The sequence below is a fragment of the Heptranchias perlo genome, chromosome 4 (assembly GCF_035084215.1).
Source record: "Heptranchias perlo isolate sHepPer1 chromosome 4, sHepPer1.hap1, whole genome shotgun sequence".
NCBI classification, from domain to species: Eukaryota; Metazoa; Chordata; class Chondrichthyes; order Hexanchiformes; family Hexanchidae; genus Heptranchias; species Heptranchias perlo.
This window is the reverse complement of record NC_090328.1, coordinates 102290292-102424427: the sequence shown is the minus strand read 5'-3', so window position 1 is coordinate 102424427 and position 134136 is coordinate 102290292. Positions and strand designations below refer to the sequence as shown.

Sequence of the window (134136 nt, the reverse complement as noted above, 5' to 3'; positions counted from 1 at the left end):
CAATTCCCCAACATGAACCATGGTTATCATTTTCTGCATTCATCTTACCAAAATTGGCCAGAATTTTCCAATTGAAAATTGAATTCAATTTCTACAGATGCTGTTGAACTGAGGCCAAACTGTTCCATAATCTGATTTTTCTTTTTGGGCCCTTTGTTGGTACCAATAGGAGTGAATTAGATTTCAGTGCTAATGATTTAGATGAATTCTGTGTTTAAGTTCTTTCACAAAACTGATTAGAATTCTGTTTGGAATTTCTGACCAGTTAGCAGTTTGTTGTCAAACTTCACAACACCACGTGGTGTGCACATTTTAATTGTGTGCGTGTTAGAACCTGGCTTAAACTCTACTCCCAGTGAAAGGAATTGGCGATCCGTCCTCATTAGCTGTAAGTGATTTGGAAAGGAGGTGACTTATTGTTCATCTCAGAGTAGACCTTGACAAATGATGAGTTCACAGAAAGGCAACAAAATAAACATAGGTATGGATTCATGTGATTTAGTTAGTACCGAGGATGTAGTAATTGAGTTTGGCCTACCGTATATAGCATTACCACTAACTGAGCACTGTGTTGTGTTCATTATTTGCATTCTGCTGATGCGTGAGGTGTCAATAACAGTGCACTGTAGACAACAAAAGGAGCCATAACCTGATAACTGTCATGAACCCAGTCCATCTCCATAATACCCTCAGCAAACTATAATGTATTTTAGTAGGTATTGCTCTTTACAGATTCCTTGGTCACTATTGAATGCTAGGTCTTTGAAGCAGTTGATTCTGCAAGTTTGTAAATTTATTGATGCAGTCAAGACAAAATTTACGCCTACTGGATTCTAATGGAAAACGTCTTTATAATCTAACAGTACTACTCTGTAAACACTAGGGGAAAAATGACGCAGGTCACAAAGCTGGGATTTGGCAGAGAACTGAGCTTATTCACTGAACAGTTCCCCTCATTTGTGATGTGTTGTTAATATGGTAATACTTGAGAATTCTGAAATAAAAATCTACAGGAACACTTGCCATGAACCCTAAGAACGGTTTGGCCTTGCATTCTGGCAACTTTACACAATAGCACTCGTTGCAGTTCAGGTAGTGCTTTACTGTAACTCGCTCACATTGATCTGTGCTGTGAGTACTATATTGTTGGCATTTAAAGAAAAACTTTGCAGAATGTTACCGTAAAACTTGTTTTTACTCCCAGCAGAAATTTAAATAGTGTTTGGTACCTTGAAATGCATTTCCTTGTGGCAGTGTTTTGATCATGGCCAAGAGGAAACTAGTAGATGTTTGATCTTTCCCAAGATTAGCAACCACTGATAATTTGTGTGCACTGTTTCACCCTGTCCCATCTGTAATAGAAGATGGAGTAATGGCCTAGTATATTCTATGTAAAAAAGCAGCAAGCTTTTTTTATTCGTTTATGGGATGTGGGCATCGCTGGCAAGGCCAGCATTTATTGCCCATTCCTAATTGCTCTTGAGAAGTGGTGATGAGCTTCACATATACTGGTGTGGTTTGCCAAATTTCTGTTAACATCAGGTTTGACTTTTATTTCATCTATATATTCGAATTAAATTTCAATGATTTGGGGCAACAGGATAGTTTCAGTGAATCATTTTCTAAGTTCTGGTGTTTGAATGCTATGCCTCAGTTAGACAGTTACCATGCTGCACCGCAAAATGGGGACAGAAGGACTATGTTACGAATCCCTCTTCAATTCTTTATCCATTTTTAAGAAGAATTGGGATTAATGTTCCATTTCCTCCTAGCGATGACTCAAAGCCAAGCTTAGCTATATATTTTATTAAACTTTTAGGCATAAACTAAATGTTCAAGCTCCATGATGATTCTGTCTGTACATGCACAGCTTGCTCAGGTTCAATTGTCGCTCTGTGTTAAGTCAGCTGAACTGTCACTATGACAACAAAGGCTGTACATTTGTTTCCAGCGACCCTGAGCCAGTGTTCTCGCTCCTGATCTCTATCTGCTGGAAGTGCACAGGTGTGTTTGCTGAGCGAGGGATGATTGGGCCTGAGTGTTAGTGCTACTATGGTAGGATTTCCTATTTGACAGTCCCTGTTCAGGTTACCATAACTACACTTGGCCCTTGGATGAGAGACGGGAATAAAAGAGGGAACAGAAAGAGGAAAATAGTTTTAGTTTAATTAAGTGTTAAAGCTATGCAGTGGGCATCTTTTTAAGGTAGCCTGTCCTCTTTGAATCTACTTTTCATTCCATATTAATAACAGAAATAAATAGGGATGACATTGCAGAGTAAAGGAACATCATATTTTATAACAGCTGGCAACAAGATAAAATAGGATAATCAGCAGAGTACAACTAAAAATATCTTGATCTATCATTCTGCTTTATGTGATTCTGTACAGGTTTGTCTCATTCATCACCTATATTAATGCGGTGGACTTACAGGACACCCCTTCCTATCCTGTAATATGCTTCTCCCATCTGTCCTGTTCCTTTGCAATACAACTGGCACTCATTTCCTACTAGTTGCCCACAGAGACATCTGTCCCTCCCCAAAGTTGTCTAGTAATGATGAGAGTCATCCCTAAACTGCAGGTAGATTGATCTCTTGTAAAATGAGTTATTTGATTAGATTTAGCACTGTTGGGACCGACTGATTTATTCCTTCTCCTTTATTGAAAGCGTCCCACAAAACCTGCAGCAGTGGACTGACTAGGACTACAAATCTCATTGTTTCCCTGATTATTCCTAAGCAATCCCCCCCACCCCATTGAGACCTTTGATACCGTGAATCAATCCATTAATATACATGAGCTTTCATCATAACACCCCTAATACTTATCAATTTGTGTCTTTAATGCTTTTTTTAAGACAGGCCAGTGTCTAGTCAAACTTGCAATAACTTGCATTGGGTAAGTTTGGTGCTAATCTTTTTCTAAGCTGTGCACGTTAACTAACCCACATGGAGTGCCACCTCTGCTCTGGAACTTGAATGTTGAACAAAACATACAAACATACGAATTAAGAGCAGGAGTAGGCCATTTGGCCTCTCGAACCTGCTCTGCCATTTGAAAGATCATGGCTGATCTGATTGTGACCTCAACCCTACTTTCCCGTCTATCTACTATAACCTTTGACTCCCTTGTTAATCAGGAATCTATCTAACTCAGCCTTAAAAATATTCAATGACCCTGTCTCCACCGCTCTCTGAGGAAGAGAGAAAACATTTCTCCTCATCTCTGTCTTAAATGGGAAACCCCTTTTTTTAAACTGTGGCCCCTAGTTCTAGTCTCTCCCACAAGGGGAAACATCCTCTCAGCATCCACCCCTTCAAGTCCCCTCAGGATCTTCTTATGTTTCAATAAGATCACCTCTCATTCTTCTAAACTCCAATGTATACAGGCCCAACTTGTCCAACCTTTCCTCTTAAGATAATCCCCTCATCCCAGGAATCAGTCGAGTGAACCTTCTCTGAACCGCCTCTAAAGCAATTATGTCCTTTCTTAAATAATTGTAAACAATTTTACAACACCAAGTTATAGTCCAGCAATTTTATTTTAAATTCACAAGCTTTCGGAGGCTACCTCCTTCCTCAGGTGAACGATGTGGAAATCCACATCGTTCACCTGAGGAAGGAGGTAGCCTCCGAAAGCTTGTGAATTTAAAATAAAATTGCTGGACTATAACTTGGTGTTGTAAAATTGTTTACAATTGTCAACCCCAGTCCATCACCGGCATCTCCACATCATGACTACTTTCTTAAATAAGGAGACCAAAACGGCACACAGTATTCTAGATGTGGTCGCACCAATGCCCTGTACAACTGCAGCAAAATATCTCTACTTTTATTTTCCATTCCCCTTGCAATAAATAACAACATTCCATTTGCCTTCCTAATCACTTGCTGTACCTGCATATTAACTTTTTGTGATTCATGTACTAGGACACCCAGATCCCTCTGTACCTCAGAGTTCTGCAATCTCTCTCTATTTAAATAATATACTGCTTTTCTATTCCTCCTGCCAAAGTGGACAAGTTCACATTTTCCCACATTATACTCCATCTGCCAAATTTTTGCCCACTCACTTAATCTATCTATATCCCTTTGCAGACTCCTTGGGCCCGATTTTAGCACCCGCTACCGGGTGCGTTCTCGGCGGGAGGGCCCCGAAAATCCCGAAATCCCGGAGCGGGACCGGATCGCGCCTCGATCCCGCCCACTTCCGGGTTCCGCGCTGACGTGCGGGGGTGCGTGCGCAGCCCCCGCTGGTGGGAATCCCGCAGGCAATTAAAGCCAGCGGGATGCCACTTGAGTGTATTTACTTTGGTTGTTCAGGTCATTAACTGACCTGATTAAGGGACTGTGTGTGATTTTGGATAAACATGGGACTGTTTCACACACTGGGGGAAACAGTCCTAGTTGAAATGGACGTGTTGCAGCCGTCAGCCTGTGGCAGCTGCAAAGGTCCATTTGACGGGTGGGTGGGGGGGGGGAGACCCTCAGCCATTGCAGGAGGCCGCTCTGTCACTTGGGACAAAGTGTGGCCTCCACCACCCTCCTCCTGATGGTCGAAGTCACCAACCTGCACACTTACCCCGGGGTCCGGAGACATTGCGGACCCCCTCAGATGTACATCTTGCGGATGGGGGCCGCCGTAGCTGCAGTCATGACCCCCTCGGAGGGCGAACAGCATCACCAGCCTCGCCATCCACGCCGTCCACCTCTGACACGTGGAGCTCCACAACAGAGTGCTGTGACACATCCACCTGTACAGCAGGAGGGAGGGCTACCGCAGAGAGAGACGCGTCGCAGAGGGCACTACCCTCACCACAGGTTCCACAGACCGAGGCTCAGCCTCCTGGACCTCTCTGAGCAGCAGTGCACACGGAGGCTCAGAGTCACTCGACATGTAGTCGTGGACATCTGCAGCCTCTTTCATGCCGAGCTGCACCTGGCTGGCCCGAGCACCATCTTCCTACCTATCTCTGTCAAAGTCACCACTGCCCTCCCGAACTTCTGCTCCACAGCCTTCCAGGCTGCAACCGGGGACATCCCCGATGTCTCTCAGTCGTCTGCGCAGAAGAGCCCTGCAAATACACCTACACTCACTCTGCAGTGACACACTGGGTGGCATCAGTGGTGGGTCCTCATAGGGATACCCAGGAGCGGGCATTATTGCACAAACCGGACAGGATTCGCGAAGACATGGCAGTAGTGGTGCCAATGTAATGTGTGATGTGTGTTGTTCTTTAATTCAATAGAAGTAAGAACCATGACAATCCCTCAAACACCCTTGTGCATCCCCTTCATGCTCACGAAACGTTTGCCTTACGCTGCCTACTGCACATATGTGATGCATGCCCTGTGGCTGCAGCACAGGTGGTGGCAGGTTGAGTGAGGCTGGCCGTGAGAGAGATGCACGAGAGGGTGAGTATGGGATAGAGCCATGAGATTGTATGAGGATTGGGTTGCGTGTTAGTGGCGGGTGAGTACTCGCGAGGTGAGTAGGTGCAGGTAAGATGAGGATGAGGTTTGAGTGGGTATGAGGGGTCATGTGACAGAGTAGTGTTGGCGGTGCCGATGGAGATGTGGGGTGGGGGCAGTGATGTGGTAGACGGAGTGTAGGGGAAAGACTACGTGTTCTCACTGTGGCTGACCTATTGAGGTCATTGGAGCGCCTCCTGCACTGTATGCAGGTGGACGATATGTTGGTGGCGCAGGTGACCCCCTCTGCCACCTCGAGCCAGGCCTTCTTGGTGGCAGAGGTGGGCTGCTTCCTCCCGCCCGCTGGGGGGAAGATCTCTGTCCTCCCCCTCCTCCTCACCCCATCTAATGATACCTGGGGTGAGGCATTATTAAACTGGGAGCAGCCTTCCCCCTGGGCTGCTCTATGCTGTAATTTTTGCTGTTTGTGGCAGCATCTGTCAGTGGAGGACTGCCCCTTTAAATAGAGCGCCTCCAGCTGACAGATCTTACTGCGGAGGAGCAGGTAAGTGGATCCAATTAGTGTGTTGCCTGCTACGATCGCGTGGGCAACCCACTAATTTCACCGGGCGCGTTTTCAACGTGCCCGCTGGCCCACCCGCCGAGAACCCGCACCCCTGGTAAAATCGGGCCCCTTATGTCCTCTTCACAACTTACTTTCCTACCTACCTTTGTGACATCAGCAAATTTAGCAACCATACATTCCATCCCTTCATCCATTGAAACAGATTGTAAATAGTTGAGGCCCAAGCACTGATCCCTGTGGCACTCCACTCGTTACATCTTGCCAACCCGAAAATGACCCTTTTATGCCTACTCTCTTTCCTGTTAGCTAACCAATCCTTTATCCATGCTAATATGTTACCCCCTACACCATGAGCTCTTATTTTGTGTATTGCCTTTGATGTGGCACCTTGTCAAAAGCCTTCTGGAAATCTAAGTACACCACATTACAGGATCCACTTTATCCATGTTGCTTGTTACTTCCTCAAAGAACTCTAATAAATTAGTCAAACACGATTTCCCTTTCACAAAGCAATGTTGACTCTGCCTGATTGCATTGAGATTGTCTAAGTGCCCTGCTACAACCTCCTTAATAATAGATTCTAGCATTTTCCCTGTGTCAGATGTTAAGCTAACTGGCCTGTAGTTTCCTGCTTTCTGCCTCCCTACTTTCTTGAATAGAGGAGTTACATTTGCAGTTTTCCAATCTGATGGGACCCTTCCAGAACCTAGGGAATTTTGGAAAATTAATACCAATGCATCTAATATCTCTGCAGCCACTTCTTTTAAGACCCTAGGATGAAGTCCGTCAGGACCTGGGGACTTGTCAGCTTTTAGTTCTAATAGTTTTTTCAGAACTCTTTCCCTGGTGATTCCCCTGAAGTCCCTTTCCATGCTTTGGAGAGGTCTGTGTTACTCTTTCAACTCGAGTATTTCCATTTTCAGGAAGCTATGGGTTAGTATATCTTGGAGTAATAAAATTCTTTCAATTCTTCAGAAATCTAAACTCTCTAAAGTTAAGGGAAAAATCCTTTTGCTAAACAGTCTTCATAAACTTCCCAAGTTGAGCGAAAACATTTTTACTTTTCACACTCAGCAAAATTTACACAGTAGCCTCTTTCGTTTCTTGCAAATCTAACCAACAACTGTCGCACTTTGCCTTTAGTGGCTCCACCTTAAGTACTGCTTCACTATCTCCTCTGGCCTCAAGAGGAACATCCACATTTCTTCCATTGCTAACTCTGCTTGCGAGAAGCTTGGTGTTGGTCTTTCTTTCCAAACACTTTTTGCCCTCCCCTCCAGTGAGTATCAGCAGGCTATTCTACCACCGAAGGCATCACAGTTCAGCCTGATCCTGAAATATATGAGAACCCCTGACTGATTTTTCTCTTTCCTTCCCCTCTGCATACCACCACTGGATGCGCTGAGTCCAATTGTAGTATCCCAGTTGAGATCAGTTGACTCGGCACAGACCAGGGATTGAGCCTGGGACCCTCTGGTCTTTATAATTTTGGTACTATTATCACACAGTGATAATCCACTGATTTTTATCCACAAAATCATTGAAGCACTAGAGGAGAAAGCTTCTCCTCTTTGCCTTTCTATCTCCCCTTCTTTCATGATTCTACATCTGTAATGGCATCTAGTTTTTCGGGTTTACTATTCACTTTCTTTGACCGATGTCTCCTCTGACCTGTTTGTTAGTTCCTGGGTTTCTGGCTATAAGGATGTGTGCATCTGTCACTCTCTAATTTTAAGCTTTCCAGTGTAAAGTTCTCCAAGTGCTTTTAGTTCCCCCTCCCTTCCCTTCTCAGATGAGAATTGAATTACCCTTTGATGGATTGAGTGCCCTGCCTGGCGTGCTCTCCCTAAATTTAATGCTCTTTTTATTGTCTATGATCTGTGTTTGCCCAAACAGACTTTCCATCATTACCACATTGTTATGTAGGAATTGAAAGCTTGACACCCATTTCTATACTTTTTGAAGAGTATATCCTGGAAAGGTGTTGGTGGTGGGGGGTGGTGGTGTCTATATTGCAGAGACTAAAGAGGAATCTATCACCAGTCTAATACCATTTTGACAACATTGTGGTTCTTCCCTCTTCCATAAGTCTGAGGATTTCCATCGGTTCAATATTAACCATAGATGTTACTGGTATTCAGGAAGTGATTTCTCTCACTGTTTCACTTAGGTTATCTTACTGGCAAATTTGCCTTGGACGTTATGGCCCGGAATTTGCTGAAAACTTGCGCTATTGTAACGACGCGTCTATGGCATATGCCAAATTTCTAGCGCAGAAGCTCCAGGAAATTATGGCGTAAGTGACTTAAGCGAACCAGTAAATATAACAGCTTCCCCACTCCATCAAAATCAAATGGTGACCGTGAATTTGCTGAATTAATGCTACTCTCATTGCCACTGCCACTTCAAACGTTACGGAATGGCGTTGGAGGGATTACGGAATGGCGCTAATGAATCACAAAATGGCGCTGGTGAGATTAGCAGACTGGCACCCTTTCACACCGTTCCACTTATAAACAATGAGAATTAATTACATAATAAGAAACAAACTTTTTATTACTAATAGATTTTTAAAATATGGAAATGGGAAACCTGCACGAATTGTTTAGCTCTTTTACTTTTACAAAAACATTAAGTAACCCATCGTTCCATTGTGTGTCTGTCCCCGGCACTTTGGATGTGTAACAGACGTTGGCTGCGCTGCTTCAGATTCATCGCTATGCTCGCTGCGGCATATTCTAACCAGTTCTCTAGCAAATTAGCCGTAAATTCGCCACTGGAGAATTGGGGAGCACAACGGTCTAAGTTAAGGCTTTCGGGGCCAAATGCACCATTGTAGGAAATTCTGGGCCCAACATTGTTGTCATTTCATGAAGACTCATTCTGGCCTCAATGGTCACAGTTCTCCATCCAAGTGCCCATGGATTTAGTATTAGGTAAATCTGTGAGCCACTTACTAACTTAACAATTTGTAACTGATTTGCTGAACAATGAATCAAGATACTTGCTTTGGCAGGAGACCTCCCAGCTACCATGTAAACTCAATGCTCTCACCATCTGTAGATCGATAAGACAAATGGGGAAAAAATGTATATTGGTCACTTCAAAAATGAAGCATGAAGTATAGCCCTTCCTGTTTTAAGCGAGATAGTTGATCCTTTCATGGGCCAATACACTTGCCCTTGTTTTTTGCTTTCATGCTGCATATTTATTTGCTCCTAAATGTGGATGATCTAATTGAATGGCAGAACAGGCTAAAAAGACTGATTGATCTATGATCAATATTTAGAGTTTAAGGATCACCTGGTCCATTATAGACAACTAATTTTCATATTCTGAGCAATGTGTTTTGAATGCAAGTCTCCTGGATGAAAACCTGTTTAAATGGAGAAATGAAGCAGTTTAGAACTGACGCAGGCTTATGTTTGCCACCAACTTTACTAACTAGAGGGATTATTCTTAAAAACTGACGGCTCTGTTTTTAAAAAAAAAACAGAAAATGATGGAAACACTCAGCAGGTGAGGCAGCATCTGACCTTTCATCAGACTGGAAGATGAACAGCAAGTACAGAGCCAGGGAAAAAGGGGAGGGAGGAAAGAATAAAAGGGAAGGTCTGTAATAAGGTGGAGGGCAGGAGAGGTTAAATGACAAAAGGGACGATGGTGCAAAGCAAAAGGAGGTGATAATGAAACAAGTATAGAAACAAAAAATGGGCCAAGTATCCAAGCTCCATTTTCATAACTGAGGCAAGAATTATCATTAATCCACAATATATTTTTTTAATTGTCTTCTGGAGATGTAAAAGTGAAATGTATGAATTTCTTTTAATTAAGATTTTTTTCAATAAATCAATTACTGAACAGTAACTTTTATTGATGGTTGGTAACCCTGATCTGGGTGGAGTTTTTAATAAGAAATAGGAGCAGGAGTAGGCCATACGGCCCCTCGAGCCTGCTCCACCATTCAATAAGATCATGGCTGATCGTCTACCTCAACTCCACTTTCCTGCCCTCTCCCTTGATTCCCAGACTGTCTCTTTCTTTGTGAATGGTAGCAGACTATGATTTAAATCCAATCCTGGTTTTCTGTAAGTATGAGACTACTCCTCTCTGTACATACTAATATGAGAAAACAGATTTTGTGGAATACTTCTCTGGAATTAAGGAATTCTTACAGCCTCCCCCTCCCCTTTCCCTTTCCCCATCCCAGTGCATTTTTTATTTAGTTGCTGATGATCTTGTCAAAGATATTCTACAGCTGTGCAGAACAGTACAGTTAAGGTTGAAGGTGTTTTTACGACCATTACCAGTGCTGCTGTGATTTGGTGAGCAGGGGTGGGGGTGAGGTGTATTGGCAAGTGAGTCAAACTACCAGCTCTGGTACTCAACCGTGACCATTTGATCAGGGTGTCAGACCCTGTGAGCAATAGTGCAACAGGTCCTTCACCACAAGAGGCTTCTACCTTTACCCTGATAAACAGAAATAGGTACTCCACAAAGTCCATGGTATCCTCCAAGGTGTAAAATGCCAGAATTTACTACTTGCTTTCTGAACGTGAACAGAAGCTTAAAAAAAAGCTGCAACATTCCACATAACTTGATAGATTAAAAAAAGAAATGCAAGAGATGCATTTTGGGGCTGCAGTTGTATATTATTTATTTTGTCCAACGAGGTAGGATATGTTGTCCTGTATTAGCTCAAAATTAGACAAACATTGGACACAATTGTATTGTAACTATATTTTGAGAAGTGCAAAGCAATGCTGTATATTTTTCTTGTTGTTCATACTGTGCATTCATAGCCTATTCTGTGATGTGTGTTGCTTCATACTATGAAATAGGTAATTATAATGACAGATAATATTGACATAAGACAATTCAGCTTAGATACGGCATATATGTATTTTTTTAAACTGAGACTGACATATTCCCATTTTATTCTGTATGTATATTCCCAAATGTATTGTGTAGTGACAGTGATTATTTTGCTACTGAATTATATCTTGGAATGTTGTACTGTAATTTGTCCTCTTTGGTGGTAATTGTGTTTATCCCTTTTGAGAACTATGAATTAAACCAAAACAAAAAAATAATAGTTTATTCCAATTTTTAGTTCCATCTCTTACAATGTTTACAATAAAAAAAATTGTGCTGATGGTGACAGAAAGCGAAGTCTGTGTGTATTTTGAAAGCTGCGGAGTAGAACCATAAAATCATTGAATGATACAGCACAGAAGGAGGCCATTCGGCCCAACGTGCCGGTGTCAGTCCTTTGAAAGAGCTATCCAATTAGTCCCGCTCCCCTGCTCTTTCCTCATAGCCCTGCAAATTTTTCCCCTTCAGTTATTTATCCAATTCCCCTTTGAAATTTATGATTGAATCTGCTTCCACCACCCTTTCAGGCAGTGAATTCCAGATCATAACAACTCACCGCGTTTAAAAAAAATAATTCCTCATGTCACCTCTGGTTCTTTTGCCAATTACCTTAAATCTGTGTCCTCTGGCTATCGACCCTTCTGCCACTGGAAACACTTTCTCCTTATTTACTCTATCAAAACCCTTCATGATTTTGAACAGCTCAATCAAATCTCCCCTTAACCTTCTCTCCTGTAAGGAGAACAACCTCAGTTTCTCTGGTCTCTCCATGTAACTGAAGTCTTTCATCCCTAGTACCATTCTAGTAAATCTCTATTGGGCGCGGGTAGTGTGATCTGCTGTTAACCCACGCCGGACAGCCCCTGTGCAGGCAGGACAAGAACTTCGTCCGGCCTATGGACTTCCTTTAAGCAGCGTTGAAAGTTAGGCCTTACCCGACGATTGAAGTAAATGCACACTTTCCACCAGCAGGGGGAAGCCCCAATCTCTTAAAACGAGGATGTCTCTTAAAGGTAGCCAGTACCTGTTATTTGCTAAAAATAACAGTCTACTATCTGCACAGAGATCAGACAACGCACACATAAAACACAGATGCAGGTCCCATCCCTATGTTTACAAACTGATGAGTTATGTTAAAACATTGAATAAAGGTTGTGCACTACTATACAATTGTCTTTGTAAACTTCTCTCCACATCCTCCAATCTGTATGCCTGACCTCACCAATCTGCCGATCTGAGTTTGTACCAGGCCTGCGTGAGTGCGTGCACCAAGGTTCTCTGCTGATGCACTAGAGATGGACAGAAGAAGCAACTTCCTATATCCGCGGGGGGGGGGGGGGGCGGGCAAGGGATCCTCCAGACATTTGCCCAAAAGGCAGTGGGAGGCAGCGGGGGACGAAGTCAATGCCAGGCGGAGACCACCACGAACATGGATGTAGTGCAGGAAGAAGTTCAATGCTTTGACACGAGTGGTCAAGGTGAGTGAGGTCAACTGTCAAGTGGCGTCTCCTACCAACTGCACCACGCACTACACCCCCATCTCCCACATACCAATAAACTCTTTCCGTCAGTACTCAAATCTTCCGATCAGATGCTTCCTCTCACCCTTACACGTTACCACTGTTGCAAGCCGCCCACCCACAATTCACAGGCCACACACACTGGCAGCTATTCAACCATGACAGGCACATCACCCAGACATACGTCCTGCTTTCTTGCAGGAGAAGGTAGTACATAACAGGAGGCAGTAAGTGGCAGTGGCATTTAGCCCCTCGAGCCTGTTCCACCATTCAATGAGATCATGGCTGATCTGTGACCTAACTCCATATACCCGCCTTAGTCCCATATCCCTTAATACCCTTGGTTCACAGAAATCTATCAATATCAGATTTAGAATTCACAATTGAGCTAGCATCAGATGCCGTTTATTAGAAGAGCGTTCCAAACTTCTCCCACCCTTTGCATGTAGAAGCATTTCCTAACTTCACTCCTGCACGTCCTGGCTCTAAATGTTAGGCTATGTCCCCGCATCCTAGTATTGAAGCCTAGGAGACCTCCAAATGCATCATCAGCCAGAAGCAATAATCCAGCAACTAACCTGTAAATCCTGTATGGTACCTTTAAATAGCGCTTGTAGCGGTTCCTCCAGGCACTCTAAAACATGTTCAGATGGTCGTGGTTAATCAATGTCTTAACTACGCTGATTGTATCCATTTTCTCCTTACTTTACATGCTGCTGGCGTTTGGTATTCGCGCATGCCAAGATGGCTTCCGGCACACGTCACATTGGAAACGTGCATGCGCAACCTAGACGCCATCTTAGCATTTCGGGAGGCCGCGTAGCACTGAAACAACGGGCGCTACATGGCCCAATTTTTAGCCCAGTGCCTCTATTTATAAATCCAAGGATCCCGTATGCCTTTTTAAACAGCCTTCTCAACTTGTCCTGTCACCTTCAAAACACCCCCAGGTCTCTCTGTTCCTATATCCCTTTAAAATTGTACCGTGTTCTATTTCAGTGCAGTTGTCCCTCCTACATCAGTCCTTTATGTTCCAAAAATGATCCATTACTTATGAAAGTAGCATCATTTTATGACACTTGGTTACATCTTCAATTTTCTTTGTATACTTTTCTCCTTTACCAAACACACAAATACCATGTCATTAGTTTCCAACATTTACTGAATTTAGGTGATTCTTGCACACGCTTCTTTCATATTTCCTGTCTTGTTTGTCTGTTTGCAGTTAGCCTCTATGCTTCTCTTCTACTCCCTTCAGTAACCTTTCCAACCTCTCACGCTATTATTATTCCAGGTAAACCTATAACTATTGTCTTTACGGCATGTACTGTAGCATGGAACTGAAGATCAATTGAGGATCAGACTAAGAGAGAGTACAAGAAAGTCTAAGATGGGTTTGCGGTGCATGTGTGTAAACGCATGAAGTGTGGTAAACAAGGTTGGTGAGCTGCAGGCGCAAATAGCCACATGGAATATGATGTTATGGCGATAATGGAGACCTGGCTCAAAAAAGGGCAGGATTGGGTACTAAATATTCCTGGATACAAGGTGTTCAGGAAATATAGGGAAGAAAAGAAAGGTGGGGGGGGTTGGCAGTATTGATAGAGGAGAATATTGTAGTACTGGAGAGAGAGGATGTCCTGGAGGGGTCAAGGACAGAATCTATTCGGTTAGAGTTAAGAAACAATAGAGGTGCCATTACACTCCTGGGTGTATTCTATAGGCCTCCAACTAGTGGGAAGGATATAGAGGAACAAATTTGTAGGGAAATTACAGAGAGGTGCAAGTGTCAGTGGGGGAGCATTTAGAGAGCAGCGATCATAGTATCATAAGGTTTAGATTAGCTATGGAAAAGGACATGGACCACTCTAACGTAAAAATACTCAATTGGAGGAGGGCCAATTTCAGTGGGATGAGAACAGATCTGGCCCGAGTAAATTGGAATCAAAGATTGGCAGGCAAGACTGTAATTGAATTAAAGAGGAGATGGTCTGGGTACAGTCTAGGTACATTCCCAGGAGGGAGAAAGGTAGGGCAACTAAAACCAGAGCTCCCTGGATGACAAAAGAGATAGAGAGTAAGATGAAACGGAGAAAAGGGGCACATGACAGATGTCAGGTTGATAACACAAGTGAGAACCAGGCAGAATATAGAAAGTACAGAGGGGAAGTGAAAAAAGAAATAAGAGGGGCAAAGAGAGAGTATGAGAAAAGACTGGCAGCCAACATAAAAGGGAATTCAAAAGTCTTCTACAGGCATGTAAGCAGCAAACGGCCAGTAAGAGGAGGAGTGGGGCTGATTAGGGACCATAAAGGAGATCTACTCATGGAGGCAGAGGGGATGGCCGAGGTACGAAATGAGTACTTTGCATCTGTCTTTACCAAGGAAGAAGATGCTACCAGAGTCTCAGTAAAGGAAGCTGAGATACTGGATGGGCTAAAAATTGATAAAGAAGAGGTACTAGAAAGGCTAGCTGTACTTAAAGTAGATAGGTCACCCGGTCCGGATGGGAAGCATCCTAGGTTGCTGAGGGAAGTAAGGGTGGAAATTGCGGAGGTACTGGCCATAATCTTCCAAACATCCTTAGATACGGGGGTGGTGCCAGAGGACTGGAGAATTGCAAATGTTACATCCTTGTTCAAAAAAGGGTGTAAGGATAAACCCAGCAACTATAGGCCAATCAGTTTAACGCTCAAGGTTGGGGAAATTGTTAGAAACGATAATCCGGAACAGAATTAACAGTCACTTGCACGAGTGTGGATTGATTAGTGAAACCAGCACGGATTTGTTAAAGGCAACTTGTGTTTAACTAATTTGATAGAGTTTTTTGATGAGCTTTTAGAGAGGGTCGATGAGGGCAATGCAGTTGATGTGTATATGGACTTTCAAAAGGCGTTTGATAAAGTACTGCACGGTAGGCTTGTCATCAGGATTGTGGCCCATGGAATAAAGGGGGCAGTAGCAACATGGATACAGAATTGGCTAAGTGACAGGAAACAGAGAGTAGTGGTGAACGGTTGTTTTTCAGACTGGAGGGAGGTGTACAATGGTGTTCCCCAGGGATCGGTGCTGGGACCACTGCCTTTCTTGACATATATTAATGACTTGGACTTGGGTGTACAGGGCACAATTTCCAAATTTGCAGATGACACAAAACTTGGAAGGGTAGTGAACAGTGAGAAAGATAGTGATAGACTTCAAGAGCATATAGACAGGCTGGTGGCATGGGCGGATACGTTACAGATGAAATTTAACGCAGAAAAATGCGAAGTGATACATTTCGGTAGGAAGAGCAAGGAGAGGCAATATAAAGTAGAGGGCACAACTCTAAAAGGAGTACAAGAACAGAGACATCTGGGGGTTTATGTGCACAAATCGTTGAAGGTGGCAGGGCAGGTTGAGAAAGTGGTTAAAAAAGATCCTGGGCTTTATAAATAGAGGCATAGAGTGCAAAAGTAGGGAAGTCATGATGAACCTTTATAAAACACTGGTTCGGCCACAACTGGAATATTGTGTCCAGTTCTGGGCACTGCACTTTAGAACAGATGTGAAGGCCTTAGAGAGAGTGTTGAAAAGATTTACTAGAATGTTTCCAGGGATGAGGGACTTTAGTTACATGGATAGATTAGAGAAGCTGGGGTTGTTCTCCTTGGAACAGAGACAGTTGCGAGGAGATTTGATAGAGGTATTCAAAATCATGAAGGGTCTAGACAGAGTAGATAGAGAGAAACTGTTCCCCATCGGTGGAAGGGTCAAGAACCAGAGGAGATAGATTTAAGGTGATTGGCAAAAGAATCAAAGGTGACATGAGGAAAACCTTTTTTACACAGCGAGTGCTTAGGATCTGGAATGCACTGCCCGAGGGGGTGGTAGAGGGAGATTCAGTCATGGCCTTCAAAAGAGAACTGGATAAGTATTTGTAAGTAAAACATTTGCAGGGCTACGGGGAAAGAGCGGGAGAGTGGGACTAGCTGGGTTGCTCTTCCATAGAGCCAGTGCGGACTCGATGGGCCAAATGGCCTCCTTCCGTGCTGTAACCTTTCTATGATTCTATGAATTTGTTTTGCCCATGATCTTGTCCTTGAATTAACTGGCCTAGCTTAAGTTTTTCATTATGGTATGTTACTGTTTAAGTATTATTACATAACGTACCGGATTTGCAAGCTTTCTGAAACCACATCGGTTTAAAATGGTTATTAAATGTAAAATCATTTATCTCAAAATGGTAATCAACTTTGGAATGTCTATTGTTCACCAACAAGGAAGTTTACTGAAGATAGCAGAATGGACAATACAGCCATTATTTTATAACCTTTGATGCATCTTCAGACGGCTTCCATTTTCTCAGTTTTACTGTTATTTTTTTTCCTGCCATACAACACAACAAATTTCCCCTCTTACTGAAGCATTACCAAGCTGAGTACATTCAGTATTTGAGAGTTCAAATCCATTTATTATTTGTGATGCACTCTGACTAAACCTGCCAATTTCAGTGCTGTTCATTAAGCCTAGTAGCTTAACTGGAAAACACTGTCTCATTATATCCATTATTATCTGCTGTCTTGGGATCAAACTTTTTTGATTTACAAGCTAATTGATTTTGGTGTTGTACAGTTCCATCCACTAGTACTCATCAGAGGCAACTTACTGCAATCCTCCCCCATGATCCCCTAGTGATGTGTTTCAATATTGTCCCAGTCCTATTACATTCAAACCTCACTCTATTTTATTTGTGTCAAAGTCCACATCCTGATGACTCATGTTTCCCCTATATTTATACCCCTGCTGTCTCAGCAACAATGGGGAAACTCAACCATGAAGCATGGCTTCCCAAGCATACTTAGCGATAGGAAAGGGGTCTCAGTACAGCAAATGGACTGATTTTGCATTGCAGGAGGGGATTAGGATAGCACCACCACTCAGTACTGTTTTTTCTCTTGACTTGAGGAAGGAGAAGTGATACACCGCAGTGGGCCGAGGGATTGATACACCGCAGTGGGCCGAGGGATTGATACACCGCAGTGGGCCGAGGGATTGATACACCGCAGTGGGCCGAGGGATTGATACACCGCAGTGGGCCGAGGGATTGATACACCGCAGTGGGCCGAGGGATTGATACACCGCAGTGGGCCGAGGGATTGATACACCGCAGTGGGCCGAGGGATTGATACACCGCAGTGGGCCGAGGGATTGATACACCGCAGTGGGCCGAGGGATTGATACACCGCAGTGGGCCGAGGGATTTCGAAGTCTGGGGCCAGAGAAATGAAGACACGCATTAGAAGACTCAAAAGACATTTAGAATCATACAGCACAGAAAAAGGCCTTTCAGCCCATTGTGTCTGTGCCAGCTCTTTGAAAGAGCTACCCAATTAGCCTCACTCCCCTGCTCTTTCCCCATAGCCCTGTAATTTTTTTTCCTTTTCGAGTATATATCTAATTCCCTTTTGAAAATTACTGTATAATCTGCTTCCTTTAAGGCAGTGGATTCAAGAACATAACAACTAGCTACATAAAAACATTTCTCTTCATCTCCCCTCTGGTTCTTTTGCCAATTATCTTAAATATGTGTCCGCTGGTTACCGACCCTTCTGCTAGTGGAAACAGTTTCTCCTTACTTACCCTGATCAAAACCCTTCATAATTTTGAACACTTCTATTAAATCTCTCCTTAACCTTCTCTGCTCTAAGGAGAACAATTTCAGCATCTCTACTTTCTCCACATAACTGAAGTCTCTCATCCCTGGTATCATTCTAGTAAATCTTCTCTGCACCCTCTCCAAGACCATGACATCCTTCCTAAAGTGTGATGCCCAGAATTGGACACAATATTCTGGCTGAGGCTTAACTAGTGATTTATAAAGGTTTAGCATAACTTCCTTTCTTAAAAGGAATAGGATGAAAAAATGGGAGATTGAATGGGGAAGGAAAAGAAATCGGAGGCAGAAATGTACGAAGGAGGAATCAGCGACCAGAAGTAGTTAGGAAGGGCAAATGATCATCTGTATTTCCAAATGTATAAAATCTTAGTGTTCAAACACTGCCTTCTGGTATTCTGAGGTCCATGTGACTACCCTTGCAAGAGGCTGCCATGTTTGAACCCTAGGCTTTAATTCAGAAAACTTGAAATCCCATTCATTTTTTGATGACTTTTCAGTTCATCAAAGTGGGATGGCTGTTGTAGTTTTTGCATCTAGTTCAGATACAACATATTTAGAAGCAGAGCAAAGCTCCAAGCAAACTCCACCCCAAAAATGTACCTTACCCCCGTGTCTGCAGATCATCCTCAACTGTACCCTTTCCACGCAAATCATGCTTATGGCCTAAGTAAGATTGTAAAGTTTGTGCCATATTTTCTGCTGTTGGTTTGCACCCGGTAGGAACTGGGTGTAGATTGGCCAAGTGCATTTCACGTTGGATCTTTACAGCTGACAAAAAGAACAGTTTAGGTTGGATTGAAGCCCAGGTCTCACCCTTGTAAGGACAAAGTGTGAAATGCACTTTGCTGCCCAGCTCCCCTGGTCATATCATTTATTCGATCAGTTAAGACTGACATTTGTTCTGGCATGGGTCAGAGAAAGAGCTCTGGGGAATCTGGTAAACATATGAGAAATTAAAACCTTACCCATAGAGTTGAGCACAGTCTTTATGTAAGTTGCCACTTGATGATATAGCCCTCTATATAAAAAAAAATTACAAGTATCCCTTGTGTAGTGCACAATGGCTCAAACAAATTAAATTAGGAGAATATGTGGCAATTAATGTTTTTAAGGGAGGGGGTTGTTGCCATTTTGGAATAAAATGAGCTTTAAGAGCAGCGTGCAGTTTTCATTAGAACGTCATATGCAAACAGCATAGCATTTTCACATGAATTATGTTGATTTGTATATTCATAAATGTGGGGGATAAGTGTGCTGAACTCCACCAGAATAATGCCCTTAAAACAAGAGAAGTCATTGTACATACCCATACTTTGTGAGATCAGTGTACGGTATGTATATGGCTTGTGGCAGACAGACCTTTCATCACTTCAATAGATGGTCTCGACCTATCATCAGCTTTCTAATGGGCTGCCACTGTTAGGGCTTTAAAAAAATATATGTTCTCAAGAGGTGGACAGTGCTAGTAAAGCAGCATTTACTGCTCATCCCTGTTTGCCTTGAGAGAGCCAACCTAATAGACAGAATAGGAAGGAAGAATTTTACAGTAAATTACCAGATTTAGGAACCTCACCTTACCATGGTGGGATTTGAACTCGTGACTACTGGATTGTTAGTTTGGTACTATAACCACTGAGATACTTGCATTAGCAGGTATAAACAGAGGGTTATTTTCCAATTGGACATATGGGCAGAAGGTCAGTGATGGAAGTTCTGATCAGAAGGATGCCCAGCAAGGTCTGGTGATATTCCCACACTCCATATCAGTTTTCTGTGCCTTTTTAGTCCAATTGATCCACATGAGTGAAACAGCTAATGTTTTGTGGCCTTAGTAGGGATCTTAGATAATTTGCACGGCATTGTCTGACATTGCTTAATAAATTCAACAAGAACTTAGGTAACATTGACACACAGTGGTTCATTTTGATTGTTCTTCCCAGCAGAAACTGACCTTACATCATAAGATTAAATTGCTGATATGCATGCAATGTATCGTGTCAGCTTGGCTCAGTCTAAGTCAGAAAGTCGTGGATTCAAGGCCCACTTCAGGACTTGAGTCGATAATCTAGGCTGACACTTCAGTGCAGTACTGAGGGAGTGCTACACTGTCGGATGGTGCTGCCTTTCAGATGAGAAACCTAGGCCCATTCTGGTGCTTGGAAACAATCCAATGGCACTATTTGAAGATGAGCAGAAAGTTCTTCTGATGTCTTTGCCACCATTTATTTCAACCAGCAGCACCAAAAAATGCTATATGTGGAACCTTGCTGTGCACAAATTAACGGCTGCATTTGCCTACATAACAACAGTGACTGCACTTCAAAAATAAGTCATTAGCTGTGCAGCACTTTGGGATGCTCTGTGGATGTGAAAGATCTATTAAAGGTATGTTTTTTGTTTGTAAAGACCCTTAGATATCTCCTCCTCAGCCAACTTAATCAATGAAAGTCCAGCTACAAGATATATAGTTTTGTTTGTAAAAAGGTTTTTTATTGAATTCAGTAGAGCTTATGCACTTTTTTTGGCTTATGACATATTACAGGTTACATTACATGGTGTTTATAGTTACCATACAGTGAGGTTCTCAGAGTTCAGTACATTTCATTAGCACTAAATATTGAAGTATGACAGGGTTATCTTTTCTTTGGTAGAAATGGGCTTGAAACTAAAATGAACTTGAATTATGATACTCACTGAAACTTCAGATTTAAGAATAGTTCTACACAATTATGTTGAAAGGTGCTATTTATCAAGGTACACTTAACATGTACATAAGAAATACATTTGATGTGATGTAATTTCTTTATATTGATTGTGGAAATCAAGCAGATTGTAGTAGTGCTTGGGGTGTACAATCTATCTAACATCCTTTGGGAAGCTAAAGCGGATGGAACCATGCAGTGTACATAGTAACTATGATTGTTAAGGAACAGCATTGTTTTGTTTAGTGAGAAATCTACACAGTGGGCCAAGTCATGTAGTGTGGAACACCATGTTTGAAAAGAGTACAAGAGAAAATGAGATAAATCAAGAATTGATAGTTAGGTGATGGTTGGGTTTTAAAAGTCTGTAGATTGTAGGAGGAAGGGAAGACAAGGGGAGGGGGGGTGGGGGAGTTCCATAGTTTTGAGGTCCTAAGTGTTGGATCAACCTGAAGGAATAAATCAAATCACAATTTGAAACATGGTGAAACCTTACTTAAAACCAGCAAATTCATGAAAGAAGTCACTACTATAGCGTTATGATACCTGTTTCATTGGAGTGGCACTGGACCAGTTTATTCAGTTGGCTCTCATTATATTGGTTACTCAGTCTAAAAAGGTGTATTGTAAATAGTGTGAGTATTATGCCAAATGCTTCCTAACACATCATCTATTTACAGGTTATTCCAATCATTTCTGATTCTCTTCTGGAATATGAAAACATCCTGGCTGAATAATGCAGGGGAACTAGGGAATTGACTTGTTTAGAATGAAGCAATCTTATTTGCAAGCACAACTCTCAATACTCATCTCTTTCAAACTCTCGATAAAAATATCTCCAGCCTCTGTTATGTACATCACATTGACTGAAGAATATTTCTGTGGGATACAATGCCACCTACGGAAAAAGAAACAAGATAAATTAATGGTCTTTTAATTTTAAAAAAATTGGAAACAGAACAAGAGAAAGAAATGACCAGTTCTTACCTTTGTGATTTGGTTGTGTTTTGCTTTTCTGTTTCCCAAGAAGGGCTTGTTGTTACTGTTTCCTCATTGTCAGAGATTGCATTGAAGCAATGACCTCTGGGGGAGAAATAAAGTTTGCCGATTCAGATACGAGGTAAATCATTCTGCAGTTTTATTTATTAAAGTAGATCATCTTCAAAGACACAATCCTATTATGTAGATTTTCTTAGCTTAGGTTGCACTAAAAGCTGGGTTTAGATCTGCATCTAGTGTATTGCTTTTCAGTGTCAACTGTGGCTCAGTCATTGGACCCTTGCCTTCCAGCCTAAAGGTTGTGAGTTCATAATCCCAGTCTCACGACTTGAGTGCATAAACTAGGCTGATGCTCCCAGTGCGGTACTGAGGGAGTGTTGCACTGTTGGTGGTGCTGAACCAAGGCCCCATCTGCCCTCTCAGGTGGATGCTAAAGATTCCATGGCACAATTTTGAAGAAGAGCAGTGGAGTTCTCCCCTGTGTCCTGGCCAATATTTATCCCTCAATCAACATCACTAAAACAGGTTATTGGGTTTTACTCACTGCATTTATCTCATTGCAGTTTGTGGGACCCTGCTGTGTGCAAATTGGCTGCCTACATTACAACAGTGACTACACTTCAAAACTACTTCATTGGCTGCAAAGTGCTTTGGAACGTACTGGGGTCATGAAGGCACTATATCAATGCAAGGCTTTCTTCTTTCTCTGAGCTGGAGGGAGGGAGATCTTTTGCCTAGGTTTTATTTTGGCCATTATTGCACCTGCCTAGTTTGCTGCAAAAATAAAGCCCAGGCATAGTCTGAACGCTTATCCCAGCAAGATTTCCCTTTGTCCATGCTGGGTGTGGACATTTCGGCTGCTGCATCATTGTAAATAACGGTGGGATGGGGTTTCATGCAGGGACTACGCTTCCCTCACTGACCGCCCAGTGGTGGTCAGCATTAAGGAGCACCCCAGGGAAATACACTTTGTTGGCCTGCTTGTGACAGGCTCCATCGTTGAAGGCCAGAAGCACTTGGGGAAGCCACAAGGAAAGTTCTTAAGGTTTACTACTTAAGGTTTTCTTTAAACTTTTTTTACATCCTAATTATTTTTTAAAAATTGCTTTAAGTTTTTACAAAGGCTTTCGAAGCATGTTAAAAGTATGTTGAAGAATTTTTACTGTATTTTTTTACCTTTTTTTTCATAGTTTATTCTTGTTGGACTGGGCCCCGGGCATTCAAGGATGGATCCTTGGGGAATTCTGTTGGGGGGGGGGGGAGGGGTGCTGTCCACGTGGGAGCTGGAGGAGGAGCCATGGACCCAGGAAAGGACAGTCCCACTGAGGTGGACCTGGAAGAAGAGGCGGTGGAGAAGGGCGGTGGGATTGATGGTGTCGAACATGGCGGAGAGGTCAAGGAAGGATAATGTACCACATTTACAGTCACAGAACATGTCATTGATGACTTTGATCAGGGCAGTCATTTTTGAAGTTTTTTCTTAAAAAATCATGAACTAGAATTTACTATTACACATTATTAGTAGTAGTACTTCCATGTTACGAGGCTAGGGAAGCAAAAATCAGCCAAGCTTCCTGCTCAAAATGCCTCCCCCCCCTCCCTCCCAATACTCATGTAGTCTGCTGAAGCTAACTGGAGGCCGCAGGAAGGATGCCCCATGGACAAAATAACATAGGACCGCTGGTGGCCATGGAACAATACCCCAACACGAAATGTGCCTTCAGGAGAGGAGGACATTGAGAAAATGAGGGATGAAAGACTTCAGTTATGTGGAGAGACTAGAGAAGCTTGTTCTCCTTAGAGCAGAGAAGGTTATGGGGAGATTTAATAGAGGTGTTCAAAATTATGAAGGGTTTTGATAGAGTAGTTTGGGAGAAAGTGTTTCCACTGGCAGGAGGGTCGGTAACCACAAGATACAGGTATAACATGATTGGCAAAAGAACTAGTGGGGAGATGAGGAGAACGTTTTACACATTGAGTTAAAATCTGGAATGCACAGCCTGAAAGGATGGTGGAAACAGATTCAATAGTAACGTTCAAAAGGAAATTGAATATATACTTGAAAAGGAAAAGATTGCAAGGCTATGGGGAAAGAGCAGGGGAATGGGAATAATTGGCTAGCCTCCTTCTGTGCTGCATGGTTCTATAATTCTATAAAATATATTAAAAACAATGCGCACTGCCTGCAAGCTGGTTCCAGAGTGTGATCCATGTCCCAGTCCATAATACTTTCCTAGGTAATGGATGAAGAGCAGGAATAGGGGGAGGGGAGAATGTAAAATTGACAGAGTTGAAGCCTCAAAAAAAAACGCTAGAAAATTGGCTCACCCATAACTCACTCCCACCCCTAAAAATCACCTTGGATCATACTAGAGCCGGTACTGGTTTAGTGCTCACCTGCAGAAGTTAGCGTAGTAACCCTGTGGTTCCAGGATCCAGTGGTTCAACTCCAAAGACTGTAAGTTCACGTACCACTGGTGCAGGCTGCACTCTCCGGGGATATCCTTGCGAGGTGGGTTCCTCCCCCTCCGTCCCCCGGAGCACTGATGGCTGTTCCTGCTGCCACGCGGATTCGCCGCCTTGCTCCTCCCTGGCAGTGCCAGCCGATAGGCGACGAGCAATGGCTCGTCCTGAGAGCTTGTGTCGAGGCAGTAGAGGCTCTGAGTCAGAGCGTCGTGTAAGACCAGACTCCCACTGTCGTCGGTAAACTGGAACTGGAACCCAATCACGTCCACTCTCCACTGTCTCAGGATGGTGGAAACATTAAACGTGTCATAGCCAGAGGACGGCAGTTCACTGAGATTCAAAATCTTCTTGTCCAGTGGATCACTGATGGTGAGGTTGTTCCCTTCTGAACCAATATTGTGTATCGTTACATTGACCTTCAGCGACTTTGGGTGGAGGGTTCTCCGCAGTAGCACCAGCTCTGCTGCCACCATGGAGGGCTGGAGGTTGGAAATGTTAAACCATAACCATCCTGGGTTGTCGTATTCAGGAACTAAAGTAAACGCAGAAAAAAAATGACTGAATTTTACCAGCATGAGACGTATCCGATTCCTTTATAAAAGTTTTCCTTTTGTTACATTTCTCATTATCCATCCTGTTATTGTTTTGGGGAGAAAGAAGACAACAGAATGTTTGTATTCGAATTGACTTGCTCGGCCCCCTCCCCCAGGCTCATCTTTTAGATAAATCAGTGGATTATTGCAAAAAGAAGCAAAAGTAAATATATTCAAGGGTGGATCTAAGCTCAGGGAACTGAAGTGTCTCTATATCTTGATCAAACTTTTCAACCTCTTCACCATTGTTTTACCTGTGTCTGGATTTTCCAGATATTTTGCTGTGCATTGACCAGCACTTTCTTCTGTTTTGACTTCTTCAGCTACTTCTCCCATTTATCATCGATATTCCATTCTACCATTAAGATCACTGAAGAGGCAGCTACGATGTTTTTGGTTTTCTTCTGTCGTTACTCCAGCGGGCTGAATTTCCGAGCAGAGACTGGTGGTGGAGAATCTCGCCCGCTGCCTGCACGTGCTGCGAAAATTTCCCCCTTAGCATGTTTGCCTTCCATGTTTTAGACTACTCAGTGGTACCACTCTCACCGCTGAGTCCGAAGGTCAGTGAATGTAATAATACCTGAGTAAAATATCAGTGAGTGTAACAATACCTGAGTAGGATATCAGTGAGTGTAACAATAGCTGAGTAGGATATCAGTGAGTGTAACAATAGCTGAGTAGGATATCAGTGAGTGTAACAATAGCTGAGTAGGATATCAGTGAGTGTAACAATACCTGAGTAGGATATCAGTGAGTGTAACAATAGCTGAGTAGGATATCAGTGAGTGTAACAATACCTGAGTAGGATATCAGTGAGTGTAACAATAGCTGAGTAGGATATCAGTGAGTGTAACAATACCTGAGTAGGATATCGGTCAGTGTAATGAGACTTCAGTAAGATTTCAGTGACTGTGATAATACTTGAGTAGGATATCAGCTAAACTGATGATATTTGAGTAGGATATCAGTCAGTGTAACAATACCTGAGTAGGATATCAGTGAGTGTAACGAGACTTGAGTAAGATATCAGTGACTGTAATAATACTTGAGTAGGATATCAGCTAGTCTGATACTTGAGTAGGCTATCAGTTTGTGTAAAGACACCTGAGTAGGATATCAGTGAGTGTAACGAGACTTGAGTAAGCTATCAGTGAGTGTCACAATACCTGAGTAGGAGATCAGTCGGGTTTATAAGAACCTTTTGAGCTTTCAAGTCAGTGTTCATTAATAGACAATGCAAATAGCCTCTATTCCAGTTTCACTTTTTTTCTGACAAATGCCTTCAAGTTACATTGAAACTACAGTACAGAAATAGGCCATTCGGCCTAAATGGCCATTTATGCTCCATACGAGCCTCCTCCCTCCCTACTTCATGTGCTCATCTAGCTTCCCCTTAAATGTTTCTATGCTATTTACCTCAACTACTTCTTGTTGTAGCATGTTCTACATTCTTACCGCTCTTTGGGTAAAGAAGTTTCTCCTGAATTTCCTATTGGATTTATTAGCGACTATTTTATATTTATGACCTCTAGTTTTGGACTCCCTCACAAGTGGAAACATTTTCTCTATGCCTACTCTATCAAACCCTATCTTTATGACCTCTATCAGGTCACCCCTCAGCCTTCTCTTTTCTAGGCTTCCAGCCTGTTCAGCCTTTTCTGATAAGGATATCCTCTTAGTTTTGGTATCATCCTTGTGAATCTTTTTTCTACTCTCTCCAATGCCTCTATATCCTTTCTATAATGTGGACCTCTTTTTCGACCTCTTCTTCTAATGCCCTGCCCACCTTGTTGAAAGTTATGATGAGCTATTTGCTGCTTGTGAAACATAAACAAGGCTCCATTGCTATTTTAAATACTGATTCAAGAACAGTTTTAATTTTCCACTTACTGAGACTGCCTCCAGATGTTTTTAATATAATATGCTCCTGATAATTCGAAGACAATATTTATGTTAAAAGGATTGGATTTCCAGTAATTTGAATTAAACAAATTCCTACTCTCCAATTTTTCCTTCCCTACCTCCTTGTGTGGATGTATCTGGACCCGTGCTCGATCGCCCACAGTAAATAACAAGGCAAAGTGGGAATTAATGCTAAAAATAGATTTGAATTATCAGATGATTTGGCTGAAGTAGCTTTGAATTAGGACATGCAGGCCGTATACAGAATGAACTTGTTACACACCGTACCTCTGATACTTTTGAAGCTTTGGACAAGAGTTCCCTCAGTTGCAGTGGAGTCCTTGGTCTCCGATGAGCTGAGCCGCTGATAGATCTGTCTCATGTAAGGGTGAAGTTTGGTACGCCGTGAAAATGTAAGTGTGTTTATATGTAACATCTCCAAGATGGCCTTACTGAACGGTTGCTGTATCCCATGACCGTCTGCATGGCATTGTGTTACCTCCGACGCCAAGAAGCAGACGAGCAACAAAGATCCGGAAAGAAAACTGAACCGTCCCATTGGCACTCTGTTTCCTAAACTCATTTGTTTTTCTTTGCAGTGCACCCCTGGCTGACTTGCTGTGTGTGTCTTGAGCCTATAAGAACAGGGGGGAGTAATAATGAACTTCAGCCAGGAAACTGTTGTTAATTAATTGCAAATTCTTGAAGCATTTGGCAGGTTTTGAAACTCATTAGTGGCACTCAGAAACTGCAGGAAATCTGTAGTTAAGCCTCTCGGGACCAAGAAATATGTTTGGAGTGCAGTTAAACATAGCAATAGAGATGAACACACAAAAAAATTACTCCTGGGTGATCGATTACCACTACAAACCCTTTCCAGTTCAACTTTTACTTCGTTTGTTTTCTAAATATTATTTTTCTTTTGATGAGGTATTTTCGACGATGTATATTGGAAGGAAGAACAAGGAGAGGCAATATAAACTAAATAGTACAACTTTAAAAGGGATGCAGGATCAGAGAGACGTGAGGGTTCAAATCTTTGAAGGTGGCAGGACAAGTTGATGAGACTGTTAAAAAAGCTTACGGCATCCTTGGCTTCATAAATAGAGGCATAGAGTATAAAAGCAAGAAAGTTATGCAAAACCTTTACAAATCACTGGTTAGGCCTCATCTAGAGTATTGTGTCCAATTCTGGGAACAACACTTTAAGAAGGATGTCAAGGCCGTGGAGGGGGTGTAGAGCAGATTTACTAGAATTATGCCAGGGAAGAGGGACTTAAGTTATGTGGAGAGACTGGAGAAGCTGGAATTGTTCTCATTAGAGCAGAGGAGGTTAAGGGGAGATTTAATAGTGGTGTTCAAAATTATGAAGGGTTTTGATAGAGGAAACAAAGAGAAATTGTTTCCACTGGCAGGAGGGTCGGTAACCAGAGGACACAGATTTAAGATAATTGACAAAAGAACCAGAGGGGAGATGAGGAGAATTTTTTTTATGCAGAAAGTTGTTATGATCTGGAATGCACTGCCTGAAAGGATGGTGGAAGCAGATTCAATAGTAATTTTCAAAAGGGAATTGGATATATACCTGAAAAGAAAAAAAGTGCAAGGCTATGGGAAAAAAACAGGGGAGTGGGACTAATTGGTTAGTTCTTTCAAAGAGATGGGCCGAATGGCCTCCTTCTACGCCCCTTTCTGGCGCAAAAACACAAAAGGAAATGCGGCCCAACCATGGCTAACAAAAGGTCTGCACACTGATTGCCTTGGCAACGGGCAGTTGAAAAAACTGTCTGTACTCACCAAGCATTGTTCTGTGAATTATAAATGCGATTTCATCTCGAGGATTTCATTTTCACATCGTTCACCTGACGAAGGAGGTAGCCTCCAAAAGCTTGTGAATTTAAAATAAAATTGCTGGACTATAACTTGGTGTTGTAAAATTGTTTACAAAAGAAATTAAGGCTAGTATTAGATCCAAAGAGGAGTCATATAAAGTTGCCAGGAAAAGTAGCAAGCCTGAGGATTGGGAGCAATTTAGAATTCAGCAAAAAAGGACCAAGAGATTGATTAAGAGGGGAAAAATAGAGCATGAGAGTAAACTTGCAAGGAACATAAAAGTGGACTGTAAAAGCTTCTACAAGTATGTAAAAAGAAAAAGATTAGTGAAGACAAATGTAGGTCCCTTACAGTCAGAAATGGGAGAATTTATAATGGGGAACAAGGAAATGGCAGAGCAATTAAACAAATACTTTGGCTCTGACTTCATGGAAGAGGACACAAATGCTAGGGAACCAAGGGACTAGTGAGAAGGAGGAATTAAAGGAAATTAGTATTAGTAAAAAAATAGTGCTGGAGAAATTAATGGGACTGAAAGCCGATAAATCCCCAGGACCTGATAATCTGCATCCCAGAGTACTAAAAGAGGTAGCCATGGAAATAGTGGATGCATTAGTTGTCATCTTCCAAAATTCTATAGATTGTGGAACAGTTCCTGCAGATTGGAGGATGGCAAAAAAGGAAGGAGAGAGAAAACAGGGAACTACCGACCGGTTAGCCTAACATCAGTAGTAGGGAAAATGCTAGAGTCTATTATAAAGGATGTGATAACAGGACATTTAGAAAATATCAATGGGATTAGACAAAGTCAACATGGATTTATGAAAGGGAAATCATGTTTGACAAACCTTCTGGAGTTTTTTGAGGATGTAACTGGTAGAATAGATAAGGGAGAACTAGTGGATGTGGTTTATTTGGATTTTCAGAAGGCCTTTGATAAAGTCCCACATAAGAGGTTAGTGTGCAAAATTAATATACATGGGATTAATATACTGGCATGGATTGAAAATTAGTTAACAGACAGGAAACAGAGAGTAGGAATAAACGGGTCTTTTTCGGGGTGGCAGGCAAGTGGGGGTACCTCAGGGATCAGTGCTTGGGCCCCAGCTATTCACAATATATATCAATGATTTGGATGAGGGAACTAAATGTAATATTTCCAAGTTTGCTGACGACACAAAACTAGGTGGGATCGTGAATTGTGAGGATGATGCAAAGAGGCTTCAAGGCGATTTAAACAAGTTGAGTGAGTGGGCAAATACATGGCAGATGCAGTATAATGTGGATAAATGTGAAGTTATCCACTTTGGAAGGAAAAACAGAAAGGTAGAGTAATATTTAAATGGCGATAGATTGGGGAATGTTGATGTTCAAAGGGACCTGGGTGTCCTTGTACACCAGTCACTGAAAGCAAACATGCAGGTGCAGCAAGCAGTTAGGAAGACAAATGGTATGTTGGCCTTCATTGCATGAGGATTTGAGTACAGGAGCAAGGATGTCTTACTGCAGTTATACAGGGCCTTGGTGAGACCACACCTGGAGTATTGTGTGCAGTTTTGGTCTCCTTACCTAAGAAAGGATATACTTGCATAGAGGGAGTACAGTGAAGGTTCACCAGACTGATTCCTGGGATGGCAGGACTGTCGTATGAGGAGAGATTGGGTTGACTCGGCCTGTATTCACTCAAGTTTAGAAGAATGAGAGGGGATCTCATTGAAACATATAAAATTCTGACAGGGCTAGACAGACTGGATGCAGGGAGGATGTTTCCCCTGGTTGGGGGGTCCAGAACGAGAGGTCACAGTCTCAGGATATGGGGTAGGACATATAGGACTGAGATGAGGAGAAATTTCTTCACTCAGAGGGTGGTGAACCTGTGGAATTCTCTACCACAGAAGGCCATGGAGGCCAAGCCACTGAATATATTTAAGAAGGAGATAGATAGATTTCTAGACACAAAAGGCATCAAGAGGTATGGGGAGAGAGCGGGAATATGGTAATGAGATAGAGGATCAGCCATGATCATATTGAATGATGGAGCAGGCTCGAGGGCCGAATGGCCTACTCCTGCTCCTATTTTCTATGTTTCTATGATTCTATGTATGGTTCTATAATTCTTTAAAATATATTAAAAACAATGCGCACTGCCTGCAAGCTGGTTTCAGAGTGTGATCCATGCCCCAGACCATAATACTTTCCTAGGTAATGGATGATGAGCAGAAATAGTGGGAGGGTGATGTAAAATTGACAGAGTTGAAGCCTCAAAAAAAGAAACGCTAGAAAATTTGCTCACCCGTAACTCACTCCCACCCCTAAAAATCACCTTGGATCATACTAGAGCCGGTACTGGTTTAGTGCTCACCTGCAGAAGTTAGCGTAGTAACCCTGTGGTTCCAGGATCCAGTGGTTCAACTCCAAAGACTGTAAGTTCACGTACCACTGGTGCAGGCTGCACTCTCCGGGGATATCCTTGCGAGGTGGGTTCCTCCCCCTCCGTCCCCCGGAGCACTGATGGCTGTTCCTGCTGCCACGCGGATTCGCCGCCTTGCTCCTCCCTGGCAGTGCCAGCCGATAGGCGACGAGCAATGGCTCGTCCTGAGAGCTTGTGTCGAGGCAGTAGAGGCTCTGAGTCAGAGCGTCGTGTAAGACCAGACTCCCACTGTCGTCAGTAAACTGGAACTAGAATCTGATCATGTCCACTCCTTATGTGGGAGTAGCAGGCCTGTGCGTGGTGCCTCACAGTGACAACACATCTGAGATTAGAAGCCCATTTTACACTATTGCCAAAAGATAACATTACGAAAATTAATATTTTGTTTTATGTGGCTTGTAATTATATCCGTGTATGGTTTAATCGATGGCTTATCATTCATAGGAGCACGCAATTCAATGATAGTTTTAATAAATAAATACAGTCAGTATGTCCAAAAAATACTAGTGAGTTTGTGTGATGTCTGAAGTCTGGAATTCAGTTGTGATGGTTAACTATCAACATGGAGCTGTTTGTAACTCCGTCTGTAAAGATTATTTCGCATTTGCAAAGTTTGACTTGTACCTTAGATGCAAAACGTCTGACATGGGCGAGCAGTGTCGAGTTCAGAACATAGTGGTGAAAATGTTCAGCTGCTAATTTGGCCTGCGCCTTTAAGGCCAATACTTAAAATAGGCAAATTCAGGTAATTGCACTTACTTATAAACTCCTTAGGTCAATCAGACCCCAGGTCAATGACTGACTTTCTTTTAAGGTTGTTTTGCATCTGTAACAAATTGTGACTTCCCGTGTGTAATGTCTGGAATGTGACTCGATGCATTCTAGACACAAGAGTGTTTTACTTTCCCAGATACCTCTGCACGAATAGTTAATGTTACTAAAATGTTCTGCTTGAATAAGGGACTTTTATTCACAAACATCCTCTGAACTTGAATAATGTACAGTCCTTCCAGAATTTCTACCATTTACATTTTTTTTTCAGCTCTGAGATAAACATAAATAAAAGAAATGTAACAGTGAAAGAAAGATAAAGAAAGAACTTGCTTTGATACAGCATCTTTCACAACCCAGGACTGGTGCTGTACAGTTGATGAAGTACTGTACTTTTTGAGATGCACTTGCTAACATTCATGAGGTCAGGAGGAGGTCCTCTCTTTTCCATGACAGTGACGGGCACATCTAGGATGTCCACCTGCCAAAGAGGTCATCACATCTGTGATTAGTGGTCAGCCAGGGTGTTGCCAGGTGCCCCCATAGAAACATCTGTAAGCGCCCCACTCCTCGCATTTAATTTTATTTTCTTAAAAAAGCAGTTCCTCTTCAGTGGCCCTGAGCATGATCTCCAGGCCTGGAATGGCAGCTGGGCCCCACTTCAGCTGTTGGTCAACCTTGTATGCCTGGTCTCACCCTCACCCAACAAAAATCTATCGACCTCAGTCTTGAAATTTTCAATTCACCTCCAGCATCCTCTTGGGGGATAGAATTCCAGATTTCCACTACCCTCTGTGTGAAAATGACTCCTAAATGGCCTAGCTCTAATTTTAAGATAATGCCCCCTGCTTCTGGATTCCCCCACCAGAGGAAATAGTTCCTCTGTATCAACCCTATTGAATCCTTTTATCATTTTAAAGACCTTGATTAGATCACCCCTCAACCTTCAAGGGAATACAAACCAAGTTTATGCAACCCGTCCTCATTTTTTAACCCTCGAAGCCATGGCATCATTCTGGTGAATCTGCACTCTACCCCCTCCAAGGCTAACACATCCTTCCTGAGATTTGGTGCCTGAAATTGAATGCAGTTCTCCAGATGGGGCCTGACCAAGGCTCTGTACAACTGAAGCACATCTTCCTCCCCTTTGTATTCTAGCCCCCTTGAGATAAAGGCCAACATTCCATTAGCCTTTTTGATTACTTTACGTACCTGTTCACTATATTTTAGTGATATGTGCATATGGCCACCCGAATGGTTTCATGTTTAATGGGGTACCAGTGTTGCTGTCAATATGCTGTGGGAAGTCCCAGAATGGGAAATCAACTTTAAGGAGAACATCGTTGGCAGTGTCGCTTTGCTGCTTAACTTACTTCTGACACTGCACCTATACCTGATGCAAGGCTTTAATACTATTATTTGCTTGCAAGACATCCCTATCTTAGAGATTTAAAGAAATTAAAATTTTTAATTTTTAATTTTTTTTTCTTACTTTTCCTTTCTGTCTCTTTTGTCTCTCTTTTAATCCAGTCTTTCTTTCCCTCTCTTTATTTCTCTTTCTGTACCTGATATGACTCTAATTCACCCTCCTTTGTTTCTTTCTCAATCCTTAAATCTCATTGCTTAAGGAGATAGACTGTTGGTCCTGCCGTTCACTAAGGTCCCAGATGCCCCTTTTGCCCTCGCTATGCCGTTAACCGCTCGCACTTCCAGCAAGTTACAGCGCAAAACATTTTTGAGCTGAAGAATGCAGGAAAAAGCCTAACTAACGATGTCCCACTCCAGCAAGATTTGGCCCAATATTTTGTTTCCAATTCACGAAAACTGCTCAGTGCAGTCCATAGCCTACACACTTATTATGGCAAAGTGCAGATGATTTGAAAAGTTACACTGCCTTGTTTAGATGAAAGGAATATGGAGCAGACATGTGGAGCATGTGGTAAACTGACAATGGTCTTTAATTTTCCCTTAACCTGTTTGGCATACCTATTAACATCAGTACATACAGTAATGGGCAGACAGCACAAGAAGACTTGCACAGCACCAACACACAAGAAAGACTCCGCAGTTCCACAGCTACCAAAATGTATGCAGTTACCAGCTGTGTTTGCATCCATGTCAGGACTTTATAGAATATCCCCAGGAACCTTGATCTCGCAATAAGTGGGCCCATATAGCGGTGAAGATGATTGTCTGCCTTTACTGTAGCAGCCCACAAGATAAATCCAAACACCTGGGCAGGGTGAAGGCCATGCCACCAAGCTGAAAAGGCGAATGTTGACAGTAGAGGCTGGACTTTGCTGCGTTCAAACACCATCCTCCTCAGCCAAACAGCTGTGGTTTTGTTCCATGTTCGAGCAAACTCTGATATCTTATTGGTTGTCTCGAGTGTCCAGATATCAGCATCGGAGAGAGTAGCTTTTCCAACCCGATTTTTGTCCAATCCCAGGCCAACTAAATTGTTAAGAGATTCACTAAGAAGCCATTGAGAGTAATATGCTAATCTGAACATCAAAGCTGTAGTCCAAATCAATAAAATATCCTTAAGAACATCCCATTGAAGGACCCCTTGGTCACTGTGCTCTATAATACGAATACAGTTTCTTACAAACATTCTCAACATATCCAGCAAGAAAAATAAGGTGCACTTTTTAAAAAATGGCCACAAGGGATTGACAGGGTATTTCTGATCAGACTTTTTAAGATTCTCCACGTGAATTTTGAACATTTGAAAAGAACACAGAGGCCCTCCAAGTAGTGCAGGAAAATACAGCATGTAGCCAAAGTATGGTAAAGAAGAGAAGAGATGTTTCGAGCCGAAGCGGCTTTGCTGCATAATTCTAGCTGGAATCGCGATTTCACCTTCATGAACATCCAATGACATTGATGTTACTCTTTGTGTTAACAGCATCAGAGATGACAGCGCTATTATGAACCTGAATGTGAAACCAAGCATAGTCCTCTCAATAGTGATGTATTAACTGATTTTTGTACAATAGTAAATTACATTGTTGCTGGAATAATTCTTGTCAAAAAAAATCCAAATGCATAAAATACTGGAAGGGAGCATTAGATAAAATATATAAATATAAGATATTTTTCCCATCGCTCTTGACCTCCTTCCCCCAATCAGTTACACTAAATTCATACAATGCAACTATACATATGCACAATCTGTAAAAGAATTGATATTCCCTTTCACATGTACAGATAAGGGAGGTTTTCCAACCCACCTCATCCTCATAGAAACCTGCAGTTCTCCAATCACACAGTCTAACTCTTTTTGCCTCCAGCCCTCCCCCGCCCACTCCAAGCCCATTCCAGGTATAAATGTTCTGTTTGTGTGACAAAGTGCTTTCTGTCATCAGTCCTGAATTTTCCTTCGACTAGTTTATACCTGTGTCTCCTTATTCTGCAGTTGTGATTTAACTCAAAATAATGCTCAGGATTAACCTTTTCTATTTCATTTAGTGCAGGATCATTGAGTTGGTTATGTAGGGAAATTACCCTGTAAAAAGCAGGACAAATCCAACCCATCCAATTACCATCCTATTAGCCTACTCTCAATCATCAGCAAAGTGATGGAAGGTGTCGTCGACAGTGCTATCAAGCGGCACTTACTCACCAATAACCTGCTCACCGATGCCCAGTTTGGGTTCCACCAGGACCACTCGGCTCCAGACCTCATTACAGCCTTGGTCCAAACATGGACAAAAGAGCTGAATTCCAGAGGTGAGGTGAGAGTGACTGCCCTTGACATCAAGGCAGCATTTGACCAAGTGCGGCATCAAGGTGACCTAGTAAAACTGAAGTCAATGGGAATCAGGGGGAAAACTCTCCAGTTGCTGGAGCCATACCTAGCACAAAGGAAGATGGTTATGGTTTTTGGAGGCCAATCATCTCAGCCCAGGACATTGCTGCAGGACTTCCTCAGGGCAGTGTCCTAGGACCAACCATCTTCAGCTGCTTCATCAATTAGGTCAGAAGTGGGGCTGTTCTCTGATGATTGCACAGTTCCATTTGCAATTCCTCAGATAATGAAGCAGTCCGTGCCCGCATGCAGCAAGACCTGGACAACATCCAGGCGTGGGCGGATAAATGGCAAGTAACATTTGTGCCAAACAAGAGCCAGGCAATGACCATCTCCATAAAAGAGAGAGTCTAACCACCTACCCTTGACATTCAATGGCATTACCATCGCCATATACCTCACCATCAACATCATGGGGGTCACCATTGACCAGAAACTTAACTGGACCAGCCACATTATTTCCATGGCTACTAGAGCAGATCAGAGACTGGGTATTCTGTGGTGAATGGATCACCTTCTTACTCCCCAAAACCTCTCCACCACCTACAAGGCATAAGAAAGAAAAAGGAAAGACTTACATTTAAATAGTGTCTTTCACCTCAGGACATCCCAAAGCACTTTATGGCCAAAGAAGTACTTTTTAAGTGTGGTCACTTGTAATGTAGGAAATATGGCAGCCAATTTGCACACAGCAAGCTCCCATATACAGCAATGTGATAATGACCAGATAATCTGTTTGAGTGATGTTGGTTGAAGGATAAATATTGGCCAGGACACTGGGAATAACTTCCTTGCTCTTCTTCGAAATCATGCCATGGGATCTTTTACATCCACCTGAGAGGGCAGGTGGGGCCTCAGTTTAATGTCACATCCAAAAGACGGCACCACCTTTAGTATAGCACTCCCCCAGCACTGCACTGGAATGTCAGCCTGGATTTTGTGCTCGAGTGGGACTTGAACCCACAACCTTCTGACAAAGAGGCAAGAATGATACTACTGAGCCCCAGCCAACACTGACAAGTCAGGAATGTGATGGAATACTCTCCACTTGTTTGGATGGGGGCCGCTGCAGCAGCACTCAAGAAGCTCAACACCATCCAGGACAAAGCAATCCGCTTGATCAGCAGCCCAATCCCCACCTCAAACATCTATGCCCTCCACCGTCGGTACACCATAGCTGCAGTGTTCACTATCTATAGGATGCACTGCAGAAACTCGCCATGGATTCTTCGACAGCTCTTCCCAAACCCATGACTTGCACCACCTAGAAGGACAAGGGCAACAGGTGCATGGGAACACCATTACCTCCCGGTTCCCCTCCAAGTCACACACCATTCTGACTTGGACGTATATCACCGTTCCTTCATCATCACTGGGTCAAAATCCTGGAACTCCCTACTTAACAGCATTGTGGGAGCACCTTCACCAAATGGACTGAAGCGTTTCAAGAAGAAGGCTCACCACCACCTTCTCAAGGGCAACTAAGGATGGGCAATAAATGCCGGCCTTGCGAGCGATGCCCATATCCTGAAAACAAGTAAAACAAATAGACTTAAATGTGTTCTCAAAATGAAGTTTCAGCTTAAAGGTAGCTGCACAATATGGAGTCAGTGGTTAAACTAAATACTGGGAAATCGAAAATAACTAAAAGAAAGAAGGTTTATTTAAACAGAACATTGTTAGGGGTACTTAAATATGTCATGTCTTGCTTTGTTAAAGAGAAAGACTGAGAAGTTAGGGGAGTAGAAGTATAATCGATGTATCCATGCCTCATTTACTGTTAGAAATGATTGACACCAGAAGAGGTAAAACCTCCTGATGCATGTGTTACCCAGATTGGAAAGGGTTTTCTTTGAATTTAAAGTATGTAAGAGGGTCCTTGGCACAACTCTGAGCAGATTCTCTCACACTCTCTTAGATTCTCTTTGTTTGTTAAAAGAAGACTCTCTTTTTCTTCTCTAATCTTCTTCAGTAGTAATCTTTACCTAGCAGATGCAGAATGGCACCTTTTACAAGCACAACACATATCCAGGACAGAGAGTAGGAGGTTATAGAATTCAGATTGTACAGCTGTACCTGCCAGTTACATGCTGAGATAAATGTGTCACTCAACTGTACAAGTCGTCTGAGATCAAGGAAGGTGAGAGTTAAACTAGCGAGCTAAGGGACAGGCACTCGTGGGTGAGGTGGATTCAGTCAGAGCAGAGTATCCAAGTGGAACAGATAACTCTGCCACGGAAGGGGCTCATCAACTCAACATTCCAGAAGTTGATGCTACCATCCCAGGGGAGGAAGAAGATCAACTTAACCACACTGCTCAAAAGGACATGGTCATATAAGTTCTGGAAACATTGCTAACCATGAGCCCATAGACTTTAATCCATTCAATAGACTGGCTATCTAATGCTGTTAACTTGTCACCTAGTGAGGAGTTAAGGTGAAAGGGTTAAGGATTTGTCTGGATCCTTGACATCTATTTGTTGGAACCCAGTGTTGTTACATTTACAGTTATCAACCAAAAAGTAAGAAAACTTGAAACTTTCCTTTTGGAGTTGATAGTCCCCCCCAATCCACAAACATAAAGGCTGGGATTTTAACCCCCTCGCCCAGCAAGAATGTGCGTGGGAGGGATTAAAATTGGGCCGAGTCGACTTACCAGCCTGAGGTCACTCCGTTCCCGCCCGGCACCATCTTATCTTCATCGACTTTCAAGTTGGCCGAGGCACCTGCTACAGGCAGGCCGGGGTCTAATTTACATTCAAAAGTTGCAGCCTGATGACGTCATCGGCACTATGACATGACCTTAACTAAAAGTCAAGGGGAATCCAGCACTGTCTGCAGCCCGACAGCAGAACCACAGCGGGAGGCGCCGACTGGCCGGAAAAGGCCAAGGTAAGTTGAAAAAATTACTTCTGTCAGAACTCATTGTGGGCCAGGAGGAGCAGGCGTGCTCCCCCCAAGTCCTGCAAGGAGACCTTGGATCTTCCAGCCCTGGCCTCCCCCCGATCATGGTGGAACACTCCCCCATTCCCTGATCGCCTCCAGACCGCTCCTCCCACTGATTGCTGGGAACCTTTCCTATGGGCCCCCGGCTGCGACCGCCTGCTGCCATATTCCTGCTCCTGTCCGCCAGCCAGGTAGTGGATCTGGCCGGGTGTCAGGCTAGACTCCATTAACTTTTATTTAAATGAGACTCTGCCATTAAGATCAGCAGGGCATCCACGACCCCAGACTTTCCGGGTGCGCCACCCGTTTTGGGGCACGTGTACAATATTCCTGCCCCCCTTTTAAAATCGGGGTCAAACACTCATGCTTGGAATTTCCCTGGAGGGTCTCCTGATCTCTTGCTGTAACTTTGGTGGAAGATCAATGGAAACCCTGGGGAAATGGCCATTTATGCAGTTTCTCCAGGATTTCATCGAGCTTCCGTGGAAGTTATGGCAGGAGATCAGGAGAACCCCATGGAAATCCTCCACCTCAGTGTATTAAGCTCTCCAGCACGAGTGAGGTAATAATGAACTCCAAATATCATGCACTTGCAAAGTTATATTTGTCATAGATAGAGCTGCTCTACTTCCTCTCAATCTCATTTAATCTGGGTGCACATACATAAGTCAGTATTGGTTTACCAGCCTAAGGATCGCACTCATCAGTAACTAGACCAAGCACTTCCACAGTGTGCCTCATGATGTGTAGTGGTTTCGGCCGGTCCAGCCCTAGCTGTTAGACTGCAGCCTGCGTCCCATGGCTCTAGCCCCAGTACTTGCTAAAGGTGGAGCAGTCCCATTGAAGTGTGATTTGGCTGCCCTATACTAGCTTCCTTAAGATCCACTGGTGTTGATTGAATCTCTGCTAATGCATTTTTGTCCCAATAATTTGACATCGTAGACTTCTTTATTCTAAATAATTTCCAACCATGCGGAATCTGATCTCTATTTGGAAGTTGTTGGTGGTCAGTGATAGGTTCAGTGATAATTCTTCATCGGTGAAGATGAATCTCAGATGTAGTCAGAATCTTCAACTTTACCGGGAGAATAAAAATTGGCGGCATCGGATCGGCCGCCTGTTCCACACACTGCACAATTTTCCCCTCCATCGGATCGGCCGCCTGTTCCACACACTGCACAATTTTCCCCTCCATCGGATCGGCCGCCTGTTCCACACACTGCACAATTTTCCCCTCCATCGGATCGCCGCCTGTTCCACACACTGCACAATTTTCCCCTCCATCGGATCGGCCGCCTGTTCTACACACTGCACAATTTTCCCCTCCATCGGATCGCCCGCCTGTTCTACACACTGCACAATTTTCCCCTCCATCGGATCGGCCGCCTGTTCCACACACTGCACAATTTCCCCCTCCATCGGATCGGCCGCCTGTTCCACACACTGCACAATTTTCCCCTCCATCGGATCGGCCGCCTGTTCCACACACTGCACAATTTTCCCCTCCATCGGATCGGCCGCCTGTTCTACACACTGCACAATTTTCCCCTCCATCGGATCGGCCGCCTGTTCCACACACCGCACAATTTTCCCCTCCATCGGATTGGCCGCCTGTTCCACACACCGCACAATTTTCCCCTCCATCGGATTGGCTGCCTGTTCTACACACTGCACAATTTTCCCCTCCATCGGATCGGCCGCCTGTTCCACACACCGCACAATTTTCCCCTCCATCGGATTGGCTGCCTGTTCTACACACCGCACAATATTCCTTTCCATCGGATTGGCCGCCTGTTCTACACACCGCACAATTTTCCTCTCCATCGGATTGGCTGCCTGTTCCACACACCACACAATTTTCCTCTCCATTGGAAAGGGAAATCGGGTTGGGTATATAATGGGCTGCTGATCCAACACTACTGGTTTTACGCCCCCACAAAATTTGAACTTTCTGACCGTAGTACCCCCCCTCATAGATTTAGAAAATGAAAACTCAACATTGCCCGTCTTGAATGACTTTTCCCTTCCTATTACACCTCATTGTCAGGATGGCCACGTGGTCTAAGGTGCCAGGTTCAAGGACTGATAATGCTTATGGATTCTAGGAGTATGGGTTTGACTCCACTTCTGACAGTAGCTTTTTTTTCCCCCCTCTGGTGGGGGAGTCCAGAACAAGGGGGCATAACCTTAAAATTAGAGCTAGGTCGTTTAGGGCTGATGTCAGAAAGCATTTCTTCACACAAAGGGTAGTGGAAATCTGGAACTCTCTCCCTCAAAAAGCTGTTGAGACTGTGTCAATTGAAAATTTCAAAACTGAGATTGATAGATTTTTGTTAGGCAAGGGTATTAAGGGATATGGAACCAAGGCAGGTAAATGGAGTTAAGATAGAGATCAGCCGTGATCTAATTGAATGGCAGAACAGGCTCAAGGGGTTGAATAGACTACTTCTGGTCCTATGTTCCTGTCATCTGCCCTCTCTTGCTCTGTCCCAGCGACTTCCTCAGCTAGCCAGTCAATTCAAAGCGAGCACCAATGTCACTCAAGAGTACCTGAAAGCCCTTTCTCCCATCATTGAATAAGACAGATGCAACACAACTTAACCTCCCCATTTCATCAGAGAAGATTCAGCTGGGTTCCTGAATGAGTTTTACAAATACACACTAACTTGTAGACACATCACTTTCGGCGTGCTGACAGTGTGGTGAAGCAATTGAAAAGCTCATAGAATGCTAGGATATATAACCACAACCGGAGAGTACAGTCGGGATTTTCCCCTTCATACTGCTGGACTTTCAGGTGTAACTGCTGTGGTGGGAGCATCAAATGGGACGGGGAATTGTTATGCTAGCTCCTACCCACTTTTGCGTCTGACGTGTTTTCTAGCAGTGCTTCCACTGGACATAGGAATTGAATGCAAATTATTGACCTGGTTTGGAGATTGGTTAGGTGGTAGAATGCAGAGAGTAGGGCTAATGAGATGTACTCAAATTGGAAGGAAGTGACTAGTGGTGTCCCATAAGGATCTGTGCTGGGGCCTCATTTATTCACTATATTTATTAAATACTTAGATAACACAATAGAAAGTTGTATATCCATGTTTGCCAATGACACAAAGATTGGTGGCATGGTAAGTAGTGCAGACGGGAGCATAAAGTAACAAAGAGACATTGATAGATTAAGTGAGCAGGCAAAACTGTGGCAGATGGATTTCAACACAAGTAAGAGTGAGGTCATTCGTTTTGGACCAAAAAGGATTGATCCGAGTATTTTTTAAATGGTGAAAAGCTAGGAGCAGAGGAGGTCCAAAGAGATTTAGGGGTCCATGTACACAGATCACTAAAATGTAGTAGTCGGGTACAAAAAATAATCAAAAAGGCTAATGGAATGTTAGCCCTTATAACAAGAGGGCTAGAATATAAAGGGGAGGAAGTTTTGCTACAGCTGTACAAAGCCCTGGTTAGTTCACATCTGGAATACTGTGTACAGTTCTGGGCACCGCACCATAGAAAGGATATATTGGCCTTGGAAAGAGTGCAGCGCAGATTCACCAGAATGTTACCAGGGCTCCAAGGGTTAGATTATGAGGAGAGTTTACATGAACTAGGTTTGTATTCCTTGGAATATAGAAGGCTAAGAGGTGATTTGATTGAGGTTTTTAGGATTTTGAAAGGAATTGATAGGGTAGATAGAGAGAAACTTTTTCCACTGGTGGGGGAGTCTAGGACAAGGGGACATAACCTTAAAATCAGTGCCAGGCCATTCAGGAGAGAAGTTAGGAAACAATTCTTCACGCAAAAGGTGGTAGAAGTGTGGAACTCCCACAAAAAGCAGTAGATGCTAGGCCAAATAATAATTTTAAATCTGAGATTGATAGATCTTTGCTAGCCAAGGGTAACAAGGAATATGGAGCCAAGGTGGGTGGATGGAGTTAGGATACAGATCAGCCATGATCTCACTGAATGACAGAACAGGCTCGAGGGGCTGAATGGCCTACTCTTGTTCCTATGTTCCTAAGGGTCCCCATCAAACATATTTAAATGATGTGGTAGTGATGCGGTAGTGTCTCACTTGCCATCGTCAATGTTTCAATATCACTGGATTTAACTGATGCCTGTGTAAAACAAGCACCCCACGTTACTAAGCGTGGTACTTTTAGCAGGACTAACATGAGGGATTTCATGATGTGGCTTGCTGACCACACACAATCTGGCCTTTTTAATCCAGATACATCAACTTCTGTATTGGAGCTGCAAGAGGCCAGAAGGATGGGAAAAGCACTTAAGCTTGAGTTTAGCTTAAGTGGTTCAGCAGCGAGATGCAGGATTTTCTTTCTACAATGAATACTTGTGTGAAGTGAGCACGCAGAGTTTGATCATTATGACAGCTTTGTGATACTGGGAGTGCAGACTCACACTATCGACATCTTTAAGTTAGACACGCAGAGGGATAGCAGTGGAGGGAATCCTTGTATTGTGTACAGAGTGTGATATGTAGTCTATCATGGATCCACAGTGTATCCAGGGGCAGCACATTTGCACTAAGTGTTGAAAAGTTGAGTCTCTGGCATGGAGGATCTCTGCTGGTGCAGCAATTGGCTGCACTCTACAGCATCAGTGAGGATGAGAGGCTTTCTTGATCTTAATCTCCAGAATGTGGTCACCCAAGAGTCACTGTTAGAGAGTTTGGGGCACAGTGATAGTGTAGTAAGAGAGAAGGGGGGGGCGGGTGATGACCATCCGCAGCGGCCGCAGAAGGAGCCAGGACTCACGAGTGCAGAGAATCCCGTAGTTACTGGAACTGACAAACAGATACATAGGGCTAAATGTTCCTCCCATTGGCAGGTCAGTGGCAGAGTGAGAACACCAACTGCCAATGAGAATCCACCACTGCTGCAATTTGCTCTCCAAGCCCTCATTTGCTCCTCCATGAAGTGAGCCTCATTAACCTTTCACAATTTGTTTAAATTAACATGGGACTTCCTTACCCAGCATTCCCTCTTAAAGCAGAATAAACCTTGGATTGGTAAGTACTATTTTTTAAAGTGTTTTTTTTTTACTTTTTCATTCTCTTCTATTATATTAATTTTGGAGCGTTGTTTATTTTGGCCCCATTCTGTTTCATTGACGGTTTTATTTTCTCTTTGTTTATTTCCCCTTGGTGCCGGAGGATACTTCCAATGGCTCTGTGCCTGCAGATGGTGCCATGTCCCTGTTGTTACTGGGACACAGTGATGACCTTGCATTCCCCACAAACTAGTGGAAGCCCGATCTTAATGTAAATGAAGGCTTAATGAGAGCAAGCCTGCTGCATAATAGAACACACATATATATTCACCGTAGACATTATACTAACCAGCTTCCTGAAAGAAAATAAATGGGTGCAATTTCCACGCGAAGCTATTGTTTTGTAGTTAGCCGTTATATACGCAGTTATTCTGTTTTTATACTTTCCAGCTGCAGGATCTGTCAGAGTTGATCTGCCTCTCTGATGCTTCCAAACCGACTCAGTGATTTGAACATTTCTACCTAATTGAATAACGCCTCAAACAGTAACCAGGACTTGTTGGATTTAAATAACTGCCATCTAAATTTACAAGGAGTTTAACTGGACCAGTCACACCTGGACCAGCATGTTTATGGTTTAAGTGTGTGTCTTGTTTCCTCCATCATCAATTTTTTTTCCAGAGATAACTGATCAAAGCTTTGCAATATTTGTGTTGAGTTAGGTTGGGTACATGACTCTGACTGCTGCTGGATTTTAAACTCCTTAGCCTGGGCTTTTTGCTCCACTCTCTGCTGATTTTTCAGATGCAGGACAGTTCTGCCACATCCCTGCCTCCCCACCAGAGTCCATGAAGCAAAGTACGAGGTAATTAAAATGAGGAAGGAATGGGACAGAGTAGATAGAAACAGACTGTTTCCAGCGGTTGAGGGCTTGAGATGTAAGATTAAACGTAAGGGATTTAGGACAGAGAGCAGGAGAATCTTTTTTTTTACACAGAGGCTGTGACGTTGTGGTTAATGATTGAGACAGTCAATTTTTAAGAATAGGTTGAAGGAAAAGATAAAGGGATGTGGGAACAAGGTGAACACGTAGGATTAGGATTACTGCTGATGTGGAGGATAAACACTAATATGGACTCGTTGGGCCGAACAGCTTGTTTCAGTGAAGTAATTTCTATGTAATTCTACCTGTGGGCAGACATATGCAGATGAAGGAAACGTGGCCTCTGTTTGAACACTGGATGCATGAGCCAACTGGTAGGCCTCACTGTGCACCTTTCAAAGGTCAGTGCAAAGATACCACCATTCCTTGAGATCTGCTGGACATCACTGCATTTATCCCCAGAATTTACAGTGAGCTTTTCACGGAGATGGTTATCTCATCTAGACTATCCTGTAATAAAAGAAATCTTCATTTGAACACTGGATCTGTGAAGTCTGAGTGCCCAAGCCCTCAGCAGTCCCAGTAACCATGCTGGATCTCCGACAAGCAGGTGCCTGGACATCAGCGTTGGTAAGCTATTTCAAACACTGGTGTACATAGAGGCTTCACCATGGGTGGCAAGGAGATAATGGAGATAAAGTTGGGAGAACGTTGGGTTGGAGACAAAAATGTAAAACGAAGGATCCAAAGAACCAGGAGACAGCAGGACAGATACAGTGGGAAACTAATAAAACCAGGGGAGAGCAAGGAGAACATAGTTATAGAACCAGGAGAGAGCAACACTAGAGCTAGGTAATGGACAAATTAATCACCAAGTGATGTTTGTAACAAGTGTTTAAAAGTTGCAGACTTACTTAATGTCTGTTGCTTCTTGTAGATAATAATCTTTGTAGTGTAGCCAGAGATGGCAGAGGGTCTGCCACCCCATCTGAGTGAGGAAGGTCCACCTGTGAACAGTTCTGGGCTCCAGGGAGTGTATGAGTACCACTGAGAGAACAGCAGGTATGAGCACCAGAACGGCATAAGCTCCCATGGAAACAATCGCCATAAGAAGTCCTCCGAACAGAAGGAACGTGTATCTGGAGAGATATGACAAATTCTGTTGTTTGAATTAAGCCCACACAAATTCCTACTTTATTGTGTACCTTGGCACCTTGTTATCAGTGGAATTTTCTAAAAGGACACACACACGCACCCACACACGTACAGAGATACATGAACAAACACACGCACACATATGCACTCACACAAACATGGGGCATGATTTCAGTTGGCAGTTGAGCACCGAGCCCGTCTTTAGATATTTGCGTGGGGAACCCGGAAGCCAAATGAGTGCTTTGCAATCTGTGATCGCAACTCAACTGTAGGTGAGTATTTGGGCTTTTGGGTTCCCCACGCGCCAGGCAGCCAGATTGGGAAAGGAGCTGTGAATCAGAGAGGGGGTGGGGGGAGGGAGAGAGAGATCGTGGGCCCTGGAAGAAATCGGAGGGGTGGGGGAGGTGGGGTGATGTGGACAACATCAGATGGGCGTTGGATAAGATCGGAGGGGTGGGGTCCAGCATCAGGGGGTGGGGGAGGGGGATCGGGGGGGGAGGTCGGCCAATCGCAGGGGTCCTATCGGCCAGGTGAGCATGTTGGGCCTGGAAGAAGCACTCCTGCTCCTCCGGGCCCACAGTGCACTAAAGGCACTCACCTCGTGGATCTGGCCCTGCCCGCCTACTTTCACCTCACATAAATCGGAAGCGATGGGAAACTCGAACAAGTAAGGTTAAATTTGTTTTACTTTTGTAATACACAAAACATTATTGTACCTCAACTATCGCAATGAGGTGCGTTGCCCCTTTAAGTATCGGCCCGCAGCTTTAAGTGGGGACTGGACTTCTGGATGTCTGTTGTGCACACGCATCGAACCCACCCCACCCCCGGGGCTAACCCGGAAGTTGTCTCGTTGGACCTGGGATGCAGTCCCGCTCCAAAATTCCACTATTTTTCCTGCCCACCCGCCCCAACCCACCCATTCTTGGGGCTTAAAATTACTCCCATATGCTCACCTACAGGCACAAATATAGACACACACACACTCACACAGCCATGCACTCACACAGAGATAGAAACACATACACACACACACACGTACATACTGTATGTAGTCACACATATGTATAGACACATTTACAAACTCTCATATATTGACACACAGATATACATGCTCTCATGCCAACTCTTACTCATTGACTTACACTGACACACACACACATGTATGATAATACATTTTGGGAGAAAAAAATAAGGAATGGGAGTATACACTCAATGGAAAGATATGGGTATGAATTAACTGAGAGATCTAGGGATTGAAATACATAGTTAAATTTTCCTCAGTGGTGGATTTCATGCCCATCAGTATAACTCCACTGAGAATAAGCCCAATTTCCCTAGTGTACCTTCATTAAGTATTCATTGTGGTTTCCCAGCGCTATTTGTGCACTCAATGCAGTCAACCTCAAGGGGTGAGGTAAATGCAGCTTAAAGAATCAAGGCAGCTATTTTGAGGCTACAACAACGTGTCTCTCTGCAACGTCTGAGGCTGGTGCTTCTTCAGGGCACCAAGTCCACAAAATGAAAGACTCTTCAGTTGGAGTGTTGTTGTCTGCAATCCAGCAAAGGAGAACCCAGCTTTTTGGTCCTGAGGGAAGGAGGCCCATGAATGGCATGGTCCAGGCCTAGTGGAAGGAGGCCACCTTAGCAGTAATTGCCACCTTCAGCAACCCCTGCATGGCTACTCAGTAGCCGAAGAAGGTCATTGACCTGTCTAGGGCATACAAGGTAACGGGAGGCAGTCACACCTTGTAACAGTGTATTGCCATAAGTATCTTTCTCAATTGCAGCCACCCTGCCCTCGCTGCTTTGAAAACCATCTGCAACTTACCACCTACATGCCCTTTCTTCTCCTTTCCTCACAACTGAACATGTAGGGAAGCAGTGGAAGGCATTTCATTACCAGCACCTGTTCTCACCCCTATTAAGGAATGTCTTCTGAAACTTTCATCCATTCCACATGATGCCATACAGAGTGCCTTCACTCTACTTTCTTCTTAAAGGGGAAATTGACAGCTGGCACAACTCAGTTACTGATTTGTGAGGGACTCCTTCTAAAGCATTGCTGTGGGGTCATTCTTAGTCCACCTGGATCTGCAGACAGGAAGCTGTAGGTATCAGTGGGTAGGGACCAGAGACCACCTACGGTGCCTCTTCAGCCTAGCATCTCTGCAATGGTCCTACTATGTCAGCCTTGGCTCAGTGGTAGCACCCTGACTTCTGAGTCAGAAGATCATGGGTTCAAGCTTCACTCCAGAGTTGAGCACATAATAAAGGCTGACACATCAATGAGTACTGAGGGAGTGCTACATTGTCAGAGGTCCCGTCTTTCAGATGAGATATTAAACCGAGGCTGCGTCTGCCCTCCCAGGTGGATGTAAAAGATTCAAAGAATGTCCTGGACAATATTTAGCCCTCAACCAGCATCACTAAAACAGATTAGCCTATCTCACAGCTGGACCTTGCTGTGCGCAAATTGGCTGCCGCGTTTCCTACATTATAACAGTGACTACACTTCATAGAGTACTTTATTGCCTGTGAAGCGCTTTGGGATGTCCTGAGATCGTGAAAAGCGCTATATAAATGCAAGTTAGTTATTTCTTTCTTTTGCTGATCCTCTTTGTCATCCTTCTGAAAGCCAAGAAATGGGGAAACCCAAGGAAGACCCTGTAGGTTTCTGAGGCCCAGTCTGCAACTTTGTTAAAAAAAAATTATAAAGTCAAAAAACTTCAAAAATACTTTAAAAAAATCCAACTTTACTTCAAAATTACTTAAAGAAACATAGAAAAAAACTTGGTGTTCAAATATACTCAATGCTGCATACTCGAGCCCATCCCTCACTACTGCCAGACCTGCACTCACTTCAATGCTCCCAGACCCCAGGACACTGCTCCTAGATCAAGGGACGCCCCCTCCATGTACTATCAGATCCTATAGTACGCCCACACTCTGGTACCCATAGCCCTCAGTATTGTTAGACACCAGTAATCCTTCCTCCACTGCATTCAGATCCAGACATTTCTTCCCGTTTTTGCCAGAGCCCCACCCCGTCCCAGTGTTGCCAAATCCTGGGTCCCTCCAATAGTTCCAGCCCTAGGACTCACCCAGTGAACCAGACTCCACATTCCATTGTCCAGTGCTACAAAACCCCAATTTCTTCCTCTGCCATATTCCAAAGAAACCCCCTAAGGCTATCAAAGTGCAGGAATCCCCACAACCCCCTCTTGCCCAGTACTCCTAAACACCAGTAATCCCCCCTCCACTGCATCCAGACCAAAACATTTCTTTCCAATGTTGTCAGAGCCCCACCCCTGTCCCAGTGTTGCTGAACCCTGGGTCCCTCCAATAATGCCAGCCCTAGGAATCACCCTGTGAAGCAGACCGTGTAGTACCTCCAAACTGCTCCATGTTGCCAGCATTGTATACTTCAGGCCTTGAAAATAGGTAAGCGACAAAAATTAAATAAATCAGCAGATTTAGAGAGCCTCCCCAACAGCACTAGCAAACCTCCCCGCAAGGATATTGGTCCCGGCCCTGAGTATGATATCTTAGCTATTACAGAAACATGGCTTAAAGAGGGGCAGAAATGGCAGCTCAACGTTCCAGGTTACAGGGTTTTCAAACGAGATAGAGAGGGGGATAAAAAAGGAGTGGGGGGTGGCAATGTTGGTTAAAGAAACAATTACAGCTGTGAAGAGGGATGATATGTTAGAAGGATCTCTCATAGCTGTCACTAAATAGAATGTTTGCATTTTCTAACTGTCAACAAAACCCAGATGTTGAGAATCAGCCTTTCTGTTTGTCTGAAAAGTTTTAAAGATTCAATACGTTTGGAAGAAGAAAGGTGCTCAAATTAGTTGAGGATAGACTCTCTTGGGTAGTTCCATGGGGATTTTCCAGGGTTTCCGCTGATCGTCCACTGAAGCTACAATGGGAGATTGGAAGAACTCCCATGGAAATTACTAACATCTGTGCTTATCTCTTTCTGTCTGTCCCTTTTATCTGTTTCTCAGCTTTATATATTCCTGAAATTTATTGAATTTGTAATTTGAAGAAGAAATAAAGACCGTGCATTTATAAAGCGCCTTTCATAACCGCTAGATGTGCCAAAGCACTTTACAACTAATGAAGTACTTTTGAAATGTGGTCACTGATGTAATGTAGGAAACGCAGCAGCCAATTTTTGCATGCAAGGTCCCACAAACAGCAATGAGATAAGGACCAGATAGTCTGTTTTAGTGATGTTGGTTGAGAGATAAATATTGGCCAAAACACCAAGGAGAGCTCCCCTGCTCTTCTTCGAAATAGTGCTTTGGGATCTTTTATGTCCACCTGAGAGGGCAGATGGGGCCTTGATTTAATGTCTTATCTGAAAGACGGCACCTCCGACAGTGCAACACTCCCTCAGTACTGCAGTGAAGTATCCGTGTAGACACAAACAGAAGCTACGACAGGCGTGTAATCAGTTGTCACATTTAAAATGGATCTCTGTTTTCTCTCATGCAGAAAGCCTTTATTTAAAAAAGCAAAATAAACTTTACTTGAATAAAGCTCTCGAACTTTTAGCCTCTAGTTTTACTTCAACTAATTTTGAAAAATAACCAAAATGCTATTGTATCAAGTGGAGTTAACTAAATAACTAAATGTTGCTGACAATCCGTAACCCTTGACTCACCATAAGAAATGGCACGGAAGATTTCCTTCTGTTTTTTGTATTATATAATTAAAGCACTTAGAACAGTTGAACAGTTTCACAGTAAACAATAAAAAATATTATTTTTCTTTTTCTTTCTGTTTTTTTTAAACATTAAATGAAGCAGCTACTGGTGAAAGACTGAGCTCCAAGTTCAGCCACTGCAAGAAAACCTTCATTTCCATTTTAGATCAGCACTAAAAAAGGCAGTAACGGATTTACTTTACAGTCAAATTTTAAAAAAATTGTTTGCTCCGTAAATTTCTCGGTCTGTCTTAAGACCCAAAGACTGAAAGAAATGATCTGCCAAGCTAGTTTTTTTCTGCAGATTATTCTCAGTTCTCTTCAGGTCCCCCTTTTTTTTATATAGTTTGCTTTTGGATGTGTAAATATTCAAGCTAGAGATTTACAAATATAACAGTAAAACTGCAAAATAAAGTCACTAAACACTCAGCTTCCTTTTGTTCCATTCTAATATAATTATGTCCCACAAGATTTTAATTGACTTCACCAACCAGACCTCTTTCCTAGCAACACACATCGATGGCTATTGCTACATTATTTCAACCTACCAAAAATGTTTCACCTGCCTTGTCACCCACTAGTCGACTGAAAATTTAAATGTTCACAACATTCAGATTGCAGAGCGTAAGGGATGGAATTAAGAAGCTTTAGTGCTTAAAATATAGAATGTGTTCTTACTCATCACTGACTAACTTTAGACACACTTACCTTGCAGTCAAAGAAAGATGTCCTGTGATGGAGAGGTGGTAGAATATAAACGCAAGTGGGACACTCATAAACTGGTACATGGTGACTGGGTAAAAGTCTAAGTCAAACTGTAAAAACTTTAAATCCATCCTGGGACAGTGTTTTTACATGAGATACTCAACCAATTAGAGCAATTTATTCTTACAACTGACAATACGCTAAAGTACAAGTAACAATATCTAAAAGGAAACCGCGATTTATAGCACTATACTATCACGTTACAAACACATTCACACTCAACTGTACACTTGAGAGAAAAAAATGTCAATTGATAAAGAAGGGGAAATGAGTGAATAATGTTCCTGTTTCCCAGTAACTGAGCAGCTCGAGCGAGGAATACAAGCAATGTGCCAGATGAGCAGCTTGAACCATCCGACACATAGTATTCCTACTGAGAATAATACTTATTTCTGGCATGCTAATTGGCTTTCAGGATCCATAGTATTTGATTGAAGCTTACATTAAAAGTGAAATATTTTCATTTTCTTGTTATGTTTGGAACAAGCCTTTTTGTATCCAGGGAACATGGGTCCTTGCACCAGTAGTACTTCACTTAGAACTACATTCCTCACATTGGGTCAACCTTGGATAAAAATAAATAGAATTCAAATTCAAATAATGGGATGTACACTCTCCCAATAGATGATGGGTTTATATCTGCAGTCCCTCTGTTTAAATGATGCGAAGTACACTCTCCCAATAGACTGTGGGTTTACACCTGCAGTCCTTCTGTTTAAATGATGGGATGTACACTCCCAATAGACCATGGGTTTACACCAACAGGGTCCCTGTTTAAATGATGGGATGTACACTCCCAATAGACCATGGGTTTACACCAACAGGGTCCCTGTTTAAATGATGGGATGTACACTCCCAATAGACCATGGGTTTACACCAACAGGGTCCCTGTTTAAATGATGGGATGTAGAATCTCCCAATAGACCATGGGTTTACACCAACAGGGTCCCTGTTTAAATGATGGGATGTAGAATCTCCCAATAGACCGTGGGTTTACACCAACAGGGTCCCTGTTTAAATGATGGGATGTACACTCCCAATAGACCGTGGGTTTACACCAACAGGGTCCCTGTTTAAATGATGGGATGTAGAATCTCCCAATAGACCGTGGGTTTACACCAACAGGGTCCCTGTTTAAATGATGGGATGTACACTCCCAATAGACCATGGGTTTACACCAACAGGGTCCCTGTTTAAATGATGGGATGTACACTCCCAATAGACCGTGGGTTTACACCAACAGGATCCCTGTTTAAATGATGGGATGTACACTCCCAATAGACTATGGGTTTACACCAATAGGGTCCCTGTTTAAATGATGGGATGTAGAATCTCCCAATAGACCGTGGGTTTACACCAACAGGATCCCTGTTTAAATGATGGAATATACACTCTCATAATAGACCATGAAATTATTCCTGAAATCCTCTGGTAAACTCTAGTGTGAACTAGAGTCACATGTAAGCCAGGCCGGATAAGCGTGGCAGGTTCTCTTCCATGCAGGATATTAGTGAATCAGTTGGGTATTTAGAACAATCCAGCAGTTTTCATTATCAGATTTTCTGGTGCCAGTCCACAAGTTATCAATTTAGTTGAATTCAATTTCTCAACTTGCCATAGTGGGATTTGAACTGCTGACCTCTCAGTTGTAGTCCAATTCCACAAATGTCCACCTCATTTGTGGCCAGCAGCACCGCATCATGCAAGTAAATGCTCTGTTTCCCGGTAGCTGCCGCCATGTCTGCACTTTTTCAACCAGAAAGGCAAGTGTCTTTGGACACTGCTGGAATTCCGAAGGTGCTCTTCAAATCCCTGGATTGGTCTGGGGATGCTCTGCAGTCCAGTGCACAACCTTGTCTTAAACAGAGGTCATCTTATGGAGGGCCCGGAGGGGGGAGGAGGGGAGGGCGGCCATGCAGATAAGCAGTGCAGCATGTAGAAGATGCAGAGCACAACCCATTGCTGGCTCGCAAGAAATATCCATATCAATCTGATATGGAAGACCTTCTCTTGACTACCACATCTGCCTGCTGATTAACAGCCCTGTCTACAGCTTTCCCTTTCCCACCACTTCTCTGTGCGCATCAACTCATACGGCTTCCCATTTCTGCCACCTCATCAAAGCCATTTCCAAACCTTGCCAAAAACAATACCTGTATGCATATCAGCTTTAGTGCAACCGTAATATTGATCTCAAGCCTTTCTGTAAGTGTGCCTACTGCTTCTTTTCTATGTATTTCCTGATGTGGAGATGCCGGTGATGGACTGGGGTGGACAAATGTAAGGAATCTTACAACACCAGGTTATAGTCCAACAGTTTTATTTGAAAATCACAAGCTTTCGGAGATTATCTCCTTCGTCAGGTGACATAGGTAGGGAATTGATTAGGAGGTAAGAGACAGAGAGTAGGGATAATGGGAACACACTCAAATTAGCAGGATGTGACTAATGGTATCATCCAGGGATCTGTACCGGGGCTTCAGATTTTCACGCTATTTATAAATGATTTAGATGAAGGAATAGAGAGTCATATATCCAAGTTTGCTGAAAACACTAAACTAGGTGGCACAGTAAATAATGTAGATGGGAGCAGAAAGTTGCAAAGGGACATTAAGTGAATGGGCAAAACTGTGGCAGATGGAGTTTAATGTGGGAAGTGTGAGGTCATCCACTTTGCACCTGAGAAAGAGATATCAGAGTTTTTTTGAAATGGTAAGAAGCTAGGAACTTTGGAGGAGTAGAGAGATTTAAGGGTCCATGTACAGAAATCACTAAAAGGTAGTGGACAGGTACAAAAAATAATTTTATCTCAGGGGGGCTGGAATACAAAGGGGTGGAAGATATGCTACAGTTGTACAAAGCTCTGGTTAGACCCCACCTGAAGTACTGTGTTCAGTTCCGGGCACCGCACCTCAAGAAGGATATATTGGCCTTGGAGGGGGTGCAGCACAGATTCACCAGAATGAGACTGGGGCTAAAAGGGCTAAATTATGAGGACAGGTTGCATAGACTAGGCTTGTATTCCCTTGAGTATGGAAGATTAAGGGCTGAACTAATTGAGGCTTAAGATGATTAAAGGATTTGATCATAAATGCAAGTTATATAAATGCAAGTTGTTACTGATAGGGTAGATGGAGAGAAACTTTTTTCTTTTGGTGGGGAGTCTAGAATAAGGAGGCATATCCTTAAAATTAGAGTTAGGCAGTTCAGGGGTGATGTCTGGAAGCACTTCTTCACACAAAGGGTAGTGGAAATCTGGAACTCTCTCCCCAAAAAAGCTATTGAGGCCAGGTCAATTGAAAATGTCAATACTAAGCTTGATAGATTTTTGTAAGGCAAGGGTTATGGAACCAAGGCAGGTAGATGGAGTTCAGATACAGATCTGCCATGATCTAAATAAATGGTGGAACAGGTTCGAGGGACTGAATGGCCTGCTCCTGTTACTGTGTTCCTACGTTATCGCTGTTGTTACAGAAGTAAGGTTGTTGTGATGTTCTGAAATGGGCACAGCACAGAATGAGCTAAACCTGTTTGTGCATTTCACATTCTGCTGTACATACCAGCAAAACACGAAATATGTGCCTTGTATCCATCGAAACCTAAACAGAAACTAGTTTTGCGGGGACACTGAGGTGCACGTACCTTTCTTGATGACTGCAGCACACTTTGATTGGATCTTTTTGCCTCCTCAAGCAATAAACTTTAACTTGGCACTAAATACATTCGCCTTCATCTACTTTCTGCTTCCATTTCTTTTAAACAAAATTAATCTTTTTGTTGTTTTTAATAGGGATGGAGCTTCAAACAAATGGGATTGCAATCCATCTCACTCTGGGGGCGGGGCTGATTTATCTGAACAAACTGTAAAAGGTAGAATGAGCTTACGATTCTGTGTTTTTGTGTTAAGTGACAGAGTAAAACCTGTCTTTCTGGTTTCCGTGTAAACTGAGAGCCTGGCTCGCCCTGCGCCTCTAGTTGAAGTTTTACAGATCAGATCGTTTTCTGACTGTTGGGCTGAAGCGTTCAGTTCTCCAGTTGTGTCGAGTTTGAGAGCAGGAAGACAGCTCTCAGGATGCGGACCCCTGTGGTGATGATCCTGGGGGTGGTCCTTGCCCCCGCGGGGTATGTGCTGATCCTCACCTGTACCGTGGCTCCTGCCTGGAGAGACGTGACCGAGATCCCCAGCGGGGCTCTGGATGAGATCCACCACCAGGGGCTATGGGAGATCTGCAGGGACCTGCAGTCGGTCCGGCAGCTGTCCTGCGGGTTGAGCGACGATGCCTACTTTGACCATCAAGTGATCAGCATAGCGAGAGGTCTGATGATCGCCTCCTTGGTGGTGTCCGCTGCTGGGATCCTGGTGGCCTCTTGGGGAGTTCGCTGCTGGGCGGAATTCCCCAACCATGCGATAGCGGGAGGAGGAGGGATCATCCTTGTGATCGGAGGGGTCTTAACTCTGATCCCCGTCTCCTGGTACACGGATCAACTCAGGCAGATCCCGAACACGGTGGCTGGCGCCGAACTCACTGTTGGATACGCCCTGGTCCTCGGCTTCATTGGCGGTAGCCTAATTGTCATCGGTGGCATTCACCTGATGTTTAGTTTCGGCAAGTTGTGCAAAAGCACGAGTTCACCGGCAAAGAAATATTACCCGAAGGGCTCAACCCTGCCTCAGAACAGATATCCCACTGGGATTTCCAACCCAGTCACAGTAACAGACGCACCATACACCAGTCGCTCTACTCCAGCTCCCTGGGATGACGATTTGTAGACAGACAAGGTGTAATACGGTTGATACGTGGTGGTTATCGGTATGGATTTAATAATTTAGAATTATATAGAATGTACAGTACAGAAACAGGCCACTCGGCCCAACTGGCCTAGGCTGGAGTTTATGCTCAGCTGGAGCCTCCTCCCATCTGCTTCATCTAACCCCATCAACAAATCCTTCTGTTCCCTTCTCCCTCATGTATTTATCTAGCATCCCCTTAAATACATCTATGCTTTTCACCTCAACTACTCCATGTGGTAGCAAGTTCCACATTCTAACCACTCACAGGTAAAGAAGTCCCTCCTGAATTCCCTATTGGATTTATTAGTGACTATCTTATATTTATGGCTTCCAGTTTTAGACTGCCCCACAAGTGGGAACATTTTCTCTACTTCTATCCTATCAAACCCTTTCATAATCTTAAAGACTTCTATCAGGTCACCCCTTAGCCTTCTCTTTTCTAGAGAAAAGAGCCCCAGCCTGTACAGTCTTTCCTGCTAGGTATAACCTCTCAGTTCTGGCATCATCCTAGTACTTCCGTTTGCACCTTCACCTTGTGCCTCTATATCCTTTTTATAATATGGAGACCAGAACTGTGCACAGTACTCCAAGTGTGGTCCATCTAAGGTTCTGTACAAGTTTAACATAACTTCCTTGCTTTTCAGTTCTATCCCTCTAGAAATGAACCTCAGTGATTTGCTTTGTTTAATGGCCTTATTGACCTGTGTCATTACTTTTAATGATTTGTGTATGTTTAAACTTAGATCCCTTTGCTCCTCTACCCCATTTAGTCTCGTTTTTACCAAAATACACTACCTCACACTTATTTATATTGAAATTCATTTGCCAATTACATGGCCATTCTGCAAGTGTATTAATGTCTTCTTGTGATTTGTCGCAGTCCCCTCAGTATTGACCATACCTTCCACTTTGGTGTTGTCCGCTAATTTTGAAATTGTAGTTCTGATTCCTGAGTCCAAATCGTTAATGTAAATTGTGAACAACAGTGGTCCCAGCACCAATCCCTGTGGAACACCACTTCCTACCTTTTGCCAGTCTGAGTAGCTACCCTTAACCCCTACTCTCTATTTTCTGTTTTATAGCCAACTTGTTATCATTCTGCTATCCATTCTGACTCCACATGCTCTGACCTTAGTCATGAGTCTACTTTGTGGTACCTTATCGAAGACCTTTTGAAAAATGAAATATAATACATCTACTACATTACGCTTGTTACTCATTGTTACTTCTTCAAGGAATTCAATAAGGTTGGTCAGGCATGTATCTTCCTTTTGGAAATCTATGCTGACTATTCTTTACTACATTTTTAGATTCTAGATGTTTTTCTAACTTAGCATAACTAGAAATAATTTAGTTCAGATTATCCTCTAATGCATTGATTATTAGCAATTGTTCCTGTGCCTCAGTACCTGAAAATAATTGTTTGTGTGTGTTTGCATGCCACGGCTTCTTCTGCAGCACCTCCCAAACCTGGTACCTCCACAACCTAGAAGAACAAGGGCAGCAGTTGCATGGGAACACCATCACCTCCCAAGTTTGCCTCCAAGTCACACACCATCCTGACTTGGACATATATCGCCGTTCCTTAATTGTAGCTGGGTCAAAATCCTGGAACTCCCTACATAACACTGTGGGAGTACCTTCACCACACGGACTGCAGCGGTTCAAGAAGGCCCACTTTCTCAAGGGCAACTAGGGATGGGCAATAAATGCCAGTGCCACCCACATCACGAAAATGAATTTCAAAAATATTTCATTCATTACTGAAGAACTCAATGGAAGCAGAAATGGGATATATTTCTTCAGTAAATGCAGAGAGAAAGCAATCACAAGCCAGAATGTTTTTCTAAAAACGTTGTCATCTCCACAAGTTACTAAGCAATAAACTTTAGGAAACCGGCAAATGTTTGATAGTGGACATGCACTAACTAATGTTGGATGACAATGTACAGCAAAATAATCTTTTATGAACACAAGTGAGAAGCTTGTATGAGAAGCTAATGAGAATTATTAAAAAGATTTGCTGAAATCTGGAGCTGACAAGATTGAAATTAAAAGTTACCTAGTGTAATTGTAAAATTGCTCTGTGGCTAGTAAAGATTCAATCTGTTGTGCAAGCTAGAAGTGGTGGAATTTGAGATATGTATGGGTTAGTGAATCCTTATTGAAATGCTAATATCACCAGTAGGAATCCAGGTTGAAAACGCAAGCAAGATTCAATATGTGCATACGCCTTTTCTAAATAAACCAATAAGGACACACTGGTTATCCCAATATCATCAAACAAAAAAGTGCCCCCTTTTAAAGGGGGCACAACTAATAAAGAACTAAACCATCAAATGACAAGAAACTTATAAACTTTAATAATATTTCCCAGTATACACTCCAGTCCCTAAGGTGCCCACCAGTCACAGAAAGAATATGTGCATGTAAGGGGTCACCCCATGACGCTGTGTTCCCTGCAGGGATTGGAAGTCACTGACTTGGGGCTGCAATGTTGTAGCCAGGCCTTTGAACCACACTCCTGATGCACACAGCTTCCCTGTCAGGAGCGCAGGATTGTAGGATCCTCCCTTTAATAGACTTCTTACAGCAGTGACTTTGCAAAATAACAAAGCTTCAGGCATATGGTTACAGTGCCATCAACTGTGGCAGAAAGCACAGCTTCCCAATAAATCAAATGTTGCATTTACAAAAAAAAACTCAAACTCCAAAGATGGTTTACATTTAACTACTTTATGGAACAAACAGCCGGGAGATAGAGGTGGTGTCAGCAAAGTGAAAGGGGGGGGGGGGGGAAGTGATATTTAGCACAAAGGGTTTTAGGGATAATGGGAGATATGGAGGGGCAGTATTTTTTAAAACTCTGGTGTGTGATGGATTGCAATGTATTTTTCAGTCTTTTACATTTTTCTGCATGTCTATTGCATTATTTATATTAGAGTGACACTAAAGACAAATGATAAGGGTTCCACACCCCCTCTCGCTAACACCCACAAGCAGCCAAGTGTACAGTCAGCAGTAGACGTATAAATAACAGCTCCAAAGTCGCAATAAATGTCAACCGCTACTAGAATGTAATGATCAATTTGTTTTAGAAGAATTTGTTCCACCAGGGTTTTATTGTAGTTTTCTGTATCTGTAATTATCTTAAATAAACTGGACTATACCTTTTAGTCTGACTGATATTTAACACCCATGTGGTGTCTGGTACATAATACGATGTTAAGGAGTAATTGTGAAGCCTCTGATACCACATACAAAATGCAACTTTCAGTTCATGGGAGACTGTCTGCTCCTGGAAATGCCTTTTTATGGTGAACAGAAGCCAAGAGCAGTAGGGGGAAGAAGCCCCACATTGTAACAGTGGTGTTTGATATTCAGCTCAGTGTAGCAAAAGCAGTGTACTGTTTGATTCAATCAGAATGAGTAAGCAGCAAGGGGCTAGGAGCAGAGGTGATATCAATGCTATGATAAAATACAAAGTTTCTAACATGAGCTAGTTAGGATGTTTTGAGTTTTACTAAAAGATGAGCTGGAGGCAGTTGTAACTTATTCCAAACTTGATATCAGATATGCCAGGACAGCACAGTACCAAGTACAGAGTTGAGGGTGAAAAGGTTGGTGGGTGCTGCATTCATAAGGAAGCTAACCTGAAGCTTGGAGCCTGTTGCCACCAGGATAGTGTAGAACCATCATTTATATTTACAGAAGGCAGTTTGCCCTTTGCCTTTTTGCTGGAATCCCTCAAATGTCAATGTTCATTGAGGTGCAGTTCAAAAACACTCAGGATGATTTTTGGTGAGAAACTAGGCAGCATCAGCAGCTGTAGGGCAGATCAACAAACAGCCTTCTTCATCCATACCTTGTAGCCCACATAATTTTAAGCAGTAGGCTTAAAAATTCAATTCCCTCCTCCCACCACATTGTGAAAGTCAAGGAGTGAACCAAGGCAAAGAGCTGGGGCTTTGTGACTAGCAAAATAACTCATCTGCATGCAATAGCGCAGTTACTATAGGTGGCAGTCCTTTCGCTCATAGAAACAGGAGTAGGCCATTCAGCCCTTCTAGCCTGTTCTGCCATTCAATTAGCTCATGGCTGATCTGTATCTTAACTCCATCAACCCCTCTTGGCTCCATAACCCTTAAATTTATCACTCAGGTTTGAAATTTTCAATTGACCTATCCTCAGCAGCTTTTTGGGGGCAGAGTTTTCCAGATTGCCACTACCCTTTGTGTGACTTGCTTCCAGACATTAACCCTGAACTGCCTAGTTCTAATTTTAAGGTATCCCCTTATTCTGGACTCGCAGAAATAGTTTCTCTCCATCTACCCTATCAAATCCTTTAATCTTAAACACCCTTAATTAGGATCATCCCTTAATCTTCTACACTCAAGGGAATACAAGTCTGGTCTATGCAACCTCAAATTTAACTCAGCCTCAGTATCATTGGTGAATCGGCACTGCACCCCCCAGGCCAATATATCCTTCCGTAGGTGCAGTGCCAAGAACTGAATGCAGTACTCTAAATGAGGTCTAACTAGACCTTTATATAAACGACAACATAACTGCCACTCCTTTATCTTAAGACTGCTGGAATACAAAGGCCAAGATTTCATTAGACTTTTACATTTTTTTTGTACCTATCCACTAGCTTTGTGATTTCTGTACTTGGACCCCTAAACCCTTCTGCTCCTCCATAGCTGAGCTTCTACTACTTCTGATGTAAGTTTGAACGCGAGAAAGAAATAACAAGGTAGAGCTGTAGCAGACATAATTTGCTCTCACTTTAAAACCAATAAGCACTGTCAGACCAATGAACATGTAGCTAAAAAGATGTGTGCGCCAGGAACAGCAGCAAGGGTCTAACACTACTTGTAGATTTAGCACTTTGCTCCTTTACATAGTTGAGACAGATGACACTACAGGCTCTAGACTATTGAAAAAAAACAGTAGATTTATAACCCCATGGCAGATTCAAAGGAGCCATTTTCAGCAACAGGGAAGCTAACAGACAAGTCATCAGCCTCCCTTGATCCAAACTTGTGCGTCACAAACTCTCCCTTATGCTACATTTTGATCCAGTTTCACTTTTATCTCCAAATTGCACCGAATCAAATTCTACAACTAAAGATTTTTCTAACTTTTTTACGGCCTTCAACTCCTTGCTGATTTCCCCCCCACCACTTTAGTCTCCAAGCTAACATTTGCTAAGCTGTTCTATTTCAGGGTAAACTATATTTCAAGTGGGCTGTGTAGGCAGCTCACATAGAAGAATCCTTTTAAGATTGAAACTTGGGAAAGGATTTATAAAATGATTTTTTTTTAAAAAGGGAGCAGGTTGTTCCTTCAGCAGTTGTTCATTTTAAATTGGTTGCACTGCCAATGCCTGTTATTTAAAAATGACAGCATCAGTTAAAGTCTGGGGACATGATTATCTGTGGAACTGAAACTCAATTCCCTGTATCAAAAGGTTGAAAACAAAAAAGGTACATTGTTCAGCCAATGGCTTTGGTCTTCCCAATATTTAATTGGAGAAAATTTCTGTTCATCCCATACTGGATGTCTGACGAGGAGTGACAAATCAGATCTGGGGTGGGGGGGGCTATTGCTGAGTATCATGTGGAACCTAATGCGTTTTTGGATGATGTTGCTGAGGGGCAGTAGGTAGATCAGAAATAGAAGTGGGATAAGGATTGATCCTTCGGGGACTCAAGGGAATGGTGCGGGAGTGGGAAGAGAAGCCATTGCAGGTGATTGGCTATGACTGGATAGATAGGAATGGAACCAGGCAAGGGCAGTCCTACGCAGCTGGAGAATGGTGTGGTCAACCATGTCGAAGATTGCAGACAGGTCAAGAAGAGATCGTTTATCATGGTCAGTCACATAGGATGTCTTGCGACTTTGATTAGGGCCATTTCAGTAGTATGGCAGGGGTGGTAAAGGTGGGCATGGATTTGGGAAGTGACAACACATCTAGTGGGATTTATTGCAAAAACATCAAATCAAAAAAAAGTAACCTGCATTTACGTAGCATCTAACAAGGTAAAATGTTCCAAGACACCAAGAATGTTCAGACAAAATTTGATACCAAGCCACATAAGGAGATATTAGGACCAGTGACCAAAAGCTTGGTTAAAAAGGTAGGTTTTGTAGTTTTTTTTTTGGGGGGGGCGTTAGTGAAGGGAAAGAAAAAAGGGGAAGGAAAAGAAAAGAGATTTAGGAAGGGAATTGCAGGATGTAGAAGGCCTGGCCACCAAATGAAGCAAAGGAAATAGGAGATGCACAAGAAGCCAGAATTGGAGGAACAGTTCATGGAGGGCTGTAGAGCTGGAGGTGGTAGAGATAGGGAGGAGAGAGGCTATGAAGGGATTTGAACACAAGCATGGAGAATTTTAAATTTGAGGTGTTGCTGGACCAGGAGCCAATGTAGGTCAGCAAGCATAGGGATGATGGACAAAACAGGACTTTGAGAGTTAGGATAAAACAAAGCTAGAGGGTGGAGGATGAGGGGCCAACATGATCATTGGAATGATCATAGTTTGGAGGCAACAAAAGTATGGATGATGGTTTCAGCAGCAGATGGGTGGAGACAGGCAATATTAGAGGTGGAAGTAGGTAGTCTGGGAGGAGAGGATATGGGGTCAGAAGCTCAATTCAGGGTCAAATGAGATGCTAGTCATGAACAGACTGGTTCAGCCTTGGACAGTGGCCAGGGTGAGGGATGGAAACGATGGCGAGGGAAGAGATTTTGGCAGGGACTGAAGACAATGGCTTCCATCTTCACTAATTGGAGGAAACTTCTGCTCATCCAATACTGGATGTTGGACAAGCAGTGTGACAAATCAGATGCAGTGGTGAGGTAGAGCTAGGTGCTGTCAAATGTACATGTGGAATCTGACATAATAAATGCTGGCAACTCAGGACAGACAGCATCTGTGGAGAGAAACAGTTGAAGGACATGTTTTCAGAGGATGTCACCAAGGGGTAGTGTGTAGGTGAGAAATAGAAGGGGGCCAAGGATAGATATCATGGTACAATTTCTCTCTGGTGCCCAGTTGGATTATAGTTTGTTGCAGCATCACTATGGAGAAATGGCTAAGTTTCCAATACATAAGCAAAGTTCCTGTGAAAAAGTAAAACTTAACCCAAGAGGATGCTGGGTCAATTGAAATTGAAGACAGAGCGACAGATTATTGGGCAAGGGATTATGGACCAAAAGCAGGTAAATGGAGTAGAGGTACAGATCAGCCATGATCTAATTAAATTGCAGAACAAGCACGAGGAGCTGAATGACCTACTCATTCCTATATGCGACTCCAAGGACAAGCTAACGAAGTTGGACCACCGCTCCAAAAAAAGGCACAAAAATGATAGTCAAAATCCAGATAAGTGACGCCTACAAATGTTAAGAACCAATTTGCTTAAAAATTTGAGGGCTGTGTACTGCTTGGTTCCTTGATCCCAAGCCAGGACAATTGCTTTGAGAATTAGCTAGGCATTAAAGCCAAATAGAAAAGTGTAAAAACTGCATATCCTCCCCAGTGGTTCCCTCAAGTTGTGGTAGCTGGGATGTATTTTCACAACAGAATGCACTCTTCCATTGCTGGTAAAGCTTAGGTAATAGATGCCATGATTTAGTATGATCTGGAATGTACTGCCTGAAAGGGTGGCAGAAGCAACAACTTTCAAAAAGGGAATGGAAAAGTGTGAAGTGGAAAAATTTGCAGGGCTATGGGGAAGAGCAGGGGAGTGGGATTAATTGGATAGCTTTCAAAGAGCGGCACAAGCATGATGGGCCGAATGCCCTCCTTATGTCATGCATCATTCTATGTTGGGCCTATTTTAATTGGAGCAAGAGGGATGGCACTGAGTTGCCCCAGTCTTACCTGACAATCAGCACAAGTGCCCCTTTTGAAGGGCACCAAATACAATAGCCCAACTAACAAAGCAGCTTAAAATTAAAATCAGGATTGCCAAAAAACTACAGTATTTTAAAAAATTGATCCATTGCCCCAGTGTCAAACAAATTTGCATGTGTCCCTTTGTTTTAAGGAGGCACAACTAACCAAAAGGAAACTTATAAAATCATTGTGTATGTTTATTCCCTGTAGTGCCCACTGGTTGTGGAAGGACCTAGAAATTACTTTTGTCAAACTTGAATTGATTAGTGGTTTCCTAGCAGGAGGCCACAGTACAAGTTTGAGGTGAATTCTATACACAAAGCACCTGCATTAAGACAGATTGTTCTAGAGGCCACCATCCTGGAGCATGAACTGCTATTTGCCATTAATGTGACTATTTCCTTTATTGAAACCCAAACTAGGGCGTTGCTGCAGGCAAGGTGTAGTTTAACAGGAATTGTAACTCGTGATGAATGAATCAGCAATACAGGATTGTGTGTTGCAGTTATTTATTCAACTAAAATACAATTTTTAAACTACAGAAAAAACTGGATAAAAGGGTTCTGCAGGTTTCAGCTGGATGTCAATGGTTCCTGTAACAAATAAATAACCAAAAGTTAGACAAATTAAAAAAAAGTGATTGAAATCTGAAAGAAGGTGTAAAACCAGGTCCAAATTGCACAAAATTCCCCTACGGCAATGTCAAACAGCAGGCAAGTGTTATGGTGCCAGTTCAGTTCAACATCTGATGCCTGTAAGCCCTACAGTTAGCAAATACGAACACATGTACTTATGCAGCCTTCATGCAAGAGTTCAAATAGAGCCCTTGCAATGACAGTTATATATTTTTCATAGCCTTCCTCCAAAAAAGGCAACCACCATGTACAATGTTCAGGAATGGTAATTATCCATTCTGTGCAGCCTCTAGTTTGGCCATGGAATGGAGGAATAGGACTTGTGCAATAGCAACATTCCAACAAGTCCTGTACATACAAAATATAATGCAAACATTTAATGGTATGATCTAAACCAAATCAAGCAGCCATCTATTTCCTAGATTAGAAATAAGTTGCTAAGCTTTAGTAAAAGTGATTAGGACTCAAGAGCAGCTCTTCCAGAATTACATACATACTGCTTTACAAGTAAAGACATAAAGTCAAATCTGGTGCAATGGAAGCAACATTTTGGGCACATCCAGCTTTTAGATTAAAATATTCTAGTAAGTGCCACAAACCTAAAAGACGACACTACATTAAGCAACAAAGGCAAACTAGGGAGCCACAGATGGTGACATGGCCCAGTGGTGACCTGCAAGGAGTCAACTCAGCACTGAAGTACTAGTGACGATCCTTACAGTTCAACATATGCCACTAAAGATATTAGCATGTGTCATAAGACAACAGGACACAACCAAGACAGTCCTCATTTCTTCAATATTTTGCATATAATGAATTCCTTCTGAACTCTACCTACATAAAATCACTGCAGTATTTAAGTGCCACTTTAGCTGCTGAAGTAGTGAGAAAAGGGCTGTCATGAAAAAAAAAACTATGGACTCATAGGTTGTGTTTAGTAAATTGCCTAATTTTTGTAGAACTTGAGGAAACAATGCCCCTAATCCATTCCTTTCCCCATCCACTTTCCTTTGAAATTCTCTAGATCTTGCTTCCATCAGTGCCAATCATCCTCTGATTAAGGGCAAGACTTGAATTGGAAGTGTACCCCAGTGGTCAGTTCTGGCTACTCACACCCATGATTTTGTTCAACATAGCACCTTTATTGCTATAAAGCAGCATATTAAGATTAAGTTCATCAAGGTGACTTTTCTAACCACTTTCCTTGCTTTAGATTTGTACATTCACTACATTTAAAAGCTAAGCTCTTCATTTCAGGGGTGAGGTTTGCTGGATAAGGAATAAAGCCCAGAGGCATTAAAGCCAATTGAACAGCTGCTACCACTCTCCAGACAAAGGAAATCCACTTCAAATAGACATCAGAACCAAATCTCCCATTCCAATGAAATTTACCCAATGTCTAGTTTGTTCAGCAAGTGGTTGTTTTTTAAAAAAGGTTTCCATCTTTACATTACCTCTGGTACTTCTACAAAGGCCTCATTTGTGAAGGTCTGGTTCCTGTTTCCTGCTGCAGTCAATTGCAAGTTGGCAGTGGCTGTCCTGCATCAGAAAAAGCAGAGAATTTACATTGACATTTAACTGGTAGCTTTTTTAAAAAAAGCTATGAACAAGAGTGATGGATATTTGACAGTTAGCTTATGTAGGCCAACTTTGTTTCTTGATACAGGCTACTTCATTGGGGTGGAGGAGGAAGGGGAAGTAGTTTTCTGCTTAACTGCCTCAAAAAGGAAGCCATATCTATAATTGGTCTCTTTTCAAACCCTAGTTACCATGCTGGGCTGTTAGTTCTAGCTAAAAATCATTTGCTGATTCTATGAATGGCTAAAGGCAGATTTCCAGTGTTCCCAATAGTGTCCAGCCTGGAACATGTGCAAAAAAGTATCTGCTCCTGAAAAGTCTCAATTGGGGCTTGGGGATATACCCAACCCACCTAGTGAGAACATGCAGGTTCCACTTGAATGCTGATTATACCCCTCCTGATTTTAATCTCCATTGACTTTGGAATTGCTAAACAAAAAAAAGACATAGTCTACCTAGTTTGCCTACCACCATACTGGTATTCACATCACACAATAATGAAGTTGTTCACTAATCATGGCAATCAATGTCAATTAGTCCACAACAGCAGACCAAGACATGAGGAAAACCCACTGGAGGAAATCTTTGGGAACCAGCGATCCAAAGTCACTTCACTAGGTGGGTTAGGTTAAAATCAGGGCTCTAGATCTCTAGTGGTATTGCTCAAAGTAAATTAGGGGCTAAGCAGTTTCAAGGACAGGAGCATTATTCTGCTAGGGTGCAGTTGTGTAAAGTAACCTGTCCATTTAGGGCCAAGAGGCCCAATTGTTGTAAGTTAGGCAGCACAGGAAGTGACACACTCTGAAATTAATTCTATAGCCAGTCAGGGATTTACAAGCACCCAAAGAGGGCAGAAGCAGCCAGCAAGAAAACTACTTCAAAAAGCTCCAACACCAATTTGTGCACATGACAGGCAGCTATATTTAGATCACATTGAAGCTTATATCTCATGGAGAAATCCAGTAGCAAACACTAAAAATTGTATAATGCAGATTCAAATTTAGTTGCACAAATATTCATGGAAATGAGGTAACATTATACAAAAAAACAAAATACACCAGCTGGTCCATCACATACCATCCTGGTCCAATTCAACACCTTTATTTCCTCCACTCTGTCCCTCTTTCTTTCCCCCACCCCCCAGAAGACAGGCAGAGAAAAACATCAGGTCAAGTTTGGGGGGGGGGGGGGGGGGGGGAAGGAGGAGAAGAAAGGAGGGGAGGAGAGGGTAGGTAAGAATTCTGCTAAATTCCTGACTGTGATGGACAAGTTCCAGGAGACCAGTGCAACTGAGTAGGCACTGCCCAATACCCCACCTATGCTTTGTAGGTGGTGATGATGCCAGTTACAATTAGGAACTTGTCCAGCTCACTTTTGAATGTTTGCAGCAAATCTGCACACTCAGCAAGAGTCAGCAACTTATTCATGTTGTATGAGCTTCAGGAAGGAAACCACCCAACATCTAACCTAGTTTTATGTTTAGATAAACTTAAGTCTTCTGGTTCAACAGGCCATTTGGCCCAACTAGTCCATGTTGATTGACTGCTCGTCAGATACTGGATGAGCAAAACTTCAACTAAATATTGGGAAGACTGAAGCTATTGTCTTTGGGCCCAGCCACAAATTTAGCCACCAACTCCATCCCACGAGGCTGAATCAGACCTTTTGCAACCTTGGTGTCCTATTTGACCTTCTGACCACATATCTGCTCCATCAAGATCGCCTACTTCCACGTCTAACATAGATTGTCTCAGCTCATCTGCTGAAACCCTCATCCATGCCAGTTACCTTCACTATTCCAATGCTCTCCTGGCTGACCTCCCCTCTTCCACCCTCCATAAACATGAGCTTATCCAAAATTCTGCTGCCTGTATCCTAACTCACACCAAGTCCTGTTCTCCCATCATCCTGACCTACATTGGCTCCCAGTCCAGAAACATCTGGATTTTGAAATTCTCATCCTGGTTTTCAAATCCCATGGCCTCACCCTTCCTTATCCAACACCTCCAGCCCAACAACCAGAGATCTCTATGCTCCTCCAATTCTTGTATATCTGAATTAATCATTCCATTGGCAGCTGTGACTTCAGCTGTCCAGGCCCCAAGCTCTGGAATTCTGTCCCTAAACCTCTCCAAGATGCTCCTTAAAACCTACCTTTGCCCAATCTTTTGGTCACTTGTCTTAATAGTCCTTGTGGCACAGTGACTGTCAAATTTGGTTTCATGACACTGAAATGCTTTGGGATAATTTATCACATTAAAAGGCACTATATAAATCCAAGTTGTTGCTGTTGGACATCTCCATCTTGAGTCCTAATCCCATGTGCTGTTTCCAGATCCCTTTCCTTCAGCCACTCATGACAATCTACTTCAAATTATTAACATTAATGTATTCACATCCTCAACCCTCAAGTTCTATCCCACACTGTTGCAAATCTTGCATTTAATTGAGGGTCTAAAACAATGGCAGAATGCAGTTTTGGGCACTTCTCTATTTTGACAGTGAATCGAAGTCCAACAAGGAATAGCTGTAACTTTCCACCAAGATGGTGGTGGGTAAGTGCACCATCTGACTTGATACTAAATGCCAGTACTAGGTGTTCCCTATTTTATCCCAGTTAGTTAAAGATCTGATCAAAGGCCTGGGTGCTACAGACAGCAGCAGGGCAAGGTGTTCCCATTTTCTCCTGGGAAGTAGTTATCTAGCTTGACTTGACCTTGCTCTTGCTAACTACAGAACCAGACAGCACCCATGAATCTGCACAAAAAACACTTAGTGGCTTTTTCAAGTGTTTTCAGTTTAGTATTGGGTGTGCTGCCAGGTCACTGTCTAGTTCCAGAAATGTCTTCAAAGAACATGATTCTGCATTTTTCTGCTATTGAAAATTCTCTGCCTTTGTAATGTCATAGAGAATACTAGGTTCAAGAGTGAACTCCTGATAATCAAAAACTTAAAGATTGGTAGTACCACAAGCTATTTATGCATTTCAAAAATAATCTGGTGAAACATGGCTGCACAAAACTAGTCACCAACTTAAAGTTTACATTCATGAAGTTAAATTCTCAATTTATCACAGTAAAATCTAGTTTAAGTTTTCTTTAACAAATGCTTGAAGCAACTCTAAACAACCTGGTATTCAAGGCATAAGTTATTGCAGTCATTTTCATGACCTGAACTCTACAGATGTGCATTTGTCCCAACAAGGAGATTCATCATAGAGATGGACTTTACTAAACCACAACATTGGAAGCAATTCCACAAGTGCAAAAGAATTCTTGTAGGCATTACTGCAGAAATTGTAATATTAATCTCTTCAGCCCCACTCGAGTGCAAGTTTTCCCTGTTGCATGTGTATACCAAGCTCTGGTATCTGAAACGTCACTGAAATGGAGGCAAAAGATTTTGTTCTAGCATTTAGGAACATGAATTGCTAGATGAAGACCAAGGTCCATCAAGTTTGCATTCTACCATCCTGGTAGTGGCATGATCCAATAATGAAGCTGTTAACTAATCCATAACAAAAAAACCTATTCACCAGTCTACAACAGACCCAGACATTTGAAGAAAACCCCAGTGTCAGAAAGCTTTGGGAACCATAGGTCCAAAGTCACCCGTTCCTCCCAAGCATGCTATACTTGTCTCAAATTACTCACTTTCCCAAAATGATCTAAAATCTAATTTGTATTTGAATCAAAATACAAATAGCTTCCTGTTCCACTTGCTCACTAATATTGTTGCCACAGATTTAACCCCTTTTAAAAAACATTTCTAGACAGTTGATATAACATGGGTTAGTGGAGTAAAAAAATACAAACCTTTTCACAGCTCTCCTCTTTTTGAAGATTAATGTTCCAATGACAACAAGCAGTATCACAACAAATATTCCCAGAATGAGGGGTACACTCACTCCTGGCATCACTTGGTTCTCACAGAATTTCCCAGTGTAGCCCTCCTTGCATTTACACATTATCAAATCATTGACTACATGGCAGCTCCCACGCATATTGCACATCTCTTCTGTACAGGAGCTGGATCTGCCTGCACCTTCAGTTGCATTCAAATCACCATCTATTTGGTCTGTAGAGACAATTTCTGTTGCAGCTGAAATAGTACCATTCTGCAGGGAGACTCCATGACTAGATATAGTTGCAAGAGTATCTATACCACCAGGAGAGGAGTATTGACTTTCTCTATAGGATGTGGCAGTGATTGGAAGCCATTTTGAAGTGACTAAGTGTTCTTCAGTGGAGGGAGACACTTTGGGAGTTGAAGGGCTAGGAAGATTGTATGTTGTCAGTGCAGGTTCCTGCCATGTTCCATCACCTGTGGAAATAAGTTACTGAATTAGCAAGTGCATATAAGATCTCTAGGAAAAGGATTAAGCACAGATCTAGAAAAAGGCAATGAATAAACAGATTACTGAATAAGTATTTAGTGCAAGTCTGCATCAAAGGACCAGGAGTTGTGGCCCATCTTCTAGTCCCAAAGTTCAAGACATTACACTGCACAGCCCTACAATAAGACTAGATGTAGTGCAGAATCAAGAGCCTATTACATTCGTGTCAGGAGTATAATTGATCATGTATATTGAATTAAATGTTATAGCCTATGGTTAATAGGCCCAAGGTTGTTACTTAGGAACTATTCATTCAGAGTAGTGTCCACAAATCAAGTTTCAAATCACTATCACAGCATTACTCAAAATATTGCAACTTGTTTGAAGGCTTTAGCTCATTTTGCTTTGCCAGCTAATAGTTTGCATTGTCAGACAAAGCCTCTCAGCCCAGCATAGAGTAAGTTTTTAAAAAAGAAAAAGCACATTAGGTCTGGGCAACCCATTGTTTGATGAGTTATCAAGCACATTTACTTATCATATCCTTTCTCTCCCCTTCACCCCCCCCCAACATCTAGCTTTCATCGAGAGCAATGCACTTGTAGCACAGATCAATGAAGTAATGGCTCTTCATTCCACCTGCACCTAGCTTCAAAACAACCCATAGCAGTATAGCCTTTTACAATAGATTAGTTTTGAAAAGCCACCACTTATTCTTTAGCTCCCATAACATGGATCTCCTACAGGTAAGCCATGTAAACCTACTGAAATTAAGCACAGTATTTGAGGACCAGTTTGCCACTGTTTTCCTGGCTGCTGTCAATCTAAAATGTGACCAGTAAATATACTGCTGCATGTTGGTGATGGCGACAAAATGCAATTGTTGCATTGACTGTGATGCAAGTTGCTATCCCAAAGCCAAAATTTCACTCAGCCAGCTTGTGCTTGAACAGGCTGGCAGTAGTCTTGACTAGCATGGATCGCTATGGACACTTGGACAATGAAGTAAAATGTATTCAAAACAAATCCCAGGGTGACCATTTGCAATCTTCCCCCAGTTTGAAAAGTTTAAGCCCATGATCTATCCAGAATAACATTTTCATCCCCTATCCCACAGCTACTTGCCTTGGCCACAAATACTGATTTTTTAAAAACCTTGGTCACATGTAGAATGTAGCAGTTAAAGAACCACATTGTGAAACTGGACTTGGTGTTGCAGGGGCAAAACTGTCTCCAACAAAGATACAACACGGAGGGGTTTTTAAGTAAATAAGGAGAAACGGTTTCCATCAAGTGTCAGTAACCAGGGAACAGATTTTAAGATAACTGGCAAAAGAACCAGGAGGGGAGAGGGACACTTTTTTTAATGCAGTGAGTTATGATCTGGAATGCACTGCCTGAAAAGGTGGTGGAAGCAGATTCAATAGTAATGTTCAAGTATATATGCAATCCCCTTTTGAAAAGGAAAAATTTGCAGGGCTAAGAGTAGATGCGGCATTAATTGGATATCTATTTCAAAGCCTGCACAGGCACAATGGGCTGAATAGCCTTTTATGCTACATGATTTTCATGAATCATGAAAGATAGATTAATTACATGAGCACAAGATTTCAATCTTCAATTTGGAGCAGATTCTGAATTACAAGTTTAAAAACTTACATTCAACTTCATCTGATCCATCAGCACAATGTTTTTCACCATCACAGACTTGCTCATTCAAGATGCAGCTCAGTCCATTTCGGCACTGCCAAGTCTGATGTGGGCACTGCATGGCTTCACATTTGTTGCCGTTGACGAGGCGATATCCCATGGAACATCTACATGTTCTGCCTCCAGGGTATGCTAGACACAAATGGTTGCAGCCACCATTTCCCTCAGAACAGAAATTGCTTCCTGCAGCAATTTAAAAAGTAGTGTTATAATTGCATTTTCAATAGGGAATCCACATGCACTTTTATAGAACCACAGCAAACCTCATCTGGGGCTAGCAGAAAGGCAGTGTAGTGTTCAGTGCCTACATGCAGCAATTCTGATTTCTAGCACAGATGAGTATTATTACCCTGCAGAGTAGATTTCTAGTTATTTAGTAACCTTTTAAAGGGGACTAGCATTAAGCAGCAAGTTCTACTAGCTCATCTACCAAGAAGGCTGCCATAAGGAAGTTTGCAGATTTGACACATTTAGCCATTCAATGTCAGTGGAAACAGACCTTGTTGCTGCTGTTTGCTGTACACTTTCAGACCAACGATTTTCTGCTTTACTTCAAACCACTGTTGCTTCTGCTCCATTGTACTGTACCACAGCCTTGTGTAACCTGTCAAAAGCAGTTTAGAGTTATGTTCTAAGCCATAAACCAGGTTAGAAATGCATAGAATTGGCAACTTACTATTGTTTACTGTTGTCCAGAACAGGGTGCGCTCCCCAAATGCAAACACAGAATGGGGTCCAAGGCCTGCTTGCACTTCTTTAAATTTTGAGCCATCCAAAAGAACACTGTCAACAACATTGTGCTCTATGAATAGGAGAAAAGGTTACAGATTACTTCAAGGTTACTTTAGGAACAGGACTGAGCAAATTAATTCAACATTTAAATCCATCAGGATTTCAATGGAGTACTGACTGAGGGGCAACAATTGCAGAGGTACAACAGAATATGTCCAAATAGCTGTTACTTGCCAGGCATCAAGTTCAGCAATACATAACTACACCAACTATAATGACTTCTCTGGTTTAGATTCTGGTACAAGTGATAAGACTGTTGCAAATATTAAAACTGGGGTTTAGCACTCTGCTTAAATCTATTATTGGTTAGAGTTGCATTAGGGTTCTGAGGTGGGAGCATTCACTAGTTTGTGTTGCTTAAGTTTCCAATAGCTATCTGTAGGTAGCTGGACTTCCTGACTTAAGTGGTTTGAAGGGAATCAGATTTAACTTCACAAAAGTATCAATCTTCCACTATTGTACATTCCACTTAACTTTTAACAGCCATCACCAGGAGCAAGAGCACAATCTTCAGCTTACACCAGTCTAACCAATGGCACAAGTGTGACTTCTACTTCAGACTATATAAAAGTGGCCTTGGAACAAAAGGGAGTGGGAAAACTAAGCTAAATTGCCTAGTGTAAATGGAAGGTTGAAAACATTTACCTTCAAGAATCAGTGGCTGTGCCTTGGAGCAATTTCATTTTAGCTGTAAAATGCCAAATTGTTTGACTATTTTATTACTACATGCATGGCACATTTCTAGAGGGATTGAATTGAAAAGCAGGGACGTTGTGTTGAAACTCAAAACCTTGGTTAGACCACACTTGAGACCAGACCTTTGCACAGTCCTCGTCTATTATATAAAAAAGGCATTAGAGAAAATGCAAAAAAGATCAGGATGATACCAGGACTGAGGGGTTTATACCCATTAAGACTGAACAGGCTAGGGCTCTAAAAAAGACTGAGGGTGACCTGAGAGCACTAAGATTATGAAAAAGGTTTGAGGGGTAGATGTAGCAATGTTTCCACTGTGGGAGACCTGAGAATTGGTGGCCATACGATAGTCACGAAAAATCCAATAGGGAACTCAGGAGAAGCTTCTTGACCCAGAGAGTGGAACTCATTACTACAAGGTGTAGTTGAGGCAATTAGCATAGATGCAGTTAAGGAGAAGCTAGATAAACATCCAAGTGAGAAAGTAATAAGGATATGTTGATTGTTAGATGAAGGGTGGGAATAGGCTCATGGGGAGCATAAACATCAGGATGGATCTATTGGGCTGAAAGAATGTACATTCTATATAATATCCAGTTGTTCCATATGTAATGGCTTGTGTTGCAAGAAACTTATGGCAAAGTAGAAATTATGGGGACTGTAGCCACATGGATAGACATGGTTGGAGCAGAAGAGTAGGGGTAAAATGAAGTTTACCAAATTGGAAAGATGTAGCAAGTAGTGTTTAACAGAAGGGGGCTCATCTTTATTATATCCATAAGTGATGTCAATAATTCCTCAATTTGAGTCCACATTTACTGATGACCAGTATATCCAAAAGAGTCCTGACAAATTTAAGCAATGGATTGAATGCAAACTGGGCACAAGCTGTCCCACTGCTGAATATCAGTATTATACCAAGAAATGGATACAGATACCAATTTCTGTCCCCATTATAGCATGATCTTCATAGACCAGTTTGTTAGGAACCACACAGCCATTATAATGGAGGGTTAATTTATAGCTAAGGAAAGATTGGGGATAAAGGGTTAAAAGACTGCTGCATATGTAAAGTAAGCTTGGACTAAACACCCATAACCCAAGCTTGAACTGGTCCCAGGGAGGTGAAAGGACAGCATTCTAACCCACTGCACTTTCCATTCCTCAACAGGATCTTGAGCAATATCTGGCTTTACATGATACCAAACTGGTAGCAACATTAATTTTTAACAGATCATTTTTGATCAGATCAGCAGGACCATTGGTTTAGTGCCAGTGTTCACTACCACCAATACTTACCCAAATCAATCCAATAAAGCCGAGTGCCAGATTCTGCAAGGACCAGACCTGTAGGGAGGCGACATTTTTTCCAAACTAGTTTTCGTTTCCGCCCATCCATAAAACAACATTCAATTTTTGAACCACCTCTCTGGTCTTCTGATCCCCAGTCAGAGAAACACATTATACCAGTAGGTGGATGCAATGTGAGTGAAGTTGCACGATAGAGATTTTCTATTAGTACAAGTCTATAAAAGCCATTTGCAGATGCCACTTCAATTACAGAAGGCATTCTGGTGATCCAGTAGAGATTATTACCCAACCAGTCAACTGTTAGAGAGATAATATCATCATCAAGCTGGAGAATCTGCTGCCATGAGGATACATTGGACCCAAGTACAAATTGTCCAATGAGGCCTTCATCAGAATCTGCAAAGTAGACCAGTTTATCTTTCCAGACATAATCTGCTGAAGACACTTGATTGTTAGTCAGTTGGTGCAGTAGGTGTTCTGGTAAAGCCTTTAACCCTGTGTCTGGCTCTAGATGCTTCAGGAATACCTGGAGGAAAAAAAGTGTTGTGAATTGCAGTTGTAATAATTGTGCAGCTGGTAAATAAGCCACCAGAAATCTTGTTATTTAAGCAACTGGGATAAAAAGGAGTTACAAATTTACCACAAGGAAGATTAGAGGTCTAAAATTGCATGTCACAACATATTGCAGCCAATTTGGATCATAATAGGTAAATGTACCAAAGACACCAAGGGAATGAAATATGCTAGAAGAATTAACTTCTTACCACAGCCAGCCAGTCTGACAAGTCAGCAAATCAACCACCATCCATGACATCATAGGATTGATTAGTCATTAGATATTAATTGTTAACTGGCAGTTTAAATTATTGGCTCGAGTGTACAGCATCAGCTGGGGTCTAAGAATATTAGACTCAAGGTTATAGGCCAGCAAGGTAATTCATTGCATAGCCGACCACTTAACAGCTCAGGTAAGTCTTTTGAAAGATTTAAAATGTATTTCTACAGAGAGACGAGCTGCTAACTGACAAGCTTACTCTGGGAATTCATACAACCTAGTCCTATATTAAATGAAATAGAATAGTCCTGATCTGCCTTCAAACACAAGTCAAAATGACACCCCTGAAAACCTAGTATTTCTCCCTTGTGTTCTCTGCTTCTCTTCCTGGAAGATCCAACTTTGAAAGATGCTAGAGACTAAAAAAAGTCAGATACATAAGCAGAGCTTCAGCACCAGATTTTAGGTGAAGTACAAGACCAAGTCAAGGGGAAACCCATGTTTTCTCCCAAATACAAGAGCCCACTTTGTATAGGAAGGCAGGGAAACAATACTGAAGACTCCAGTCCACTGGGACAACCCCAGAAACAAATACCTCAATTACCCTCAAATATCCCATTTTCCTTAAATTTTGCATACTACTTGCCTCAACAGGCAGTCTGTTGCATATGCTCAGCATCGCCTGCATTATGTAGCCAAATCCAAAATCTACATATTAAGCTCACTTCCCTGGGTCATCTCTACATCCCTTACGATTGGCATTACAGCAGGTGCAAGTACAGGACCAAGCCAAGCTCTTCATCTCCAATCCAACCCCCCCCCCCCCCCCCCCCGCCTTGGAATCTCATTGCCCCCACAAGCTTTTGATTCTTTAAGTGAAGAAATGTTCAGCACCTATTCTCCATCTTAATTATTTTCTCACGATCTACCTCCTTTACCTTGTCTGTCATCTATTGTGCAAGATGTAGCTTTATACATTGAATAATCTCATCCTTACTCCTGGCACAATTCCACTGTTGCTTATGTTAGTCTTGCTCTGTTCTCCTCCCACCCCCATTAACTCATGTCCTGCACTGTCCCTCACTTCTGTACATTTCCCCCTACCAATAAAGATTGCCAGGCTCCTTTGTTTAAAGATTATCCTTTATATAAAAATGCACAAAAACAAGTCAAGCTTCAACAAATTGGGTCAGAGATTCAGCCACTGCAGCACCAGATTTGTCTGGATTTAGTTTACTTCATTGTGCACAAGTAAAGCCAGGCCATCTTTGAGACTCCATTTCCAGCATCTTTCTACAACCTTCTCTTCGAGTCTTCAGAAAAAGCTTTACAAACTTACAATCAGAACCACAGCACAGATGGAGGCCATTTGGCCCATTGCATCTGCTGGCTCTTTGAAAGCTATCCAAATTAAGCCCATTTCTCCTCTTCAAGTGAGAATTCCAGGTCTGAAGGTCAAGATAGATCAACATTCAAGGAAAGCTCCCAAAACTTCAGGGGAAATAAAGTGGTCAAATACTTGGCTGCAGTAGGCCCAATCTGAAGCAGTTGCAAAAAAACCTTTCCCACAGAGCAGTGAGCGCCACTGGGTATAATTTTTGAATACTTGGCAGGGATGGGCACCATGTTGTAGCACTGGAAAGGAGAAACAAGGTGGACAAAGGATTGGGAGATAGGTAGCACTGAAGAAATAGTACAGTATTAGGTGGGATCAGACTAAATACAAGGTCTAAGGTAGGTTTACAGTGCATGCGTAAGCAAAGCTTAGTAAACAAGGTTGGTGAGCTGCAGGCACAATTAGCCACATGGGAATATCGCAGTGGTGATGAGACCTGGCTCAAAAAAAGGGTAGGACTGGGTACTAAATATTCCTGATTACAAGATGTTCAGGAAAGATAGGGAAGGAAAGGGAGCAGTATTGATGGAGAATATTGCAGTGAAGAGAGGATGTCCTGGAGGGGTCAAGGACAGAATCTATTTGGTTAGAGTTAAGGAACAATAGAGGTGCCATTACACTACTGGTGTATCCTATAGGCCACCAACTAGTGGGAAGGAGAGAGGAGCAAATTTGCAGAGAAAATCAGATGCATGAGCCAGTGATAATGGAAGACTTCAACTATCCTAATAGACTGGGATAGTAATAGTGTAAAGGGCAAAGAGGGGGAGGAATTTCTGAAGTGTGTTCAGGAGAACTTTCTTGACCAGTATGTTTCCAGCCCAATGTGGAAGGAGGCATTGCTGGATCTGCTTGTGGGGAAATGAGGTGGGTCAAGTGGACCAAATGTCAGTGGAGGAAACACTGATCAAAAGGTTTACATTAGCTATGGAAAAAGGACACAGACCACTTTAAAGTAAAAAGACTCAATTGGAGGAGGGCCAATTTCAATGGGATAAGTATGGATCTGGCCTGGGTAAATTGGAATCAAAAATTGGCAGGCAAAATGGTAAGTGAACAATGGGCAGCCTTTAAGGGGATGATTTGGGTACCATCTAGGTACATTCCCATGAGGGGGAAAGGTAGGGCCAGCAAAGCCAGAGCTTGATGAATGACAAAAAAAGTTGAAGCAGAAAAAGGGGGCATGTGACAGATGTCAGGTTGATAATACAAGTGAGAACCAGGCAGAATATACAAAGTTCAGAGGGGAAGTGAAAAAGGAAAATGAGAGGCAAAGGTAGGTTATGAGACTAGACTGGCAGCTAACAAAAGGGAATCCAAAAAACATGTTCCATAACAAACAGCAAACAGGTGGTAAGATGGTTGGGACCAATTAGGGACAAAAGGAGATCTACACATTGAGGCAAAGGGCATGGCTGAGGTATTTGAGTACTTTGCATCAGTCTTCAAGGAAGAAACAACTGCTAAAGTCACAGTAAGAAGAGCTGGTTGAGATACTGGATGGGCTAAAAATTGATAAAGTAGTTCTAGAACGGCTGGCTTTAATAAAAGTTAAGTCACCTGGCCCAGATAGGATGCATCCTAGGTTGCTGAGGGAAATTGGAGGTACTGGCCATAATTTTCCAATCATCCTTTGATATGGGGGTGGGGCCAGAGGACTGGAGAATTGTAAATGTTGCACCCTTTTTTGGAACAAGGGTGTAAGGATAAACCCAGCCACAGGCTGGTTTAACCTTGGCTGTGGGGAAACTTTTAGAAATGATAAAGACAAAATCGTCACTTGGACAAGTGTGGCTTAATAAAAAAGGAAAGCCAGCATGGATTTGTAAAAGGCAAATTGTGTTTTAACTAACTTGATTGAGTTTTGAGGTGGTGACAGGGTTGATTAGGGCAATGCAGTTGATGTATGAATATGGACTTCCAAAAAGGAAGTTGATAAAGTGCCACATAATAGGCTGGTCAGCAAACTTGAAGCCCATGGAATAAAAGACAGTGAATTTTGTATCCATGCAGCCACTAAGTAACAGGAAACAGTGGTGAACAGTTGTTTTTCAGACTGGATAGAGGTATACAGTGATGTTCCCCAGGGGTCAGTCTTAGGGTCACTGCTTTTGATATTTATTAATGACTTGGGCATACAGGGCACAATTTCAACATTTGCAGAAGACAAAACTTGGTAGTAAACAGTGAGGAGGATAGTAATGGACTTTAAGAGGCTATAGACAGGCTGGTAGAATGGGTGGGCACATGCAGATGAAACTTAATCAGAGCAGTGTAAAGTGATCCAATTTGGTAGGAAGACCAAGGAGGCAATATAAAGGGTAAAATTCTAAAGGGGGTACAGGAACAGAGACCCAGGGTGGGGGGCATATTTGCACAAATCGTTGCAGGCAGCAGGGCCGGTTGAGAAAGTGGCTAAAAGCATACAAGATCCTGGGCTTTATAAATAGGCTTAGAGTACAAAAGTAAGGACGTTATGTTGAACCTTTATAAAACACTGGTTCAGCCTCAACTAAAGTATTGCATCCAATTCTGGACACCACCCTGAGGCCATTACATCCTTCCTAAAGTGTAAAGGGATTTAATAGAATGATTTCAGGGATGAGGGACTTTTGTTACATGGATAGACTGGAGAAGCTGGGGTTGTTTTCCTTAGAAAAGAAAAAGGTTGAGATGAGATTTGATAGAGGCATTTAAAATCATGAAGGGTCTAGACAGGCTAGATAGAGAAACTGTTCCCATTGGCAGAGGGCTCAAGAACCAGAGGACACAGATTTAAAGGTGATTGGCAAAAGAACCAAGGTAACATGAGAAAAAAAACTTCAGTGAGTGGTTAGGATCTGGAATGCACTGTCTGAGGGGGTGGTGGAGGCAGATTCAATTGTGGCTTTCAAAGGAGAGTTGGATAAGTACTTGAAGGGAAAAAATTTGCAGGGCTACAGAAAAAAAGGGACTAGCTGGATTGCTCTTGGAGAACTGGCATGGACTCGATGGGCCAAATGGCCTCCTGTGCAGTAACCATTGTATGATTCACTACAAGTGAGCAAGTCTACAGGTCAAAGTGTAGGTATAGGGTTAATTACAAGACCCAATGTTAAGAACCTAGAACTCATTTGCAATAGGAAAACTTAGTTTATGTAGGGAGTATCAGCAACTTGAATTCCTTTATTTGGAAAGTTTAGGGATCAAAAACTCAACCAAGGTGTTCAATCATTTTTACCTGAGTAATGACAGTGGGAGAGATGATGAAGAGGAAAGGTTCATCAGCTGATTTTATGCAGGTCACACCATCATCTGCCAGCAACATTCCCAGTCCACAGTGGCAGCTCCCCTTCAATCCAGGGCCCAATAAGCAGAAATGTGAACAGCCCATTTTTTCACAAGGATTCAGCACCTTTGGCTGCAGAATCTCATGCATGATCTGCACAGAAATAGAAGTCTTAACAAGTTTACTTTTGTTTGAACAAAGTGCTAAATATCTTCAGATTAAAAGTCACCCTTAGTTCACAGTAGGACAGCAAACTTGAAGTCACTTGGGCCCCTCAAAACAAGTTTGATGCAGTTAATGGCTTTTTGAAGAGCCATATATCTAACTTCCTATGTTCTTCCTAAGTTTGCTGATATCAAGTTAGGTGGGAACAGAAAGTTGCAAAGGGACATTGATAAAGTGAGTGGACAAAACTGTGGTAGTTGGAGTTCAATGTGGGAAAGAGATCATCCACTTTGGACCCAAGATAGATCAGAGTATTTTCTAAATGGTGGAAAGCTAGGAACTGTGGATGAACAGAGATTTAGGGGTCCAAGTACAGAATCAAAGCTAGTGGACAGACAAAATTAAAATGGCTAATGGACTGTTGGCCCTTATCTCAAGGGGGCTGGAATACAAGGGGGCAGAAGTAGGTTACAGCTGTAGTGAAACCATCTAGAGTACTGCATACTGTACCTCAGGAAGAACATATTGGCTTTTGAGGGGGTGCAGCACAGATTCACCAGAACGATCTAAGGCTAAAATGGTTAAATTATGACAAGTTGCATAGATTATGCTTCTAGTCCTTGTAGATAAATTAAGAGGTGATCTAATGAGATGTTTATAATTAAAGATTTGATAGGGAGAAACTATTTCCTCTAGTGAGAGAGGCCAGAGGAAGGTGGCATAAGCTTAAAATTAGAGCTACATTGTTCAGGAATTATGTCAAAGCATTTCACAAAAGGGTAGTGGAAATTTGGTACACTCCAAAAAACTGAGACACCAAGTCAGTTGAAAAATTTCAATCTCAGGTTTTCAAATGTGTTAGGCAAGGGTATTAAGGGATACAGAATCAAGGTGGGTGGAGTTAAGATATAGATCAGCCACAATCTAATTGAATGGTGAAACAGATTAGAGGGGCTGAATGGCCCACCTCTTGTTCCTCTGAAATGGGTACAGGCCAGCCATGAAAAAACTTGCCTTTTGAAATTTTAAATTAGTGATCATGCTTTCTAAAAACTCTTCCCAATGGTTGTATTTTAAATAGCTTCATGTAAGCATGGGATGGGCAAGAGGATGTGCAGGGAGGGATCTATCAACTGGTTGGCAACAGAGGCAACAAGGTTAGGTGACAGGACAGTGTAGTGATCTTTGTTGTAGATATAATGTTCAAATTCAGCTGTATCAAGTGGCCACTTCACATTCCTTCTTCCAATGTGGTTAAATCAAATAGCTACATGCCTCTAATGAATATAACTAAATACCCTCACGAATGGTCAAACCAGAGACCTTGCAGCCTAATAACTATTCCTGCACTGGATGCTTCTTGGCTGCTGCTTTTTTCAAACTTTGTTATTGCCAAGTTAAAATGGAAAAGGAAAATAATTTCAGTTGAACTCTGCTGAGTAACAGAGCTTAACTGAATCCAATAAAGTGTCCAGGTGGGTTTTTCACAATCCCACAATACCTATCAATTTGCCACAAAGCCTAGTGTAGCCTGGGCATATTAATGATCAATGCTAAATGTTAAAGCCTATTTTGCCAGTTAAATATACATTCCTAGGATATTACTTTCCCTCCGCTGTGCAATTTACACACTACCTTCAATCCGTACGGTTGGACATTGCGTTTCAAGAGGACGGTCCTGTTCTTTCCCAGTATCTTATTGGCTTTTTGAACAGTTCTCATCTCCACATCAGACCAATACATTTCATCCTCAAATACAGCTGTAGCAAATGGTCTGCGAGTGTGGGGCAGCTGGAAAAGCTGATACAAAAACGGTTACTCAAATTTCATTTATAGCAACTTTTAGCCATTGAATTTTTAAATTTAAATTCAGTACCTTTATCCCAGTGCCATCTAAATTAGCCACACCAATGCACTGAAGTTTGTCATCAGCCCAAAATAGTTTCCAGCCAAGTAGGTCCAGCGTCAAGCCAGTTGGCCAACCAAGTCCACTCTTAATAATGAGTTTTCTATTTGTTCCATCCATGCCTGATCTCTCTATGTGTGGCTTACTTCCAATCTCAGCCCAGTACATTAGTCTACATTGTAGAAGAAAACAGGATTTTGTTACACATGTTGATTACAGAGTATAGATCTGATTTGGATGCCTTAGTCTTGGTCCATTTGTTGCTTACAAACTTAGCATCAACGCATCTCTACATTTAGCAGGCTATGGAGTTCACAAGTATTACATAGCATTATTAAAGTCATCTAGTTTGACCTCCTCCCCATAGGAATCCTAAGTGCAACCAGTTAACTGACCATTCAAAATGGCCCAGCATCATTGGTATTGACATGCACTTTAGTACAGTACATTTCATTGAGTGGGCAAAACCATGGCAGATGGATTTCAATGCAGACAAGTGTGATCATCCATTGTTGATAAAAAAGATAGATCAGAGTATTTCTTAAATGGAAAAGCTAGGAATAGCGGTGGTCTAAAGATTTTTTTTTGGTGGGGGGGTCCATGTACACAATAAAATATAATTGTTAGGTACCAAAAATGTTAGCCTTTATTTCTAGAGGGCTAGAATGTAAAGGGAAGGAAGTTCTGCTACAGCTATACAAAGCCCTGGTTAGACTGCACCTAGAGGTACTGTGCATAGTTCTGGGCATTGCACCTTAGAAAAAGAAATACGAGTGGATAGAGAGAAACTGTTACCCACTGGTGGGGAGTCTAGTTCCAGGACATAACCTTAATTAGAGCAAGGCCACTCAGGAGAGAAGCTAGGAAACACTACACAAAAAGCAGATGCTGGTTGGCTTAATTTTTAAAATTAGATCTAAATTTTTGCTAGTCAAGGGTATTAAGGGACTGTGGAGCCAAGGCAGGTAAATGGAGTTAGAATACAGATCAGCCATGATCTCATTGATTGGCAGAACAGGCTCTAGGGGTTGAATGGCCTACTGCTGTTATGTATCAAAGTTAATGGGCCTGAATTTGCTGTAAAAAAGTAATGGCATGTGGTAATTGATGCACCAGCCAGCAACTTGTGGCAAGGAAGAGATACCCTGTTAATGCCAAACTGCCACAAGTTGCTGGATAATTTGCTGTTAGCTTCACAAAAACTGCCCTTAATATCCATGAGTTTCATGATGTAATGTGCAAATGCTGCAACATGCCACAGAATGTTAGTCCAGTAATTGATTGTTAAAGTGGAACTTGCACACTGGTAATTCTTATGACTGCCTGTTCATTTTCTGGCCCAGAAAGTGAACAATTAAAAAGAGTGAGTCTCATTCCTTCAGGATTGTTGGAGATTTTAAAAAAAGGTCAAATTTTAAACTTTGGATTTGAGAAGAAACAATTTTTCCCCCATTTTGTACATTTGACATTTAATTCACTATCCTTAAATCTCTAAGGAGATACGGCTGGTCCTGTCAATCACCAAGGTCCCAGATGCCTTGATGACACAGCAAGGGCAACATCAGCTTGTACTTCCAACAACTTACAAGGCAAAAAATTTGATCCAAGGGGTGCAGGAAAAACCTCAGCACACCAAGATGGCCTGCTTCAGCAAATTACATCCCAACGTAACAAAGGCAGCCAGGCACCATGCTGATGTAGCTCAAAGTACCGGTGGGAGTCATTTGTCTTGTTATCTCCAACTAAAAAATTAGTTCATTGGTATGCAGGTTTGGACTTAGACAGGTTAGTCATACCAGCTTTACATCTAACTTTAAAATTGAATTTTCTTGTAAAGTCTTACCCACTAAGTGGCTGCAGAACCAAAGAACGAGGTTCATCTATAGCTGTGTCAAGTACAACTGTATATTCCTGGAGTCCATGCCATGTGGTGTTCAAATTTATTGCCAGAATACGACCAGCTACTCCGTCTGTCCAATAAAGGTTTCGGCCCACCCAGTCCATGGCTATACAGTCTGACTGGATACCTGCAGAGCAATATGGATTTAAAAACTAGTACATTACAGAATTTTATTGATTCATGGAAATTGATCAAGACAATGTTATTCACCAATGTGTTTCCCCTTAAATTTTTTTTTGAATATTTGTTCTGGGATGTGGGAGTCACTGGCAAGGCCAGCATTTATTGTCCATCCCTAATTGCCCTTGAGAAGATGGTGAGCTGCCTTCTTGAACTGCTGCAGTCTGTGGTAATGGTTCTCCCACAGGTAGGGAGTTCCAGGATTTTGACCCAGTGATGAAGGAACAGCGATATTTTCCAAGTCAGGATGGTGAGACTTCGAGGGGAACATGCAGGTGGTGTTATTCCCATGTGCCTGCTGCCCTTATCCTTCTAGGTGGTGTCAAAGAAGTCTTGGCAAGTTGCTGCAGTATGTCCTGTGGATGGTACACACTGCAGCCATGATGCACTGGTGGTGAAGGGAGTGAATGTTTAGGGTGGTGGATGGGGTGTCAATCAAGCAGGCTGCTTTGTCCTGGATGGTGTCGAGCTTTGTTGTTGGAGCCGCACTCATCCAGGCAAGTGGAGAGTATCCCATCACACTCCTGACTTGTGCCTTGTAGATGGTGGAAAGGCTTTGGGGAGTCACTCACTGCAGAGTACCCAGCCTCTGACCTGCTCTTGTAGCCACAGTATTTATATGGCTGATCCAGTTAAGTTCCTGGGTCAATGGTGACCCCCAGGATGTTGATGCTGTTGAATGTCAAGGGGAGGTGGTTAGACACTTGTTGGAAATTGTTATTGCCTGGCATTTGCATGCCTGTTACATGCCACCTATCAGCCCAAGCCTGGATGTTGTCCAGGTCTTGAAGCAGTCCATGCCTGCATACAGCATTACCCGAGGGGTTGCAAAGGGAACTGAACACTACAATCAAACATCTCCATTTCAATGACCTTCCCTCCATAAGGTCAGATGAAGCAGCTGAAGATGGTTGGGCCTAGGACACTGCCTTGAGGAACTCCTGCAGCAACATCCTGGGGCTAAGATGATTGGCCTTCAACAACCACCATCTTTTGTGCTAGGTATGACTCCAGCCACTGGAGTTTCCCCCGATTCCCATTGACTTCAATTTTACTAGGACTCCTTGGTGCCACGCTCGGTCAAATGCTGCCTTGATGTCAAGGGCAGTCACTCTCACTTCACCTCTGGAATTCAGCTCTTTTGTCCATGTTTGGACCAAGGCTGTAATGAGGTCTGGAGCCAAGCGGTCATGGCAGAACCCAAACTGAGCATCAGTGATCAGGTTATTGGTGAGTAAGTGCTGCTTGATAGCACTGTCAACGACACCTTCCATCACTTTGCTGATGATTGAGAGTAGACTGATGGGGCGGTAATTGGCTAGATTGGATTTGTCCTGCTTTGTGGCCAGGACATACCTGGACAATTTTCCACATTGTCTGGTAGATGCCAGTGTTGTAGCTGTACTGGAACAGCTTGGCTAGAGGCGCAGCTAGTTCTGGTGCACAAGTCTTCAGCACTACAGCTGGAATGTTGTTGGGGGCCTATAGCCTTTGCTGTATCCAGTGCACTCAGCTGTTTTTTGATATCACATGGTGTGAATCGAATTGGCTGAAGACTGGCTTCTGTGACGGTGGGGATATCTGGAGGAGGCCGAGATGGATCATCCACTCGGCACTTCTGGCTGAAGATTGTTGCAAACGCTTCAGCCTAGTCTTTTGCACTCGTGCTGGACTCTACCATCACTGAGGATGGGGATGTTTACAGAGCCTCCTCCCATTAGTTGTTTAATTGTCTACCATTCACAACTGGATGTGGCAGGACTGCAGAGCTTTGATCTGATATGTTGGTTGTGGAATTGCTTAGCTCTGTCTATAGCATGTTGCTTCTGTTTAGCATGCATGTAGTCCTGAGTTGTAGCTTCACCAGGTTGGCACCTCATTGTTAGGTACACCTGGTGCTGCTCCTGGCATGCTCTTCTACATTTCTCATTGAACCAGGGTTGATCCCCTGGCTTGTTGGTAATGGTATGAGGAATATGTCAGGCCATGAGGTTACAGATTATGCTAGAGTACAATTCTGCTGCTGATAGCCCACAGCGCCTCATGGATGTCTAGTTTTGAGCTACTAGATCTGTTCTGATTCTATCCCATATAGCACGGTGATTGTGCCAAACACGTTGGATGGTGTCCTCAATGCACAGACAGGACTTAATCTCCATGAGGACTGTGCGGTGGTCACGCCCACCAATATTGTCATTGACCGATGCATCTGCGACAGGTAGATTGGAGACAAGGTCAATTAGGTTTTTCCTTCATGTTGGTTTGCTCGCCACCTGCTGCAGGCCTGGTCTGGCAGCTATGTCTTTCAGTACTCTGCCAGCTCGGTCAGTAGTGGTGCTACCGAGCCACTCTTGGTGATGGACATTGTACTCTGGGTGGGGGACTTCATTCTGTGCCCTTGCTACCCTCAGTGCTTCCTCTAAGTGGTGTTCAACATGGAGGAGGACTGATTCATCAGCTGAGGGAAGGTAGGTGGTAATCACCAGGAGGTTTCCTTGCCCATGTTTGACCTGATTCCATGAGATTTCATAGTTCAGAGTCAATGTTGAGGACTCCCTGGGCCACTCCCTCCTGACTATCACTGAACTGCCACCTCTGATGGGTCTCCTGCCGGTGGGACAGGACGTACCCAGGGATGGTGATGGAAGAGTCTGGGACATTGGCTGAAAGGTATGATTGAGTATGGCTATGTCAGGCTGTTGCTTGACTAGTCTGTGGGACAGTTCTCCCAATTTTGGCACAAGTCCCCAGATGTTAGTGAGGAGGACTCTGCAGGGTCAACTGGGCTTGGTTTGCCTTTGTGTCCAGTGGTCCATCTGGTTTTATTCTTATGACTTTTTGTAGTGAGATTGTACAACTGAGTGGCTTGCTAGGGCATTTCAGAGTGTGATTAAGAATCAACCATATTGCTGTGGGTAGAGTCATAAGCCAGACTGGGTAAGGACGGCAGGTTTCCTTCCCAAAGGGATCATCTCTTGATCCTCCAATTTTACTAACAAAGCTTTCCAAGTAGCCAGTTGTGTAGCCACAAGTGTGACCAGAATAGCCTTTGAGCATATCATGTGTTGGTGGCAAGTTAAAGCTGAGCTTGGCAATGTCATGCCTCTGTTCTGGGCAACAAACCTGGAAGTGACAAGTGACTTGGATGACTACTCATTCTGTTGATGCCAGTTGCCAATTAACTTCAATAATTTCAGACCTATTTCGTGCTTTTTTACCTTATGGACCAATCCATGTTACTATCAAAAGCACAGATGTCAAAATAAACATCCACAAAATTTCCTTAGTCCAGACACCCCCCCCCCCAAATTACTCAAATTGTTAAGGTAAAGCATCTCACCTCAATGTGCTTAATAGAAGTTTTTGTTCCTGCAATCCTAATCCCATCCCTGTCTAGTGAGGTTCTCAAAAAAAATTGTCCATCCTATTCTTTAAATCTTCTGTACCACTAAACCAAAGATCTATATTGAACACGTGCCCTCAGTCCTTGCATTACATCCTTTTGTTACCCACTTAGATACCCTCATTCTTGTTGTGCTATATAGTGTTACAAATTGTCTAATTCCTGTATTGCACTTCTCAAAAGCAAAAACACATCACTATTCTTTGTCCTAATGTACTCTAGTACAGTTCAATTAACCATTTCATTCCTCTAAAATTAAAGCATCTTAGTTTATAATCTCCTTATCCATGGATAGTGCAATGCCAAATTCTATGTTAATTAATCTCCTCCCCCAGCTGGCATGCTTCTCAATCACAAAAAGCAGACGTGGCCATTTCCAGGCAGCAAAAAAAAGTACAGCAGATGCTGGAAATCTGAAAACAAGATGCCGGAAACACTCAGTCAGGCAGCATCTGTGGAGAGTGTTAACATTTCAAGTTGATGGAAAGGTCATCCAACTGAAACATTAACCATCTCTCTACAGATGCTGCCTGATCTGCTGAGTATTTCAAACATTGTTTTCATTCCAGGAATGAAACCTTAGTCTGGATGGCTCAACTATTCATCTTAAATGGCTGTCTTGCTCAGTGATCAACTATAGAACACCATTTCTAAATAAACCACCAGCTTGAATTCTTAAGTTTTGCACCTTTTGTTTCTAGACTGACCTTTGATCAATGTTCCCTTATCTTGTTGATCTAGTTTCATCCACTTTATACTTTCAGAATAAATGTCAACCCAGAAGATTACTTGTTCCTTCCAGTCATAGTCCAGGGAGAAGATAGCATTCTTTGAAATAGCAGAAAGAATGTCCTTTTTAGCACTGTGCAATCCATACAGCAGGACATCATGGTGAGTTGATACAAGGAGAACTGGCTCCACACCTGCATAAACAAAATTAGACTATGAGTGCAAAGCAAATTACAGAAATTTTTAAACTACAAAACTCCAGGTTCTAAAATAGATTTAGGGAGTCATCATTTTTTTAAAAAAAATTGATCTGTTGGTTTGCTCTGTTACCAAAGCTTTTATTAAGCACCCAATGGGTGCTATGTAACCCAGTGTAGAAATTTCTTTTAAAAAAGTGCTTCAAACCACAAATTCATGAAATTTTACATAAAGGGACCAAATGGCACAATAGACTGTTAGGCAGCCTGTATACCATCTGGTGTGAAATCTTTTAAATAGAAAAATTAGCTGTTAGGCCCAAGTTGCCTTTATCTGAATCTTGGACTCTCTGCAAAGGGTATTTTGTAGTGGAAAATTAGATCATTGAAATATTTGCATTTTAAATGCACAAGTATGTAAAATTTAATTCAAGGCTTTTGTAGTTTAAAATATGGTGCTCTGCCAGCATAAGTAAAGCACAGATGGCAAGGTGATCAAGTCAATGGCAGGAATATTGAAATAGGCATATTTACCTTGTGACTTTCCCAGATTGGAGAAAAAGAGAACAGGCAATACAGGCCTCAGTGAGTGTTGGTGTCAACACAATTTTCCCACTAATGGGTATAAGCAGCACCTTTGTAATTGATGCTTAGGGTAATGGAAAATGGTTAGCACCATTTAGACAATATAGATGGCTGTGGGGGATAAGCAGGGATAGGGCAATTGGTATGGAACATAACAGGAGGCCATTTAGCCCCTCAAGCCTGTTCCTTCATTCAATGAGATCATGGCTGATCTGTGACTTAACTACTGCTGTAGCCTTACATCCATTAGATTTAAAATTAACAATTGAGCTATGCTCATTGGAGTGATCTCTGCAGTCATACTGCTGTTTGTGGAAGAGCTCCAAACTTCTACCACCCTTTGCATGTTGAAGTGTTCAACTTCACTCCTGGCTCTAATTTTTAAGGCTATGTCCTAGACCCCAACCAGCAGAAATAGTTTCTCTAACTACCCTCAATATCTTGAAACTTCAATCACCCCTTAATCTAAATTCTGGGGAATACAACCCTAGTTTGTGTAATCTTGTAATTTAACCCTTGGAGTCCAGGTATCATCCTAGTAAATCTACACTGCACTCATCTGTTTTACCCATGAAAAGATTTGCTCTAATAACATACATTTCAGTACAAATGGCCACTGAAGTCAAATCAATGAAATTAATACTGGGATAAACCCACTTAGTAGAGGGCTAAAATGAGGACTCATGCTGAAGTTTAACTTTTTAATGCAAGTCATTGGATGTGTAGTTTCAGGTATTGTAGCAGATACTATTTCCCCAAGAATGGGAACCCTCACAAAAAGGGCAAAGGCAGATGGCTGCCCTGCTGCACATCAAAACATTAGATTTTTCCTTCAGCTTAGGAGGGATTGTGTTATCTTAATATAAATTTACCATCAAGTTAAATTCAATACACCAGTGATTCAATGCATAACAAGCTGCCTTGCCCTGGCTTCTGGGCAAAAAACAATTCCTGGATAAAGTGGCTAACCATTAGAGACAAATCACCTGCAATTTCTGCAAGGATGCTTCCTGTCTCACTGCTTCAGTGAAAGCCTGAAGAATGAGCTGAGCAGCAATTACTTTGGGGTTTCTGCTAAATCTTAGGTTAGTGAGATCAGGCAAATCCCCCACAGAAGTTTTACCATAAATGGGATTTATTAGTACATTTCAGTGGACAGTCACATGTTGAAATTACATCATTCAGCAGAGGTCAAGTTCCTTAGTTGAGTAGGCAATGTGGCAGCCAGGGGGTCTACACCCTGAAAGGTGGAGTTTGGATAGTTGCTCAAACTAAAACAATCCAACAGCTGGAGGATGAGCAGTCATGTTTTTTGTCCAGCTGAATTGGAAAGAGACAGAACTTTGTTCTAGTTTACTTTGCAAGTCAATATTCTGACCTGACATAGATTATGGACAATGACAGGGGGCTGTGTGAAAATTGATGATACAAGGAGTAATTATTAAAATTTGACAAAGCTTTGCATGCAAAATAAACCAGATTTTTTAAAAATTGGACTCTAGTGTTTGTGCACCTTCTGGAAGATAGGAGAAACATGGAGGGCACGTGATGTTACCACTTTACATGAGGTCTGTGACGACCAAGGTCATGTGATTATGACTAGATATTGGACAGTCAAGATAAACTCCTGATTGTATTGTTATACTCATGGGAGACCAGTGGTATGGAAGCAGAGAATGTCAAGAGCAGACTGGAGATCTGTAACAAGTACTTTTTCCTGGTGAGCATGACCACTTGTGACTGAAGTCTACACGAATTGAGGGAGGTCCTACCTGTCACTTTACAGCTGTGTCCATCATTGTGCAGCAGAAAACCAGGGTGACAGCTGCAACTGTAGGTTCCATTCTTATTAAGACACATTTGACTGCATGGGCTGGTTGGTAGTTCTTTACATTCATCAATATCAACACATGAGTACAAGTCAGTCATGAGCTTAAACCCATTCTCACAGCCACATTTCTGCAAAGAGATTCAAACCTTGGATCAGCGAGTTATACAATGTGAACATCCAATTGCCAACAGGAAGATTTGAAGTCATGCAGGCAAGCTTGAAATTGTGCATTGCTCTTCCACATGTTTCACCCCAGTCACTAAAAAAGTGGTTTATATTCTCATGACAGCACTCACTGCCTAGTTATACAGTAAATTAAATCCACTTTCAAACCTGGTTTGGGAATGCCTCAATTTTAAAATTCTCATCCTGGTTTTCAAATCCTCCATGGCCTCACCATCTCTAACCTCCTCCAGCCCTACAACCCTCCAAGATCTGTCCTCCTCCAATTCTTGCCTCTTGTACATTCTTGATTTTAATTACTCCACCATTGGCAGCTGTGCAGTCAACTGCCTAGGCCCTAAGCTCGAGAATCCCCTCCCTAAACTTCTACTCCTTTAAGACACTCCTTAAAACCTACCTCTGACCAAGCTTGGTCACCTGTCCTAATCTCATGTGGCTCAATCAAATTTTGCTTGATTGCTTGTGAATCACCTTGGGATGTTTTGCCATGTTAAAAAGGTGCTTATATAAATGAAAGTTGTGGAGGCCTGGGATGGGGGCAACAGAACTGGGATATACCAAGAGGCCTCCCATCCACTAAAAAAAGTGCACACCTCCCTTGCTGTGTACAATCTGTTATTCACCCATGCCTCCTTTGACAGGCATTTGCTTGAGAATGGGCTGGCAGGAAGAGGGTCCAAACTGCTCAGCTTCCCAGTTCAAGGCAGAGGCAACAATCCGATGCACAAACTGTACAAGTTTTACCATGGGGGGGGGGGGGGGGGGAAGGAAGAGGAGGAAGAGGAAAGAGACAAGGAACAATTCACTTTGCCACTCCACATTAGCTCACTGCTCAATCTGGTGCAACAAGTGTTCATTTGCCACTAGTGGATTCTGAGCCTAGCAAAAATCGAGAACATGACCAGAGTGGTCAGTTTCACAAGGTTGAGGTAAGGTTGTTTAAAACAAATCTTCACTCAAGTAGAATGGGATTAGGTAGCAACATTCCACAAGATTTAAACTGACCTGACTATTTTAAGTCAGCCAAGATTGCAATACACTGAGCAAGGAGTTTCTGGATTCTTTCCCTTCCCACCTCCTCAAAACATTCAGAAACACTTACAGGTCCATGTGGTGTCTTGTAACACATGTGGGTACAGTTTTTACATTCTTGAGCACCACAGTCTCCACCCTCGTCAGAGCCATCAGCACAGTCGTTCTCCCCATTACAGACTGAGCTTATGGTGATGCACTCTAATGTAGCACATTGGAATTCTGAATTTCCACATTGTCTTGGTTGGCCTGTTTGGGGTTGGGGTTAGAAATTGTATAACTGGATTAAGCCTATACATTGTAAAAAAAGTGTTTAAGAAAACTGGACTCTTCTGGATTAGATGAAACCAGATCTTTTTAAGAGGGAGAACTCACACTTAATCTCATCACTGCCATCTTTGCAGTCTTTCTGCCCATCACAATGCCAGAAATCTGGAATACACTGGGAGTTGCCACATGTCCACTGAAATTCCCTACACTGGACTTCTGAAAAGTCACAGTTCTGAAAGAGGAAAAAGGATTAGTTTTACCAGTTTAAACTTGCATTGGGTATTAATCATTGAGCATCAAATGGATGCAAGAACAATGCAATACTGACTTGAAATGCTCATTAAATTCTGCATAAGCCATAATATTTCTGAATTGCCACTTAGTTGTGACATTTTCAAGTTTAGCTCTGCTGATTACAGCAGAGTGTACACACTATCTATACAGCTTTAATGAGATCATGACATTTTACATAACCAATATTTCTGCCTCAATTAACTGAGGATTCCAATGATAATTTTCATCATTTATTCAAATTTACTACTGTCTTCTGGTTTCACTATTAGCATACTTCAAAATAGTTTGGGTCCAAGATCACTAATTAGCTACCTTTCTGGGTGACTAGAAAAATGTTTCAGCTCCTTTCCTCCCCCCACACCGAGTCCAGTACCTTTGGTACTGGTACCTCAGGCAAGTTGCCACTCTAGCAGCAGATTGGCTGGTTACTCCTGGGGAGTAGGAGCAGAAGCAGCACTACAAAGCCCAAACTTCAAACAAGCACTTCCTGGAAAATTCTGGCCAAGTCTATGTTGCAACTTCCTGGTTAGTATGGCTCAGCTCAACACAGGCTTAGTCCTTGGAAGTCAACAGGATCCATCTATTGTGGATCTGGTAAACCATTTGAAAGTCAAAGTCACAGACTTAATACCTACAGTTGGAGTCATGTGCCAAAGTCTATAACCAAGTCAGTTTGATCAGATAACAATTGTTAACCTGCACTACATTTACATATGCTTATCTGGCTAGATACCTGACATTGAAGAACTAGGCAAGGTTCTGTTATGACAATGCAAGTCAATTTAAAATAACTGGCAAGCAAGACATCTATAATTTCACACATTATGTGGTTACTGTGGTCTATGCAAAGCATTTTGGAATTTAACAGCAAACTATACTAAATTTATGTACCTGTTCATCCATCCCATCTTCACAATCAGTATAGTCATCACACCACCACTCCTTTATTATGCACTCCTTACTGACAGGGCACATCATCTCATCAGGCTTGCACAGAACTTCCTTGGGTTTGGCACAGTTGTGCTCATCGGAGTGATCCCTGCAGTCATACTTAAAATCACAGCGGAATGCTAAAGAAATACATTGGCCATCATCACAGCTGAAGTCATCACTGGTACATTCTGCACAAATGGAAAACAATTAAAGAAAAAAGGAACCTTTCCTGCAGACTAGGATAGCAGCAAGTCACTAGCAAGAGATTTACTGAATGGCCAATGGAGATGTTTCTGTTTTTTTATATATATATATATATATATATATATATATATATATATATATATATACAGACTTGTATTATTTGGACCCAATCTATAACATTATGGGCCATCCCAACTCAAAACAGATAAGACATAAATTTTGGGCATGGGCTGGTAACAAAGTTATCAAGTTACTGGACTAGAGGGGCCTGGACTAACCCAGAGACTGAATTAATTAAAATCCTATCCTGGCAGTTTGAGACTTTGAATTCAGTTTAAAAGATCTGGAAATAAAAAGATGGTATTAGTATATGTCACCATGAAGCTGTTTGGAGCCCAACTGGTTCATTAGTGCTCAAGGAAACCTGCTGTACTTACCTGGTCTGGCCTATGTAACTCCAGTCCCACACTAGTAGTTGATTTAACTGCCCTCTGAAGTGGCCTAGCAAGCCACTCAGTTGTATGAAACTGACAGCAGCCCACCACCTTCAGGGCACCTAGGAATGGGCAATAAATGCCAGCCTTGCCAATTACACCCACATGAATTTAAAAACCCAACTATACCAGACATAGCAAAGCTACTTGCACATCTGCACTGACAGGTTTGATTTCCACTGGCTGGATGTGGTTTAGAGTGGAGACCAGGAAGAGGGGAGTTGGTGGTAGGTGAGGGACTAAACAGAAAAAAGTAATGGGCAGTGGTACATAAGCACCAGCACCATGTTTTGTTGGATGGAGGCTTTCCCAGAGATTAAAAACATTGTTAAGCAATGCTCCACAACTCAATCTTCACAGTAATGCAGACTATGATGGACTGGCAAAGGGTTGCAGTCTACAAATCACTGCAGTCAAAGCTGCACTACTTTCTATACTAATCAGTCATGAGAAAGTTTTACCAGCTTTGGGAAGACATTGCAGCAGTCATAAAATGCCCAGTGAAATAAGACACTGGAGAGAGTGATCAGCAGTTTCAATGTCAGTCACATTGCCTGGTGACAGACAGGTCAATGCATTCCTCACCATACCCACCAGTGGGGTATGGTAGATCCCTTTTCATCCCATGAGAAATCTGAAGGATGAGGCATCCACTACTGGTGATAGCACTTGAAGCAGCACAAGCACAATCACATTGGGTACAACTGAACAGGCAAATTTTATTGAACACAAATGAAAAGTTGCTGATTTCTATTGTGTAAAATATCCCTATGCCAAGTCAACAATGCATATAAATAAGAGGAACAGTTACTAGTGTGAAAAATGGCTGGTTGATTTGTTTTGTTACCAATAAGTGGAAGGTTATGAGTGAATGTGACTTAGTAACAAGTAGGCCAATATTTTTCAGCAAGGTATGAAAGCCAGTCACTGGAATTAGCCCCTTCCCTCCAAAACTGGTCTACTCCTGATTTTAAAAAAAAGGCAGTCTCCATAGGAGACACAAGACCAACCCAGCCAGGATTAAAACAAACCAGTCAAGGGAAACCAGATAGGAAAAAAGTGGGACCATTAAAAGTGACAGGCCCCAAGCCAACCAAAACTCCAGTAATAGGATGAGTATAAACAAAGGGACAACTACCTTCCTAACCCAATACAGAAGTGGCATGTTAAAGTAAATTCTGAAAAGAAACAAATGCCAGCCAAAAATACATCTGGCCTAAACCAAAATTAGTGAGGGGTAATAATGCATATAGTCAGTTAGATACACTAATTTCATTCAAACTTCACCTGGCCCAAGAAGCTGATTTTAACTCCTGGAGAGAGTGGATGGCCACTATGTGGGAGTCAGGCTGGCAGATTTTATCTGCTGGGCCTCATTTGAATTCTGGTCAGCTGCTGTCCAGATTCTATCAAAGCACCAACTAGCTGGGTGAATTGAATGGCAAGAGAACAAAGATCAGGCAGCCCAGATGGTGCCTGTCAGCACCAGGAGAAAGCTGCCAACAGCAACACAAGTCTGGGGAGGTGTTGCAAGGGTTACCTGGCTGGAGAATGGGAGGAATCTGGGGCAGCAGTGGGCCTGACATTTTAGAGCCTAAAAAAGGTGCACTCTTGGCACCACTAAAAGGAAAGTGTTTTTTTTTAAAAAAAACTTTACTAGACCTACTGGTTTCCAGACAGCTTTATCTGATGGGTTGGCCACCCTGCTTAGGAATGGGTTCACATGTCATCAGGGTCTCCTGTACATCATGGGACCCCAATTTACATTAAGTTCCCCAGAGTCCAGGAGCCTCATCTATTAAAACCAGTGGAGTTAAATTGGCAGAAATGGAGCAGTGCCATTTTAATACTCCCTGCTCCTTTCATACCAATTGAGAATAGTTACAATGCCCTGTTTTGCTATAGTACAAGCTGAATCTGGCACCCACAGGTCTCCATGCCCTTTTGAACAGAAAATGTAGTGTTCCAGGTTAATTGGATCAACCACACCCTACAGCTTTAGTAGATGCTAGACATTGTTCACCTGTTGGGATTTCAATAGTTGTACAGTTTAATCTTGATCCCTGAAAGGCCAGCTTTAGATAAATTTAATGGGGCACAAACAGGAAATATATTTACAGTGGAGTATGTTTAATAGGGTGGAGAAAATACAACTGGCTCATCTTACCACATTCAAATTCATCAGTTTTATCAGTACAGTCTTCACTGCCATCACATATCCATTGAGAAGGAATACATCTCTGGTGATTGTCACACCAGAAACCACAGGTGTCTGTTGCTTTGATGCAGTCTACTTCATCAGATCCATCTGGACATTGTTCAATACCATCACAATGTAGCTGCCCCTGAACACATCTGGTTCCATCTAGACATTTAAATGCATCTGAAAAAAAAGGTTCACATCAATATAATTTCATGGATCAAAAAGTCACGAAGCAATTCTTGATCAATACTTACCTAGGACTAGGATGAAGGTCATTAAGCAACAATCAAATTGTAGAGAGTTTATGAACTATTGAAGCTAGACAACTTTCTAAATAAAAGTCTATTGCAGACTAGTTTATTTTAAACAAATTAGTCAGAGCTATAACCATCTCTCCTTTACAGGTCTAAGGATTCTTGACAAAGGGGTCTCAAGAACTTGATGAAAATCAGTTAGTGCCCACTAGTCAGAATGCAGCACAGGTTACTGAACCAATTATTAAAACTGCCTTTGAAAGTATTTAAGGCCTTGTTCAGCTCCAAAGATTTAGAGTTTCATTTAATTGCAACCCCTAGCAACCTTTGCTTCCAATTTGAATATTCCCAGGTAAATGAACCCTTGACAGATCGAATGCTGAGACATTATATCCTTCCAGATGGGGCCAAGTCTTAAATCCTTAGTTCAGCAACACAATTCTCATAGGCAGAGGGAAATGTTGGAAGGGAGAAAAATCTGATTAAAGGGATTCAGATTACAAAATTGAACTTTGGATAAAAGTGAACTGGCCCAAGTCAGTAATCATGGCAGATCTTTTTTTAAAATATAAAAATGAGTAACTAGTCATGGTACAAGGAGTGAAGGGCCATTTCTCTATCCTTTTCCCACCCCCATAGCATTCTGAGAACAGGGAACAAAATAAAAACTAGCATTGTATTTAAAAACATGCTACACCATCAAGATTCCCAAGTCCCAGGAAAAGCTGATACACAATATGGAGGTGCAGTTTTATGGCTTCTCATTTCAGAAACCAGTGACTATTATTGTTGAGGTGAAACATGGATAGATACCTGGCTCATCACATACTTGCGAACAGTCCTTCTCATCAGATCCATCAGGACAATCTTTGTCACCATCACACATGTATTCAAAGCTGACACATTCAGTTCCATCTTCACAAAGGAAGAAGGTACGAGGACACTGCAGCATTGACCCTGCTTCCTGCTGAAAGTCCCAGGTACCTAGAGTAGAGTCTACAAACAAAAGCAATTTAGTTATCTTATTCCTCCTCACTCCTTTAACATTTCCTTTCTGGCTATAACAGCTGTTGAATTTGGGAAAAACCAAATAGCAAGTCAGTGTCTAAAATCTTGCAGACAATCTGATGTTTATACTAAACTAACACACATCTACAAGATCACAAGGTCAACATCCATTTCCAAAATAGTTACATCTCATGACATGCTGTGACTGACCATACTGCCCAATTCTTTCATGCTTTGACCTCTACAGCCTTTAACACTTAACCACATCTTCCTCCAAAAACCCAAGTTGTCCAGCTCTGTGAAATTTCTTTTGTTCCACTCTTACCTATAATAAGCCAGAAGACTGTAGCAACAGCTTTACTTCCCACACCCCAAAGTCCATAAAGATCTTCTTGGCTCTCCTGCTACTCACTTGGCAAGGTCATCAATATAAAGGGGTCATGTTCCATATGCACACTGATTACACCAAGCTCTATTTCACCTTGACCCCTTCACTACCTTGTCAGACATCAAATCCTGGACGATCCACAATTTCTTCCAGTTAAATGCTGGGAATTGAAGCCATCATCTTTGGCCCCCACCACAATCTTTTGTACCCACCACAGATTCCATTCCTCTCCCTAGCCACTGTCAAGTTAAACCTGAAAGTTTGCTACCTCTGCATCCTATTCCAGCTGAGCTTCCAGACCCATACCCTCAATCAAATGCCTACTTTCACCTCTAACATGAGGTGTCTCTACCCCTGCCTCAGCCCATCTGAGGTTGAAACTCTTCAACACTTGGTTACCTCCTCACTTTACTATTCCAATGCTGTCTTCCCATCTTACACCTTTGATAAACTTCAGCATATTCCAAAACACATGTATCCTATCCAAGTCCCACTCACCCAGTGCTTGCTAACCTACATTGGTTAATCATCCCTCGCTTAGAATTCTGAGTGTTCAAATCCCTTCATGGCTATGTCCTTCCTATATCCAACCTCTAGATCTGTTCCTCCAATTTGAGTTGGTGCCCCTGAAATCCCTTACCCCACCATTGGCAGCTATACCTTCACCTGTCTGCACCCCCCCCCTTCCAAGCTCAAGAATTCTCCACCTACATTTTTCTACTTTAAAAGCTTGGTCAAAGAGTGGGTTTTAGTCACACTAACATTTCCTTTGGTTTAAGCATAATCAGACAAAAAAAGCAACCCTTCTGCAAAGCACCATGGGATTTTTTTCTACATTAAAAGGGCACTATATAAATGCAAGTTGTTCTATGATGATTTACAGCCAGTACTAGTAACTGGAATACACCTGATTAACAAGAGCACAGCTGAAAGGCCAGATTCTGGCACTGCAACCTTATAGGAATTATTGCTTGTATATCTGCAGGTTTGACTGCTACAAGTTGTTGCTTTTGTTTGCCAGAGGGGTAAAAAAAAAGTTACCTGGAGAACAGTCTTCATCTGGACAAAAGCAGTAAACCTCATTAGAACGTTGGATGCAGATGTCTCTTTCTGAACAACCTCCATTGTTGATTGTGCACATTGAATGGCTCTCTGCAAGTTAAAACAAAGTGCCCACTGCACTGAGGTCTAAAGATTTAGATCTGATTTCTATCAAATATGGTTATTCAAGGTGTGATTAAGTATTAGGTTACCTGCGCTTTAAATAAAGTATGAAATACAATTGAGCAACTATGGAAGGCCTAAAGATGCAACAGAATGCAAACTGTTAATGTTGTTTAGACTAGACAGGTCAGCTGCAGTGGGTTCTGAAGTGTTAGGCTATAAATTGAAGCTCAATAGGATTAAAATCTGACAATCAGAAAATACCATGACAAAAAAGATTGACTGACAATTGGACAGTGCTAGACAGAAGGGATGGGATGCCTACATTACTTGCATGCACCTAGAGGCCAAGTCAAACAATGGAGACCATTCTAAGGGGAAACATTTGATGTGTATAGAAAGTAATTACAAACCTGGATTGACAGTAGAATGAATGGAAACCTCAAAGGAAATAGTTAAAGGCTTTTAGAATTCCAAAAAGTCAAATTCCAGGTGGAAGACTTCATACACAAAGGTAGATGATGGATGGAGCAAGGAGGTACAATATCAGAATAGGAAGAAAGTGGTATTCTGGTCAGTGCTTGGACCAAATTTCTATCTACATTAGTGATCTGGGCATTGCAGCCAAAAATGTAAGCTTGTGTCAACAGGCAGGACAAAGTATCCAGGAGAGAGCAGAAGCACAGCAAATAGTCTGTTGGGCTGAAATGCAAGAAATAGTATTGAAATAGCAGATCTAGGGACAGCAATTGAACAAGTCTACACAAAATGTGCTGAATTCTAAATGCACTGGTGTTCACCATGCTAAAAAAATTGACAGGGGTGCAGAGAAGAGCAACAAGGCTTAATACAAGCAGAGAGATAGCTATGAGGAGCTGTCAAGATCAAATTTTAAGTCTAGAAAAGTTTTTTGTGGGAAGGAGAAACATCATTGAGATAGAAGTCTGGATATCTAATGCATGAAAAAGGCCTGATGAACTGCAACCTACATTTGGCTAATCTATCAAGTTACACCTTTTACAGATGCTGACTTATCCCTGCTAGAAACAATGTAGATATGTACTAAAAGTTTAAGTTTACCTTTCTCCACATTAGATGCTACAACAAATTTCAGCTGGTCAGATCCATCTAGGCTCACATTACTGAGCTCCTGCTTCTTCTGTCTGTCCCAGATTGCCAGCTGTGCTTTATTGGCAGTTATTAAATATGGTTCATGGGCAGCCACTAGTACCCCTTGTAAACTCTCATTCAGGGAGTGTAGATGTTTTGTCAACAGGTTAAGATACTGCAACCCTAAATGAAAGCAAGCCAGAAATTAGAACATACTTTAAAAATCAGATTACAGTAAACCCCACTTATGTTCTAAGATTAGAACACAAGTAACAAAAAGGAAACATGATTGATATAATAAAAATTGTACAACCAAGGTCTTTCTTCCCCTTCCAAAATTTAAAAACATTTCAAAGGGGAAATGGTGCTAAATTGCAACATAACTGAAGGAGATCATATACAACAGATGTTATGAAAAAAGGTCATTGACCTGAAATGTTCACAATTTCTCCACAGATGCTGCCTGACCTATTTCCAGCATTTTCTGTTTTTATTTCAGATATTCTAAACAGGTGAGGCACTATATTTAATATAGATCACCAGACTCACCAAGCAAAAGCTATACTGGGCTTCAAATAAAGTGAAGCATATGGATGAAATATGAGACGGTGAAAGAATATTGAAGCCAGAAAAATCCTTGTTATTGAATCTAATTAGGAGGGCTATACAGGTCATGTGATCTGAGCAAGTCTGGCTTTATTAAAAGCACCGCAGTGGTCAGAACCATTAAGAAACCTTCACTCTAAAAGTACATGAGCTTTTCACTAGCACTTAAGTTGTCAACTTACCCATGCCCTCACTAATCCAAAAGAGACTGTGCGATTTTCTATCCATGACAACATTGTTAGCAGCCACTCCTTTCCAAACAGGGTTTGCACCATCCACCAAATTCAGCCGTTTTAGGATTGTTCCTATCCCTTTTTCTTCCACCTCCACCAAGTACACAGCAGAGTCGCGCCAGTCGACAAAGATGTCTTCTACTGCACCATATGTGCGGTACAAGGTTTTAGTGGCACCATCAGCTCGTGTTACTCCAACAGATGAATTGTCACAGGATAGCCAGTAGACATTCCCACTTTGGGAGTCTATCCTGATGGAACAAACTGAAGTCCCACAGTTAGATAACTTCTGATAAGACAGCTAAAAAATACTAAATTCACATTCAAATCCTCAGTTCAGCAAATCAGATAATACAAGATGCTGCAACATATTCCTCAGTGCAGAGATTGACAAATGAGCCAAGTGCAGGTACAACAGACCTTGTACTTGCAGTCTGCCCAAACATTTGATCCATGTCAACAGTAAGTTACACCAGTAATGCAAAAACAAATGTCCCTATGTGGCATTAAAAATAGGATGGTGGTTAAGTGTGTGACAAGATAGTAACTATTCAAATCAGACTGGGGTTCTTCACCAGCCTGAGTTTAAATCATGGTTATTCAACTTGCTAATCTTCAAAGCTGAAGTGTTTAAGGAGCCAAAAGGTTCCTAGATAAATAGTTGGTCTCACTCCTGCAATATGCATTAAAAAGTTTGTAAAGGTGGGGGGGGGGGGGGGGGGAAGACAAGAGAAAGAAGAGCCAGCAAGTGTTTGAATTCTCATTAGAAAATGTAAAAAAAGTCACCCAGGAGTGTGACCAGGTATGAAAATAGCTCCAATTTGATAGCTGGTGTCAAAATGGCACACATCAATCCATTAGTTACAGGCTTAAAAACTGACCAGGTTTCCAGGGGTAGGGGTGGTAGGGAGGGAAAAATAGGAAATCAGTGGCAAAAGACCAGGTAGAGTACAGTTTAATCTGCCCATTGAACACCTCAGGCAAGGGAGATGGCATAAATGCCTTGATCAAGTCAACTAATGTTGACCTGCATCTCCAAACAAAGCTCCTTGTCCTTAAATATGCTAATTTGTCACTAGTGTAGCCTAGAGGGCAGAATGGAGTATTTTGCTTGCAATTGAGGGATACAACTCAAAGCAGGGTGCAGATGATGTTTACCTTTGAAGTGTAGTATTGGCTGTTCTGAGAATCGGTCAACTGGATGTTCCTGAAACTCTTGCCACTATGTAGGGGGCATTTGGGAAGCAAGGCTTTTAGAATTTAAGAGGAAGCTCATTTGGATTTCAAAAGGTTCAAATGTTTGATTTTAGAGTTGAGGTAGTCTAGCATATGCAAATTCTATTCTATCTGGAACAAGGATGTAATAATGGCTGCTGGTTGTTCCAGTGGAAGCTTGATATACTTTAGCATATCAACACACTCTTGCAAAGGTTAGACAAGAGGCCATGCAGTACACCCTTGTACAGAAACCAAAAGTAAATTTACCCGAGGAAGGAGGAAGCCTCCGAAAGCTTGTAAATTTCAAATAAAATCGTTGGACTATAACTTGGTGTTGTAAAATTGTTTACAATTGTCAACCCCAGTCCATCACTGGCATCTTCACATCATAGAAACCAAAAGCCACTCCGTGATGATCCAAGGTCAGAACATCTGCTTCCGATATTCAATCCAGAAGATCATTCCAATTATCTGAAATGCTTCCTGGTAATCTTGAACTTGCTTTAAACTCTGTCCTGCAATTGCCTCATTATTTTCCACTGTTTTTGTTCCTTAAGAAAAACTTGGCTGCTAGTGGCCACAAGGAGTTATGGAACAGTTTCCTTGCCTTGTTTATTTGCATACCATTTGATGCAGGCATTGGTGTAAAACTGGTGTATACAGCTGGCCTACTAGGAAACATCTGCAGATTTAAAAAGCCAGTTCAGCCTGCATTCTGGGGACTAACAAACAGTGCTGGGCTCTGGCACTGCACCTTCTAATGACTTCACTGCATGTTTTAACAATGATGTGGAGATGCCAGTGATGGACTGGGGTTGACAATTGTAAACAATTTTACAACACCAAGTTATAGTCCAGCAATTTTATTTTAAATTCACAAGCTTTCGGAGGCTTCCTCCTTCGTCAGGTGACGAAGGAGGAAGCCTCCGAAAGCTTGTGAATTTAAAATAAAATTGCTGGACTATAACTTGGTGTTGTAAAATTGTTTACAATTGTTTTAACAATGTTTAAGAATGAAACATTTCAGCACCATCTGTGCCTTGAGGGCAGCAGGGTATAGCACCTGCACTGTTGCCTTGGAATCCCTGAAGCAGCACAAACCTTTCACCCCCTTCATCCAGGGGAGGAGGGGAGATTAAGGGTCATGCTCACCCATTTGTCTTCTACCCTCATTCCCTGCAAGTTTTCTTCAGGTAGTACAGGAGGAGGATTATGATAGAGGACCAACACTTGACATCCTGGGAATGTGAATTAAACCTAGTTGATGCATTAGTTCAGGATTGTATCCCACATGAAACCAGTTTGGGATTGAACACATGAAAGTTGGGTGTATTAGAATGGCCTCCTCAGCACAAAACTACCTGGAACTCACATTTGGGCAGTAACAGGTTTAGTTGGCAGTTCCATTGGCCTAAAGGCATGGAATGCTGGGAAAGATCAGCTTTTGTCTAGTTGGATGTCAGGCAGACTGCAGTAATCTGGATATCAAGTTTCATGCCACCAATGGTGTTGAGTCAGTACAAATGAGATTAGTATGCTTTGTTATTTTATGGGGAAGATTATGCAAAAGACACCTTGTTTGATCATACATAATAAATGCACTTTTATTTACAATTGGCCTCAGGGCAGTCTGCCTCAAAAGTACAACCCCATAGCTATGCTGTGACCAGATAATGGGCAGTAAAGCTAAACTCTTAATTGCAGGAAGTACCTGGTGATACTGAAGACTACCTATTTAGTACAGATCTGAAGTTTACAACAATGCTCTTTGTTTCTTCCCCCCCCCACAAAATGAGCTGTCCAGGCTTATTGCCTTAAATAAAAGTTAGACCATACAAAAGTGAATGTATATTGTGATACCAGCAGATGTCCCAAGTTGTTAATTATTAAAATCTCAATGCATAGATTTATTGGCAAATCCCTGAAAGGGAAGCAGAAAAGGCATGATTGATCAGAAAGAGGACATTAACTAGTCTCACCTGAACTCTCCATTTTAATTAGTTCATATTTCTTTTCATGGAAAGAATAGTGAATAAGGTGTCCTTCTCCATTGGTCCAAAAGAGGGCATTTCTCTTTGAATCATAATCAAATGATGTGACAGATTCATTTAGTGAAAGGATCAGAGATGTCCCAATAGAAATTCCCATTGGGCCAAATTCCAGCTGGAAAATGCTATGCATTTTTGCATACATCAGTTTCAAATCTGCAAAAAGGTGAGAAAAAAAAACCATGAACAATTTCCTTTTAACAAATGCCACAAGGGTAGCAGAACATTTTAACATGATATAAAATGCTTGTTGAATTCTTCATTCTGGAAAACTTTCACCTTGTGCACTAGAAGTGTAGTACAGTGCCCCAGTAACATTTCAAAAACCACTGCCCAAATTCAAGCAGCAGTTAGAATAAGACTAGTACTCAGGATGGTTCTGAGGTACTTAGTTACCCAGAAATCTAAACCAAGCTTGCTGTAGCTGATATTCATATCTAGTGACGGCTGCGGTGGGAGGGAGGGAAAGTCAAAGAAATATGATGGGTTTAGCCTAGGATCCCAAGCACACCAACTGTCAAAAGCTGTTTACAATCTTTAAGACTTAGATGAGGGGACTGAGTGTAGTGTATCCAAGTTTGCTAATTATAAAAAGCTAGGTGGGAAAGTAAGCTGTGAGGAGGACAAAGAGGCTGCAAAGGGATATAGACAGGTTATGTGGTGGCAGACGGAGCATAATGTGGGGGGAAGCAAAATTATCCATTTGGGTGGTAAGAATAGAAAAGCAGAATATTTTTAATAAAAAAAGACTAAAATGTTGGTATTCAGAGGGATTTGGGTGTCCTTGTACACTAATCACAAAAAGTTAACATGCAGGTACAGCAAGCAATTAGAAAGGCAAATGGTAAGTCCTTAAACCAGCACAACTTACTGCCTTTATTGCAAGGGGGGTTGGAGTATTGGAGTAAGGAGGTCTTGATGCAATTATATAGGGCTCTGGTGAGACCACTCCTGAAGTACAGTTTTGGGCTCCTTACCCAAGGAAGAATATCCTTGCCTTAGGTGTGCAACAAAAGATTCACTAGATTAAGTAGAATGGGCCTATATTCTCTGGAGTTTAGAAGAATGAGGTAATCTTATTGAAATGGATAAGATTTTAAGAGGACTTGACAGGGTGGATCCCAACAGGCTGTTTCTTCTGGCTGGAGAATCTAGAACTAAGGGTCACAGTCTCAAGAGGCTGGCCATTTAGGACAGAGGGAAAAATTTCCTTCAGAATTCTCTATGCCAGAGGGCTGTGGATGCTTAGTCATTGAATGTATTCAAGACTGAGTGATAGATTTTTGGACACTAAGGGAATCAAGGGATATGGAGATATGGCAGGAAAGTAGAGTTGAGGTAGATCAGCCATGATCTTATTGAATGGCTGAGCAGCTCAAGAGGCCTTATGGCCTACTCTGCTATCCCATTTGATCTGACATGGCAAGCCTTCAACATGAGAACCTACACAAGTTCAATGGGAAGTCACCATTGTTTATGCCAGATATATCCAAGGATATGGTATAAAAGTGGCTAAAAAAGGTGACCTTCCCACTATTACAAGGGATCTACAACCCCATAATTAATGAAATTGTGAAGCCACAAAACTATAGGCATTTCTAATATACAATCATTTTCCATCTGTAATTAAAATGTTGATTTAGTGTTTTAGAATCCTTAAACCAGCACAACTTACTGCATGCTACTGATGACCCATTTACCTTCAAAGCCTTGAATTGGAACACCACAAATGAATCTCAGTCCTTGCATCTAAAGTGGTTTTAAATGGAATGACTTGTGCCTCACCCTATTACTCAAGAAGTTACTGAAGTTTTAACATTAAGGATATGTAAGTCATCTGACTTGATCTGTTCAGTTTCTTTTTAAAAGAGTTAACTTACGTTCACATTTTCCAGATACCAGAAAGGTTCCTTGAGGACAAGCACACTTGTAACCTTTAATGTTCACTGGTGAGAGCAAACATATATGGCTGCATTCTGCTTTTTCACACTGATTACTACCTACAATTCAAAAAAAGGGAAAAAAGTTAGAGGAGGCACAGAAGTTGTCTAGTGGCTTTGAATTGATTACTTGATTAAAACAAGCCTCTGGTAGAGATATAATGCTACTTTGCTTCAAAAAGAGACTGAGGATAAGAATAATCAGATACCAGCTGACATCCAAAATAAGTTTTATGAACAGCCTTAGCATTCTTTGAGGACTCACTTAGAATGTTGAACAGTGCATCATGGGCCAAGGGTGCTTACCACTTTATAAAAAGTTCTAGTAGTTTCAAAGTTTTAATCTGCCAGCTGTGATTATAAGCTGAACCTTCTAAAGAAGCTTTGGAGAGTGGACATGCATACATTGAATATAGAAAATACAAGTGGAACCAATTCACTTCACATCTAGTTGAGTTTGTACCCTGCCCATACAGCAAAAGCCAGTATCTACAGCTCCCTACTGCAGCCATCCCACTCCTTTATTTCAACACCTACCTGGAATGTCAGCAAAAGCCTGAATTTGGCCACAGCAACATTACCTCCACTCCCATCCTCAAGTGGGTAGCCAGTACCTGGCAACAGACCCACCCCACCCAAAACTACTTTCCACTGTTCTGGACTGAACTTGGACCCTCAGCCTGTAGATAGTCCTTGCAACCCACTTGTTAAAATGTTCCACTACATCATCTGCCAGATAGAACAGTCAGTACTCAATCCTGACAGATGCAATGCCCCTGCACAACTGACTGAATCCCCAGAGAACATTTCTACAATGGATTTTTTTTAAACCCAATTTTTTTGATTCAGGGCTTACCCCAAAAGTTACAGTAGAAATTATAGCCCTACTGATCAATGTCATTGTGAGGCTTCATTTTAAAGTGTTTAATCACATGCTCATCCAGCAACTTGTGGCATGGAAGAGATCCATGAATTGCACTGCTCAAACATTAGTTGTGGGTGCGTTGCTGTTTTCATGTTAAGAAATTGCTGCATTTGCACATAATTGCAAATTAAACTCTGCAAAAAGTTAGGGCTGGTACTTAACAGCACAAGTACCTTTTTTTAAAAAAAGGTAATGTCCCTGCAATGTTACTCAACCTTTCTGACCTAGAAATGGAACAATTGAAACTGGAGTCTCATTCCTACAGGTAGCAAATTGCTTGAGATTTTCCTTAGTCTCCATCTGTACCTGATTTGACTAAGGAGTAGACAGTTGGTCCCATTGTTCACCAAGGTCCCAGGTGTCCCATTATTGTAACAACTTCTAGAAATGAACCTCAGTGCTTTGTTTGCATTGATGACCGCTGTGAACTTGTGTTGCTACTTTTAATGATTTGGAGTGTACCCTCGATCTCCTTATTTCCAAGTATGTGGCCTCCTTATTCCTCTTACCAAGATGCACCATCTCACTTATTAAAATTAATTTGGCACTTACACCTATTCTGCAAGTTTTGGTTGCATTCTCAATACCTATTCCCCCCTGAATTTGGGGTCATCTGCAAATTTTGCTTTAGTCCAATTAGTTTCTGTAAATTAAGTGGTCCCAGCACCAAACCCTGTTGTCCACCACTTCCTACCTACTGCCAGTTTGAGAAACTGGCTTTAACCTCTACTCTTGTTTTGTAACCAGGTTGCTATCCATTCTGCTACATGTCCCCCGACCCCACATGCTCTGACCTTAGCCACAAATATGTGGTACCTTATTAAAGGCCTTTTGAAAACCCAAATATTACATCTACTGCATTACCCTCATCTAATCTTTGCTACTTCAAAGAATAAGTTTGGTCAAGGATGACCTTCCTTTTGAAATCCATGTTGATTATATATTGGGTTTCTAGATTTTTTTTTCTATCAAGTAAAGATTCCATTATCTTTCCCATCACTGATATTAAGCTAATTGGTCTATAGTTCCATCTCCTTTTAAATATAGGAAAATCAGCTATCCTCTAGCACTAGTTTTCTAATGAGTTTTCTAATATAAAATACAGCCCCTGCTATCTCTTCCCTAGCTCCTTTTAATATGTGCAGATGCAATCCACTCAGACCAGGGGTCTTATCCTCTAAGTTAGAGAATTATCTCCCCCTTTCTATTAAGATCTGATTTTTAAAAAATCTTTTCTAATGTTATATCCACTCCATTAGACTCCATGATAAAGAGGCAAAGAAATTATTCAGTATTTCTGCCATTACCTGCTTGTGCATCCTTGAGGCCCTATCCTGGTTTTGCTTTTGTAATTTTAGGAGTCAATTATATTCCTTCACAATTTAATTTTGTAGTTCCTCTTAGCATAACTTTTCCTACCTCCTGTGTATTTCCTGTGTCATCTTTTTGGTTTATGTATTTTGCCTTAAGTTTTAATTTTACCCTTCTCTTCATTCTCCCAGTGTTTCATTGAACAGTTTGCCCTTTTAGCAGAATAAATTTCTCAACTCTGATCATGTTTTAAAATATTCACCACCGCTGTTGTCAGTTTATCCCCCCCCCAATCTAGTTCCATTCTCATTCCCTCAAAATTAGCTTCCCCCCCACCCCCCAATGAATTACTTTGGTCTTTCATCTTAATTATTTTAGGGCTTGAACCCAGCCTTCTAACAAGAGGCAAGAGTGCTACCACTGAGTCAAGGCTGACTTTAGAAATTATGATTTTTTTGCACTATTGGTAGTAATGTTTGTAACCACACCTGGATCATTCTTCAAATACTTATTAACTTGTCACATCCACCTTAACCATCAGAACAGGCATGGTCTCTGCTCATTCCAAGGACATCAGCTGGCCATGGAGCACCCCCAATACTAGTTTGTGTTGTAGTGTAAATATATACACACTACCTTTTTTTGTACGAGTACCTGTGATTTTTTTTTTTTGGGGGGGGGGGGTGGGGGGAGAAAAAAGCCAGGAATCTATTACAGCCTTTAGGTTTGGTTAAAAGCTAAGTTGTAATTGGACAGGGTACTGCAGCAATGCTATAGCCAGCCACCAGCTGAATTTAGTTGAGGGCAGAAAGTGAGCAAGACAAGGTTCAGCTTGTCCAAGCAAAAAGTTTTAATTTGCCTTCATGTTCAGCAAGTATAGTTTGCTGAGATTAGCTACCTATAAATCGAGGTAGGTTGGGGGGGGGGGGGGGGGGGGGGGGGGGGAGGAGGAGGAGGAAAAAAATGAGCTGAGTGAATTTCAAAAAAAGTTATGGAGACCCCAATTAAAATGGCTAGATCACAAACCACTCTGCTTCAACTGTAGTTAGGTTGCCAACCCTCCAGGATTGCCCTGGAATCTCCAGGGCACTGCTGTGAGCAACCCAGGAGAAAAATAAATAATTGGGGCAGTAACAAGTTGTGGTTGTTACTTCTTTGAAGACTTAGTTATAAAAATTGGATGGGGGTGGTGAGTGCTGTTTGAGTCAAGATAGTGTAATGAGTCAATTTGCTTTCCAATTAGCATTGGAAGGCAGTGCAAATATGGACATGTTGGGCAGCCAAAAGCAGGTGTGTGGGCAAGGCAGGTCATGTGATGACACCTCCAGGTATATGTCCAGAGTTGGCAAACCCAGCTACAATGGCTTCAAAATAAGGCAAGACATTAAAACTTTTGCACAAATGGAAAGTAATGGAGACATGTAGAACAAATAGCAAGAGAAAAATCAGTTTACCAAGCAAGGTAGAGATAACCACATCATTTATGGGAGTAGCTGTATTAGGAGGGACAAACTTCAGTGGCTGTAGGTCTTTTCAATCTATGAGTTATAACTTTGAGCCCTTGTTAGCAACACGAGATTGAAGCTATTATAGAATCATAACAATAAGCACACAGGAGGCCATTCAGACCATGTCACTTGTGGTTTGGTAGAGCTATCTAATTAGTCCCACTACCTGTTTCACCCCCCCCCCCCCCACACCATAGCTCTGTAAATTTCCCTCCCCCAGTCTTTATCCAATTCGGTTTTGAAAGTTACTTTTGAATTTGTTCCCACAACCTTTTCAGGTGGTGTATTCCAGATCATAACTTAAAAATGTTCCTCACATTGCCTCTGATATAGACCTTAAATCTGTCTGTTATTAACCCATCTGCCACTGGAAACAGTTTCTCTATTTACGCTATCAAAACCAATCTTAATGTCAAATCCCATCATACAAGTTACTAGCAGTGCCCATGTGGTTGCATAATTAGGCTTAGCATTAAATTGGAATTTGCCAAGAACAATTGGACAATGGAGGCAAGTGAGTCATGGCTTTGACTAACAATACAATCACAAAATAAAGTGTGGTCAGCCATTGTTTGAAATAGCTGCATAAGTGCACATGTTAGATAATGACATTGAAGCTTGTTACAGTTTTCATGGAAAGGGAGAATAAAACAATGATCAGTACTTACTTTGTTGTTGCTGCAGTTCATGCATAATGATCAATACAGAAACCAATGCAGGTTGTAGTAAAACCTCCTTTTGCTCTTTAGGATGGCGGGATGTACGTAGCAGCTGATTTACTTCAGACCAATAGAAGTGGTCTTCAAATACTGAAAATCCAAGTGGTTGTCTAATGTCCAAATCAGGTAAAGAGAATCTCCCACTGCCATCCACCTTCACTGTTTTAACAGACTGGAAACATACAATAAATTAAAAGCAAGGCAGCTTCTGTAGGTCTTTATGATTGTAGCTGTGCACAATATTGTGCCTGTAAAATTAGTATCTCAAAAACAGGACTTTAAAAAACCAACAGCACCACAGAACTCATTCTACCAGTCTCCCTTTCATGAGATCTACCACTGAGAAAGACAAAAGGACATGAGTATGAAGTTCCCCTCCAAATCACAAGTTATCCATTACTGGTCACTGGGTCACCCCATCTACCACCTTAAACAGTCACTCCCTCCACACTGGCACCCTGTGGCTGCCATATGTACCAGCTACAAAATATACTGCAGCAACTCACCATGGCTTTGACAGCACCTCCCAAACCCATGACCTCTACCACCTAGAAGGACATGGGCAGCAGGTGCATGAGACCAACACCTGCACATTCCCCTCCAAGTCACACACCATCCTGACTGACATTGCTGTTCCTGGGTCAAAATCCTGGAACTCCCCAACAGCATGTGGTGAAGGTACTCCCAGTGGACTGCAGTGGTTCAAGGTGGCTCACCACTACCTTCAAGGGCAATAAATGCTGGCCTTGCCAGTGATGCCCACATCCCATGAGTGAATAAAAACTCAGCCATTTTCTAAATAAAATTGCTGCCTTTTAAGCAAGGTTTTCTGAAGTTTCAGGAGCAGCCCCATATCCCCACATAAGGCTATAGGATCAGAAACCATGCTCAGTTGGGACACCGCAGCAGGCAAAAGTGTACTCACTTCATCACCTTCACTGAACCAGTAGAGTCTCTCTGCTGGATAATCTAGGGTCAGTCCAATTGGTTCTGCTGAATTAAGAACAGTGACTACTTTTCTTGCAGAGCCATCCATTCCTGCTGTCTCAATGTGGGCTTTTGTGTAAACATCTCTCTGGTTTACCCAGAACATGCAACTGAAAAGAGTACAATACTTAATTTTACTCCTTTATCAGATTCAACATCTGCAGTCTTCTCTTCCCACCCAGCTCCACAAATAACTTGTGTTCAGCTCATGTAGAATTGGAAGTCCCTAGTTCTAATTCAATGTCCTATTACCATTGAAGGCTTATCCAACTGAATCTCCAGTAATCATCCAAGACAGTTGCACCCCCTATCATCCAATTTCATTTCTAGCACCTCTGATATTGTGCTCTATGATCTGTTGATGAAAACAGCCTAAAGGCTTTGCTCCCTCAATTCAAAGTTGAGCAGACTTGAATACAGCTCCCATAACCAGGAAAGACACCCCCCCCCCCCCCACAAGATGTGAACAGAAACAATTCACCACTTTCCTCTTATTGAAAGGTCACTGAAGGAGATTCAGAAGCAAACGCCAAATAAGTCATAGTAGACACCAAGCATCCTGTTCTGATTCATAGCACCCCTATCCAACTCAAAGAAATTGTCCTGACATCTATTAGGAATCTTAAACTTAGGTCCTCTAGTTGGTTTGTTGACTAGTGGAACTAGATTTTCAAATCCTCAAAAGTTTGGTTCCAACCTCTCCCTAGAAACAAAAAGCTCCTCATACTTAGTGAAGCAAAATAAGCATTGAATATTTAACTGAAGTTTACAGCACAGAAGGAGGCTGTCCAGCTCATGTTTGCTAGAGAATCCAAAACTAATCTGGCCACCTTACTCTCCCAAGTGTCTGCATCAATTGTTAAACCATTTACATTATAGCTGCAATGGTTTCTGCTTCAACCACCTGTGGCAAAGCTTTCCGTGTTATAAACTAACCTCTCCACACCCTTCATGAGAATTGTAAATTGATGACCCTCATGTACACCCAACCATGAGACTATTCACCCCACTAAAACCCTTCATTGTTAGCCTATTTTTGGCCATGGATGTGAGGGGGAAAGCTTCCACATGTTAAACAAGTCATGTCATTGTTCAGATGGACCCAGATCCATAAAGCATACAGCAAGTGGAAACTTGCATACAGATTCCTCAAATGAAGACTTGTTTAAGGCCTCATTTTATACCCAAGTCATTATTCATGGCACTTCAAAGTTAGTGCCCAGGAATAAGCCATGTTACATTTACCAGTTTACCAGTGCAAAATTCTTCCATTTATACACAGTAATTGCAGAGCAGAGTTTGTCGATGCAGGATAGCATTTACATTTCCAGATTAAGAAATTGCATACATACAGCCAGTGATTTTCCATCCATTAATCATGGAAAATTAAGTGGCAGGCTAGGGATGTGCAATTTCCTGCTGTATACAATGAGTAGGGAAGTAACAATCTACCTATTATATAGAAGTACACTAGTACTCACATGCTGAACATGGCACTCCATGTAGCACAAAGGGCAAAAAAGGTGACTTGATAAGTTTGCATCTTGATAAGACACGTTAGTTACTAACCTTGGCACTATACTAATTCCATGGTAAAGTGGCCATACCTTTTTGCTGGAAAGAGAACTAACTGCTCAGGTCTTACATTCTTCTCCAGAACAGTCACAAAACCATTGCCATTAGACATGCCAGCACAAATCTTCCTCTCAAGATGGTTGGTCCAGAAAATCAGCCCAGTGAACCAGTCAACAGCTATACTGGTCACTCCTTTGGCATCTGAAAGAGAATTCCACTGAGTCATTAGGCTGCTTTATTTTTAATGAAATTGTAATTAAGTGCCCCTTCATTCTGGTTATATTTGCTATATAAACTAGATACTACCCAAGCAAACTGAGTAAATTTGACTGGTGGTTGGAGTTAAAGTATAGGAGGGAGAGCATCAGAACAAGCAGACTCCAAAAAGTCAGTTTAAATTTAAAAGTTGTGTGTCCATCAAAAAGGGAAAAAAGTAGAGGAATTAGTACAGGTTGAACACAAGGACAGGAGGTGCATAAAGGACCAGGAGATTGCTATTAGATGTCTAATAATGCTCACCTTAAGCTTTCAATATCACTGGCTACAATGTTAAGTAATTCTATACTAAAATCAGATAAAACAAACTCAGCATGGTAGAAGTACTGTAGTTGACAAGTTGGGACCAGAGTCCCAAGTTAGATGTTATACATCCAATGAAGTGCTTCAAGGAGACAATTCACAAGCACCATCATGGATCACAGTACACAAGATGCTGAATGAATGGAATCTGGGGCAGGGGGAAAATGTATCCCAGTGATCAAAAAAGATATACCAAAGGGCAGAATGAAGTTAGGAGCCTCAGAAAGGTGATCTAGAGAATATTAAATGTGAAGGCAGTTAGCAGGGCAATACCAGGAGGTTACAAAGCCAAAGCAAGTCAAATTGCTCCAACATTGAACTATACCCCACTCAGCATTTGAATTGCTCTGGTTTTAAGTCATGTATTGCCTCAAGTTGCTTGGGTGACTGCCTTCATATTTTAATATTCCTAGATCACTAAGGCTCCCTCAAAATTTAACTACATTCTTCAATATTGAAGTCAAGTCTTTTAGCTGAATCAGTTTGCTAGGTATCCACTTTTCCTCCCCCTCCCACCCTTCAGATTCCATGCATTCCAAACCCTAATAATTCATGGTGCCCATGTCTTGAAGTGAATAAAAATTCTACACAAGTTAGGTTGAGGTTTATAGTGCATTGATCAGAAGATACAGAATATGGTGCTTAGTGATGAACATTATTAAAAATCCAATATACATGAATATTGAAGGAAATTAAACTTTAGGTTGGAGAAAGTGTAGGTGGACTTCAAAAGGTAGACCTAGAAAACAGTTAATAAAAACTTCAGATGATTACTAGTGCTAGGTCAAGTAGACTATGCCTGAAGCCAGATACAATAGGTGCTGGAGTACTAGATTACATTGGATAGCCAACTGGTCTCATTAGTAGATTGGGAAGTACTTTTGGCAAGGAGCTACTCTGCAGCCATTACTCACCATCAGTAATCCACCATTACCAGTCAACACTAAACTGGCATGTAAGTGTAAATTTCTATCAATGTCACTAAACAAACTTTAGCACATTAATAAAGCTGTACTGTTGGAGACTGAATACTACTTTGGACATGTTATAAATTGCTGCAAGTTATTAGAAACCACAAGGACAGGTACACAGCTTGTGTTTATAACCATTTCAAATGTACACAGTTTTATCAAATAGCTTGACATGCCCTTTAGCTACCAAACCCAAAATAACTTCAACTACAATCAAATGAATGAGTCAGCACATCAGTTAACAGATTGTTGCATTCAGCCAGATATCATGCAAGATTTATTTAAATCTAGTTTTGGGGATTGGGTTTTGCAATTGTCCATTCATTTGTGAAACTCACCAGCAATACTTAAGGTTTAATTGAACATAGATAGGGGACAATCCTTTGTTACATTAAAAACAAGCCACACCATGTGGTATACATTTACATCATGAAATTAGTGCAATGGTGCCACAGGATGGAGACAAAGTGCTATTAGTGAGTAATATGACTGGCGAACTATAATGACAGTGCAGACATACAGCTACTAAATCATATGGAAGGATTTGGGTTTCTTAAACTTTACATATTCATTTAACAAGTATTACCTTTGTAAATTGGGAAGCTTGAATTCTCAGTTAATGAACAAAATATGGTCCCTTCCATATCCACCCAGTATAAAGCAGGCTTGGCCAGGTCATATGCAATAGCCACAACTTCCTTAGCAACTGCAATAGTACGATATTTCCTGCTGTTTAAATCCAGTGTTCCTATGCTTTGCTTTCCTGCTGCCAAGATGAAAGTGGTGCCTTCTGCAAAAGATAAATTCTCTCAGCTGTTTTGTTGTGGGTGCTAAAGTTAGATTACCAAGAGATGCACACATCTGTTACTTACCTTCTACTTTACAGATGGTTCTCTGCTGCAAGTGATATCCTTCCACACAGGAACAATAAAATGACCCAACTGTATTTGTACACAGCTGACTGCAGGGTGCATGAGAGAATGAACATTCATCTTCATCTGAGTGCATGAAGGTTGATAAAGAAATTGATGGTTAATGCTTGATATGTTAACAATTGAAAGCTTCAATATTGGTAGCCAATTCTGGCTAACACCTAGAATGATCCAAATCATGAGTGGTTGTAAACAGTTCTGACCCAATTGCTGGTAAGAAATGGTCTGCTATAAAACCTAGTGGCCATTAGAGTTGAACCATGAAGTTTCCATTTTAAACACTGGTCAGACATCAAGAGTGAATTTTAAAATGAAGGTTCTGAACTTTTATACTTTGTTTTGTTACCAGTATTTAGTAAACCCATTGTAGAGTAACACCACAAGAGGGAATTGAAGATTGTTATGCATAGTGAAGTACCAATATATTGCAACAAGATGAAGCAGATGAGGGTTAAGCCAGTACTAATAAAAAGCCTAACCCAAGGTGTGTTTATGCAAGTTCAGTGCAGCATGAAGCAGCTTTGCACAAGCTATGTAATGAAAACCTGGTATGAAGGGCTGACTTGGCTCCAGAGCAAGACAACATCATAGTCTCATTTCATCTCAGTATACAGAGATCAGGATCCCAAATAACCAGGCTGCATGTAAAGCAACTAGTGTTGTGACAGTCACTTTGCACATATGCACCAGTTGTAGTGTAAATGCACCTTTTGATACTTCATCTTTAGCCTGGTTAAAAACACTTGCCCAATCAACAGTTGCTCAGGAACATAACAGAATTCAGACAGCACTAGCAAGAGCCAGTTATATAATGCATTAGCAATCATTAATCTGTAAGGAAACAATTAATCCACCAATATGGGGGGGGGGGGGCGGGGAAGTGTTTAATACACTTCCGTTTAAGTGCACAACCATTTCAAAAAAGATCTAGTTAGATTGCTTGAAAGAATGATCTTGGTGATTCAAGGAGAAGCTTTCTGCTGTAGTATGTGGGAAATTTTAATTTGGTTAGTATGTTTGATATTTAATGCAAGAGCAGAATTAGTTGGATCCTGGAATAGACAAATAAAGGGCAGGAGCAGGGAGTGTGAAAACAAGAGGACCTTGTGCAGAGTATAAATGGAATGTAGAGGAGTAATGTGTATGAGAACTTGGGGTCACAACATTGTACAAAGACTGAAGACTAATATCACTGGATCAAGATGACCAGGCAGTAAGATCTTATTTTGAATTGGACAAGGTTGAGTTTATAATTAGATGTAGATATAGGAAAACTTAGCTTCATCCTTCCTCCATTTTGAATTCAGTGTCCCTGGGAAATTTCATCAAGTTTAACTGGGAGCTAAAATTCACTAACATTAGCTCAGAATTTACATCCAATTTAAAGTTGTGAACCTTATTTCAGTTATAGGTTTTAACCTTTTGAGAATCTTGAGACAAATCATGAGCCTTCAGGGACACATTAAACCTTGTCATTTTTGACAGACTCTAGCATACTCCCCTTAGCTCTAAAGCCATCTCAATGGATCAGGCCATCATCCCAGAACCAAAGCCATGTGATGCATTACAAGAATGGGTTAAATACACAAACTTACAGCAAAAATATAGAAAGGCCAGCTCAAGATCATTCAAACTAATCACACTCCACCCAAATTTCAAAAGCCACCCAACAGATGAATCTGTTGGCAACCTACTTGGAGACCTCTCTGATCCCATCACCAAATACTGCCATCTTGGACTGTATTCTCAAACAGCCATGACTGGTCTTCAACCCTAAATGTTAAGCCAAACTTGAAAGGAACAAGCAAGGTACCCTGCATCATTCAAATAGACTCACTTAACAGCAATGTGCACTTTACTATTGTTGGCAGTGAGAGATCACAAAAGTGTACAAGATACAGCAGGAAAAAAAAAGTTAAAGTTAATAACTTAAGACTTCACATACAAGAGCAGTTTGAGGTGACATAGGCAACTTTGAAGAGTTGCCATCTTGATGCAGCTAATACAAGCAATGGTATATAAATGAATTGATGCATTTACTGGAACTTAACAAGTTAATATGCAGAAACATACCCTGTTTGGGCTGTGATTATTGCTAATGAAAAAAGATGGAGGCTTTGAGAAACTGGAAACTTTTAGAACTGAATGATTCATCTGAATCAGGGGTAACAGTAGAATACCCTAAAAGTACATTGCATAAATTGTCTGGTAACTTTGGCAATACTCATCTTGCAATTGACTTGGACAAGTAGCAGCTCCCAAGCTCCAACACTATCCACCTCATTACATCAGTAACTAGGTTCTCTCCTACCCCAACTTCAAGTGCTTTAATATGCAGAAAAGTTTACCTTTTAGATGATTCAAGGAATTGGTGATGCCAAGTTGGACTTTTGTAAAGCAGGCATTTTCTTTCTACTGTTGCAGGTAAAATAGTTCTAATTCCCTCCCTTAAACCAAATGTGTCAGTGGGGCAAAATCCATTAAGGAAAGTCATCTATTGTTACTCTTTGCTTCTTCCATAAGAGTTGGAGGTTTACCAGCTGCAGCTAGGTGGAATCAGGCTCTTCCTTTCCATATTCAAGATGCTTGTGTACATTAGTTGTACTATACCTTCTTCACTCCATTGCTATAAAAACACTCAAGGGGCTTAAGCCATGTAGCAGATTTCCTTTTGAGAGTCTTCATTTTCTGCAGAATTATGGGTCAAGGAATGAGGAAGGCAGACTTAATCTAGTTTATAAAGTGGAGAAACTAATGCCTGCATGAACAACTTGATATATGTAGCAGCACCCTATAAAAACAAGCAAGTAGGATACAGTTTCACATGAAAATTTTACCTACCAGCACAGTTTTTGCCATCAGACTGTAAAATCATGCCAATTGGGCAAGTACAGTGTGCACCCCAAATAGTTTCTTCACAAAAGAAGCTACAGCTCCCATTATTGTTCCAACACTTCTTACCTAAGAAAGGAAATTTCAACTTGAAATCCTGCAACAGGCAATGATTGCATTGCTATGAACATAGACAAGGTACAGTACAACTCATTTACAGGAAGTTACCAGAATTGGTAAAACACCAAGTTACAATTGATTTGGGTGTTATAGATCAAACTAGTTAGAAATCTAATGCAGACAATGTTTTGTTGGCATTCTCCCACATTAGTTTTGATAAAAATTGAAAGCTATGGGAAATTCAGTCAAAACCACCATTTGTGGTATTCATGGGGGCAAATAGCAGAATAGAACATGATCCAAAAAAGTGCCCCACATAATATTGAGCCTCTGAATACCAGTAGCATTGCCAGTTGTATTGTGATCTAATATCTCTTCAGTCCTCAGGGAACTGAATCCCAGGCTTTTCAGTAGTTTGAAGGGAGGTAGATATAACTACATTAACTACAATGTAGGCAGGCTGCCAAGCAAATCGGAAATGGGTTCCTTTTAAATAGGCCATTATAGGAAGCAAGGGGAGGTGGCAAGAAAAAAAAAGTGCAGCATGCTTCATTGGCAAGTTACCAGGGTGATAATTATGGTAAGATGATGTTTTCTTTCTCTCTTCCCCCCCACCCCAACTAGAATTGAAAGACAAAATGAGAAGTCCAAGATTATGGCATCTTACATGTGTAACCCATTGACATTGTTACCACAGATTGGCAGGAGTTAGAGGGCATAAATTTAAGATAATCAGAAAAATTAAGGAAGCCTGAAACAAGTTCTTTCTAGAAATGGTTAGAATGTTGAATGCAAGATTTGGTTGCTTAAGAAAAAAGTAACTAAATTATGTTAGTTTGAAATGTTGAGTGCCAAAAACTAAGTTCAGTCTGTATTACCACAAGACTCTGGCTCATCAGTCCCATCAGTACAATCTGGTATCCCATCACATATTTTATGCTCAGGTATGCATTTGTTGCGGCATTCATATTCAGCACATATTTCTTTATGCTCAGCTTCTGCAATCAAGAATAGTTTGTGACTTTAGTCCACTAAAAAAGTTATATTCTACAGTTTAGCCATTTGCAGAATGTGGTTCAAGGTGGCAGCTCACCACCACCTTCTCCAGGGCAATTAGGGATTGGCAATAAACACTGGTCTTGCCAGCAACACCCACAGCCCATGAATGTATAAAAAACCCAATTCATGTGTATCTAATTCCAGATGGTATACAAGGTGGGGCCACCATCACCAATGAGTGCATAACAATACTGACTAGTGCAATATGGAGCTGCATACCAAGAGGGCCCAGGATTGAATTTGGGTTTTAGAAATTGAGCTATGAAAGCAGTAGAGATGCCACAAATAGCTCTTGTACCCTTGAGCACAGGAGAAGCCAGGGCTTTCTTCTCCATTGCTATCTAATGGCTGCTTGTTGGGCCAATCTTCACAAATGTGAAGATTGGCCCCAATCAGGCAATTGTAGCCTTTTGCCAACCCTCCAATGAGAAAAGCCCAAAAGCCTCCCAGCCTGGAATCAGCCATGAACAATTTAAAATTGAGAGTTGTGTTTGAGCACTCAGCACTTCATCACCCCCCTCCCCCCACTTCAAAAAGGGTCAGGCACAAGTCAGAAAATTCTAGGTCACTTTGTCTTTAAGTTAGCAAACTTCAGGACTTTGAGTAGTGAGTTTAGTCAGGGCCAGGAAATTTCTAGGTAATTATAGAATTTCATTAGATGAATACATCACATCACTACCAGAACTTGGGCATGCTTCAAAATCCAGAAGTCAACCCCACTGAAACTAGCACCACCCCCCCTCCCCAAAAGAGAAAACTTAAATCCCAGGATGACCTAGGCTGTCCATTTCTAAAGGGAAGAGTGATCAGCTGCAGTACATTTAACATCCTGCAGCCATTGCAAGACTAACCTATTAACTACACATACTTCACACCACAAATGCCAAATTTAATCTGCCCAGTCAGACAAGTGCTGGTGGGACTGTAGCCACAATTCATCTCACTGTGCTGCTGCCACCCAGAGATCCAAGAAGCCACATTACCCCATGAGGTTGAAACCATGCCTCAGGTGGCCTATTACAATGGGGGGGGTTGCAACCTCTCCAAATTTAATCCATAAAGTCCTGGTATCATTGGTGAATCTGCACTGTACCCCCAAGGCAAAATGTATCCTCCCTGAGGTGCCATGCCCAAAACTGAATCCAGTAATCGAGATGGAGTCTGACCAATGCTCATAACTCAAACATAACTTACTTCCCTCTGTATTCCAGCACCCCTCCCCTCCTTGATAGAGGCCAACATTCCATTAATTTTTCTTTGTAGCTGTGCTTCAGCTTTTAGTGCTTGGTGTACACAGATACCTAAATCCCTTTGTCCCTCCACAGCTCCTGGCTCCCCAGTAACATTCAGATGCCTTGGTCATCCAAAGTAGATGACCTCACTTCCCCACATGGAATTCCATGTGCCACAGTTCTGCTCATACCCATAGTAACTTCCTGCTCCTAAATGGAGTCATCCACAAACTTGGATATTCGAGACTGTTACATTAATGAATTGGATAAAGTATGAGGTGAAAAGCTGAGGCCCCAGTACAGTTGTGAAACACCATTTATCACATCATAAAAAATCCTACCATCTTACCTCCCAACCAATTACTGATCCATGTCACAAAGTTAGCTCCTGATTCCACATGCTCATTTTTCCTCCCCACAACTAAGGTCTGTAGTTACACAATGGAGCACCACTGGCAACTTCCCAATCCAAAAGACAATTTTATTCCAGAGCTTTGGAAAATTACCATCCCCAATTGCTTCCAATGCCCTTGGTGAAAACCAGCAAGTTCCTCCCCACTTATTTTTAAGTTCACCTCTTCTGATGAGTACTTTTGTATCCATTTTCACAAATCTGCCATTTCCTCACCATCCGTTGTGATGTCACCTGCATCTGTCTTTAAAGGGCTCACATTTCCCTTTTAGTATTCCAATATTAAAAAAACTTGTGCTGTTAGCTTTGACCCCTTGCAAATCTCATTCCTTTATCATTTGTTTTATATTAGGTCTCTGAATTTCCACTTGCTTTAAGCTCAATACCAACTTTTTCCCTAACATGTTAATAAATGGTTGCTGAACTACACAAGCAGAGCTTTAGCCTTGTAGTATACACTGATTTATTATTTTAATGAAATACTTCACTGTAGATTTACTCATTAAATTGGGCTAAACTGTTAGTCTCAATTAATCTCATCTTTTTAAATTTAAAATGTGGAGATGCCAGTGATGGACTGGGGTGGACAAATGTAAGGAGTCTTACAACACCAGGTTATAGTCCCACAGCTTTATTTGAAATCACAAGCTTTTGGAGCTTTCCTTAGTCAGGACTCACCTGTTTTATGTACAAGGATACCCAAATCCCTCACCACTTAATAGTTTCTCACCTTTAAGTTTTTTTTCTATTCATACCAAAGTGAATAACCTCACATTATACTCCATTTGCCCACTCACTTAACCTGTCTAGCCCTTTGTGTCCTCCTCACGGCTTACTTTCCCACCTCAATATATCGTCAGCATACTTTGATATATTATACTCTGTCCCTTTACCCAAGTCATTGGGCTTCAGCAATTTACAATCTATATCAATCACTGATCCTTGTGGCACCCACTAGTTACAGCCTGCCAGCCTGAGTGACCTGTTTATTCCTACTGTTTTTTTTGTTAACCAATCCTCTATCCATGCTAATTACTCCAACCCATGAGCCCTTGTGTAACAACCTTTCACATGGTGTCTTTATCAAATGCCTTTTGACAGTCCCAATATACTACATCCATTGGTTCCCCTTTTATCTACTAGTGATGAACCAGAATTGGTTAGTAATCTGATAGTCCCTTACCATCTTCAGAACAGTGACTAGAATATTATTGCATTTGATAGTGTATTTGAGGAAGTCACAGGTTTGAAATTTGCCTCACTTAAATTAAAAAATGTAAGGAGTCTTACAACACCAGGTACAGCAAGCAATTAGGAAGGCAAATTGTATGTTGGCCATTATTACAAGGGGGTTGGAGTATAAGAGTAAGGAAGTCTTGCTACAATTTCACAGGGCTTTGGTGAGACCACACCTAGAGTACTGTACTATTTTGGTCTTGTAACCAGAGGATATACTGGTCTTGGAGTCAGTGCAACAAGGGTTCACTGGATTGATGCCTGGGATGAGAGGGTTGTCCTATGAGGAGATTGAGTAGAATGGGCCTATATTCTCTGGAGTTAAGAATGAGAGGTGATCTCATTGATACATGAGAGATCATGAGAAGGCTTGACAGGGTAGATGCCAAGAAGCTGCTTTCCCTGGCTGGAGAGTTTAGAACTAGGGGGCATAGTCTCAGAATAAGGGTTGGCCATTTAGGACTGAAATGAGGAGCAATTTCTTCAGGGGGTTGTGAATCTTTGGAATTCTCTATCCCAGGAGGGCTCTGGATGCTCATTGAGTATATTAAAGACAGATCAATAAATTTTTGGACCCTAAAGGGAATATAGGCTTTGAGTGGGAAAGTGGAGTTGAGGTTGAAGATAAGCCACGATCTTACTGAATGGTGGAGCAGGCTCAAGGGGCTGTATGGCCTTCTCCTATTTAATGTTAGTAATCACTAAATCCAACATGGTCTGTTCTCTTAATGGTTCTAACACATTTAGAAAAAAATTGTCAAATACAGTCAAATATATTGCCTGTACTGCTTGAGCTGTCTTTCCTCCCCATCAATCATGAGATGGAGTGTTTCACAACCTTTGCTGCTCTAGCTCTGGTAAGACTGCCTGATCACCTTTACTGAAATCCTTTTCGAATGCTGCAATTTTATTTTTAATCAATATTGCTACTCTTCCTGTCCGTTACCCTGTTCTTTCTAAAAAAAAAACCTATAGCCTGGAATATTTAGCTCCCAATCATGCCCAACTTGTAGCCAGGTTGCCAATAGCTACATCATACCCTTCAATGTGCTATTAATGCAACTTATTTTATTTCTTATGCCATGTACATGTGTACAGACTACATTTGGGTAACTATCCCCTCCCTGCTCATATGTCCTGGTGTCTTTTGCACCAGGACATGTGCATTTTCCCTTTCCACCCCTGTAACTAGTTTAAATCTTACCATATGTCCCAATTTTCCCTTTTCTGCAAGGACACTGCAGCAAAGGGCATCAAATCTGTACAGCTTTTCCTGGACCCAAAAGTACTCCCAGTCCCCCAGAAATCTGAAACCTTCACCATTTTTCCAGCCACATGTTGACAATCCTAATCTCTCCCTGCATGGAGAAGTGTGTAATCCAAAGATTACTGCTTAGGAGTTTAAGTGCCAATCTAGAACTTGGCTCCTTGCAGAACCTCAAACCTCCTAGGTCATTGTGCTTCATGTGAAAACCAACCTCTGGCTATTCACCCTCCTAATACAGGACTTTTTGTACTTACAATATCCTGAACCCTGGCAAGCAACATCATTTTGGATCACATCTTCTCCACCCACCCCCTAAAGAGATATAGCTATTAGACAAATGATCCTCTTCCTACCTTCACCCATTGTTTCCAGTCTTATCAGCTGCCTTTACCAGACTACTAGCAACCCATAGGGTGATTGGAACATCAGTCAGAAAACTTTCTCCCTTCTGAACATGAGCATGTGTCTAGTTGACTAAAGCTTTACAAAGTGCAACCTTTGTACACTTCCTACATGTGTTTCCACCCTGCATGGTATGAGCACCCAGGTAGGTCCATGTCCTGCTTACTGATCCTCCCATACCTATATATAAAATTCACAGCAATGACTCACATTTATATAGTGCCTTTAATGTAGTAAAACATCCCAGGAGCCTCATCAACAAAATTTGACACCAAGCCACATGGAGGTATTAGGACTGGTGACAAAAGCTTAGTCAAAGAGGTAGGTTTTAAAGGAGCACCTTAAAAAAAGCAAAGGGAATGCCAGCTGAGGGTCCAGGCAGCTGTGGGCATGGCAGCCAGTGGTGGAGTGGAGTGATTAAAGTCAGGGGATGCACAAGAGGCATGAATTGGAGGAGTGCCTAGATCAGAGGGTTGTAGGAGGTTACAGAGATAGTGAGGGGCAAGACCATGGAGGGGTTTGAAAACATGAAAGTTTTAAAAACCTTGGCATTCCCAGATCAGGAGCCCATGTAGGGCAGTGAGCATAGGGTTGATGGGAGAATGGGACTGTGCTAGTTAGGATACAGGCAGTAGAGTTTTGGATGAGCTCAAGTTGATGGAGGCTGGACAGGGGAGCATTGGAATAGTTGAGTCTAGAGGTAATAAAAAGGGTTTCATCAGATCAGCTGAGGCAGGGGTAGAGACAGGCAATGTTACAGGAGTGGAAGTAGGTGCTCTTGGTGATTGAGTGGATGTGGTCAGAAGCTCATTTCAGTCAAATTGTTTGCAACCTTGGCATCCTGTTTGGTTCAATCTAGGACAGTGGCCAGGGAGAAGGATGGAGTCAGTGGCTGGAGAACAGTTTGCACTAGGGACTAGACAATGGCTTTGGTCTTCCCAATATTTAGTGGGAGGAAACATTTGCTCATCCAGTACGGGATGTCAGAAGCAGTGACAAATATGAGTGAGGGGGTCGAGAGGAGGATTAGAGCTGGGTGTCATCAGCATATATGTGGAATCAGACATGTTTTCAGATTATTTTGCCAAGGGGCAGCATATAGTTGAGAAATAGGAAGGATCAGGGAGGGAGAAGAGGAGAAGCTGAAGGTAATGGTGCAAGAGCAGAAGAGAAGCCTGCAGGTGATTCTCTGCTTATGACAGATAAGAAAGGATCTGGGCAAGCACAGTCCCACCCAGCTGGATGACAGGAGGAGAAGTATTGAGGAGGATGGTGCAATCAATTGTGTCAAAGATGAGAGCTAGTTTACCATGGTCAGAGTCTCAGGATGTCATTTATGACTGATAAGGGCTGTTTCAGTACTGTGGCAGGGGCATAAACCCAACTGGAGGGATTCAAACATGGAGTTGCAGGAAAGATGGGTGTGGATTTGGGAGACAACAACACATTCATGGACTGAAGAGGTTGAAGATGGGGCAGTAGCTTGCAAGGATAGAGGGGTCAAGGGTGTTTTTTTTTTAAATGAAGGCAGATGATTTGAAAGGTCAGGGAAGAAAGAGAAACAGTACCCGAGTAGAAGGAACCATTAACAATATCAGCTAACAGGAGCCAGGAAGCAGGGGGTGGGTCTCATGGTCAAGATTAGCTCAGCAGGCATATGGGAAGATAGGAGAGAAACTAGAAAAAAGTGGGGGGGGGGGCAGAGAAGGAGGGAGAAACCATCAGGTGAGATTTAGCTTGGTGAGCTAGGTGAAGGGAGAGAGACAGCTGGTCTTAATCTTTGTGACAAAGTCTATGAGCTCCTCACACTTGAAGGTGAGGGTGGAGGAGGCAGGGGAGAGGGGTTTAAGATGGTTTTAGTGAAGAGAAGCTAGGGGTTATCTTTGCATTCCAGGATGCTCCTGGAACAGCCACGCAAATCAGTAGCTGCAGAAATGTCAGTGAAGTGAATGGAGGGCCAAAGGCTACACAGTTGGGAATGAGAGAGTACAGCTGTAAGTGACCAGGCCCAGGACACAGAAGAGAGTTGAGAGAAGGATACAAGGATGTGATCAGAGATGACCTTATCCATGATCAGCATGATGGTGAGGCTATGTGAGATGGTACAGTTGAGGGGGTGGGGGTGGCTGTGACTATGGATAGGGGAGGATAGGAGAGCAGTGAAATCAGGAGAGAGCATGACTAATTGAGGTGAAGGTTGAAATCAGAGGATGAGAAGTTACTCATTATAGAGGGAGGAAAGCAGTGAAGATAAGAAACTTGGCATGGTACTTAGGCAAGCAGTAGAGAATGAGTAATTTAAAGAAGGTAAGTGCAGTGAAACAAGGCAAGATGCTCAGAGAAAGTGCAAGGGGTAGGAGGAACAGACTAAAATGTGATTTAGTGATAAGGGCCACACTGCCACCATGGCAGTTTGGTTAGGGCAAATGGTGAAAGCTATAGACAGACAGAAAGGCTTCATAAAAAAGGGGAAGGGATCACTGTCCATCAACCCAAAAGATTATAGTTCTGAATTATTTCTAATTTACTCACTCCAATTTATTACTTTTAATTAAATCACCTGAAGTTAAAGTAAATGATAATTATTTAGCGTTTCCTGGCTACCACTACTGGAATTTTTTTTGGTGGGGAAACAATCCAGTAATGGATTGGTGAAGCTGTCACTGTGGAAAAAAGTGGTTGCTGATTTACCTGCTGGCACGTGGTGGAGTGTAACAAATGCCTAGCCTTCAATTCACTGAATCACACTATCTCCTTAGCAAATCCAAGTTTATGGGAAATATTACTATTAATCCACATTAACAGCATCTTACAGTTCTATAGGAGCATCACCCTCCAACACTTCACTCAGGTGGAGGTTGGTCATTTGGCAGCACTCTCTCTACCAAGGGGCAATCCACTATAGCTAAACTTTATTCAGTCCTCAATACCTGCACTTCACATAATGTAGCATTCAAGAGCTGGAACTCCAGCTGAATTTCCATTCCCTAATACAGAGCTATAAGCCACAACTAAGATCAGTGATCAAAGTCAAGTATGGCCCACCCACTCACTGGATACATTCCATGAGCCGTGGAACCAGCTTGAATATTTTAGTTATTCAAACAGGAATGCTCGGGCAAGACAAACTGCCATTACCAAGGAATGCTCCTTTCACAACACTATCACTAGTCTGATTAGGAGTGAAGAATCAGCAAGTTTATGAAGCAGTGGTCTTAAATCTCTGTTTCACACCCAATGTCAATTTACCAGGTTTCCTAAGACCATATAGTCTCAATTGCTTTGCAACATCAAGATAACTTAAAAATGTGGAAACAATCTACTCCAACAGAGTGTAAAACCAGCCTGAAATCCCTCTTCCATTAGGAATCCAGGTCAATGATAACATTTAATTTCAGCATTGTACTCACCACAGAATTCTTCATCGGAGTTGTCTCCACATTCATCAATACCATTGCATTTTGCGTCCTTCAGAATGCATCTCTGGTTCCTGCATTGCCAGTGTACTTCAAGGCAGGTCTTGTTTGGGCAGTTAACTTTGTTGGAATCAACATCACAGTCTGCCTTCCCATCACATAATTTCCATTCATCAATGCAGTAAGTGCCATCATGACACTGGACTTTTCCTTCACCACATTTTGGATACTCTAAGATAGATGCAATGTTCCAAGTTAAATAGTCTCAAGACCGGCAAACAATTTCACTAGGAAGCACGTTTGATACATCCATTTGTTGAAACCAAATTATTTCATAACAAAATTTCAGGTTTGAATGTAATCAAGTTTACACAAATAGTAAATTCATTACAGATTGATCACAAGTATGTGTCATACCACAGTACAATTCATCTGTGCCATCCATACAGTCATTGTAGCCATCACAGACCCAGGCTTGGTCAATACATTTCCCATTTTCACATTGCCATCCACGATCTTTGCCATGGCAAGGTTCATCTGGAGGGAAGTGATGAATGAAACAATTACACTAGCCAGAAATGTCACTATCATGCTAGAATATTAATCACTACCTTACAGATTAAGGTTATTATACAGGAACGATAAGCCATCTGGCTCAAAGCTCATCCTGCTAGGAAACCTAAATGCACCAAGAAAAAAAGTCAGCCAAGCTATAGTAGAGAAACATTTGTCACTTAAGATGCTTCCCAATAAGAGTTTTGAATTAAGATTTTTGAATTGGTAAAAAGTTAAAGTTTTGATTCTATTCTCTAGTAAATCTTAACCAAGTTGGTTTAATCTATACATCAGTGAGGTTCCTCCCTGAAAAAATGATCCTGTCTAGCCTGTAGAGTTTTAGCTTCTACAGTTTCTCATTCATCCTCTTAACACCTTATCCTTAGGATAACCACCTTCCCTTGACATTCAATAGCATTACCATCAATATCCTAGGAGTCACCATTGACCAGAAACTTAACTGGACCAGCCACAAATACTGTGGCTACAAGAGCAGGTCAGAGGCTGGGTATTCTGCAGTGAATGACTCACCTACTGACTCCCCAAAGCCTTGCCACCATCTACAAGGCACAAGTCAGAAGTGCAATGGAATACTCTCCACTTGTCTGGATGAGTGCAGCTCCAACAACACTCAAGAAGCTCGACACCATCCAAGACAAAGCAGCCCGCTGGATTGGCACCCCATCCACCAGCCTAAACATTCACTCCCTTCACCACCAGCACACCGTGGCTGCATTGTGTACCATCCACAGGATGCACTGCAACAACTTGTCAAGGCTTCTTCGACAGCACCTCCCAAACCCACGACCTCTACCACCCAGAAGGACAAGGGCAGCAGGCACATGGGACCACCACCTGCACGTTCCCCTCCAAGTCACACACAATCCCAACTTGGAAATATATCACTGGTCCTTAACCCTGGAACTCCCTACCCAACAGCACTGTGGGAGAACCTTCACCACACAGACAGCAGCAGTTCAAGGTGGCAGTTCACCACCTTCTCAAGGGCAATAAATGCTGGCCTTGCCAGAGACACCCACATCCCATGAACAAATAAAAAGAAAAATTCTAGGACCTCAGTTTCAAGTGGGGAAAAAACTAACATTGCAGATTTGCCATTCCAGCAAGATGAAGTCAAACAGGCCAAAGGGTCACCTTGACATGAACTCAAGATTCTTGCTCCTATTTACAGCCAGCGGCAGTATGGTGACCAAATCTCAATAGTGTAGTCCAAATAAGTCATTGTAAAAGTTAGAAGAACCCCTGGGGACTTGTACATTACTGCATGTAGTTATTGTAAGTGACTGGTTTACTATTACTCACATGCCTGCTACATCTTAAGGGATATGGGCCAAAGGCAGGTATATGGAGTTAGATCACAGATCAGCCATGATCTTATCAAATGGCAGAACAGGCATAAGGGGCTGAATGGCCTACTCCTGTTCCTATCTTAGTAGAAATACTATTCATAGGTCAGCATGTGCTTCACTTATCATTTGTCTACCTAATTGCACAACTAGTCCCCATCCTCCATCTCTGCCACTTTGCTCAGTTATCTGCAAATTCATTAAGCCTACAATCCATTTTGTCACCCAAGTGATTGACATGGATTGCAGTCTGGGCACAGACACCTGCAGCATCACATCTGCTTCATCCTACCCACCTGACACTTCAAAAGTGATGCATTGCCTACTCCATTACTGAGCAAAGAGCCATATTAAAACTTAGTCAAAAGCTTTCTGAAAGTCCAAAAGTCAATCAACATCCAAGAAGCATTCCTCCCATATCCATTACCCTTCCCCCTTTGTTTTCGATACTTGATTGTCTTTCCCCCCCCCCCCCCCCCACTATTTTACTGTCCCTACATATTTATGCTCCCTCTAGAGATTGCTGGAGGAATGAGGAAAGCAACTGCAGGCAGAGCCTAGACTATCCAGACTTCAGATGATCCCAACTGCTGCTTTTTTGCCTTCCAGCAACTTGCACTATGAATGGAATGATGGGTGTGGCGGTCGGACAACACAGTTGTGTTCCTCGGTTTCACAGAAAAACTAACCCACCATACACACCATTAACCCACATATTAACACGATTAAAAAGATAAGTGATGTAAGCAGTGCTTCGTCTTTCTTTATGCCCCTCCTCCATCTACATTCCCAAACTGCTTTAAGGACTTTCCTCTTATACATCCAAGTGCAGGAAGTAAGGTTAGAGGCTCAACTTCAACTCACCACATCGTTCATCAACTCCATCAGGGCAATCTTCATCTCCATCACACAGCCAAGAAAACGGGGCACACGCGTCTCCGCACGCAGTCTGGTGAAATAATCCACACAAATCCCCATCTGCAGGACAGTGTGGGTCAGTAAGAAGTCAAAAAGCCACAAGCTAGAGAAGTGCACACATCTAGTGAAGGACTGTGCATTAAGCCGGCTATTACAGACCTCACGAAAGGGTAAGACAGTAAATATTAAATCAAAACAAAAAACGTGTGAAGAGCTCCTCACCGTCCTATCCCAGGTTCATCTACCTTCAATAGGTAAGAACTGGCGGGGAGACAAACTCGCTTTTGTTAGTATCAGATAGTAACTTACCAACGATATTAACATCCCTGTCAGAAAGAATCGAGCAGTTCGTAAATATCCCCAGGACCAGCCACTTTAAAATGAACCATCTCATTTTCCCTTTCCTTAGCGGACCAGAGCCAGCACCCACTATATTAGAAGAATTCCTGCGACACCCTTCATCTAGGCCCACTCGTTAGACCCAATTTAAATAGAAACCCACCATTCGTCACAATTACGTAGTGCCCTGGAAATTTATTAACACCAATTAGTTCGTTTCATCCGTTTATTTTAGCCTTTCTGGATTGAAAAATCACCGGGAGTTGGACACCAGTTGATTTCACTGACCTTCCGATAACATTATATTGAGTGTTACTTTTCCATTTAAAGTTTAATTAGTTTTGAAGAAGAATGATAATTAGTTAAAGGCAAGTCACATCACCAATTGACACCACAGCCATATATCTTTTTATAAAATAACCCATAAGGTGACACTTTTAAAGGGGCACAACTAATAAAGAACTTAACCACAAAACAAAGCAAACTTATAAAACTTAAATAATAATGTTATTACTACTATCCACTATTCACTCCAGTCCCTGCGGTACCTGCTGGTCACGGAAGGCCTCAAGCATACCGGTGGACACCATGCACTCCTTCTCCAGGGACACCCGGGCTCGGACACGGCCTCAGAAGAGAGGCAGGCGGCCAGATCGACCATGCCCATGGCCGCATCCAACCTGGACCTATGGATGGCCACCTTGGCCAGGCCCAAGAGCAGACCCACGATGAGATCCTCCGACTTGCCCTTCCCCCTCCACACTGAGTGGTCAAAGATCAGGAGCATGGGTCTGAAGTAGGGCCAGAAGTTGAGGAGCTGCTCCTTCAATTAGTGGAAGAGGGGCTGTAACCTCTAATACTCAACAAAAATGTGGCACACAGACTCTCCAGGCCACAAAAGTACATCACAAGTTGCATAATTGAATCACACCATACATAATTACATGAAACCATTTATAGTTACACTACAGCCATGTAAAATTACACAACAGCTATTTTGGTTACACCATAGCCTTATATAACTACATCACATCATGTATAGTTACATTACAGCCATAATTAGTTACATCACACCATGTATAGTTACACCACACCATCTATAGTTATGTCACAACCTTGTATAGTTACACCACACCATGTATAGTTACGTCACAGCCTTGTATAGTTACACCACACCATCTATAGTTACGTCACAGCCTTGTATAGTTACACCACACCATCTATAGTTACGTCACAGCCTTGTATAGTTACACCACACCATCTATAGTTACGTCACAGCCATGCATGATTACGTCACACCATGTATAATTATACCACACCTCTTCTAGAGAAAAGAGCCCCAGCCTGTTATGTCTTTAATTACACCACAGTTATGGATAATTGCATCACAATTATGTTTAGTTACTGATACATTTTTGGGTCTTTTCAACCCTTTATTGTAGATATTTCAGTTATTGTGTCTTAGATCATTCTCATGAATGAGTGTCTTCGCTAGTCTTGCTATCTAAGTAAAATACCCGAGACAATGAATAAAAAACCCTCGACTGTCAATTTATTTTGAAGCTACTGAAATTATTCTTATGTCGCCACAAGATTTACCTCCAGTCCTTGTTTATTGATAACATCATATCAGACCACATATAGTTCGCAATTAACCTGTTTCTGTATAACCATGTGTTACTTATACAGTTCCCCTCCTCCTGGGTTCTTTATGAGTTGTGAGAGCTAAGTGTACTTGCTTTACTACGTAGTTTGCTGTTTGATTCAACTCCATTCACAGGGCAGTTATCATTACTTTCTTTAGCTCTTCATCTATTGCTAAGAATTGTCAGCCTTATTCAAAAAGGAAACAACAGATTGTCATAGGAATGTGCAGGGGTGGAGAGGCCCAGTTCAGTCCTTCTGGCCCAAGAAATTTCAACTCATATTCACAACTGAATCAATCATGAAGTCTGTATACATTTGAAAAGGGAGTGACTATTGACAACACAGTCGACGTGTCAGGGTGTTAAGGTTAGGGGTTAGGGTTAGAAACTGCTATTATCAACATGTTGTCAATAGCCAAAACTGCTACTGACAACACAGTTGTTGCCAGACATGTCCAAATTGAATCAATCATGAAGTCTGCAAACATTTGTAAATCGTGTCTTAGATTCTTTCCCAGGCCTGTTACCAGGAGGGCAACAATGACAAACTTCATAACATAAGTAACAATATAGGCTGTGGCCGTGCAGGTGTCTTTTTAAACTCTCAAAAGATGTTCCAGATTTTCAGTCCAAACCAAGACATAATTGTGACCCAACTTCCACCCTTTCCAGCTCGATATTTGTGAGTGAGGAATCGTAGCTCTGTTTATTTCTGATGTGACAGTGCGTCAGCTTTCCCACTTTGGGAACCACAACAATGTTGTACTTTGCAAGGTGCTGCTTTACTGAAACAGTGCATTTTTATAGACTCTAAGCACATTAAGGGATTGTGGTCAGAATATACCATGAATGGAGCTCCATATAAATACGGAAATAGCTTCTGCAACTTCCCGATGAACTTGCATTTATATAAGACCTTTCACGACCTCAGGACGTTGCAAAGCACTTCAAAGCCAATGAAGTACTTTTGAAGTGCAGTCACTGCTGTAATATAAAAACATGGCAGCCAATTTGCGCACCGCAAAGTCCCACAATCAACAATGAAGTAATGACCGGCGAATATGTTTTTAGTGATGTTGGTTGAAGGATAAATGTTGGAAGGACTCCCCTGCTCTTCTCGGAATAGCAT

The 134136-nt window shown here is 42.0% G+C and overlaps 4 protein-coding genes across 5 annotated transcripts; 1 reads left to right on the top strand and 3 right to left on the bottom strand.

Moving 5' to 3' along the window:
• Positions 1–20521: 20521 nt before the first annotated feature.
• Positions 20522–31207, bottom strand: LOC137320574 (bone morphogenetic protein 2). The gene is made up of 5 exons (XM_067982259.1): positions 30911–31207; positions 27004–27350; positions 24152–24752; positions 21743–21838; positions 20522–21653 (listed from the first exon to the last, which is right to left on the bottom strand). The coding sequence occupies exons 2-5, from the start codon at positions 27296–27298 to the stop codon at positions 21536–21538; spliced, it is 1110 nt and encodes a 369-aa protein (XP_067838360.1). The 5' UTR covers positions 27299–27350; positions 30911–31207; the 3' UTR covers positions 20522–21535.
• Positions 31208–33694: 2487 nt separating this feature from the next.
• On the bottom strand, positions 33695–54862 carry mboat4 (membrane bound O-acyltransferase domain containing 4). Its single transcript, XM_067982258.1, has 3 exons — positions 54674–54862; positions 45309–45533; positions 33695–34686 (listed from the first exon to the last, which is right to left on the bottom strand). The coding sequence occupies exons 2-3, from the start codon at positions 45500–45502 to the stop codon at positions 33708–33710; spliced, it is 1173 nt and encodes a 390-aa protein (XP_067838359.1). The 5' UTR covers positions 45503–45533; positions 54674–54862; the 3' UTR covers positions 33695–33707.
• Positions 54863–54975: 113 nt separating this feature from the next.
• On the top strand, positions 54976–58997 carry LOC137320572 (claudin-23-like). Of its 2 annotated transcripts, none has more exons than XM_067982256.1 (2): positions 54976–55811; positions 57282–58997. In XM_067982256.1, exon 1 carries the CDS (start codon positions 55104–55106, stop codon positions 55800–55802), a length of 699 nt encoding a protein of 232 aa, XP_067838357.1. In that variant the 5' UTR covers positions 54976–55103; the 3' UTR covers positions 55803–55811; positions 57282–58997. The 2 variants fall into 2 exon arrangements, with proteins under 2 accessions (XP_067838357.1, XP_067838356.1); XM_067982255.1 differs by having other exon boundaries at positions 54977–55842.
• Positions 58998–64219: 5222 nt separating this feature from the next.
• On the bottom strand, positions 64220–131503 carry LOC137321158 (low-density lipoprotein receptor-related protein 2-like). The gene is made up of 34 exons (XM_067983406.1): positions 131332–131503; positions 130969–131082; positions 128600–128719; positions 128177–128413; positions 120037–120156; positions 119048–119167; positions 116147–116272; positions 115861–116064; positions 113757–113925; positions 112088–112259; positions 111112–111334; positions 106640–106759; positions 104691–104915; positions 101443–101757; positions 100625–100837; positions 99422–99532; positions 97798–97980; positions 96695–96910; positions 93788–94017; positions 92708–92834; positions 92403–92581; positions 91059–91245; positions 88483–88698; positions 84136–84319; positions 82263–82464; positions 82022–82186; positions 80174–80374; positions 74771–75308; positions 72660–72785; positions 72483–72587; positions 71933–72166; positions 69756–70263; positions 65817–65901; positions 64220–64320 (listed from the first exon to the last, which is right to left on the bottom strand). The coding sequence occupies exons 1-34, from the start codon at positions 131414–131416 to the stop codon at positions 64300–64302; spliced, it is 6381 nt and encodes a 2126-aa protein (XP_067839507.1). The 5' UTR covers positions 131417–131503; the 3' UTR covers positions 64220–64299.
• Between the last annotated feature and the right edge of the window lie 2633 nt (positions 131504–134136).

Coding starts and splice junctions, on each gene's coding strand:
- LOC137321158 (XM_067983406.1), bottom strand. CDS start 131,416: ATGAGATGGTTCATTTTAAAGTGGCTGGTCCTGGGGATATTTACGAAC. Junction 80,375..82,021: donor TCCAACCGTACGGATTGAAG/GTAGTGTGTAAA, acceptor ATTTCTGTGCAG/ATCATGCATGAGATTCTGCA. Junction 72,167..72,482: donor CAGCAAACAGCAGCAACAAG/GTCTGTTTCCAC, acceptor AAATTGCTGCAG/GAAGCAATTTCTGTTCTGAG.
- mboat4 (XM_067982258.1), bottom strand. CDS start 45,502: ATGGCGATTGTTTCCATGGGAGCTTATGCCGTTCTGGTGCTCATACCT. Junction 34,687..45,308: donor CAAGAAGCAACAGACATTAA/GTAAGTCTGCAA, acceptor TTTCACATTCAG/GTTCATAATAGCGCTGTCAT.
- LOC137320574 (XM_067982259.1), bottom strand. CDS start 27,298: ATGAGTTTAGGAAACAGAGTGCCAATGGGACGGTTCAGTTTTCTTTCC. Junction 24,753..27,003: donor AAGCTTCAAAAGTATCAGAG/GTACGGTGTGTA, acceptor CGTTTACTTTAG/TTCCTGAATACGACAACCCA. Junction 21,839..24,151: donor TACTACGCTAACTTCTGCAG/GTGAGCACTAAA, acceptor TTTCTCCCCCAG/AGGTCATTGCTTCAATGCAA.
- LOC137320572 (XM_067982256.1), top strand. CDS start 55,104: ATGCGGACCCCTGTGGTGATGATCCTGGGGGTGGTCCTTGCCCCCGCG.